The sequence below is a fragment of the Rhinichthys klamathensis genome, unplaced genomic scaffold (assembly GCF_029890125.1).
Source record: "Rhinichthys klamathensis goyatoka isolate OS25496 unplaced genomic scaffold, OSU_Roscu_1.1 h1tg000391l_1, whole genome shotgun sequence".
NCBI classification, from domain to species: Eukaryota; Metazoa; Chordata; class Actinopteri; order Cypriniformes; family Leuciscidae; genus Rhinichthys; species Rhinichthys klamathensis.
Window position 1 is genome coordinate 10557 of NW_026606894.1, and position 139444 is coordinate 150000.

Here is a 139444-nt window from a genome sequence, read left to right on the forward strand (position 1 = left end):
AAATACCTGTCGGTTCTACCAGTAAAAATAATCTGGATTCAACCTCCACATTCAGCCGTGAAAAAGCTCCTGTAACAGAAGAGGCTGAAACAACATCAGGAAAGCCTGAGTCCTGCAGGTGTCCCCACACCTGAACCGGTCCCGGCTGAACAAGGCCCCTGTGTCCCTGTGGCCGTGTTTGCATGAGCCCCGTCCAGGTGTGTAGTGGCTTTGCTTCGTCAGGGCAGAAGGTTTGGAGCTGAAAAAGCCCAATGGTTGGGGGTTGGGGGTACAAACACTGTGCTTTGACTCTCTCCCACCACGCAAAAGGCATCATTGTGCGCGTCTCCCACTGGGACTGGCCTAAATGCCGCTTTTCAGCATTCAGACGCTCAATGGTGGACAGGCCAACTTGTTTTGGGGGTGGTTGTTTTAAAAGATTTATGTGAAGCCCCCTTTTTTCCCAGGACACATGGTAATGTCCAAAAGGCCCTTGGGGCAATTAGGCAACAGATAATTAACTTCATTGAAATAAATGTGTGAATGGGAGCTTTCTTCTGCTGCTGCTGTCCTTTTCTTGATTCTCCATCCATCATCAGCATAGCAATGTGACGAATCCAGCTTCTCAAACACATCTAGAGTGCACAACGAGTACCATCTTGATGCTGAACGTTGTTGTTGTTATTGTTATTTTCTCCAATGAAAATGACAGGGAAACGGAGGAAATTCTGGAGCGGTTGAGCAATGCAACCAGTTGGCGATATTTCCTAATTCTTCAATTATGCATTAAGTCAAACACAGCAGAACAAAGCTTTTAAATGCTCACCATTGCAATTTTTAAAAGACCATTTGATCTAAGCAAAACTAAAAAAGGAGAACTGAAAACACTCTCATTTCCTCATCAAAACAATAATAGTGAAGTTAAATCATTCGTCACCAACCAAAATCCCTGACCATTAAAGAAGATTTACAACTGATCAGTTCGACTGGCGATTTTTTTTTTTTTAAACAATGACATCAACGTATGCCTCCATAAGAGGAAGTTATGATCAAATTTGATTTATACCATAACCGACTCTAACTGAAACCCAACCACTGTTAAACCAACATAATGGTTAGATGATTTTTTTTATGATTGAGTTAATTGTTAATAGAACTAAATGGGAACAATTGGCTACAATTTTATATATACACTCACCGGCCACTTTATTAGGTACACCTTGCTAGTACCGGATTGGACCCCATTTTGCCTTGAATTCTTAATAGCATTGATTTAACAAGGTGCTGGAAACATTCCTCTGAGATTCTGGTCCATACTGACATGAACACATCACGCAGTTTCTGCAGATTTATCTCCATGATGTGAATCTCCTGTTCCTCCACATCCAAAGCTGCTCTGTTGGCCTGAGATCTGGAGACTGTGGAGGCCGTTTGAGTTTAGTGAACTCACTGTCATGATCAAGAAACCAGTTTGAGATGATTTGAGCTTCATGACATGTGTGTTATCCTGCTGTTAGTATCCATCAGAAGATGGTCCACTGTGGTCATAAAGGGATGGACATGGCCAGCAACAATACTCAGGTCGGCTGTGGCGTTTAGAGGCTCGATTGGTACTAAGAGGCCCAAAGTGTGCCAAGAAAATATATAACACACCATTACACCATCAGCAGACTGAACCACTGATACAGGACAGGATGGGTCCATGCTTTCATGTTGTTTACGCCAAACTCTGACCTTTCCATCTGAAGGTTTCAGCAGAAATCAAGACTCATCAGACCTGAAATGTTTCTCCATTCTTCTATTGTCCAGTTCTGGTGAGTCCGTGTGAATTATAGCCTCAGTTTCTGTTCTCAACTGAGAAGAGTGTGTGTGTGTGTGTGTGTGTGTGTGTGTGTGTGTGTGTGTTTTCCGCTGCTGAAGCTCGTCTGCTTCAGGGTTTGGCGTGTTGTGTGTTCAGGGATGCTCTTCTGCAGACCTCGGTTGTAACAATGGTTCTCAAACGTCACATTATGAGCCAGAAAATGCTTAGTTATGATGGCGCTCGACGGCGTATTTATGCAACAGTCTCGTTTAAAGTCATTTAAATCACATTAAGTTTGAACTTCGGCAGATCGTCTGATGCTGCCATATGATTGGCTGGTTAAAAATTTGCTTTAACAAGCAGTTGAACAGGTGTGCCTAATAAAGTGGCCAGCGAGTGTTGAACATGAACATTTTAAATGCACTTCTCCCATAAAGAACTCACTGATTAAAAGACCAATAAATTAGAAAATCAATCAATGGGTGCAAATGTACCAATAACTTTTATACCATGGTCTGGGTGAATACTCGATTCTGATTGGCTGCAGGGTGTCCATTAAAGAGTGATAGAGGACACCTAGTAAAGGAGTTCTGGTGAAACTGACTGTTTACTGTTCGAAATTAATAAATAAATGCGCTGGCTACATCAGCTGTGAGTAACCATAGCAACAGGCAGACAAAGTATCCGTTTACAATTTATTGTATCAAAACAAACATCTAGTTAGCCGTTATACGCTGATTTCACGCAGCCGCCATTATGAAATCGCTCCGGTGGGAAGAAAACCGGAAGTGTCGCCTTTAATCATAGGAGAGTCGCGAATGCGATGGCGTATTGTTGTGTTTAATGTAGAAATGAGTTATTATAAGTAAATCGCGGCAGCAGCTTCAGGTTGGTAGTCCAAGGCGCTGTTGTCTATCTGTACTTCAGGTTTTCTTCCCACCGGAGCCTTGCTTTCGATTTCAAAATGGCGGCTGTGTGAAATCAGCGTATACTATGGCTACCTGTGTGTTTTAAAAAAAAAAACAAGTGTAACACCCATGGCTAGACAAGCCTAACTTACATGAAAAAAAAAAAAATACGTTAACTTTCTGGCTGGCTAGTTAGCTAAACTGAAGGGTTCTCCGAGCTGAGCGGACTATAATGTCTCCGGTTGCTAAATAAACCGCCAGGCGTAACCAGGGAAACCAAGTTATTGTTTGTAAAAACGTACTCGGTTACTAACGTAACCTCGGTTCTCTCTAGAGAGGGAACGAGTACTGCGAAATAGCTTACGCTAGGGGGAAACCTCTTTTCCACGAGATATTGAAGCCAAAAATTATCCTTAATTTTTTATTAATGTAAAACGCTTTGCAGCAGCAAGCAGACATAGGCGAAACAGCTCGTGCGCCTATTGGCTGCTCTGTGGCAAAAGCAGCAGCCTATCGAGAGAGACTCTGCGTGACGTAATGACCAATGGGGGCAACTCGCGCCCATATCGTCACGTCCCGCCAGAAAAGGCGTGGTCTCACTCTATAAATATGCTCGTTAGGCTGGTACAAGCTGGTTTTCATCGCCGAAGCGAACCAGAGCGTATTCCAAGCACGGCAAGATACACAGTACTCGTTCCCTCTCTAGAGAGAACCGAGGTTACGTTAGTAACCGAGTACGTTCTCTTACGAGAGTATCTCTCGTACTGCGTAATAGCTTACGCTAGGGGAACACAATGCAACAAGGCCGTGCGTACAGGGATCCAACACCAAAGTCCCAGAGGCAACGCCCAGGGCCCATATAGTGCATAATCACCATGAACTCACATAGAGTGAAGGAAGAGAGGCTGGAACCATCATTCCTTATAAAATAACACCCAACAGGGTTATTATATGATGTTACGTGCCCACTAAATGAGTTTGAACAGGGACAACATAACACATAAAAACGACACCTCAAGCGTCAAATGACAATACAAAAACAATTTATTGTCAATGGTTTAAATGATAAATAATTGAGTCACAAAGAAAGCATGGTGGTAAAATGAATAGTAAAACAAACAGAAAGAAAAACCCTGCTCACAGCTGTCTTTCGGATCAAAGCTCTCTCCTGCCTCCCGTCCAAAAAGAAAGACAATATTCCGGTGAGTCTTCCGGGTCCGCTGACTGCTGTTCTAGCTAAACCTACACTAAACTACGTGATAACCCAACACCAATACCACCAGCTCGAAACAAAAGGAAAACGGGTAAGACGTAGTACATACACAAGCGTCCCGCTAAGAACGGCATAAGAAAGAAACATGAAACATGACGCTGATCATGTAGACGCCTCTGTGGAGACGAGCGCCTAAGAGCACTCTGAAGGGCGCGCGCGCTGCCATCAGAGACGACTCAGGAATGAAAGTGAGAGCGTCAACACGGGTGTGAGAGAGAGAGCGGATGTCGATCTCGGCGTCCTTATAGTAGCAAGCCCCGCCCACTCGCAGCTGGCGAGACGTCACGTGACCTATGGGGAGAGACAGCGAGAAAGAACAGCACAGACATTGTTCCCAACAGGCTGACCAACGTAACATATGACAATTAAACGCGCAGCCAGGATGAAAGTTTTCAGCCTGAACTGGATGGTCATACATGTGTCAATACTCATGGAGCTGCAGTAGATTCAGCATTTGGGCCGCACAGCGGGGCAAATAGCACTGAATTCTAGAACGCCAAAAGCTTAGCTTGTAAGGCAGGTACCTCCAGGTTATAGTATTTTATAAATGTAGACAGCGAGGCCCAGCCCGCGGCCGTACAGATATCCTGCAGGGTAACCCCGCTAGACCATACCCACGAAGAGGCCACGCCTCTTGTGGAGTGCGCTCTGACACCCAACGGGCACTGCAGGCCCTTTGCAGTGTAAGCTAGCGCAATGGCATCCACTATCCATCTGGATAGGCTCTGTTTCGAGGCGGCAAGTCCCTTGGAACGTCCGCCAAACAAAACGAAAAGCTGCTCAGTCTGTCTGAAAACAGACGAGCACGACACATAAGCTCTCAGTGCCCTGACGGGGCAAAGGAGACTCGCGTCCTCCTCCTCATTGAGAACCGGAAGGGCAGACAGGGAAATTACTTGGGCCCTAAATGGTGTATTGAGGGATTTCGGCACATACCCGTGCTTAGGTTTGAGGATTGACCTTCGAGTCATTAGGCCCAAACTCCATACATGACTTGCTTACTGAAAGCGCTTGCAAGTCCCCTATGCGCTTCACTGAAGCGAGAGCCATGAGAAACACTGTTTTGAACGACAGGTCTTTCATGTCCACCAGCTGGATTGGCTCGAACGGGGCGCCTTTCATGGCCTCCAGGACCGTGGAAAGGTCCCACGTCGGGACTGAAGGGGGCCTGGCAGGGTTTAGCCTCCGAGCTCCCCTAAGGAAACGCACGACTAAGTCGTTTTTCCCCAGTCACTGGCCAGACACCGGTTTTGCAAACGTTGCTATGGCCGCCACATATACTTTGAGCGTGGATGGGGTCCTGCCCTTATCCAGTAGCTCTTGAAGGAAGGAAAGCACTTCCGAAACCCCGCAATCCACAGGTGAAAAGCTCTGGGCTTGACACCATCCAGAGAAAACAGACCATTTCGAGGAGTAGAGCCGCCTGGTAGACGGAGCTCTAGCCTGCGCGATCGTGTTTAACACTCCTTCCGGGAGGCTAGCGGGTACCCGTTGATGGCCCACGCGTGCAGGGACCACAGCTCCGGGCGAGGATGCCAAATCGAGCCCCCCGCCTGAGAGAGGAGGTCTCTCCTCAATGGTACAGGCCATGGGGCAGTGCTGCTCAGCTGCATCAGGGCAGGAAACCACGTCTGGTTTGTCCAGAGCGGAGCTACGAGCAGCACTGGGCATCCGTTTCCCCTGATTCGTTCCAACACTTGAGGAAGGAGCGAGACAGGAGGAAAAGCATATAGGGGACAGCGGGGCCAAACATGAGCCAGTGCGTCCTTGCTTATTGAGAAAAACCTCGGGCAATGAGTGTTTTCTTGGGACGCGAATAGGTCCACCTGAGCTCTGCCGAACGTTTTCCACAGCAGCTGGACCGTCTGCGGGTGCAGCGACCACTCCCCTGCTGGAACATTGTTCCTGGACAGTCTGTCTGGTCCCACATTCAGGTGACCAGGCACGTGCGCTGCTCTTAGTGAGAGCAGGTTGCGCTGAGCCCAGACCAGGAGGCGTTCCGTCAGCCTGTGAAGGTTTTGTGACCTGACGCCGCCCTGGCGATTTATGTATGCCACCAGTGACATGTTGTCCGACCGGACCAAGACATGGTGGCCTGTCACCTGGGGACAAAAGCGCCGTAGTGCTTTGTCGACTGCTATCATCTCCAAGCAGTTTATGTGAAGGAGCTTTTCCCGTTCTGACAACAGGCCAGCTAGCGGTCTGCCCTCGAGCAGCGCTCCCCACCCCGAGGTGGAGGCGTCCGTAGACACCACCTTCACACTCGAAGCGGTCCCCAGGCTTACACCTGACTGATACCAGTCGGTTATTTTCCAAGGTTTCAGAGCTGAAACGCACTGTAGGTCGACCTTGAGGCGAAACAGACCCGCTGTCCATGCCCTGGGCGGAACCCGCGCTTTCAGCCACATCTGCAGTGGGCGCATGCGAAGCAAGCCCAGCTGGAGTACAGAGGCTGCCGAGGCCATTAGCCCCAGCATTTTCTGAAACCTTCTGACCGGAACTATCGAGCCGTGGCGGAAGGATTTCGCGACGCGCTGAATATTTAGTCCGCGCTCCGGTGACAGGCGTGCCGTCATGGATAGCGAGTCTAACACTGTTCCCAGAAAGGAAATTTTCTGACTGGGAGACAGTGAGCTTTTCGCCCAATTGACTGTGAGGCCCAGCTCCTCGAGGTGCTCGAGTAATGCGGCCCTGTGTTTTATGAGCTCCGATCGTGATCGAGCTAGAATCAGCCAATCGTCCAAGTAGTTCAGGACTCGCATGCCCTGAAGTCTCAGGGGTGCGAGCGCCGCGTCCATGCACTTCGTAAATGTACGAGGTGCTAGGGACAGGCCGAACGGCAGGACTGTGTATTGATATGCCTGGCCCTCGAAAGCGAATCTCAAGAATCGCCTGTGATGGGACGCTATTTGTATTTGGAAATAGGCGTCTTTCAGATCTATTGACATAAACCAGTCCCCGTAGCGCACTTGCGCGAGGATTTTCCTGGTCGTAAGCATTCTGAACTGGCGTTTCACAAGCTTTCTGTTTAGCTGTCGCAGATCTAAAATGGGTCTGAGACCCCCATCTTTTTCGGTACCAGAAAATATCTGCTGTATAGGCCCCCTTCGCTCTGAGCCTGAGATAAAGGTTCTATAGCCCCTTTGCTCAGTAGTTTCGCTATCTCGGCACGAAGTAGATGAGACACTTCGTTTTTCACCGTAGTTTCGACACGCGCCGTATTACGGCGAGGGCGTCGAGCGAATTGTAGCGAGTAGCCTCTCTTTATAGTGTTCAGCACCCATTCTGATACCCCGGGAAGCTTTGACCACGCATCTGCGTGAATAGCTAGAGGTAGAATGAAATCCGGGCTCTGGCCGCGGCAAAACGGCAGCTCGAGAGCCCTGGTATACTGGGAACACAACACCGTGTTTACAGCGTTCGAGGCGGGGGGCGCGCTGATTACAGCGGGCGGCCTGGCCGCGCTCAGCTTCTCTATGGCAGATTGTGCAGAGAAAGTGAGCGGGGCAGATCCCGTAGGATTCGGCGTGTTTGTGTGAAAATGTGGGCGCGGGACAGCGGGCACATTTATTACACTGGAAACACTGTCGGTTAGGGCCGACTGAATGTGTGTTGGTTTCGTTTTTACAGAAACCAAGGGACACGCAGCGTGTAGTGTAAGCGGGCATTGTGTTATGGGCGCGTTCACTACATTGTGTGCACAATCGACGTGAGTCGATTTTATTTGTGCTAGCCCTGCACCGTGGCTGTGTCTGGGTGTGGGAATGGGCACTGGGGCGTGGGCATTCTTATAACACTCATAACACCATCGGCCGTGGCCGGAACACCAGAAAATGCACTCTTTATTGGATTTATCTGGGTAGCCGTAAAAACGGCTTTTGTGCGCAGGCAAGTGGGCTGAGACACCGGCTGGCTCACTGCGAAATACACTGGGACAGTCACGATGCTTGGAACTGACCGAGCGAGAAGTTTTGGTGGAGAACCGGCCTATAACTGCCATACATATTATTTCTGTTATTGAACATGTTTTTGTTATATTTGTTTAATCTGTTCATGAATATTGAGTGTTGATGTTAACCAGGAACTAAAGTACATTTTGCGTTGCACACGGACACTTTTTAAGGTGCAACAGGAAAAACAGACTTTTTGTGAGAAGTTATTCTCCGTGTGTGGAGTAGAAGAGTCACTCGTGTTTTGAGCCAAGAAGTAAAGATGTTTTTCATTTTTGTTTTTTGAACCGGGTATTTCATTCCCTCTTGGTTATATGCAGCCAGCGAGGTATGTGTATTTCGTTTCGTATTCCAGAAGTGTGTTTGTATTTACTTCTTTATAGTGTTTGTGAACGTGTTTGTATTTTACATTGTCATACTGTAGTTTGACGGTGGATTTCATTGATGGTGAATGTGACGAAGGAGAGAAGGATGACAAGTGCAATAAATCCATCAGTAACCAGAACCATGGTGTCGTTTATTTCCTGGAGGGAGTGATACGGCCACAGCGGGATCTGAACACCGTCGCTTTCCTAGAGTGGCTAGGAAGGCTTTGAGGCCTCGGGCTTGATCTCGATCCTCGGCCGGGGCCCGCGCTGAGGGGGGCGGCGTCCAGCAGAGCGAGAGCGCGGTCTTTGGTCTCGGGCGTGGCGGCGCTGTGAAGCGGCGGCGGCGGGTGGTGCAGGTTGCGGCTGAGAGCTGCGAGCAGACGGCTGTTTAGAGCGGCCTGCAGCGGAGCTCGAGCGCTTCGGAAGGAAGTGCTTCATAGCCTGTGAAGTCTTCTGCACCTCCATGAATCTGTCCGCGAAATCTTTGACGGCAGATCCGAAGAGGCCCGCTGGTGAAATGGGCGCGTCGAGGAACACAGAGCGCTCGGCTTCCGTCATCTCGGACAGCGTCAACCATAAGTGTCTCTCAGCCACGGTGAGAGAGGCCATATTCCGCCCTATGGCCTGTGCAGCGGCTTTAGCAGCGCGAAGAGCGAGGTCTGTAGCGCTTCTCAGGTCCGCCACGCAGATCGCTTCGAGGTCCTTCCTCGTCCATTTTAAGGAGAAGGTCGGCCTGGAAGATCTGCAGAATAGCCATAGTGTGCAGCGCTGAAACCACTTGCCCGGCGGCGGTGTAAGCGCGTCCGTGCATAGCTGACGTCACTCGGCAGGCTTTAGAGGGGAGCGTCGTGTGAGCGCGCCGTCCAGCGGAGGGCGGGCAAAGATGAGACGCTACAGCTGGCTCCACAGGGGGAACGGAGAGGTATTCTCTGTCCTTCGCACCATCCACCGTGGAGAAAGCAGCCGAGGCAGAGGTGCGCAGCCTGGCGGAGAAGGGGGCGTTCCACGACTTAGTCACTTCCTCGTGTAGTTCAGGGAGGAAAGGGGCGGGCCTTGACTTCGACGGAGCTTCGTCTTTCCCGAGAAAGCGTCCGTCCAGTCTGTTGCGCGGCGGTTGCGCGGGCGCCTCCCAATCGAGGCCGATGCTTTCTACGGCCTGAGAGAGCAGACGCATCAGCTCAGTCTCAATGCCGGTTCTCTTACCAGTAGTTTGGCGGGAAACGCTAGCGGAGGGGAGGTCCACGGAGCTCGCCCAATCCTCGCTATCGGATGCCAACAGAGAACACGCCTCGGTGGGTTCGTCGAACTCGTGGACGGACGCGGCGGCAGGCGGCGGCCGTTGTCCGTCGGTGAGCGACTCGAGCGAAGCCGGCGAAGCTGGCGGGCGAACCGGCGAGCTTTGGCGGGCTGGAGAAAGCTCGGGAGTGCGCTGGGCGCGGCGCTTCTTGCGGCGCGGCACCACGGCGGGCTGTGGTGAAGGCTCGGAGAATGATGCCAGGCGAGTCCTCAGAGTCAGCATAGGCAAAAACTCGCAATGAGGGCATCCGCCGTCAGCGAGCGCGATGGCCGCGTGATCCTCACCCAGGCAGGACACACAGATGACGTGGCGGTCTCCGTCGCTGAGTGGGGCGCGGCACGAGCCACAGGAAGGCATCTTTAATAAGACGCAGCTCTTTTGTGACGAGAAGTGAAAGTCGCGTCAAGTAAGCGAGCTAACACTTCTCAGCAGAGTTAAATACAGAGGTATATAAAAGGATATAGCACGCCGGAAAGCGCAGCAGGTACGGCAGTTGAAGGCGGCGAGGCCAGCGACTCCAGAAGCTCGTCCCGCTGAAAAGCTTGCTTCGACGGCGCGGCTTCTCACTCCGGATCCAGCGATGCGTGTGCGTCGCTGAAGAGATGAAAACCAGCTTGTACCAGCCTAACGAGCATATTTATAGAGTGAGACCACGCCTTTTCTGGCGGGACGTGACGATATGGGCGCGAGTTGCCCCCATTGGTCATTACATCACGCAGAGTCTCTCTCGATAGGCTGCTGCATTTGCTGCAAGAGCAGCCAATAGGCGCGCGAGCTGTCTCGCCTGTGTCTGCTTGCTGCTGCAAAGCGTTTTACATTAATAAAAAATTAAGGATAATTTTTGGCTTCAATATCTCGTGGAAAAGAGGTTTTCCCCTAGCGTAAGCTATTACGCAGTACGAGAGATACTCTCGTAAGAGAACTTTAGATTTCGATTGTAAAACTAATTAAAATATAAACTAATGTGTTGAGAAAAACTCCATAGTAAATATCTTCAACCAAAATTATTTTTCTTTGTACCTCAAAATAAATAAATAAAAGTCAATGAACCAATAAAAATATGAATGATTTGTATATTTTCCCTCCACCACAGTGGTATAACTGTAGACGGCTGCCTCGCTCAGCTTACATAACACTATTCATCTGGGCTTTGATGAGCTTTGCCCTCTGAGCAACAGTTACAAAACCTCCACTTCTGAAGTCAAGCCCGAGTTAACTGACAGTGGTTGAGGTCGTTAGCTTGTGATGTGCTCGTCGGTTCAAACCCAGCTAAAGCTAACCGCAACATCTTGCATGGTGGTTATGGATCTGCACAGGGTGGAAGTGGGTATGAGGAAGACCGTGACTACAGGGCTGGGCTTATCAACAACCCAGGAGAAACAGTAACCCACAATGCACCTCCCCGTGCCAACCAACCGCCTCTGTCTGGCAGCGCTTCACGAACTGTACACATTATTCATAGCTACCATCAATTATTGTGTGTGTGTACTGTGTGGTTGCCGTTTTAATTGGCCAATGACATATTAGATAAGCACGCTTGAAATACACACATACCTTCAGAGCTGAATTATATTTCATCACATCAAATAACAAGAACTAAGAAGTGTATTGAATGTGCACTTGTAGTGTGCTTCACATATTAAAACTATATATTTAATACTTGCAGGTAAAGGCCACTTCAAGAGAGTACACTTCATGACGATGTTAAGTACACTTTAAAAAAGAAGTGCACTTATTTTGATGTGTTGACTAACATACTAAAAGCACATCAAATGTTTTGATAATAATGTTAACTGTAGTGTGTTTTTGATATTACACTTATGTAGTAAATTGCAACTTCATCATTACAAATGTGTAACTACAACCAGTTTAGCATAGATGCTGCTCAGTGCCTTCAGCTGTACACTTCAACCATACTTCAAAAGGCAATAGAATTATTAAATTACATATAGAGATGTACTGACGTCCTACTTAAGTGATTAAAAAAGCACTCTTAAGTTCAACTAATTGCATTTATTAACTTTAAGCTATGAAACCTTTGAATTTAATTGCAATATACATGTAATTCAGTGCCAAAAAAAACCCAAAAAACCATGACATTAAGTCATTAATACACTAAAGTATATTATTTTTAAGTATATTATTTTTAAGTATATTATTTCCATAGTAAGCACTCTTTTTAGAAATTTGCTAAAGTGTACTTTGTGTTCACAAGGGTACAAACTAAGTAATAACGAACAGTCTTGTTTATTCTTGCTGTGTGTGTGTGTGTGTGTGTGTGTGTGTGTGTGTGTGTGTGTGTGTGTGTGTGTGTGTGTGTGTGTGTGTGTGTGTGTGTGTGTGTGTGTGTGTGTGTGTGTGTGTGCATGCGTGCGTGCGTGTGTGTGTGTGTGTGTGTGTGTGTGTCCGCGTGTGCATGCGTGTGTGTGTGTCGTTGTGTGTCGAGTGTGCGTGTGCGTGTGTGTGTGTGTGTGTGTCTGTCTGTGTGTCCACGTGTGCGTGTGTGTGTGTGTGTGTGTGTGTGTGTGTGTCCGCGTGTGCATGCGTGTGTGTGTGTATGTCGTTGTGTGTCGAGTGTACGTGTGTGTGTGTGCCAGTGTGTGTGTGTGTGTGTGTGTCTGTAGTCATATCTCCTGGGGCCTCCTTAAGAAGACCTGCTGACAGTGGACACGTGTGGCTACAGCTCCGACACGACGCTTCCCAGCGCTGCTCCTGCTCGCTTCACTACAGCCCAGTATAGCCCAGTTAAACTGAAGTGCCTGCCTCTTTCAAAGCTCACAGGTTGACTTATGAGCTGTAGGTAGCAATAATATTAAAGGTGAATGAAGTTGTGTTGAATTTGGACTCAGGCCTAGATGGACAGACTCAGACTGAGTGCATTTGTTGACCTTGGCACTTCTGGCAGAAACACTAAATGAGATTCCAGCATGTTACGTGTTTGCACTCTTACAGATTCACTAAATGGTTGCTGCACTTTTGTGCCTTTTAGATAAAAAACAACAACATTTGTTTTAATTTGTGACATTTCTTCCGTATGTTTATATCCCAATAATGGTTAGGTTTAAAGGTGGACTTTTTTAAAAGTGTATTATATTTCCATACAAATCACATCGTACACTCTAAAAAATGCTGGGTTGTTTCAACCCAAATTTGGGTCAAATATGGACAAACCCAAATGTTGGGTTAAAAATGTGATTAAAAAATTTACAGTTTAAAGTGAAAGCTTAAGTTGGGTTAAAATTTGTAATTACATTTTAACCCAACATTTGGGTTTGTCCATATTTGACCCAAATTTGGGTTAAAACAACCCAGCATTGTTTAGAGTGTATGAATAGCTGGGTTGAAAATATCGATTTCTTGGTTTTAATCGATTCTCATTTTGATTCTCACTTTTCGTCTGTGCTGTTTTCATTTTATGCGTGAACAAAACTTCACTAAACATTATTTGTAGCATTATTTGTATTGCAATAAGTTCATATGTAGTGTAAAAAGGTTAATTCTGTCAGTTTCATTATGAAATTCAAACAATAAATATTGTTTTGCCACTCTTTAATGTGTCATCTTGTCCTCTTTACTGCAAGTTATAGCACAAAATAATCATAAGACTGAATGTTGGAAGATACTGTACAACTTACTGAAAAGTATAATGTCTCATGTAATCATTCAATCAGTGTTTCAACGTCAATAAACCAGGTATGATAACAATATCACATCACATTTACCTCAGAAAAGCCATTCAGTGACCATAAACTTTATTCAGTTTATTCATTATATTGTTACAGTACTTATACAATATTGAATGTATGTGTGAATAAATCTGTTGCAAAAACAAATATTTATATTTCAAAAATGAGTTGAAATGGCATAAAGAGTTATTATTATAACTGTATTGTTATAATTCAAACGTTTGTTGTTAATTTTAACCTTTAATATTAATGTACCATCTGACATTAAATCGAGATTGAATCAAAATCAACTATGAAAACAAATTCTCAAAAACATTCAAAAATGTTCAAAAACAAGTTGGAGTAGAAACATAATTATGTCATTATTGAAAGTTATTATTATAACTTTTTTATTATAAAACTGCCTTATGTGCAATTTAAATGTTCACTCTAAACAATGCTGGGTTGTTTCAACCCAACTTTGGGTCAAACATGGAAAACCCAGCCGTTGGGTTAAATTTTAAAATAACTTTTTTTAACCCAATGTTTGGGTTTGTCCATATTTGACCCAAAATTGGGTTAAAACAACCCAGCATTTGTTAGAGTGTAATTTTAACCTAACTGATATTCAATCGAGATTGAATCGTAAGCTTGAGAATCGAAATCGATTGTGTCAATACAAAATAGTTATGTTTTCTCATAAGATCAGACTGTAAAATATTCAGCTTTTCATAACGACAGTATCTGAAGTCTGACGTGTCTGCACTCTAAAAAATGCTGGGTTGTTTCAACCCAACTTTGGGTCAAACATTGAAAACCCACCCGTTGGGTTACATTTTAAAATAACTTTTTTAACCCAATGTTTGGGTTTGTCCATATTTGACCCAAAATTGGGTTAAAACAACCCAGCATTTTTTAGAGTGTGGGTAACGGGGGGAATTTGCAATGTTTTCAGAGCAAAATCTGAATAAATGTAATAGTATGATCATATCAGGAAAGGTCATATATAACACACAATATTTAATACTGTATAAATAATACCGATTATCAACTGAACATCTCTCACTTTTACTCACATAAAGTGTAAAAATGCTAATAAAAATTAAAAGTTGTTTTGATAAAGTATTCTGATCGCACCACATACAATCTGTTCTGTTCATTAAGAATGAGGCACACTAACGAAAATCAACAATTAATTGCATTTCAAGTCACCAATTAAGTTTATTTCCAGTTCAGATACAGAAAACGAATCTGAATAAAGCCCAAAAGTCGTCAATCTCATTCAGAGTCTGTTTCTCACCAGCAAAACGACCAGTCTATCCACTAACTATCTCTCTGAGCTGCAGATTTGTCGTCTAAGCTGTGTTTTGATATCACAGACTGCGGAAACAAGAGCTACGCAATGAACTCTACACCCAGGGGAGAAAAAGAAAATACATAATAGAGGATATATTGAAACACAAACATGAGGTCACCTCCGTCGGCAGAGCTGAAATCTCAGAGCCGCTGCTGTTTGTTTTTACAGCGTGGACTTGCAGACGTAGACGCAGGTGAACATACATAACTTACTCGTGTTAGTCTCGGGTGGCTATTCAAGGTATGTAATATTTGCAGCCAGTGTTGATATTAGCCGAAGACCTCGCCGTAGGAGAAGTGCAGTTAAACCAGAGAGAACAGTTGTCGTGTGTGTGCAGAACTGTGACTAAACGCTACGGCGGCACGACTATTACACTTTCAAAAGCGCAGAAATGAACAGAGTTAACTCTCCGGAGGAAAGTTCAAACACGGCGTATTCAATTATATTTTACAACTGGAATAACAATTTTTTTTCAGTGTTTTCCCTTTAAAACCGAGAACTGAAATATACTCTGCATTTAACTTACCAACGCTCTTGTGTTCATATGATGATAATAAACCTCAGTTTGAGGTACTTCAAATCTTATATATTTTTATAAAAACTGTACCTGCAGATTATATAATATTAATGAAATAAAGGCCACTTAAGTGCACTTGAAGAGAGACACTTTCATGACTACACTGTAGAAGAAAATATTTCACCAATAATATATGACAGCATTTGTTTTTGCATTGCTTTAACTCATAAAAAGAAGTTAAGTTTTTTAAATTATACAAGATTCAACTAATGTTTAAGTAAGTTTAATGCAATTTAAGTTAAAATGACTGTGATGATTGTACTAAAATTATTAATTTGCAGTGTACGTTTCTTAATATTTAAAAGTTTTACTTTAAAGTAGCCTAATTTACGTTTTAATAATCTTTTGTCGTGTTTTAAACAAGTACACTTATTTTGATGTGTTGACTGATACTTAAGCACATGTAAAATACTTGATTATAATAATTTAAGCGTACTACACTGCAACTTCATCATTGAATATGTGTAATTACAAATATATCTAAATACATGACATGCAAGTTTCAATAGAAATGACATGTTTTAGTTTACCATAAAGGCTTGTCATACTTTAAAAGTGTGCTAAAGTGTGCTAAAGTGTATGCTAAAGTGTGCTAAAGAGTATGCTAAAGTGTGCTATGCTAAAGTGGTGCTAAAGTGTATGCTTAAGTGAGCTAAAGTGTGCTAAAGTGTTTGCTAAAGTGAGCTAAACTGTGCTAAAGTGTATGCTCAAGTGTGCTAAAGTGTGCTAAAGTGTATGCTAAAGTGTGCTAAAGTGTATGCTAAAGTATGCTAAAGTGTATGCTAAAGTGTGCTATGCTAAAGTGGTGCTAAAGTGTATGCTTAAGTGAGCTAAAGTGTGCTAAAGTGTATGCTAAAGTGTATGCTAAAGTGTGCTAAAGTGTGCTAAAGTGTATGCTAAAGTGTGCTAAAGTGTATGCTAAAGTGTGCTAAAGTGTGCTAAAGAGTATGCTAAACTGTGCTAAAGTGTATGCTCAAGTGTGCCAAAGTGTGCTAAAGTGTATGCTAAAGTGTGCTAAAGTGAATGCTAAAGTATGCTAAAGTGTATGCTAAAGTGTGCTATGCCAAAGTGGTGCTAAAGTGTATGCTAAAGTGAGCTAAAGTGTGCTAAAGTGTATGCTAAAGTGTGCTAAAGTGTATGCTAAAGTGTGCTAAAGTGTATGCTAAAATGTGCTAAAGTGTGCTAAAGTGTATGCTAAAGTGTATGCTAAAGTGTGCTAAAGTGTGCTATGCTAAAGTGTGCTATGTTAAAGTGGTGCTAAAGTGTATGCTAAAGTGTGCTAAAGTGTATGCTAAAGTGTGCTAAAGTTTGCTAAAGTGAGCTAAAGTGTTCTAAAGTGTATGCTAAAGTGTGCTAAAGTGTGCTAAAGTGTATGCTAAAGTGTGCTAAAGTGTATGCTAAAATGTGTTAAAGTGTATGCTAAAGTGTGCTAAAGTGTATGCTAAAGTGTGCTTAAGTGTATGCTAAAGTATGCTAAAGTGTGCTATGCTAAAGTGTGCTAAAGTGTGCTATGCTAAAGTGTATGCTAAAGTGAGCTAAAGTGTGCTAAACTGTATGCTAAAGTGTGCTAAAGTGTGTTAAAGTGTATGCTAAAGTGTGCTAAAGTCTATGCTAAAATGTGCTAAAGTGTATGCTAAAGTGTGCTAAAGTGTATGCTAAAGTGTGCTAAAGTGTATGCTAAAATGTGCTAAAGTGTATGCTAAAGTGTGCTTAAGTGTATGCTAAAGTATGCTAAAGTGTGCTATGCTAAAGTGTGCTAAAGTGTATGCTAAAGTGAGCTAAAGTGTGCTAAACTGTATGCTAAAGTGTGCTAAAGTGTGTTAAAGTGAGCTAAACTGTGCTAAAGTGTATGCTCAAGTGTGCTAAAGTGTGCTAAAGTGTATGCTAAAGTGTGCTAAAGTGTATGCTAAAGTATGCTAAAGTGTATGCTAAAGTGTGCTATGCTAAAGTGGTGCTAAAGTGTATGCTTAAGTGAGCTAAAGTGTGCTAAAGTGTATGCTAAAGTGTATGCTAAAGTGTGCTAAAGTGTATGCTAAAGTGTGCTAAAGTGTATGCTAAAGTGTGCTAAAGTGTGCTAAAGAGTATGCTAAACTGTGCTAAAGTGTATGCTCAAGTGTGCCAAAGTGTGCTAAAGTGTATGCTAAAGTGTGCTAAAGTGAATGCTAAAGTATGCTAAAGTGTATGCTAAAGTGTGCTATGCCAAAGTGGTGCTAACGTGTATGCTAAAGTGAGCTAAAGTGTGCTAAAGTGTATGCTAAAGTGTGCTAAAGTGTATGCTAAAGTGTGCTAAAGTGTATGCTAAAATGTGCTAAAGTGTATGCTAAAGTGTGCTAAAGTGTATGCTAAAGTGTATGCTAAAGTGTGCTAAAGTGTGCTATGCTAAAGTGTGCTATGTTAAAGTGGTGCTAAAGTGTATGCTAAAGTGTGCTAAAGTGTATGCTAAAGTGTGCTAAAGTTTGCTAAAGTGAGCTAAAGTGTTCTAAAGTGTATGCTAAAGTGTGCTAAAGTGTGCTAAAGTGTATGCTAAAGTGTGCTAAAGTGTATGCTAAAATGTGTTAAAGTGTATGCTAAAGTGTGCTAAAGTGTATGCTAAAGTGTGCTTAAGTGTATGCTAAAGTATGCTAAAGTGTGCTATGCTAAAGTGTGCTAAAGTGTGCTATGCTAAAGTGTATGCTAAAGTGAGCTAAAGTGTGCTAAACTGTATGCTAAAGTGTGCTAAAGTGTGTTAAAGTGTATGCTAAAGTGTGCTAAAGTCTATGCTAAAATGTGCTAAAGTGTATGCTAAAGTGTGCTAAAGTGTATGCTAAAGTGTGCTAAAGTGTATGCTAAAATGTGCTAAAGTGTATGCTAAAGTGTGCTAAAGTGTATGCTAAAGTGTGCTAAAGTGTGCTATGCTAAAGTGGTGCTAAAGCGTATGCTAAAGTGTGCTAAAGTGTATGCTAAAGTGTGCTAAAGTGTGCTAAAGTGTGTTAAAGTGAGCTAAACTGTGCTAAAGTGTATGCTCAAGTGTGCTAAAGTGTGCTAAAGTGTATGCTAAAGTGTGCTAAAGTGTATGCTAAAGTATGCTAAAGTGTATGCTAAAGTGTGCTATGCTAAAGTGGTGCTAAAGTGTATGCTTAAGTGAGCTAAAGTGTGCTAAAGTGTATGCTAAAGTGTATGCTAAAGTGTGCTAAAGTGTGCTAAAGTGTATGCTAAAGTGTGCTAAAGTGTATGCTAAAGTGTGCTAAAGTGTGCTAAAGAGTATGCTAAACTGTGCTAAAGTGTATGCTCAAGTGTGCCAAAGTGTGCTAAAGTGTATGCTAAAGTGTGCTAAAGTGAATGCTAAAGTATGCTAAAGTGTATGCTAAAGTGTGCTATGCCAAAGTGGTGCTAACGTGTATGCTAAAGTGAGCTAAAGTGTGCTAAAGTGTATGCTAAAGTGTGCTAAAGTGTATGCTAAAGTGTGCTAAAGTGTATGCTAAAATGTGCTAAAGTGTATGCTAAAGTGTGCTAAAGTGTATGCTAAAGTGTATGCTAAAGTGTGCTAAAGTGTGCTATGCTAAAGTGTGCTATGTTAAAGTGGTGCTAAAGTGTATGCTAAAGTGTGCTAAAGTGTATGCTAAAGTGTGCTAAAGTTTGCTAAAGTGAGCTAAAGTGTTCTAAAGTGTATGCTAAAGTGTGCTAAAGTGTGCTAAAGTGTATGCTAAAGTGTGCTAAAGTGTATGCTAAAATGTGTTAAAGTGTATGCTAAAGTGTGCTAAAGTGTATGCTAAAGTGTGCTTAAGTGTATGCTAAAGTATGCTAAAGTGTGCTATGCTAAAGTGTGCTAAAGTGTGCTATGCTAAAGTGTATGCTAAAGTGAGCTAAAGTGTGCTAAACTGTATGCTAAAGTGTGCTAAAGTGTGTTAAAGTGTATGCTAAAGTGTGCTAAAGTCTATGCTAAAATGTGCTAAAGTGTATGCTAAAGTGTGCTAAAGTGTATGCTAAAGTGTGCTAAAGTGTATGCTAAAATGTGCTAAAGTGTATGCTAAAGTGTGCTAAAGTGTATGCTAAAGTGTGCTAAAGTGTGCTATGCTAAAGTGGTGCTAAAGTGTATGCTAAAGTGTGCTAAAGTGTATGCTAAAGTGTGCTAAAGTTTGCTAAAGTGAGCTAAAGTGTTCTAAAGTGTATGCTAAAGTGTGCTAAAGTGTGCTAAAGTGTATGCTAAAGTGTGCTAAAGTGTATGCTAAAATGTGCTAAAGTGTATGCTAAAGTGTGCTAAAGTGTATGCTAAAGTGTGCTAAAGTGTATGCTAAAGTGTGCTAAAGTGTATGCTAAAGTGTGCTAAAGTTTGCTAAAGTGTATGCTAAAGTGTGCTAAAGTGTATGCTAAAGTGTGCTAAAGTGTATGCTAAAGTGTGCTAAAGTGTACTAAAGTGTATGCTAAAGTTTGCTAAAGTGTATGCTAAAGTGTGCTAAAGTGTATGCTAAAGTGTGCTAAAGTGTATGCTAAAGTGTGCTAAAGTGTATGCTAAAGTGTGCTAAAGTGTATGCTAAAGTGTGCTAAAGTGTATGCTAAAGTTTGCTAAAGTGTATGCTAAAGTGTGCTGAAGTGTGCTAAAGTGTGCTAAAGTGTACTAAAGTGTATGCTAAAGTGTACTAAAGTGTATGCTAAAGTTTTCTAAAGTGTATGCTAAAGTGTGCTAAAGTGTGCTAAAGTGTATGCTAAAGTGTGCTAAAGTGTGCTAAAGTGTATGCTAAAGTGTGCTAAAGTGTGCTAAAGTGTGCTAAAGTGTACTAAAGTGTATGCTAAAGTGTGCTAAAGTGTATGCTAAAGTGTGCTAAAGTGTATGCTAAAGTGTGCTAAAGTGTATGCTAAAGTGTGCTAAAGTGTATGCTAAAATGTGCAAAAGTGTATGCTAAAGTGTATGCTAAAGTGTATGCTAAAGTAAAAAACAAGGGGAAACTGACCAGAAGTTCATTACTGTTAGCTCTACGTGTGGCAAGACTGAGAATGCGTGTAAAATCGAGTTACTGCAAGTAGTGTCAGCATTCAAGTATTTAAACTAAGAATACATGCACTATTTTGTCTTCTTATGATGCATTGCTTTTGTTTTTCATTATTTTTTGGTTGTTTAGTTTACAGACTTCTGCTAAACAAATTCATTTGAATGCAAATGCCGTAACGTGAGAGTATCAGTTTGAGATTCTCATGCAAAACTGTTAGCGGTTTCGTTGTGTTCCTTTTGTTTTAAAGATGATGTTTGCTTGCTTGCATCTTGTAAGGGAATATGAACATGAGATGATAATGAGAGATGTCTGAACAGGAGATGAATGGAAAACCGGTGATTAGAAAACAATGGCATGGAATGTATGCGGTCGGTTCACAGTACATTCAGCATTTGGTGTTTCTAACGGACGTCATGCGCTGAGCGTTTATCAGGGAGAGCCGTTTGCTGTGTCTTATCAGCTCACACAGGATCAAACCGTGCCATTCATCGGCTTCTGGAAGTCAAACTCTCTTTCACAACTTGCTCTCTCACTCTTACTTGCTTGCTTCCACTTTTCTGTCGTACATACAAACCCTCATAGATCAACTTATCCTCCTTTCATTCGTCACAGTCACACAGGAACTGATTGAGCCTTATCTTTCTAAGATACATAGCTTTTGTGCTTCACATTCATTCTCTTTATCAGATCAGTCAACAAGCCGTCCTCAGTTCTTCAAGGCAGGACACGCGAGCGCTACGGTGAGATCGGCACAGTGTGTGTGTGTGTGTGTGTGTGTGTGTACTCAGCTGACTGAGTTATCTTCACTCATGCTTGTGCAGGGATTACTCATCTCCAGCAGAGAGGTCAACACATTACACTCCAACACTGACATCCAACCTTATAGTCTCAATTAATAATCTCAATTAATCAGACACAAATAATAGAGTAGCCACTTGATTACATTTTTTTTATTTTTACTTCATTATTAGAGAAAATTAGCAAATTATTAAGTATAACTAATATTATATATAAAAATGTTTTATTATTTACACACACACACATATATATATATGTAAATAGATATGTAAATAATACAACATTTTTATATATAATATTAGTTATATACTTAATAATTGGCTAATTATGCATATATATATATATATATATATATATATATATATATATATATATATATATTATACATTTTAATAATAAAATATTTTTACTTCATTATTAGAGAAAATTAGCAAATTGTTAAGTATAACTAATATTATATATAAAAATGTTTTATTATTTACACACAAACACACACATATATATATATATATATTTAAATGTATATGTAAATAATAAAACATTTGTATATATAATATTAGTTATATACTTAATAATTTGCTAATTATGCATATATATATATATATTATACATTTTAATAATACAATATTTTTACTTTATTATTAGAGAAATTAGCAAATTATTAAGTATAACTAATATTTTATATAAAAATGTTTTATTTTTTACCCACACACACACACATATATATATATATATGTGTGTAAATAATATATATATATATATATATATATATATATTAGTCATACTTAATAATTTGATAATTATATATATATATATAAATAATAAAATATGTATGTATTCAAATAAGAAATAAATATATAATATAATATAATATTACAATATAATAATATGAATGTACTAATTATCTTTGTGCCAGCTAGACAGAATCTGACCTTCTGGACAATTAGTTTTGTATCCCTGCTCCTGGAAACAGGATGTGACCGTTTGATGTCCATCCCGTCTTCCTCTTGTGTGTGAAGTGTAAGAGGAAGTACAGCGTGACCAGTGTTGCCCAACACACACACACACATGCCCATACACACACAGTCACACACCCCTCAATCCTTAAAATAACACTGTACCAGCTGTCAAGAGAGACTTTAACAGCACAACAAAACACCTCCAACAGACTCTCTGTGTGTGTGTGTGTGTGTGTGTGTGTGTGTGTGTGTGTGTGTGTGTGTGTGTGTGTGTGTGTGTGTGTGTGTGTGTGTGTGTGTGTGTGTGTGTGTGTGTGTGTGTGTGTGTGTGTGTGTGTGTGTGTGTGTGTGTGTGTGTGTGTGTGTGTGTGTGTGTGCGTGTGTGTGTGTGTGTGTGCGTGCGTGTGTGTGTGTGTTACTGATGACACCTTGCACCTCTTGTGCAGCAGATGGCCAGAGACATAAAACACGATCTGGCTTCTGGGACTCCAGTTTTGGCATTGGGATCAGTGTGTTTATCTCACCAAACGGCTCGTTGAGTTTCTCTGCGTCTCCGTCAACATCTGAACAGGAGAAACTTCAACTAAAGCTTTATTCTGGAAATAACAGATCATACAGATCATTCTCACGTCTTCATATCAGTCACAGCCCTTGTTTGAGTCCTTAAGTAAGAGCACAATGAAGATTTGTTTGTGATAAACATATTTTTGTAAGTTAGCATTCTCTTCTTTACTTAAAGGGACAGTTCACACAAAAATGCAAATTATGTCATGTAATCACAAAAGGTGATTTTTTTTAAGAATATCCTCAAAATTTTAGTGTCACCATTTGATTTTTTTATGTTTTTGAAAGAAGACTCTTCTGCTCACCTGCATTTATTTGAGTAATATTGTGAAAAATTATTAGAATTTAAAATAACTGGTCTATGTGAATATATTGTTATATCAGCATCATTACTCCAGTCTTCAGTGTCACATGATCCTTCAGAAATCACTCTAATATGAGGATTTGATGCTCGATAAACATTTATGATTATTATCAATGTTGAAAACCGTTATGCTGCTTCATATTTCTGTGGAAACACATTTTATCATTCGGGATTCTTTGATTAATAGAAAGAACAGCAATTATTTGAAACAGAAACATCTTGTAACATTATAAAGGCAATTACAGTCACTTTAATGAATCCTTGCAGAATAAAAGTTTAATTTCGTTTTTAAGAAATCATACTGACCCTAAACTTTTGAACGGTGTATTTGCATGTACGTATGTATTTATAGCACATAAGGGATGCATAACTGGAGTCATTAAACACTGATGCTTCCTAATAATTAATACACAGTAAACATTTTTAAAAAGCACTTTTGTGAAGTTTTTGCATTTGCATGGCGAGAAATGGCTGTATATCCAGAAGTTAACACAATAATTCAGACGTAAAATTAGAGTTATTCACACTTTTATGGATTTTAAATAGGAAACACAGTTATTTGAGTTATTTCAAGTAATGTTTAGGCTATACACTCTAAAAAATGCTGGGTTGTTTCAACCCAAATTTGGGTTAAATATGGACAAACCCAAATGTTGGGTTAAAAATGTAATTAAAAAATGTACAGTTGAAAGTGAAAGTTGAAGTTGGGTTAAAATTGTAAATTACATTTTTAACCCAACATTTGGGTTTGTCCATATTTGACCCAAATTTGGGTTAAAACAACCCAGCATTGTTTAGAGTGTAATTAGAAGCGCATGATTATTTTTAGATTGCTGTTGATACGTGTGTCTTTAGTTTGACATTCCCTTGCACTGCGTTGGAAGTCCATGATGAAATCCCAGGAGAGTCCCGGACACTTCCCAGCATCTCGCTCAACATCCATGCAAGGATTTCGGGCATCAGTGGGTTACAGCCAGATGAAAACAAAGGAGAAGGAAGGATAATGCGCTGATGAAAGGGGGTTTGCTGGAGCTTTTGTGTGGAGTCTGTCCTGCGTACTAACTCCAGCTTTCAGTCCTCGACACGGCCCATCCTGACCAGCTGCAACCTTCTCCCACAGCAACGTGTGTGTGACTGGGGTTTACTACATGTGTTCAGACTGCATTTCACTTTAAACTGATTATACACTCTAAAAAATGCTGGGTTGTTTTAACCCAAATTTGGGTCAAATATGGACAAACCCAAATGTTGAATTAAAAATGTAATCAAAAAATGTACAGTTGAAAGTGAAAGTTTTAAATCACATTTTTAACCCAACATTTGGGTTTGTCCATATTTGACCCAAATTTGGGTTAAAACAACCCAGCATTGTTTAGAGTGTACAGACTGAAAAAAAATCATTCATTTGTGATTCCAACACAGTACGTCCTCTAATAAAACCCTTATATGACACCATTTACCATAACCCCCAACTTTTACACATTTGATTTCCACTTTGGGCCGTTCAGGAGAGCTACTGTTGGCTTCTTAGAGCAACATTAGTTCAAATTCCTCGCCGATGCTGCTAAAAGTTACAGTTTAGATGCGTTAGCAAGGACACGCTGATCCTCCACTGAAACAGCAGCTCAACATGAGCGGCGTCTGCAAACACTGAAGCGCTCGACTCGTTCAGGCACTTCACACATGGAAATGTGCTGTTGGGAATAAAGAGGGTGTGAATGGGCAGGTAAGAGGAAGCTCAGGAAATGTGTGTAAAGAAGAGCCATCAGTGCTTGCAGCTACACACACACACACACACACACACACACACACATTTACATATGTGAGGAGCCAGTCAAACCCCAGATGGCTTGAGATGCCTTTTATTCGACGGGATTACAGTCACTTTCTAATGGGACAACCAGGAAAGACTTTTTATTGTTTGGGTGATGAATACTGAGTGTGTTGGAGGACTTCTCAAATTGATTATGAAATACAATGAATATTCTGAAATATTTATCTATTTATCTATCGGCTTTTTAGCTTAAAGTCGATATGTGTTATTTGCTATTAAATATCAGTACACTCTAAACAAGGCTGGGTTGTTTTAACCCAAATTTCGGTCAAATATGGACAAACCCAAATGTTGGGTTAAAAATGTAATTTAAAATTTTAACCCAACTTCAACTTTCACTTTCAACTGTACATTTTTTAATTACATTTTTAACCCAACATTTGGGTTTGTCCATATTTGACCCAAATTTGGGTTGAAACAACCCAGCATTTTTTAGAGTGTATGCACAATGTATTTGCACCATATCAGTTAACAGTCAATATATTGTTTTATCACATTGGTTGGTAGGTAATCTAAATGGAAAAATTGGGGGAATTTATATTAAATATCCAATTTTATTTTTGAATGTTAATTTTGCCTTATTTTTACCTTTAGATACTTTTGCCGTAATCTAACGCTGACATAAAGTTAATCTTCAAAACATGCTGTGAAAATGCACTTGTAGCATTCACAATTATTTTATTATTTGTTTTTAGTTTTATTTACAGAAAATAGTATAGAATTTTAATATTTTAAAATAATCAAATAATAAATTATATTATGTTGTTGTACAAAAATTGTATTGTTGTAATGTAATAAATAAAAAATAAATAAATCAGATATATTATTTGTGTATTACTGTATATTAATTATTGTTTCTATTTTAAAATGTAATACTATTTGATATTTTAATATTGTAGAATATATATATATATATATATATATACATACATATATAATTAGTTCATTATTATACAATAATACATAAATAATATATGTATATTATTTATTTGTTATTTAATTATTATGTTACAATATTAAAATTCTACAACATTTTTACAAAAATAGTATAGAATGTTAATATTGCAACCTAATAATTAAATTAATAATAATAAATAGTTATATATAGCCTATAATTTATTTTTTAATTGTTAAAAATATACAAATTTTATACTATTTTTTGTAAATAAAACTAAAAAAACTAAATAATTTTAAATTAAATTTTCACAACATAATGTATAGTTGAGATTCACAAAAAAAATAATTTAATAGTGTTATTAAATTATTAATGGTTTGAAGATTAACTTTGTGATCGTTAGATGACGGCAAAGGTCATCAATATTATTATAATATCATATTACTTATTTTAAAAACTACTATGATGGGGCTGCATTTTAACATTGGTGTTTGCCAGAATATGAGGGTCTTCTCGAGGTCTTTGAGTCTCAGTGTCTTTCTCAGCTGGGATTAAGTGTTCAGGCGAATCAATGTCTCAGTGGTCAGTGTGAAAGTATGTGTGTGGGAACTGTGTTCAGGACAGAGGACGTATACACTCACATAGGGCCGCTTCTATAGACCCTCGTATTGATTTAGCAACGATTGGACCTATAACTGACCCACACCCCATTCACACCAGCAGAAAGAGCAGCTCCTCGTAACCTCCCCCCACTCCAGGCCAGACGTGTTTACGGCCAGAGCCGGGGAGCCAGTCTTTGAGTCCCTTGTCTGGCATATGGAGCCCTGCAACAAAAGGGCCCTTGTGGAGAAAACACAAAGCAGGTCGGTGCGTTTCCAGAGGGGGAGAGTCCGAGCGCCAGTGAAGAGCGGGAGGGGGGGGACACTCCTCTTCTGATGGGAACACTGGAACATGTTACAACAAGTCATCAGCACATCTCAATATGGATCAAAGAGTAGTGGACCTCGAATGTGCAATTCACCTATAAACTATGTTCTTCATTCACATGTATAACGTTGAGATATTGGCAACAAGCTGTTTGCCATATTCAGAAACTGATGCATGTGAACAACAACATTCGGTTCGTTTTGAATAGCAGTTTGCTAATGTGGAGATCGGGGCAAGTTGTCACATGATACGTGTTTTACTCAAAAGCCCAAGCATCCCATGTGAAAAAGAAGCACACTTTAGTATAATTATTAATGAGTGTGAAATGAATGTAATGTTTTCGGACACTTAATTGCATGTTATTTAACAATACAATTAAACTCAATTAATTTAAATTTATATTGAATGCAATTAGTTGCAATCATCTTTCTATATGTAATTTCACAATCATTCACGTCATATGCAATGATGATGTTGCATTTTAGTACACGTCTACTCTCTTTACATTAATATGAATATATGCACAGTATTTTAAAATATATAAGTGCACTTCTTTTCACAAATAATATTAGTTCAAACTATCAACTTTTTAAAACATTTTGTGCCGTATTACTATTTACATTTTTCAAGCGCCATACGCCTGATTCAGTTGTGACAGCTAGTGTTCAATGAACCATAACTTGCGCTGTAGACGTCAGGTGCAGAACATGTAAATAACCCGACCTCGATAAATATTCACTGGAGTAAAGACTGTGACACATAGCCCTCGTCTCTCTGTATAGCGTAAAGTCACTGAACATCTAAATGATCATTTAATGGCGTCTGAGGAGCTCAGTGGACATGTTGACAAGACGGGCCTACTAAAACATGTTATTTCAGAACCACATTTCTGAGTGTGCCATTATCTGTTCTCATCCACAGACAATCATCAGCATGACTTGGTGCGTCTGTCTTCACGATCATTCAGTGTTAAAGGGATAGTTGACTTTGAAATGCACAGAGAAGTCCAAATTAAACATGATTTAATGACTCGTAAATGTAAGTACACATTGATGGCCTAAGACACGAAACGAGCGGTTTGTGTGAGAAAACGAACAGTATTTATATCGTTTTTACCTCTTGTAAACACAGCCACGTCCAAGTGATCTGAGGGCGCCGGCGCTTCGGTCTGCGCGTTACAAGAGGTAAAAACGATATAAATACTGTTCGTTTTCTCACACAAACCGCTCGTTTCGTGTCTCAGGCCATCAATGTGTACTTACATTTACGAGTCATTAAATCATGTTTAATTTGGACTTCTCTGTGCATGCTCTTTGAGGTGGTGACCATAGACCTGCATTATATGACTGACAGACAAGAACGGTTTGACCTAAAAATATCAAAATTGAAACTACTGCGGAAACAAAGACACCTACATCTTGGATGCCCTTGTAAGTTAAAACATACCAAAAATTAATTTCAAAGTCAACTATCCCTTTAAAGGGGCTCAGAGAAGCTGCAGTTGGTTAAAGCAGAGAGAGAGAGAGAGAGAGAGAGAGAGAGAGAGAGAGAGAGAGAGAGAGAGAGAGAGAGAGAGAGAGAGAGAGAGCTGGTCAAAACCTCACAGCTACAGTTGAACCTCCTAAACGGCTGCTGATAACCCACTTGTTTTTCTGCGTTATGTAAGACGTCTATAAGTAGACCAGCGACTTTCACATTCCTTCCTGTCTGAGATCAAAAAACGAGCAGATTTTACCCTTCTGTCTGGGATCAGTTTCACAAACGCCTTCGTTAATCCCCTTAGCTCACATTTAGTGCCACGGTTTAATTCACAGTTTTGCCTATATGATAACTAATTAAAAAGGAAATATATACAAAACTGTTGAAAAGTTTGGGGTCGGTAAGTTTTTAAAAGGTGTCGCTTCTTAATCTCAACAAGGCATTTATGCGATAAAAATACAGTAAAATCAGTAAAATAGCTGTTTTCTTTGTGAATACACTCTAAAAAATGCTGGGTTGTTTCAACCCAAATTTGGGTCAAATATGGACAAACCCAAATGTTGGGTTAAAAATGTACTTTAAAAAATGACATTTGAAAGTGAAAATTGAAGTTAGGTTAACATTTTAAATTACATTTTTAACCCAACATTTGGGTTTGTCCATATTTGACCCAAATATGGGTTAAAACAACCCAGCGTTGTTTAGAGTGTATATAGTGTAATTTATTCCTGATCAAAGCTGAATTTTCAGCATCATTACTCCAGTTTTCAGTGTCACGTGATCCTTCAGAAGTCACTCTAATATGATGATTTGAAGCTCAAGAAACATTTATGATTATTATCAGTGTTGAAAACAGTTGTGCTGATTCAGATTTGTGTATATGCGTAGTCTGCAGATGTGCATGATCTCTATTCTGACCAGGCCAGCATTTCTCACCGAGGAGCACAACAGCAGTCCCAGAAGGCCTAATTGTCCTTTTCTAAGCTTCTTTTCTTGCGAAAAGCACATCGTTGTGCAATCTCCTCCATCTTCCCTATTTTGCCTTTTGACACGAGCCTCAAAAGAAGTTATTCAGGCCCGCTGTGCACAATACCTGCAATTAAACCGGCACACACACTGAGAGTTTGAGTTCAGAATAAAAGACGCGAGAGAATGTGTTGCATTAGTGTCTGATATCTAAAACAGTGCTTTCAAAGCCTATAGTGTAGTATTTTGTACAAAGACAATAGGCTTTAATCTGGCTCACTTGCACTTTGTTGGAATCAAATAAAACCTTTGCTTTCAGTTGTGCATCTCCATGCCCATATTTAACTGTTGCTGTCTTTATCAGTCAGCAAAGAACAAGTGCTCATAGCAGGATTGTATGAGGTGTTGACGCTCCACTCTGTGATAAGACTTCATTGTGTGTTAAAGGGACAGTGCTGTCACTATAAGTGAAGTGTCTTGTTTCACAAGAGTCGATGTGGTGAGAACTGCTCGTGGTTTCTTTGCATTGTCCAATGAAACTGCAAGAATGATAAAGAAGGTAAAACCACCAGAAATGTCAAACTAGAAACACAAGATAACTCCTTTGCATATGTAAATATTCATGCATAACAGATTTCTCAACCGTGTGTTCATATATGCACTCTGAAAAATGCTGGGTTGTTTTAACCCAATTTTGGGTCAAATATAGACAAACCCAAACGTTGGGTTAAAATTTTAATTAAAAAATGTAACCCAACGGCTGGATTTGTCCATATATGACCCAAAGTTGGGTTAAAACAACCCAGCATTTTTTAGAGTGTAAAGTAGACGTTATCAAAACCTTACAATGTAAGTTAATGGGGTCCAAAACAGCACCAGACCCAATTGACTTTCATTGTACAGACATTCTTCTGAATGTCTTCTTTTATGCATGTTTAAGACACAATATTTAAAAATGCTGGGTTGTTTCAACCCAACTTTGGGTCAAAACCCAGCCGTTGGGTTAAAATTTAAAATAACTTTTTTAACCCAATGTTTGGGTTTGTCCATATTTGACCCAAAATTGGGTTAAAACACCCCAGATTTTTTTAGAGTGAACCTGCTCAGAAACACACCAGTCCGGTTATCAACAAACCGCTGTGTAATCCTCACACTAAACCTTGCGGCTGGAAATCGTTGACGCAAAATTGGTGATAATGGACTATTATGTACAGATGACTAATCGGTTTAATGCAGCTGAACGGTCTTGGATCTCTGTAATTAATTATGACACTGCCTTGTTTTCATTCCCCTCGAGGGTTTCCCAGAGACTCCCACCCCTGTGAGGGCGATTTTGGGCTACGATTGCCCACTTGATTTGCTCCATCAAGTATGATGAGGTGTCACGCAACGACATAATGACGGCAGTGAAAATGGCCTCAGGTTAGGAGTCATTTACAGCTGAATATGACATGCTAATACAAGATGCTAATATTCATTTCAATGTTGCAGACACAGAACCCAATGCTAACTTGAGAGGCAAAGCCTATTCTGAGAGATTTTAGTTCAAATATTTACACAAACGTTTTCAGCGAATTGTAAGATAAAGGCTCAAATTAAAGGCCAGGTTTGAGTTCATGTCAGACTGATAAAGCTAACAATAGCTGTGATACGAATGGTTGAAAAACAACTTTTAATATATGCTCATAGAGCCAGTATTATTTTAATATCATTGATACACTAGTTTTTAATGAATATTTTGAATTAGTATAATTTTTATATTTTCCCATTTCGTTTTTATTTTAGTTTACATTTTCGTAAGTTAGTTGTTTTTGACCTTTTTATTAGTTTTACCAACTTTTATTTCAGTTTTATTTTTGCCTAGTTATTTTAGTATATCAAGTTAAAGTGAAAATGAGAAATGTTGCCTTGGCCACTAACTGAAATAAAAAAAGTTACATTTTTAAGTTTAACCTGTAAAAAAAGGTTGCATTCAGTGACCCAATAACCATGTTTAGAGCTATTTTCAGAAGTAAACTAAACTTTTTTCATGTGGATTACACCTCATCTGAGATGCACTAAAGTTTGAGTTTGCTCTTTTGTGAAGCCCTCCACAGGACACAAGCAAACTTCCCTCACTCTTGAAGGGGTGTGAGCCCAACTCTAAGACACGCCTCTTCAGAAAGTGGGCGGGGTTTGAAGTTTCAGCTTATAAAATGAGATTCCCACAGTGTGGTTGTAACCGAAGCAGAAGTTGACATCAGTTGTTCAACAGATCCTTAAAGAATCACAACCAGGCATCTCAAAAATGCCATCAAATTTCCTCACACCCTTCCTCGAGTTGGATGATGAATTTTGCAAGGTAAGAATATGAACTTTGTTTCTTGAACTTAAAAGTTAAGCATTTAAACAGCACTCAAATCATAATTTACTCAATGCAATGTTGGGTTACACTTTATTTTAAGGTGTCATTGTTACAGTGAAATTATATATTTAAGTACTGAGTCATATTAATGTACTTACTATAGGGATTGGGTAGGATTAGGATTTGGTTGAGGGTGAGTTGCATGTAATTATGCATTATTACTATGGTAAGTAACATATTTAACAAGGACACTGTAAAATGAAGTATTACCCAATGTTGTTTCAAACCTGGTTGACTTTCCTTCTTCTTTTGAAAACCAAAAAAATGTTTGTACGTATGTATGCATGTAATTTGGGTCCCACTGACCACCCAAATCATTCTTTTGTGTGAACATACCCTTCAATGATTTGTGTTTCTTCATGCATTTAGTTCTGAAACTTGTGCACAACAAGTATACTCAAGTCTCTCTCTCTGTGTTCCCAGAGTTTCCGCGGTATTGACCTTACAGATGCCACGCAGAAACAGCGTGTGGTGGGATTCCAGCGCAGACACTCCCTGTGCCCCGTGACTCTTCCCAACTCTAAGTTCAACAGCAACGAGAGCAACCCGTGGCCTTTGCCGGCCATCAACCAGCCCTGGATCCGCGAGCAGAAGCATCAGCTGCCTCGCTCCTCTCTGAACCAGATCCCCTTCAGAGTGGACCGGTCCGTGAGCATGATCGAGGGTCACGTGAACGCTTGCGAGAGCCCGACGGCTTGCTCTCTTCCTCCACCACCCGGCCTAAACATCAGCAACAGCTCCCTGTCCTCCCCGAAGTCTGCACCCATGTCCACTCGCTACAAGACGGAGCTCTGCCGGACGTACGAGGAGAGCGGCACCTGCAAGTACGGGTCCAAATGCCAATTCGCACACGGCATGGACGAGCTACGAGGCCTCAACCGGCATCCCAAATACAAGACCGAACCGTGTCGCACCTTCCACACCATCGGCTTCTGCCCCTACGGCGCCCGCTGCCACTTCATACACAACGCGGACGAGCAGCAAGGCGTTTCCGAGAACACACACACACACACACACGCAGAGAAGAGCATCCGAGAGCGACCGCAGTTGCTCCGCCAGAGCGTGAGCTTCAGCGGCTTCTCCTCGCAGCGTCAAACTCTCGGTGGTTTCCACGCCGTCCCGGACGCCTTGGCCTTCTCCCGATCCTCGTCTGTATCCCCGCCTCCGTCCACAGGGAGTCCCGACCTGCTCTCCCCTCTGTTCCCCGAGCCCGGGACCCTAAAGCACGGCCACCCGTTCACAGATCTGGGAGCAAACGGGAGCTTCTACGCCATCAGCGACTCGGAGAGCGTGCGAAACCTTGCGTACGCGCTCACGTCGGCTCTGCAGAGAAGCGCTTCTGCGGACTCGCTCTCGGACCAGGACGACTACACCAGCTCCAGCAGTCTGAGCGACTGCGACTCTCCCGGGATCGAGGGCAAGCGTCTGCCCATCTTCAGCCGTCTGTCTGTCTCAGACGACTAGAACGCAGTGCCTGTGCATATTGTGCATGCTCACTCGTGCAGATGTTTCTCTGCACTTGATTCATAAGAGTGATAGTTCGTGGACTTTGCTGGCAATGTATACTGTTGTATACCCAGTTCGAAAGTGCAGTGGGAACTTCACTTTAGGTTTATTTGTATCGGGAATTGTTCTGCAGTGTTTTGTCTGTAGGATGAACTTTCCCAAGACGCCTATTTGTAGTCTAACCAAAGCCGAGCAACTTAGAGTATATACATCTAGTGTAATGTCTAACCCGCTCCCTGAACATACATACTGTAGCCTTTAGTTAAGGCATTTTTTTAAACGGACAGTAGTTTAACCTAGTTCTTTAAAAACTATTTATTGCTTTTTTTGTATTATGCATTGCTTGCAGTTGTGTTTTGAATGCATTTCGAAGGAGGAACAATGTAGATAAGGCTTTTTTGTTTGTTTCTTTGAGCCTATTTGTCTGCTTTGCACGAGCTATCGCTTAGCTTTAATGAAGACCAGCTGCACAGAGTCTCACTGTTGGAATCTCAGGATCATTTTAAAGTGTCCACTGTCCTGTATCAGTCCTTCTCAATAACAACAGTCAGAGATATCCACAAGAATGAGTAAAAAAAAATGTTAATATGCAAGCCAACATGAATGTGAAAATAACAATGTACCGGAAAGAAGTCAAGTTGTACCATGGCCTTTTGCACTCTTATCTTTTATTTAAGAGGCGAAAATTGTCATTTGCAAATAACACGAACTGTGAGTTCTGATGTCCGTAGGTTGTGTTTTATTATTATTATTATTATTATTGATGTTGTTTCTCATCCTTTTGCCTTGTGAAAAGACACGCTTTTGCCTTTTGTTAACTTAAAACTTATTTATTTCGTTTTTTCAAAGTGGGAAAACAGTATATTGTGTTGTGCTTTCGTTTCATGTTTGTTTATATATAATTTAAATGAACTGTTTACATTCCATGGGATGGTAATGCCCATTTTCATTATAATATATGGTTTTAAAATAAACTTTCAAGGGAACAAAAGATCATTTGCCTCCTTCCTTTGCGTTGCTTTTCTTCTAGTCAACCCCGGTGAAGCTTTGCTCATAACAAGTAGTTGCATGTGAATTAATTTTAAACACAACTCCAATCCGGTTGAATCCCGCTCCTTCCCATCTGCCTCCTCGAAAGAAAGAAAAATGCATACTTGACAGCTCTTTTAATTATTCAAGCTGAAAACACACACAAAGGACAAGTGAACAGATGAAGGCTTTTGTGTGTTGCTTTGCTCATTGTTCCTGCATTTGTGCATGGAAGACTAAGAAACATCCCACTGTCACACACGGTCATGGACAATAGCCAAAGGTCTCGCGGCCTTTCATTGAGACCGGGCCGGGCAGTAAATGAAATGCAGGGGCATTTCTCACATCAGGGCTCCTTTGTGAGGCGACTCTCCCTTTTCTTAACAACATCTGTATGCTAATGGCGTGGCAGAAGGGAGGAGTGATTTGCAAGTCTATTGCAGAGCGGTAGGTCTTCGAGCAGCTTACCAGACACTGCTGGGTACACAAATGCAACCGGGAGTATAGGGAGGGGGATTTATCTGATACCCTAATTAAACTCCACAAACCATGATTTCACTCTTTACACTCTTAGTTCAGATCACCACAGTCTGACAACCACTTCCACAATCCTTCCATTTCAACATCCCAATAGACTCTGGTGTGTTTTTAAGCGTTGATATCTACTTCCTCCAAATCTCTGTAATCCCTGCTGTGTGATTTCGGCAATCCTACAAGATCAATATGAATGAATGAGGCATTTATATAGCGCTTTCATATGTACTACTGTACACCCAAAGCGCTTAAAAATCATATCAGGGGATCTCTCCTTAACCACCACCGGATCACACTGTACGACATGGATATAATAAACTACCACCACTTCCACAATCCTTCCATTTTAACATAGACTCTGTTGTTGTGTTTTTAAGCGTTGAGATCTACTCTGAATCTTTCCTCCAAGTCTCTGTAATGCCTGCAAAAACTGTGATTTCAGCAATCCTACATGATCATTACAGATCCCACTGTACGACGTGGATCTTATAAACTTGGGTACGACGTGTACGATGATGACACCTCGAATCGTGACGCAAGTTAATATGGAAGAATCATCAACATGCGCTGAAATAGAGCAACAATTTGGCAATTGTGATTTTTATGTGGACGAGGAAGCGAAACAGGAGATCATGGCGAGGGAAAAGAGGCCAACTTGGCATGCCAGGTTTGTAAATGGAGCTTGAGGAAAGTCATTTTAAGTTTTAGTGCAATGTCGAGTTGATCAATACGCCATTTCATGTTGCATTTTTGTTGGGTAGTCAGTAGATGTAGGTCGTGGCAGCAAACACACTTTCTGATACCGTCAGAAAAGGATCTCAGGCTATCTTTGGTCTCAAGACTGAGACAACGACCGTCTTTAAAACACTCTCTCACTGTACAACGTTTAGGAGCCACGACCACAGAAATCTCCACGATTGCTCATCTTTCGTCTGGGACAGCCCAACATCTTACAATGTGTACCGGCATAAAGGGCTTTCAAGGGCAACTCACACAACACACTTAGTTTGAAGCTACTGCCACCTTGTGGTTCATATGTGGGAAAGCACAGGCTCTGTCTGGGATAGTCATTCGTTTGGGAAAGCTGCAATATTCCTTTGGACATCAATTACAGTTTTTTCAAATCGCTTAGACAATAAAAGTGGAGCTTGAGGCTCACTCAGTGTAACTATTCACTCATGTACCGAATCTTCAGACCAAGACTGCAAAACTACATACGCTTTACACTCGTCGTATTGTAAAAAACAACAACTTTTTTTGCAAAACTCTAAACATTCGACATATCACTCAAACCAAACAGCTCTTTTGTTTTATTTGGGAAACACTGCCATTTAAATGGCAGAATAATTTACTGATGACTTACAGCCAATGATCATGAACACACTTATACATAAATCGATCACTTAGAAATCAAATCTTAGTGTTTCGAGAAAGAGAGAAATTAGTGTTAACCCCTTGAATATCTGTTTATAGTGTAAATATTTACATATACACTGCTGTTCAAAAGTTTGTGGTCGGTAAGATTTTTAATGTTTTTCAAAAAAAGTATCTTCTGCTCACCAAGGCTGCATTTATTTGATTAAAAATACAAAACAAACCCAGTGATATTGTGAAATATTATTTCAATGTAAAACAGCTGTTTTCTATGTGAATATATAGTAAAGTGTAATTTATTCCTGTGATCAAAGCTGAATTTTCAGCATCATTACTCCAGTCTTCAGTGTCACATGATCCTTCAGAAATCACTCTAATATGATGATCTGATGCTCAAGAAACATTTATGATTATTATCACAGGTGAAAACAGTTGCGCTGCTTCATATTTTTGTGCAAACCGTGATGGGATTCTTTGAAAGTTCAAGAGAAAAGCAATTAGTTAAAAAAATATATATTTTGCATTATTATAAATGTCTTTACTGTCACTTTTGATTAATTTAATGCGTCCTTTCTGAAGAAAAGTATTAATTTCTTTAAAAAAAAAAAAATCGTATTGACCCCACATTTTTGAACGGTAGTGTACACACACAAAGTGCTTTAGAAATAAAGTTGACTCTCTGACTTGGCTTGTATGGATATTCAGTGTGTATACACACAAGCTACAATATAGATAGTTTCGCAGCAGATTCACAATAGTAACAAACTCAAATTCTCCTGAAAAGCCAAATGTGTCATTATTCAGCTTAAGTCACTTCAGTTTTGATTCAGCTCAGTTCAATAACTGTGTAAAATTAATCTGTTTTGTACAGTGTATTTGTATCTGTGTACGTGTGACATACTGTCCTCTCCACTGCACACTGAACAAGTAAAAGACACAAGATAGTCGTGCTCTACATTTTTCACATCTGTGTGTGTTTGGTGTGTATGTGGCTAATCATTTGATGTGATTGTGTGTTGAATAATTATTATGAATTAAGTGTTTTCTTTTGCAAGAGATGTCTGATGTGTTTGCATGTTGTGTGTGTGTTTCGTGGTTTATTATATATATCATATCTGTAGATTTCCATTTCAATACACATATTTAAAGGCGGTGAGTTTTTTTTTCTGTGAGGTTTGTTAATATATCATTATCCTGATTTTATACAACATTTTATTCCTAAAAGCATGGTGCTTTTTTTCTTTTCTTTTATGGTTTTTGACAGCATTTCTGAATTATAAAGTGATCAAAAGAGATCCGCTCTGTAAAAACCTTCAACTCTAATATGAATTGGAGAATTTTCTACAAAGAATTTCTCAAAGTCCTATTCTGGAAATTAGGGCATATGTAATTGCATAATGCCTCGTTTGCAAATTTGAAAACTTGTAATAAGAAATTGTCTCATGTAACTGTTATTAATCAAATGGGTAAATAAATGTTTTCTCAGTATTTTGGGCATCTTGCACTCATGCTGAAGACTGATGCAGTTCTCCTTTAGACCACACGAGGTCAGCAGCGTTTAAACCAGAGTCAAATATCCCACATCTCTCCTACTGGACCAAGTACTAACAAGGCTAGTGGCTAATAACAGTTTCTTGCTAGATAAAATATGTCTTCCTCCAGAGGACTCAATCGTACGGAGCCCCTGAGGGACGTGGTGCTGGAAAAAAATGGGGATGGGAGAAACAAATATTTTTCAAATCTTTTGCGTTTCTTCTCACAGATATGCCGCAAAACCTGTTGCTCGGACACACACTTTTCCTGTTTAAGGTCCGGGTGGCAGTGTTTCAGACACGTTAACAATGGAGCGGTTCATAGAGTTTGAACTTGGACTCAAATAAAACATGTGTTGTCAGTGCTTAGTTCAAGGAGTTCAGTAAAGTTGGTAATATATTCACAGTTTCGAAGTCGTGAGCTAAACGTTGTTAAAACACAAATGACACAATCATAGTAACAGACAACGAGCTACAACCCAATTTTCCTCAAAACGAGCTTTATAATATAAATTGGTCTCTAAGAGCAGAAGGCTGAGAGACATATGTCTGAATAACCGTCTGCAAAACCCAAAACACTTTTGCACATTTTATATTATAAAAAAATATTCAATAACTTCACTGTGACACACTGTAGGCTACTGTCACCAAATTCAGGACAGTAAATCTACGAGACAATACATAGGCCACTCTGTAAAGAAAATAGATTCACTGAATATGGCCTGTAAATTGTAAACATGGACTATACTTATTTTATACAATTATACATATATATTTTGTACAATTGCCCATTAAAAGTGCCTTAAAATCTCAGGGCTACACTAAACTATTAAAACGAATAAATCGGTTAATTCTGAGATGTTCCTGACGTACGGTACGAATATGCTACAGAGATCAAGGCAAATATTTGATATTATCATTTTTCCTTCGGGCATCCAAGAACAAGTCCTATCTTGCCTGGGTGAATCCTGAAATCTCAAAATGCTGAGCTCACAATTAAAAACACATATTTCAAATCAGCATCAAAATCTGACATGAGTCATTTGAGTGCAAAAGCAGTCTTTGGTAAGTCTTTGTTTCTTAACAGCAAGCAGCATTTTGACACGCACACACACACACACACACACACACACACACATTCCTGAGAACAGAACTTTCTGTGAGAATGAATCAAGCGCAGAGTTCATGGCAAACATTACTTTAAGAATCATGTATTGCTGAGATGTGAATATTAACAACTGCAACACCACAACAAGTTCACTCACATTATTTGAGGAACTGAAAGTTATGTTGGTGAACTAATATAGGCCATCACATGCCCTCTAAAGTTTTAACACACTGTTATTGTAATTTATGCCTGATGACAGTAGGCCCTATATGTCGTATACTGTATATTCAGTATATGGGGAAGACTGGGGCTATAGTCGGCTGTCTAGGGCTATAGGGCTGTATCTCAGTAACGATAAGGTTTTCAGTCAATACATGTCTTGTCTATCAGTTTTTTTATGTTGGTTTCATACTAGTTTTAAACCATCTTAAATTAAATATATATATATATATATATATATACAGTATATATATATAGATATTTTATTAAAATTAAAATGACATCATATTCTCACTGTTGTGTTTTGCAAAAATTGAACAAAACACTGACATGTATACAGACTAGAATCAACTATATAATCAAGGGTGATTTTATCTGAAAGGTTGCACTGTGTTCTCAGGACAAGTGAACCCTTGAGGAAACGAAGTGTGCTTAATTCTATTGAATGCAAAAGAGATTTTTGCTGCTTTTCATTAAAATGAGATAAAGCAACACAATTGCTGTACATTTTGTTTCTACTTATTTTAATTGTGTCCAATCTATCTGTAGTTCACTAGTTTAGTTGAATCCTAAATATTTAATTTTTTAATGATTTTTTTAGCATTAACAGATACTGGGCTATAGGGCTGGATCAGGAGATATTGAAATGAAGCATTATTTTATGTGTTTTTGAGTCGTACAGTCACAGTACAGCTATACTAATGTCAGTGAAGTGAGAAAGGTCTTTCTTTTCATTGCAAACATGTGCATTTGCTCTGCTATTTAAACTTACAAGAACAGTCAAGAATTCATAATCAGATGTGTAATGTATTGACAAATGTTAGGTGATTTATTTAGTGTGTCATAGATCTTAAATCTAGTCTTTATTTAACAGTGTTGGTTTACCTTTTTTTATTTATTTTATTTTTTTTGTAAATGGAGTTCGACTTGGTCTCTGCACGTTCGCTTTGTAAACACTATCGGTACTTCCGCCTATGTAACTCGATATAAGTGTCCCTTACACTTACCAAAAGATCCAGTGATCCATGAATATTGACATGCAGCCAAGATCGTGTTTCCTGACATTTATATGTGCCTTATTTTCACGCTGGGGAAACATAAATACATATAAATACAATATAGGTCTAAGGCTATGTTTACACGGAAACGATCTGAAGAGAAAACGCAAAAGTGGCGTTGCGTTATCACTTTTTTATTCTGCGTTTAGACGAGCGTTATGGTTGGGAAATCCGCGTGCATATGGTGACGCAAAAGTGTGTGAAATTTGATGTAGTGTGCACTCCAGGCGGCTAGGTGGCAATATGAAGCACTGCCACAACACCAATATCTTAGAATATTTTGTACAACTGCTGAAAAGACTATGTTTTTCAGAGCTGCTAGGGCAACTTGAAGGTCCGACGTATGGAAATAATCTGACATGTTGGTTGTTATTTTCCTGTACTGGCGCATGCCTGTGACGTAAACGAGAGCCACCGTGAGCAGATTTGCGTTTTTACCGTTTAGACGGGAACGCGACGGTGGAGCGTTTTTAAGATTTCCACTCTGGAGGGTGGTTTCACTTTTTTGCGTTTTTAAGCCCCCAAAACGCCGTTGCCGTGTAAACGAAAGGCACATCCGATAAAATATTTTTACGTTTTCACCCGGAATCGTTCTCCTGTAAACACTACATCTACACTACTGCGTTTTAGTTTAGAAACGGATAATTAAAACGAATACGATCTCCGTCCACACCAGCGTTTTAGCTGCATATTAGAATTGATCTCCGTCCACATTAAAACGACTGAAAACGCGGATCACGTGACCATTCACCAACACTGGGTATGCGCGTGCCGGTGTAAACACAACTTCATTGATAAAATTATCCCACCATGCTCTGGGTTAACCCCAAACCGACGCTCCATGTACAGTCAACGCCGCCACTGCACACGGGAATTGTCACAGATCGCTCGAATAATAGCTTGACTCCGGCGCATGTAGGCAGTTATAGCGCTGTAAAATGCAGAATTTACTTGTACAACAGCGGCTAGCAAAGATCAACGCATTCTCATCCTAGGGCGTCATATTCTGACACTTTGCCAAAGCGTCTAAATCGAACGCACATGGCACCCTTTAGCGTCAATATGACACGCAGATAGATATGGGTAGGTTTAGGTATGGTGTAGGGTTAGCGTTAGACCGCTAGGAGGCGCCTTCTGCCCCATATATATCTGCGTCTCATATTGACGCTAAAGGGTGCCATGTGCGTTCGATTTAGACGCTTTGGCAAAAGCGTCAGTATAAGACGCCGTGGGATGAGAACGGGCTGCAAAGATATACGCCATGACTGATGACACCCAATCATAGAGCCGAGCGTGACCCCGGATTTCCACCAACTGCAGAACGGCTGCGGATCGGCTCCGCTGCGTGTCGGATCCGTGCTCCGCCGTCCTTCAATACCTACCAGATACGGATTTGTTGCGGAACGGCTGCGGCCATGACTGACAGCTGAAGTCACGAGGACACACGATATCTCGCGAATTTACGTTTGATAGCGCGATATAACAGGATGTAGTTTCTATAAACTGAACCACAAAACCAGCAACAGTTTGTTTCCATCCAGAGGTGTACAGGGGAAACAACTCTGTGCTGACCTGCTGATCTCCCTTTTTTGTGGAGATTATTGTGATTCTAGTACAATATTTATAAGTAAATATAATCAACTTATAAAATGCTAAATGTTTATTTGGGTTCCTTTTTGAATGTATTGGGAAAGTAGTAGGCTGTGTAAATAAAGTTAACTATTGTTCTTGTTGGAAAAGGAAAAAGTATATTTTTATTTAGAAAATTACCGGATGTTTTATTTTGTTTCTGTGCTCGACTTCCTGCGGCGCTCTCCGGCATACGGCAAAAATAGAAACTTTGCGTATCTGCTCCGGAGGGCTGCGGTTGCCGGAGCTGGGACGGAGTCGGAACGCAGCCGTTCCGCAGTCAGTGAAAATTCACACATTGACTTTAATGGAAACCATTTGACTCCGCCGCCGTTCCGGAGCGGATCCGCAGCCGTTCCGCAGTTGGTGGAAATTGGGGGTGAGCCTCTACTACGTCATCGTTTCTAAAGTCCTCCGTCTTGACCCGTCTACACTAAAACTCCCTCCGGAGATTCAAAACGAAAAACGGATCGGCAGCGTTTCTAAACTTCTCCGTTTTGGGTCTCCGTTTTTGCCGTTTTAGTCTGGACGGGAGGTGCAAACGTAGCAAAAGGTCTCCGTTTTTAAAAAAAAACGCAGTAGTGCGGACGGGGCCTAAATCTGGGGATCACTTGTATCATCATATCTTCCAGCCCTAAAACTTGTATAGTTTTTGTCAGTGTTTATTAAAACCATCAAATAAGGCAGGATATACGACGCTAAATATTTGTCAATACATATAAAAATACAATATGATTGCAGAACCGCAGAACCAACAGTTTTAGACCCGGAAGTGAGGGGCGGGGCTTACACAATTTTCTTTTGTTCAATATAAGCTGTTTTCACACGGATTTTAATCGCATCTATTTCTACAATGCAACCATACTTTTAAATAAATTCACTTTTCAGTTCATAAAGGCTATGCATAAGATATCATGATGCACATTGAGGATTTTTTAATTACCATGTTAATGGTCAATAAAAAAAAATGTTTTACTACTGGCCTGCCTGCAGTCACAGTAAGGGTTTGGTGGGATACTGAATGGGCCAGTGGAATGGATTTGAGCAGTAGCGTGGAAATCAACACTGTATCTAAAACGCAAAATGGAGTTTAATTTATTAGGGCATTCCTCAAGTGGAATGGATTTGCCTGACGGCGCTCTTAAAAAGTGAAAAGACATATGCGCTGAATTAGAGGTAAAAGTGAGTGGGTCCAGTATCATTGGTCTTAAAAATTGGGTGGGTCGTGTAAACATGGACTATACTTATTTTATACAATTATACATATATATTTTGTACAATTGCCCATTAAAGTGCCTTAAAATCTCAAGGCTACACTAAACGATTAAAACGAATAGATCTGTTCATTCTGAGATGTTCCTGACGTACGGTACAAATATGCCACAGAGATCAAGGCAAATATTTGATTTTATTGTTTTTGCTTCGAGCATCCAAGAACAAGTCCTATCTTGCATGTGGGAATCCTGAAATCCCAAAAAGCTTTCTGAGCTCACAAATAAAAACACATATTTCAAATCAGCATCAAAATCGGACATGAACTTCTCCAATTTATAAGACATTTGAGTGCAAAAGTAGTATTTGGTAAGTCTTTTGCTGCGTCCCAATTCGCCTACTTATACTACGCCCTAAAAGTATGTACTCTTTTTGTGAAGAAAAAGTACATACTTTTGAGTGTGTAGCAAAAGAGTAGGCAAGCTTTGGGACATACTACTTCGTCACCTTTAACGGACAGCTCTGTCGCGTGGATCCTGTCACCGTAAACTGCCCTGTCAATCATCTCGTCACACTTAAAATCCTCCATTCAATCTAAGTTAATATAACTTCTTACCATTTCGGAGAGAAATGTTGTCGCACTTTCATCTGCCAGTCATGGGTCTTTCAGACTCTCCTCATGTGTTTGGAATTTGAATATAGGCCTAATGCATTTAAAAGTTAATGGCTAAACGTATCTTTGCAAAAGTTCACAATGCTGCTGCAGATGCAATATAATGTGGACAACATTGAATAAATAAATTTTTGTCAGGTTAGATACTGATAATTAATCACTCATACCCCTTTATCTAAACCTCTCTACATAACCGTCGGACTCGCTCGTCCTCCATGGCTGTAGTTTTTGAACACTCGTTTTTGTAGTTCTAACCGAATCCTCGTCCAACGCGCGATGGGTTGTGGGCAATGTCAGCCGTTAGAGTGCGCATCGATCTGCACTTCGGATTCTGACCGGATATAGTAGACCATCCGGGTCTCTTTGGGACACTCATTTCAACATACTACGATTTGGGACGTACTAATTCTATTTTCGAATACTATTTAGGACGGATAGTATGCGAATTGGGACGCAGCATTTGTTTCTGTAATGGGGTAGAAGATGGACTACAAACTAGATGGACTACAAATCCCATGATTTAAAGTAACACTATGTAGTTTTTCAACCTTCATAATATATTTCCAAGACCCTTGTGATGGTACATCGACTTAAAATAAGTTAAATGACACGTCTGCCATAGCCTGACGTGGTCTGTATCGCTTTTACTGGCACTATGTAACTTCGGGTTTCGGGTAGGAACCCGTGCACAAAAAGAACTACAAAACTCGACTGCTTTATGGCATACGTCAAAGTGCACTTCCTCAAATTGTCTGTGGCCATTGTTGAATCCAAAGCGTGCGCGTGCGACAGTAGGATGCGCTAGGCTAAATTATTTACGACAGCGCTAATGGACAATTCCGCTCCAACCAGTAGGGCGACCGCAGAGGAAAAGTTACTTGGTGTTACTTTAGGACGCTATAAAGGGAAACCAAACTGTTTAGACTTCCTCTTTGTGGTACCATGTGTTAAGCAGGAAAAGCTGTTTGGTGTCTTTCAAGGCTGTGTAATGCAGATGAAAAACTGATTAATGAGCAGCATATAACTGAATTGGGAAGGTAAGGGTTGGGAGTGAGTTTGTCTAGTTTTAACATGTTTGTATTTGTTTTCTGTTTTAGTATTCTGATGGGAATGGTGTTGATTGGTGCCTCAGAGAATTAAGCAGATATATTTGAGAATACAGGTACTGATATTAATTGAATTATTGAATTTGGTTTTAAGCTTCATTTTATAATTGTAATTTGTGTGTTATGTTTAATGGTTTTAAGGTCTTTAATCTTTGTAAATATTTTATAGGGCAATCATAAGTTTGTATTCTTTCTTTGTTTTATTTACAGATGATGCATGATTGCCGTTTACTTTAGTGAAAGCATTGGTGGCTTAATGGGTGTCTGAAGAGATGACTTTAATGTTGAATTGAGTCTTGTGTATGGAAGTTGCAAAGTGATTGATTTAATTTGTGAAATTGTTTTTGTGTTTTGTTTTGTTTGTTTTGGACCTACAACTGACGGTGGGGTTCCCATTTTCTTGTATATGGTTTACTCTGTTAAAGTTTGGGGAATAGATTGTAGTGGTTTGATTTACTTCACAATTGTGGAATTTGGAGTGAATTTGTGTTTGGTGAACTTGTGAGTGTGCACACAGTTTCAGAGCAATTTCCATTGGATAGGATTGGGAACCCTGTTGTCTGTAACGGTTACAATTTTGTTTGTTTTCTCTCTTTGCCAGTTCTGATTACCCCATGTGAATATTGTGCAATAAACTTTGTTATCTTTGCAACGAAACACACTGTGGTTGTGGCCCTTTTGAGTTCTCCTCATATCTTGCAAGATGACGGGGTTACATTTCTTACAGGCAACAGGATGCAAGATTTGACATACACATCATTTCCTGAGAACAGAACTTTCTGTTAGAATGAACCGAGCGTAGAGTTCATGGGAAACATTACTTTAAGCATCATGTATTGCTGAGATGTGAATTTTAACAACTGTAACAACACAACAAGTACACACATTAGGCCTATTTGAGGATCTGAAAGTTATGTTGGGTGAACTAATATAGGCCATCACATGCCCTCGAAAGTTTTAACACACTGTTCATGAAGGCTATGCATAAGATATGATGTACATGTACATGATTGTACAAATAACCATGTTAATGCACAAAGGTTGAGGATCCAAATGCAGTTTTATTGAAAGGGTGATCCACAATCGTATAGTCGAAAACAGGCAAAGGTCATAAAAGATCCAGTGAAGATCCAAACAATAACAAACACAACAAAGCAGTATTATGTGATACTATTATTTCCTTATGTAGACAATGTTCATAATGTTGTAAACTTGTGACAAATAGTAGCCTACTTAAAGACACGGAGGTATGGGCATTTAATGTCAAACATGGACCTACATGTATTTAATAATTTAAAAAGCTTTGAACTCAGTGGCGTTTAAGCCAATCAGACATTTGACAACAGAAGGATATGATGGAGAATACGGTGAGATGTGTGTGATATGCCTGTCATGATGTGATGAACGAATATTTTTAAGTGTTTATCTGCTAAAAATATTGACGTGAACTCACATCAAAGGCCCACACGGAAGAAAATGAATAGGTGAATAAAGTCGTTATTTTGTGGGGTCATTTATACTCTAAATGAGCTTTTCCGCCATCACTCTTCGTTACTGCGCGAACTTCAGGTGTGTGCATGTGATTGTAACGTGCGCGAGGGGTGGCGTGTGCCCGATCTTTGATTGACAGGCAGATCCCCCTTGCGCTGATTGGACCCGATGATCTGGTGGAGATACACGACTTAAACGGAGCTGTACTCTTCCAGGTGTCCAGAAGTGGAGATAGTCAAGTCTACAGCAGCAACTGCTGTAATTCTCAAACTGGACAAGATATTCTCGACTTTTGGCATACCCAGGACAGTCAAAACTGATAATGGCCCACCATTCAATGGTCACTGTTTTGCAGATTTCAGTTAATATCTTGGTTTCAAACACAGAAAGATAACCCCGTACTGGCCTAAAGCGAACGGAGAAGTAGAACGATTCATGAAAACACTTGAAACAGACTGATCTCATGAAATGGCGTATGTATGACACGCCAATTCGTATTTCCATTTTTGGCGTGCTATCAACACGCATAATCGCTTTTCAGCGTGTTTATCAACGCCGTTGACTTAACGTTACATTACTGTATATATAAATATATGACCTACCCCAACCCCGTCCCTAAACCTACCCGTCACTGGGGTTAATACTATTTATGAGTCTTCCCCTACCATACTAGGGGAAAAAAATATCGCTCCCCAGATGTAGATCTACATTTTGCTTCGTTTCGCTCGGACATTTAACGGCGTAGACATACACGCAAAAGATGACGGTTCGTTTCGGCGTGGACATACACGTGGATAGCTCAAAATGCGTATAGATAACACGCCACTTGACTTGAAAGTGGCGTGTATGTTTACGCAAAGTCATGATGCCATGTTGCTTAAAAAGACAGTCAGGACCAGCAATGCAGAAGATAAACCATGGAAGCAGTGCCTGTAGAGTTTCCTACGAAATTCCAGAGCAACACCACATGGGACCACCCAAAAGCCTCCAGCAGAACTACTGTTCGGAAGAAAGATTAACACCACATTACCTTCGAATCCACAAGACACACCAAAAACTGACCTCAGCGACATTGATCACGCTGCTAAGCAACGGATGAAAAGGTATGCAGATTTTCAGAACAGAGCAAAAGAATCCAATATCAAGACAGGTGACGTTGTACTCTGCCGACAACCCTCGACAGGAAAGTTGACGACTCCATATGAGATAAAACCCTACAAGGTAATCAAGGTCAAAGGGTCAATGGTGACAGCAAGTCGTTCAGGAAGATGCATTACACGTTTTTCAAAAGACTTCCATCTCATCTCTCAGTTGACCAGAACAAAATCTCTGTTGACGAAGATGACGTCAGAGGACAAGCTCAAGATATTTGATTGAGGAAATGTAAGGTGTTGTTTTCAACATGATTCAAACAATGGTCCACAAGTATTTATTTAATTTTGCTAACTGTTCCTGTTTTCAGGTTTTGACATGTTCCAACAACGATAGCTTAAGGACCTTAATCTTAGTTGTTTTTTATTTTCGTTTTGATTATACTGTACACAATATGGCATATACATTCATCTTCATTTTGAATAAGGGAGGAATGTAGTGTTTACTTGTAACTCCTGGTCCATGTTTTCTTTTTAACGTCAGACTGTGATGTAGGTACGTATTTGATTACGTGATGAAAAAGGAAAAAAAACAAAGAGTAAACGGCAAGTTCGAGAACAACTCTTCCAGTGTATGTGGGTTTTCGTTCATTAAACAAAGCAAGACACTACAACATCCAGGATTCCTCATTGGCCCATCAGTCCACTCACCCTTGGCTCCTACCTCCTTCGTCTCCGCCGTGGCCCATCAGTTCACCAGTTCCACCAGGCTCCCTCGTCCCCCCGGATCCACCTTTATCGCTCGTCGACCTTCCATCACCTGTGGGCTTCGCCTCGTCCCTTCGTCCCCCCGGCTCCAATGGACTCCTCACTCCCTTCTGCTCCTCCTTGGTCCTCAGTCCCTCTGTCTCCACCACGGCCTTGTGTGTCCCCGTCTACACCTCAGTCGCCCGAGCCAGCGGCTTCCCCCGTCTCCCTCTGCTCCCTCTGCTCCACCATGGCCCGGCGAACTTACATCTCCTCCCTGTCACCCCCTGTCACACCCTTTTCAAAAGACTTCCATCTCATCTCTCAGTTGAGCAGAACAAAATCTCTGATGACGTCAGAGGACAAGCTCAAAATTCTGATGTGTTTCAGGACAATGTACCACGAAGCACACGGCACACTACCGCCAGTGGTCGCTCGTCGACCTTCCATCACCTGTGGACTGCACTCCTCTGGCTTCGCCTCGTCCCTTCGTCCCCCCGGCTTCATTGAACTCCTCACTCCCTTCTGCTCCTCCTTGGTCCTCAGTCCCTCTGTCTCCACCGCGCCCTTCTGTGTCCCTGTCTACACCTCAGTCGCCTGAGCCAGCGGCTTCCCCGTCTCCCTCTGAACCCTCTGCTCCACCATGGCCCGGCGAACTTACATCTCCTCCCTGTCACCCCCAAAGTGGTTCATCTCTCTCGTTACGGCGCGAGGACGCGCCTTGCGGGGAGGGGTGTTCTGTGACAGTTGTGTTTAGGTTAGTTTGTTTTCATTTGGACTTGTCTGCTTGTATTCACGTCACGTGCCATCTTCACTGTCATCATCAGTTCAGCTGTATCACCTGTGTTTAGTCCATCATCATGTGTATCACCTGTGTTCTGTTAATCAGTGTCATCTGTGTTTGCATTTAAGTTCAGTCAGTCTTTTTCTGATCTCCGTTGTATTTATTGTGTGTTGCTGTCTGTTCTGCTGTCCTGTGTAATTACCATTAAACCTTTTGTGTTGGAAATATATCCTCATCCCTGTCTGCCTCCGGCAACCACCCGTGACAGTGTCTAATTATGATTTGTAATAAGAACAAAGGAAATAATACGATCAAATTCAGTCAAATGGGAAACCCTTTAAAGGTGATGAAACACAGGGCAACTTTTTGACCAATGTTGCTGGGCAATCTTGCCGAGTAATTGTTGCTTGGGCACTTTCCCATTAAAAATGGGCAATACATTTCTATCTGGATAATTTAGATCGGTCGTGAGCACTGTGTCTCATCTGGTTGCCCGTTGACGGCAACATTGCCCAGCAACATTGCTCAAAAAGTTGCCATATGTATCATCACCTTAAAAGTTACTACGGTGGCCGAGAGAGCTCAACGTGCTGCAACCTAAAGAAGAGGCATGCAAATAGAAAAAAACAACCGCGAATTAAGAAAACATCTTCATCAGTTTCACAGCACACGTGTGCTCCAAATACTCACAACACAACCAAATACAGAAACACGCTGCAAGTAACACAGACAACAACGGAAATGTTTCCGGGGAAACCAAATAAGTGACGAACCACGTGCACCTTATTCTTCGTGTCCACTTTCGTCAAAGTGCACTGTTCGACCACTCGGATTGATCACAGTGTCCCACCGTGTGCGCCTCTCAAACCATGCAGATTAGGCAATTCTTTTCAGACTACATGTCGTTTCTCTGCATCCATGTTCGTTCTGACCCAAAAAATTATGCAGACCCACTCCAAACTGAACCGGGTCATGTGACATCACGTTTTCTACGTAAATCCTCCTTAAAGAACCCCTAACTTTAAACGCCTATTGCAAAAATAAACATTGCACAAACTTTCCATTTGCATTTGAAATTGAACTCAAACTGTTTAGTTACTTTCTTAGACAGATGCTTCATCCCTCACTTCGGTAACTGTCCATGCTGGATCTGTCCCCGTTGTTTTAAAAAGTAAGAATGGTAAGCACAATAAGGCATTAGCATGACCGCAGACAGCTAGCCAGGCCTTTCTACTGTACCAGCTCCGAGAGAAGCCTCGCGCACTGCTTCCTTTTATCGCTATTCGCTAGCCTGCTGTCTGATAGATATTTTAGTGCTTCAGGTGCTAAAAGAATCGCCTATAACTGACTAGATTTGAGCTCGCTGATTGGCTGCAGTTTATAGTAAGTTCTTCTTTATTTGTCCCCGTAAGGAAAATTTGTTTGCATGACTATCAAGTAGGCATTTCAACATACATCATACACCACAAAGAGAACCTTTAAACATACAAAGACACATACTAATACACATAACACATATTTCCCCATACCCCGCACTTTACTACCGATTAAATTAGGCATGCCAGACCAGCTGAGTTGAGTATCCTACCTATTTAACTTACATGTTTAAAAACTTAATTGCTTGAGGCACAAATGAAGATTTTGATCTATTTTTGGTAAATAGAGGGAGGCAATATCGTCGCCCAGATGGCAGCAGTTCGAATGAAGAGGCAAGGGGGTGCCCTCTTGTCTCCCATAATGGTTTTTGCCTTGTTTTTGTTCTTTTGCCTTACTCTTACGTGTACTTACAGTGTACTTACCTAGAAAGTACAGGCTAATATAAGGTAAGTACATGGGTTAGGGGTAGGTTTAGGGGTATAGGTTCAGGGTTAGTACCTAGTTGTTACCCAGTAATTGTAATTACTATAATAAGTACATAGTATGTACATGGGTAACAGGACTGTGTAAAAGGAAGCGTTACCTAAATGGGCATTCCATACTCTGTAACTTGATCCCTAATAGTTTACTGGCCGTTGTTACTGTTTTTCTTACAGACTTTTTCTGTGCCTCAGTAGCATTACCAAACCAGCAAATGATGCAGAAAGCCAAAACACTTTTAATAAAAGAACAATAAAACATCTGCAGCATTTTGTTGTGGACATACCAGTTTCTTTAAAAAGTACATTATTTGTTGTGTCTTAGTGCTGATGAGGTCAGACCACAGATCCCATTTAAGCTTATGGTCAATCACAATGCCAAGATATTTATAATTTGTAACTGATTGTATAGCCTCCCCGTTGATAAAAGTTGAATTTGATGATTGAATCATTCTAAAATCAATAAACATTTCTTTTGTTTTGGTGGTGTTTAGAAGGAGGTTTGACTTCTCACACCACTTTAAGAAATAGTCAAGAATGCTCCTCCTCATCATCATATAGTAGGCTTATCAAGGCAGTATCATCTGCATACTTAATAAGATGCCTGTTTGGTAAAGTGCTGGTACAAGAGTTAGTATATAAAATAAACAATAAAGGAGATAAAACACATCCCCGAGGAGAGCCTGTGCAAGTAGACATTTTGGCAGGGAGAGAAGTTTCTGCCCTGACTTGCTGGATTCTACAGCTTAGAAAATCAACAATCCATAAAATCAAGCTATAGGTTAAAGTGAAAATTCTGAGACTAATATATCTGCCAAGATACTGGGCTGAATAGTATTAAAAGCCGAGGAAAAGTCCACAAATAAAATCTTAGCATGGGTCTTTGGTTTCTCAAGGTGAGTGTGCAATAAGTGCAATAGTGTCCCAATGGCATCTTCAACTCCCCTGGAGGCCTGATAGGCAAATTGCAAGGGGTCCATGAGGTGCTGAGTTTCAGTTCCCTTTTCACTAAACGCTCAAAGCACTTCATGACCAGCGATGTTAGTGCAATTGGTCGAAAGTCATTTGGTCCAGTGGGTCGCTGAATGTTTGGCACTGGTATAATTATAGATGTTTTCCACAGCATTGGGACCTTGTGAAGGTTAAAAGAAGATCTGAAGAGGTCAGTGAACACTGGTGCTAGCTGTTCAGCACAGTGTTTTATGACCCTTCCACATATGTTATCTGGTCCTGAGCTGTTCCGAGAATTACATTTTCTAAAAAGCTGGAGGACTTCTGATTCATTGATGGTGAAGTTAGATGAGAGGGGGAGGAGAGGGAGGGGTAGGGGTATCCCAGTTGTTGCTTCCGTACTATTGCCCCTCTCAAAACGACAAAAGAATGTATTGAGCTGGTTAGCCAGATCAAGTTCCTCACTACTCGGCAAAACCAGTGGTGAATTTCCACTGCCCTTGTGTGGAACATTGGTCATAATTTTAATTCCTTTCCATATCTCTCTAGGATTACCAGATGCCAGGGTGGCCTCTATCTTTTGTTTATAGCTGTACTTATCCAGCTGTATTTGTCTTTTAATCTGCCTCTGTGAGTCCCTTCTCGCTGTTTCATCTTGGTTTCTGTAAGCTTTTTTCTTTTGAATTATAAGATTCTTTAGTTTGTTCGACACCCACGTCATTAGGAAATACTTTAAAGGTCTTGGTAGGTATCATCTACACAGAAGTTAATATAATCAGACACTGCTACAACATGATCATTAATATCAGGGCTCTTAAAGACATCCCATGCTGTACAGTCAAAACACCCCTCCAGAGCCATTATGCTGTTATTGTTCCACACTTTGACAGACCTTTTTTGAGGCTTCTCCCTCTCCAGTAGCCTCTTATGGCGCTTTTCCACTACACAGTACCAGCTCGCCCAGCCCGTTCTCATCCTTTGGCGTCATACATGTGACGCTTTGGACATTTCGTTGAAATCTTACGCACATGGCATCCTTTAGCATCAATATGAGACGCAGAACCCAAGGCGTCATACAGGTGACGCTCGTCTAAATCCGACACACATGGCATCGTTTAGCGTGAATATGAGACGCAGATCCCAAGGCGTCATAACCGTACCCTACCCCAGACCTAAACCTACCCATAACAGTGCGTGTTATATTGACGCTAAAGGATGCCATGTGCGTGTTATATTGACGCTAAAGGATGCCATGTGCGTAAGATTTCGACGAAATGTCATATGGCGTCACCTATATGACGCCAAAGGATGAGAATGCGTTGGCTCGCCTCGACTCGGCTCGACTCGACTCGACTCGCCTTTGTTTGGTTTTCCACTGTGTAAAAGTTGTACCTGTACCTGCTTTCGGGTACTTTTTTTCGTACCACCTCCGGCGAGGTTCTGAGCGAGCTGAGGCGATACTAAAATGTGACGTGAAAACAATGCCGACTGCTGATTGGTCAGAGAGAATCGTCACTATTCACTGCGTCATCATTGCACGCGCCAGATGGAGTATCCAGAATAACCCCGTTTTTAAATAGTTTGGCCAGAGATAGTTACTAAACTTACTACTATTATTATGGCAACTCGGAAGAATACAGCGTGGTCAAACGAGGAGGTGCAGACATTCCTTTGTTCGGTTGCCGAAGAGAGGATCCAGCGAGAGCTTGATGGGGCAACGAGGAACGAAAGGCGTCGCTATGACGACCGGGTACCATTTGTGGCGGTACTTTCTGCAATGGAAAACGGAGCGAAAAGCGAGCCGAGTCGAGGCGAGCCAAGGCGAGCTGGTACTGGTAATGGAAAAGCGCCATTATAGACAGGACGAAGATTAACCACACTGTGATCAGACGCCCCTAGTGGTGGTAGCTGGGATGCTGTGTAGGCGTCTTTGACGGTTCCATAACACATGTCTAATGCATAGACAGTATAAGAAGTGGACAGAGCCATCTCATTGGAACTCAGTTGAGACAGTTGAAGCCCATTTTTAGCGATTTTTGAGCACTTCCGTTCCTGACGCGTAGACTCAAACCGACTCAAACTAAGCTTGATGACGTGAGTAACCTGTCTGACAGACGTCAATCTTCTAGTAGCTGTGCGTGAAAATGGCCAACGTTAATCTTGCAGAGACGGGGAACTTGAGCAAAGAGTGCTTTGGCGTGAGTGAGCAGGAGTAAGTATTCCCTTGCTTTTATGGACTCATTATCTATGGGCTTCTCCCTTGACGGGACGTCCCCCGATCGCCTGCGAGCTTCTCCTCCTGTCTGTACGGTAACTTCTGTACAGCGCGACAGAGAGTCGAGTGGTTATGACGCAATCGTTAGCCTATTTTTACAAAATCTGTTTCTACGGAGCCATTATGTAACATAGAAGGTAATGGAGCCCTTTATGCATTGTCGTGTTTCTTTAGAAATAAATAATGGACAAATGGAGTCTTTAAACGCCTCAGATGTAAAGTTATTCGCTGTCAAAGTGACGCCAAAATGAATGGGAGTCAATGGAAATGCTAACGCAAGTGAAGTTCTGCTACAAGATGGCGGCACCCGGCCGGCTTCAACTTCCGGTCGATGGATTACCCCCTTGGTCTAATGTCTTGTTTTTCCTAGTAAAACAATTAACATACTGGTAGTATGTGCGCAGGTAATTTTTAAGGGAACAGTTATTAAAATCTCCCAGAATAAACTTAGGAGCATCAGGTGAAAGTGACTCCAGTTTCTGTGAGAGTTTTTTTTATTTTTTTTATTTTGAACATGTAAGAAAATAAAAAAAATTATACAGACATGCATACATATATAAAATGAAAATAACGGTTACATAAAATCATGAACTTCTCAGCACAATCTTCCAAAAATTATTGTAAGTAATTGTGATGCAGTGAAATTTAGAATTTGTTCTTATAAATTTATTTTTTAAAACAAATGTTCCTCTTAAGTGATGTTTGCTCTCTCTAATCTGGAACAACCCTTGAATACTGTTCGATAGCTGTTGATTATTTATTTTATACATAATTTGTGCAGTTTTGAAGTCAACAATATCTCTAAATTTTAGTGCTTTTAATTTAATAAACAGTGGAGTAGTTGGTGCTCTATAAGTGCTTTTATTTACAATTCTTAAGGCTCTCTTTTGAAGGATAAATATAGATTCAGTATTGGTTTTGTAAGTGTTTCCCCATACTTCCAGACAGTAAGTAATGTATGGAAGTATGAAGGAACAATACAACGTGTACAATGTTTGTTGATTTAATAGGTAGTTGATTTTATACAATATAGCAATTGATTTTGATATTTTGGCCTTAATATAGTGTATGTGGCTTCCAACATAATTTTTCATCGATTATTACTCCCAGAAATTTTAGTTCATTTACCCTTTCTATTTCAATATCATTTATCATAAGTTTTTTGTTTAAAGTTGTGGCACGATTACCAAAAATTATAAATTTAGTTTTACTTCAGTGTTCAGTGTTAGTTTATTTGCATCAAACCAGCTCTTCATCTTTTTTAAGTCATTTTCCACTGTATCCAAGAGTTGTCCCAGATTATCCCCAGAACAGATTAAATTAGTGTCATCAGTAAATAAAATGGTTTTCAGTGTTTTTGACACCTCCCATTCATTATTTATGTACAAATTGAACAACAATGGACCCAACACTGACCCCTGGGCGACCCCAAAGGTAATTTTCTTTTTTCAACAATCTCTAAAATTTATTTTTCATCAGTTTCCTTAACAAAAATAGATTCATTAATATTTACATTCTTACTTAACACATCATTAATACTGCCAGTCTTTCCAAACTCCTCAGCCAAACCTGGACCAACTCCAAAAAAAAATCATTAAATTCATTTGCAGCTAATGTCATATCCTTAATTTCTGTATTATTATTTTTTTGTCAGAAAGAATTGATGGTTTCTTGGGTTCTGTGTCTGGTCATTGTGTATATTTTGTTGTCTTTCCTTGTCCTAGTGTAGAATGTTTGCAAAAACTGGCAGGTGGGCACGTCATTTAATATTAGTCCACTTTCAACTGTATAGTCAATGACGTTATGTTATCAATTAATGTAGGTTGTAATTCTGGTTGGTCGAGTGATTGAGGGATATAAACCGGTACTATACATCAAATTAATGAACTCTGTAGTTTTGTTGTGTTCTAGAGGGTCGAGCAAGTCAATATGAAGTCTCCGCAGATAACAAAAAAAAAATGTTTTTGTTAATGCTATTACTAAATATTTACGTTATTTTTCTCTTGAACGTGTCAATATTTGATCCCGGTTTCCTATAAATACAGCTATTTATAATGTTTTTAGACTTTTCCATTTGAATCTGTAGCTACTGTGACGCATTCCATTATTGAATCGAAAACAAAAGACATTTTATTAACTATTTTACATTGATATCTCTGGTCAATATAGCTATATGATGCAACGCCCCCACCGACAGAACTGAATCTCTGATTCTGTTTATGTCAAACATTGATATCTTAAATCAGCAATTGGCTAAGTTATTGCTCCATAAGTCGCGCAGAGACCCGCCTCCCATGGGGCATTTCTCCAGCGTCCCAGAGCTGATGATACGTGCACACAGCTGGAGCGAAAAGCAGACATTTAGAATTTCTATCACATTTTCACACTGGGTGCATTGAATATACCAAACACACAAATATTGTCAATTTGTACATAGGCGCGCCCGCCCCTCAAACCCAACAGAAAGTGAAAGTAAAAACATTTGACGCTGAACTGAACTCTCAGAGAGAGGAGAGGAGAGCTGAAGCTACTTCAAGTGCTGATAACGGTAGGCTATAATATAACTGTCTTCATTTATTTTCCTAATATTTCTCTTGTGGCCTAGTTGTTTTTGAAAAGAGGAAGCACATGCAATCTTGTATTTTCCTCGCATCTCGTCCGTTATGTGATCCGCTATAAAAAGATTAATCAAACAAGTAGCCTATCGTGAAAAAGTCACGGCTGACCATAAAACCTCAGTAAATGCTTGCATTTCCAATGACATTCTCTGACAGGTGTACACAGTATAGCAGTGAAGTGCTGCCTTTCCTTTTCTTTTCTTTTCTTTTCCAGTTTGACCCCAAATGTAACTTGTTCACTTTTTCTGAAAAATAAAGAAGGCCTAGCCTTGTCGGTATTTAATTTACAATAAATTATAGTTCAAATAGGCTAAGTAAAGTATTAGCCTATTTAGGTATTATGAGGATATATGTATATTTTTTGATAAGTATTTGAGTCGTTGCTTATGTTGCACAACAGATAATAGCAAAGACACTTGGCGTGGCACATTACACTTTGTTGAAAACTCATTCCGGGAGTTTGTGGTGAAATTAATTCAGCAAGTTATATCTGAAGAGTTTAAAGGATTATGAACTGTGCTTTTTGATAAATGCTTATCAGTTCTGTCGCAATGTAGGCTAAACTTATTTTATACTGTCTGGCATTTTCCCATTTTATTGTGCAACATGCAAAACATCAGACATCTCTTGCAAACGTAAACACTTCATTTAAAACTATTTTAACTCTTCCAAAAATTGTGTTTTTGCATTGTAACTCTACACACAAACATCAAATGATTAGCCACATATACACGCCAAACTGCACACAGATGTGAAAAATGCAAAACACCACTATCTTGTGTCTTTTGCTTGTTCAGTGTGCAGTGGAGTTTGTCACACTTATGTGCACAAAAAAATACACTGTATATGAACACACCCATGCTAAAGTTGACTAAAAAGAGGAATAAAAAATCATCTTTTGGAAATTGATCTTATTGCCTTAATTAAAAAATGAGGAAAAATCCAACCTTTAAGGACACCAATTTTCTTTTATGTGTGTGTGTGTGTACATATGGCATGCCGTTCAGGAACTTATTGTATTTATAATATGAAGTTTGAGCTGAGGTGGACAGTAACGAAGTACATTTGCTTGAGTACTGTATACTTAAGTAGGCCTACACTTTTTGAGTATCTGTACTTTACTTGAGTATTATTTGTTCTGGAAATGTTTTACTTTAAAGGGGTGCTTGATTATGATTGGACGGTACTGCCAATAACTGTAAAATTCATCAATTGTGCATACATGCTCTATATAAAGTGTATTTGTGCACATATACGTGTGACAAACTCATGTCCGCTCCACTGCACACTGAACAAGCAAAAGACACAAGGTAGTCGTGTTGTACATTTTTCACATCTGTGTGCAGTTTGGCGTGTATGTGTGTGGCTAATCATTTCATAACATCAAAATAATCTATTAATAATCCCACAATCCAACCTCAAACACTCAAAACCGCTTAAATAACACCCAATTTCAACACTTTCCCTCCCAGTTCAAACCTAAATGCACTGCTGAGTTTCAGTTCATGTTTTAAGCTAAAGTCCCAACAGTTATGGAAGTGTATTGTATTGTATTGTATATGAAGTTAAATTGTGACAAAATATTCAACAATTGCTTCAGCTTATTTTAAAACAGTAAAACAACACACAAAAAAAATATGTTTATTTTGAGTCTGACTTCTTGTGTTGTGGTTATCTGCAAGAGTTCACATCCCGGCCACAAGTGCATTTGTCAATTAAAGCCATTAGAGACAACAAGCATAAAATGTGTTTTTTCTTTCTTTTCCCTAGGGAAACGTGATGGAATATGACTGAAGAGTGAATCGGAAGCAATCGCTTTTAAAATGAGGATTATTCTGGTGATCCTTTTTTTGCTCACTTTGTTTTTCATGCTTATGCCGTTACTATTCCCCCAAACCAAAAAGATCTACCCCAAACCCATTCCTCAGGCTCCGAAAGTATGTGTCGTTCCAGTCAAGGACGGTCCTGAAGCATGTGGCGTCCCAGTGAAGGACGGTCCTGGGATTAAAGTCGGGAACCTTCACACATATTTGACCGGCTCTTACATGGATCATCGTTTCGGAGTGAAACAGATAAAGATGATTGCCATCGTTCTCCGTGATGAGAAGGTGTCGTACAGGTGTGTGATGTGCTGCGAAGGGAGGAACGTGACTTCCCCAGCCGAATACACAATTCACTACGACCACTTTGGTTTCGAGTACGGCACTGCTACTGTCACATGCCAAATCGACAGCTCGTGTTCGACACCGACGCATGTTGCGTTAACAGCCAGTGAGATCTCGGACAGCATAACATCCTTCCAACCCATTAGAAACAGAGACGTTCCAACAGTCTTCCCGTATTCATTTGCAGTCTGCATCTCTGTCATGTATGACTACAAGAATGTGCTGGGTTTAGTCCAGGCGATGGAGATGTTCAGACTGCTTGGTGCTCAAAGAGTGGTGATATATAAAACCAACTGTGATTCAGACATACAGAAGCTTCTGGACTACTATGTGAAAAGTGGTTTTGTGGAGGTCATCTCATGGACGATTAAAAAGCACATCGATGTGTCTAGTGGCTGGAGGAAGGATTTATCACCCGGTCAGCTGCATTACTACGGGCAAATTCCTGCACTTAATGACTGTGTTTATCGTTACATGTACCAAAGTCGCTATCTGGCTCTACATGACATGGATGAGTTCATTCTGCCTCTCAATGTGAAGAACTGGACGGATCTGTTGCCTGAGCTTGAGAACATATACGGCACTAATGTGGGCTTTGAGTTTGATAACACGGTATTCCCTTGTACCGCAAAAGCTGATTATAAACAAAACAATTGGAAAAATTTACAGGGAATTAATATTTTAAATTGTAAAGAGCGAGATCCCAATAGTTACGACAATTACAAGATTATAGTAAATCCTCGGCTAGTACTGAAGGCTACTGTACATGGCCTGCTGGAAAGTGTGAAAACTCGACCCTACACAATAAGAGTGAAGAACTCCATCGCTCGCATGTATCACATGAAATCATCATACCCAACAGACAGAAAACTTGTAAGAGATGATCATCTGAATGACTATGCCGGAGATCTAATACCTGCTGTTTCGAAAGTTCTACGGGACTGTGGATTCATTGAGGACTAAATTGCGCGAAGAACTGTTACTGGTTTCATGTCAGTAAAAAAAAACAAGTATTAATAAAGTGAACCCAATTTTTTCTCTTGGCAGTGAATAGATTTGAAACTGAGATTAAAACAGTGAAACACCTTTCTATAGATGGATAGAAACTGAGAAGGCTTCTCTGAGCAGCGAGGTGTCATTTTTCTGATGGTTCATTCTTTGTCACGCCTTTTCTTACACAGTAATACTTTAGGGTTTAAAGGGATAGTTCACTTTGAAATACATTTTTGGTATGGTTTAGCTTACCTCAAGGGCATCCAAGATGTAGGTGTCTTTGTTTCCGCAGTAGTTTCAATTTTGATATTTTTAGGTCAAACCGTTCTTGTCTGTCAGTCATATAATGCAGGTCTATGGTCACCACCTCAAAGAGCATGCACAGAGAAGTCCAAATTAAACATGATTTAATGACTTGTAAATGTAAGTACACATTGATGGCCTAAGACACGAAACGAGCGGTTTGTGTGAGAAAACGAACAGTACTTATATCGTTTTTACCTCTTGTAACGCACAGACCGAAGCGCCGGCGCCCTCAGATCACTAGGACGTGGCTGTGGTTACAAGAGGTAAAAACTATATAAATACTGTTCGTTTTCTCACACAATCCGCTCGTTTCGTGTCTCAGGCCATCAATGTGTACTTACATTTACGAGTAGGGTTGGGTACCGAAATTCGGTGCCAATAGGGAACCGGTTCCGACGTAAACGGTAGTAACCAGACCGAATAAGAACGAAAATTTCGGTGCCTGATTTCGGTGCCTAACTTCATTAGGCACACACACGCAAGGTCTCTCGCTCTCTCCCTCTCCGCCGTGCGTGTGCTACACAGTTTGGAGCACAGTTTCTTCTGTCTCGCATGCGCGCTCTTTCTCGCAAGGTTTGGCTGCATTTCACGTGTAAAACTACATGTCAGAACGTCCCGCAGCGTCCCGTTCCCTATTGAGAGATATGTTACACCAACCAGAGATGTTCTCTTTCATAGGTTCACTGCGCTGCGTAGCTAAGAAGCAGTGGATTTGTAGGCTGCTGTATCACGTGCCGTTTGAACTGACGCGCTACAGCGATCTGTCACATTTCAAAGAGCCAAAACGTTATTTATTGTGTGAATCTCGTAAAAATATTGACAGAATCTGACAGCTGTGGATTAGTTCCATATCAAAAATAACCTTCTCTGTCTTGTCTGTCCGTGTCCTCTTTGTCCGCGATTTTTCTGTGTGAAAAGGGTCATTTGCGTGAGTCTCACGGTCAATGCGTGAGAGTTGGCAGCTCTGCAGTAATCTCTATTAATCTCTAGTATTATTACATTTTTTGATACAATATTGTTTCATTTGATATTATGTAAATATGAATTTTTATTTTATATTGGTTTTATTATTACCATATGTTACTTGTATTTATATTGTTTAAAGATTTAAGTTAATATTGTGTCCAGTTTGGCCCTGTAAATTAAAGGGTATTATTTTTTTATAAAGTGTGTACGGTTTCATTTTCTTAAGTACCGATTTAAGAACCGTTTAAGCACCGGAACCGTTTAAAAAATACCGAGTAGGTACTGGAATCGGATAAAACCCAACCGATACCCAACCCTATTTACGAGTCATTAAATCATGTTTAATTTGGACTTCTCTGTGCATGCTCTTTGAGGTGGTGACCTGCATTATATGACTGACAGACAAGAACGGTTTGACCTAAAAATATCAAAATTGAAACTACTGCGGAAACAAAGACACCTACATCTTGGATGCCCTTGAGGTAAGCTAAACCATATCAAAAATTAATTTCAAAGTGAACTATCCCTTTAAGGCAAGACAGGAGAACAGGGTGAACTTTTTAACTAAAAGATATCAGCATTCTTACCCCCGGTTGATTAATCACGTTACATTTTAGACAATTGGTTTGTGTTAGAAGTTTTCTGAAATGTTAGGTTTAAATAGGCTATGTAGGCTTATATTAACTAACTCATAGGTAAATATTAACTCACTCAATAAGCACTGGATAAAGTCAGGTTAAACATTCCTCTTTCGCTTTTGCTGACAGAGGGGATTTTTGGATACCTCTTTTTTTAATCTACATAATTTATTGATGAATTCACTTTCATTGTCTTTACTCATTCTACGACTGTTTGGTGATCCTAACAAAACTTTTCAGGGTGACATTCTGACATTAATATCCCAACTGCTTATGTTTCTGTAGCCAACATCAGTGTTATCACCCTTTACCACCGGTTTGTGTTGCGGGATCACACTGTGAAGTCACAGGGCGGTTATGATCACGCAGATCTCTGAAGAATCACTTATTATTATTATTATTATGTAGATGGTTAGTAGATCAAACTAGTATGCTTAAAACTTTACTTAGTAACTCCACATTTATGGATTACTAAAATACGTTCCCACAGTAATACACAAACTAGCCTTGAATTCAAAACTCCTGAGAGCATGTTTATTTCATGTACAATTTATGAAAGAAAAAACTGCAATTGACCCTGAAATGTATGAAGCAAGTTAGTTTTGTAAAAACTTGCATTAAGCATGAAGGCTGTCTGACCTTAAGACTCTTAATGCATCATTGGGGCAACAAGAAGGAGCGCTTTACTAGTTTAGAAGCCACACACACACACACATACACATGCACGCACGCACACACGCACACACACACACACACACACACACACACACGGTTTGTGGTTACCATAACAGGAAATAGGCAGTCACAGCATCCGGACAACGCCCTGTACTTGCAAATAAAGACATTTACTGACATTAAAAAACTAAAATACAATTACACTGTACATTTTACAAAACCTCCTAGAAATGTACAAACCAAAAACATACAAAAGACAGCTGGGCAATTACAGTTGAGATAATTCATATTGTGCTATGATGAGGCTGCACAACACGTGTCCATTGGTTTATTATTACATGTGTGCAAATAGGCGTATGTCTCTATGAGCTTTTGTCCCTCTACGGGTCCTCTTATCTGACCAGGTGGAAGGTCAGCCAGTACATGAACACGGGCTGCGCTGCAGCGATGGCCATGGTCAGGTACATTCGCAGCTGGTTTTTGGCTCCTCGCACTAACCGCCCCTCCGCGGCGGCCTCAGACAGGATCTTTAGCCGTAGTGTTCGAATCTGTCAGCGACACAGAAGGAAGATCAAGAGCGTTACAGAACCGTCACAGGGCAGATCCTAAAGGGTTCCCACACTTCAAATTCAAGGACCACAAACGTTGAGGTACAATTGTAGTTGCGCGTGAACGTCATGGCAACGTACAACTCAAAGTACCTCACGCGGGAATACTTCACGTAACGAGTTAATGCGCATAACTAACGTGAATCTAGCTAGTATTCATAGGCCATGAAGTGTTGGGAGGGAATAATATGGATTTTTTTCTTGCACAAAATAAATTCAAGCACTTTCAAGGACCTATATATGCTTATTTTTCTAAACCTTCCAGGGCCTTGAATTAATTTGTTTGTTTTTTCAGATTTACAAACTTTTAAGGATTTCAAGGACCCGTGGGAACCCTGCTGCATAGTTTAGACATTCAAGCATAACTTCATTCAATGCATATCTATGTGCCGTATGAGTGATTTCACACAGCAACAGATGTTGCAACAGAGTCTTTTTTTTTTTTAATATAAACTTGGATTACAATAGATGGAAAGAGATATTATATACAGACTACCGGTTAAAGATTTTTTGATATATTTTTTTAAATGCAATGTTCTGTACTAGACTAACTGAGAGCACTTGTATATACTGTTGTCCTCTTGCTGGTCTGGTTGCTTCTATTCTCCTCAGTTGTAAGTCGCTTTGGATAAGCGCGTCTGCTAAATGATTAAGTGTAAATGTAATGCATTTGATAGAGAGGTCTCTTCTGCTCACAGAGTCTGCATTTATTTGTTAAAAGTTGTGAAACATTATTACAACTTAAAACAGAGGTTTTCTGTGTGAATATATAGTAAAGTGTAATTTATTTCTGTGATCAAATTTGAATTTTCAGCATCATTACTCCAGTCTTCAGTGTCACATGATCCTTCAGAAATCACTCTAATATGATGATCTGATGCTCAAGAAACATTTATGATTATTAATCAATGTATTTTTGTAGAAATATTTCAGGATTCTGTGAAGCATAGAAAGTTAAAAAAACAGCATTCTTTTAAAATAGACATTTTTTTGTAACATTACAAATGTCTTTCCTCTAAATGTTGATCAATTTAATGCATCCTTGCTGAATAAAAGTATTAATTTATTGTAAAAAAAAAAAATTATTGTGTTTTGATCAGGCTAATAAAAATATCATGCTTTTTTTAAATTTACAATTTGCTAAAAACGTCCAATAATGCAGATCTTTTAATGTTTTTTTTCTGAACCAAAACCAAGAAACAACAGAAACACGACTGGTCTGGCCGTTTGAACTTCAGCGAAATGATGAATATAACGCTTTACTGTAAAATACAGCAGCATATGAAGCCATCTCTCAATACACACCGTAAAGACAAAGATAGAGACGCAGCACCACAGCAGTGTGAGGTAATATCCCGTCCGGCCAAACAAAAGTCCGGCCACGACTCCCACGATCATCCTGAGGAAACACACAGCGCAGGAATTTACACAGCTGACACGTGCTCTGGACAAAATCTACATTCCTTGCTATATATTCAAAGCAATGCACTGTACATCCATACACCGTTTATATGCTTTTCTTATCAGGGACTGTTTGATTTAAAACCTTTCAAAAGCACACAGATGATAAAGCTGTCAATTAATGAGTACACTAGACTAGTAATACTAGTTATATCCGGTAATATGAGGACAATACTGGGAAACGATATACAATTAAATATCAAATACAAATTCACTTTATTTTTCAGTTTTATTTCAATTTGTAGTTAAAATATATTTTTTAAAAGGATATGTAATTGTGCAGCAAATATTACTGAATAGCACCACCTAGAGTCCAAAATACCAGCTGAATTGGTTTGACTGCAGATACTAGTGATAGATAATGATAGATGTGGTGAATCTAGGATAAACAAAGACGACCCAATGTCCTCACCCAACATATTTGTATCCAGAAAAGGCCACCAGGTCGATGGTGGTGAGGTCAGTGTTAACGGTTACCAGATAAAGACTGAGGAGCACAGCCAGAACCTCGATGATGAGCCACACCAGGGCCGAGCTGGCCTGAATGCCCAAAATCTCTGGAGAAAACCTGAAAACAAGAACAGAGAAGCAAAATCAGGATGGAAAAAAACAAGTCATGACCAAAAACAGAGAACAGGAGTAACAGGAGGTCAAGAGCAGGCAGGACAATTGCCGGAAGTTCCCCTTCCCTGTTAAACTCCTGCATCATCATCAAAACACAGTTCCTCTCGTGACAAAACATCTGATAAATGAAGCTTCAGATCCATACTGGGACTTCTGACCATTCGGACAGGGAATGATACATATTCAAAGCCTCCGTGAAATAAAAAAATGGATAATTCTTGTTTTTTTATGGAATATTGCAGTGTTCAATATAAATTATTTATCCACACACATTTTTATTCATGTGGCTTGTAATCTTGAATCAGAATATCTTCCATCCCTCTTGCAGAATCTTTTCTCTGATGATGTGGGCGGGGCAACCTGTCACTCACGTGAGATCAGCCAATAGCAAACCACAACCATCCAATCAAAATCAAGCCCCGCCCTCCATTTGTTCTGTTCCAAAAGCTGTTTCACTGGGATATATTCGGCACAATATGGAACAAACATCAATTCGAAAATGTAAATATAATATTGTAATAACAAATAATAATAGTTTGTTTTATTTTATAAATAATTAATTTGAGATTTCATTAGGGTGATATGGAAAAACTAAAAACTTATCAGCTAAAATGTAATCAGTGAGCCAAAAGTTCCTCTGTTATTGAAATTAAGGGCTCAAGGGTAAATCTTAGCCAGTATACTATTCATGTTTAATTTGTCTTCTAACAGCCTTGGCGTAAGCATTGCATTCCCACACAGTTGAATTCTCCCAGTCTCTGCTATAGTGAAGCCAAACTGGCTCTTACCGGTTCTGTGTGCCCAGAGCCAGTCCAGCAACCAGGACATACGTAATGAAACCCATCACTGCGGAGCCAGAGCCAAACAAACACATACAGATGAACATTTCCATCAATATATAATAAGATCCTTTGAATTTTTAAATAGCACATCCCTCAGTAAAGTAATTATTATTAGAGAATATGGCTTGGAGTCACACCGGGAATGTACAGATCAGGGGCGTTGATATCAAAGCGTGGTGCAACTGGTGTATCCTGCTGATAGCTCACCTCCCAGTTCTACAGAGAGGGCAGAAACATGAAAACCAAACAATAATTCTCTCATCATATTCAGTCCAAGTTACCAGTAACGGTCAATCTCCAAAAATGACAAGAAAGGCAACTTCATAGAATTTATATATATATATTTATTTATAAAACAGTTAGTTCCAATGCTTGATTCTGATTGGTCAATAGTTGTGCTTTATTCGCGATACCCAACGGTTCTATTTATCACTGCGCCCTTAGCAACACCCTTAGCAACCACACGTATCAACATAAACATAGAAAAAAGGTAAGGCTAAAAAGGCTAAAATGTTTAAAGTAAATTTCGATTTACTAGGTGCCATGACGGTGGATAAGTGGTTTGAGGAACAATTTGGAGAGACCTCTACAAATATAATTTTTTTTTTCTGTTTATCAAATATTTATATATTATTATCTCTTGTTAGGCAGCATTTTAGCAACTAAATTAATAACATTAGTAAAATAGATTAAAGACATAACTGTTATCTATCAAAATATGTGCCCTTGTGTTTTTATTTAGGCTATGTAAATGTTTAGTTTAGTGCAGAGAGAAAATAACGGAATAAACAAAAAAATAAACGTTTTCTCATGCTGAGAGATAAGCTATGCCTATTTGTGTGAGGAAATTTCACAAATATTGTGTTGTAAAAAAAAAGAAGAAGAATGAAACAAAGTTTGAGAACAGTTTGTTGTTTTTATTTGAGCTTTCATGCATATTACACATTGGAACGTTGTTGTTCACCGTCAGGGACTATTTTTTTCTAGCGGAAGGAATGCTTTTATTGATTTAACTTCATGAAAGTTGCACTAATAATTTTTTTTTTCTTTAATATTGTGTGGTAACCGTTTTATGAAAGCAATAAGGTACTCGAGGCAAGTGCTGTATCGTGAATAAGTCACGGCTGAGGGGGTTTCTCCACTTCACATCGTGCCTAACAACACCCTTCAGCAGTTACTTATTCACGATACAGCACTAGCCTTGAGTACCTTATTGCTTTCATATATATGACGGCACCCATTGCCTTCCATAGTATTTTTTATTTCCTACTATGGAAGTTCATAGCTACTGTCAACTGTTTGGTTACCAACATTCTTTAAAATATCTTCAACAGAAGAAAGAAACACATACAGGTTTGGAACAACTTGAGGCTGAGTAAGTATTGACAATTTTCATTTTTGGGTGAACTATCCCTTTAAGAAAAAAAAAAACCCTATTCGGAGGTAGTTGTTTCTCATGTTGACGTCTGTAAAATTAATTTGCATGACACCTCAGTGATAAAACTCATGCATTCGGATGGCGATTTGGAGGAGCAAGTTTTGTGATCCTGGATTATTCCAAGCACATGACATTTTATTTACAGCACACAGTCATGCGACTGACCACGTCTGCTGTAACTAAAATGTCATGTGCTTGGAATAATACGGATAAATCATGTTTAATTTAATAATATAAAAATAATGTCCTATTTATTATGTGATTTTTGAAATCTCCTCTTTAAAAACTGGAAGCTAGACATGCTTGAAAAGTGTTTTTTTTTTCAAACCATTTTTATTTTAAAATGATGGATGACATTTTAAAAATATGGAAATTAGAATAAATAATTCAATGCGGCTTCTTATTTGCATTAGGTAAACAAAGCTGTTTGGTTTATATTTTAATGTAATTGTATAGGCCCTAATACAATTTAAAAGTGTATTGCTGTAACGGCCCATTTCAAATGTTTACGTGCTTTTTTGTAGAGCAGTGATGAAATATTGTTCTTATAAATACTTCCCAGCATTTCAGTAATAAAAGGGTACATATTTCAAATGCAAGTTACGTGAAGCGCAACAGTTATGGTGTTACGCAGTGGTCAAAATGGATTTAAACAGTGAATTTTGAATTGATTCCTATGTGAACTCAGAAATGTGGATTCAGACGGCAATTCAATTACCTCACGACCTTGGTGTTTGTCAAAAAACAGTACGTAATTCGAGGATTTTTACGCGGGTGGTGGAAGAAAAACACTGACATTCTAGATTCGGATGGCAATAAACTCACAGACTAGCCCCTGTAAATGTTGAAAATACCTTACGTCCCTATTAGAAACAATTACCGTCCGAACAGGGCTTAGGTCTGTTAATGTGGTGGAGGTCTTACTTCATGCATGTAGGGAAAAACCAGCAGTCCAAGCTTCTTGCCAACATAAACCGTGTCTACTGCAAAATAGTACTTTAACTTAGAGATGGGGATGAATCGATCCAGCTGTGGACCAAAAAGAGAAACAAGTTACTACAATAAAATAACAGTTAATCAAAATGCAGAATGCGATATTAATCAGAGCTGCAGGGTTGATTCTGATCCCACAACACATAACAACAAGATGGGCCTAGTTTCAACCCAGCAATGAACATCACATGCTCTTCTGCCCCACAACAAACACACATCCTAGCCCATATATGATCGAATGCACATCACACAGCTCATGATCATTTACACTCGTCTGACAGCTATCACATACGTTCTTGTCCATCATCTCTTTGCCATGGGAGGCGAGACTGCTGCCGTAGGCCATGGCGAGGTTAGACATGGGGTCCGACAGAAAGGCCTGTCCTGGATACGCATCAGGCCCTTTCCCCACATCGCCGTGACCGTGTTTGTTCACCTCCGAACTAGTGTCGTCAAATAACGGACTGGGGTCACTGGGGTCCCCTGAGGGGCCTCGCATCCTGATCTTCGGCTCTACAACACAAGAATCATATCAAAGTCAGCTATCAATCATCCACATGACATAAACAAATGACTGTAAGAACACAGTCCCAAGTAGTCAGATAGGCTTATCCACTAACCTTAAGTGTAAGTTCAAATCATCTGACATGTAGAATTCAGATTTTTGATCTATTTAATGTGTGTAAACAAGCAAGTAAAGGCGGAGGTACAGAGAGAAAACAGCAAGAATAAAGATTCTAGTCAATTAAAAGAAGAAACATGCCTAAATTTGCTTTTGCTGTGAATACACACTTATTTAACAACCGAAAAAAGCACACAACTGGCCAGATAATATTCAAATAATAATGAAATGTGTGTCTTATATAGCATTTCATAACTAATCACAAATAATCACGTACGTAACTTACGCTGTCTGGACCCACTCTGGTTTAAAAACTCCATCTCTCCCCCAAAATATGGTATCTTTACTTAAATAGAAAGGTAACAAAAGACAAATATAAACATTTATCAACACATTTAGGCGTCTAGGCGAGAAGCTGCCGGTAGTGAAACTAAAATTAGCATCGCAAAAATAGCAGGAGAAATCGCAGCAAACATCACTTCCGGGTCAAGAATACGGATTAGCTCAGGATTGGACCGCAGTGCGATGACGTGTAATTATCTCAGTCTGTAATGAGTCTTTTTATTTATATTTGGATTTTGTTATATTGCTTCGCGTTAATTACATTTACATATTCGTTTTTATAAATAATAATTTATAAATAAAGTATTTCGAATAATTGTATGATGCCGCACAAATATATCACGGCGTTTTTACATGTGTATACTAGAAAGTATAATCATTTAAAGATAATAATTTCGAGGACAGAAGGCTGACATGCAAAAAGTACGCTTGCACCAGCAATTATCAACATTTCCTGGTAGATTGACACAAAAATAACCCGTGTGATTGGTCTAGCCTGACCAGCGCAGTGAAAAGTAACAAATATCACGTGATTGATATACATGCAGTGCACTACAATTTGAGCGATTTGGGGAAAAATGAAAAATCACGCTATTTTTGAGGAGGAGGAGGAGGAGGAGAGAAGTCTGATCCATGTGTGCTTCAGTGTTTATTTAATAGGTTTTTTTTAGTTTGTTGCAGGTTAAGTTAGGAAAACCATCCACCACACCATCCAAAGAGCGATCTTCACCACGATTATGCAAACAATTTTATTTAATTTTTTTAATTATTACAATATAACAAAGAATGTCCAGCATTTGTGATTAAAAACAATCTTCATTTAGAATGTGCAACAAAAATGCAATATTTACATAGCAATAACCTGAAAAGGACAATCTGCAAAATCTCATGATTGCAGGTGGATATACTTTAATCAGTTTTTTTGTTTTAATTAATTTAATTTCACTATTCTTATGAGGAAAAAAGTATGGGTAACACTTTACAATAACATTTCATAACATTAGTTAATTTATGAACAAACACGAACTATGATCAATACATTTGTTACAGTATTAATCTTTGTTAACATTAATTAATAAAAATACAGCTGTTCAATGCTTGTTCACGTTGCACTAATGTTAACAAAAACAACATTTGATTTTAATAATGTATCAGTAAACGTTGAAATTAACATTAACTAAGATTGATAAATGCAGTTCATTATTAGTTCTTGTTAACTAATGTTAACTAATGAAACCTTATTGTAAAGTATTGTCAAAATATTAAAAAGTGAATACATTTATATTTCTTGTGTGAGATGGTCAACAACTCAACGCAGTGTAAATAGTGCATGATTCAGTGTGAAAAAAAAAATTATTAAAATGTGTGTTTGTTTGATTGATTGATGAGTATAACCCGTGAGTGCAGTTTACTTATTCAATCATATTTTTGTTATATCTCTCCATCCATATAGTCTAGTATGATATTTCATTTGTGTCTTCATTCAAAAACAAAACTGGTTGCAATGGGGGAATTTCCAGTTCATCATAATTTTATAGGTCATTTTAAATGATATTATTTTTTTTTTTTTTCTGTCAAATGGACAGTTTCTCTGTAAACAGTTGTATTTTTGATCTGTGGCATCATTGTCTTTCACTCCACTGCATGTTCATAATGGCCACACACCACCCCAACATCCTCGTCATGAGAACAGTTGTTTTTGCCCAGTTTGGCGTGTTTGCAGTGTAACAGAGTCCGTTCCGTTCCTTCACACTCGACGTCGTCCAGCAGGATCCTGACTTCGCTGGCTCCCGGTCCGAGCTCTGCTCTCTTCGCCACGCGTTCGACCACGGGGAATCCCAGCTGCCGGCAGACGACCGCCGCGGCCTGCGTGTTAAACATGTCGTCGCACACCGTTCCCCATTCGCCGCGCACGAAGATCTCGACCCGGCCGCGGTCCTTCCACCCGTCGGCGCTGACCAGCCTCACTGTCCCGGAGCGGGGCCGACCCCTGCGGTCTCCTTTCCTCCTGGGTTTCCCTCGACCTCGTTTCCCAGGTCTGCCTGTTTGGGTCTTTGAGGTGGGTGTGGGTTTGGGTGCCGGGGTCCAGTACGAGGGCCGGGCGGTGGGTTTGGGTTTTGGTGCCGGGGTCCAGTACGAGGGCCTGGCGGGGGTGTTGGGTTTGGGTGCCAGGGTCCAGTACGAGGGCCGGGCGGTGGGTTTGGGTTTTGGTGCCGGGGTCCAGTACGAGGGCCTGGCGGGGGTTTTGGGTTTTGGTGCCGGGGTCCAGTACGAGGGCCTGGAGGGGGTTTTGGGTTTTGGTGCCGGGGTCCAGTACGAGGGCCTGGCGGGGGTTTTGGGTTTTGGTGCCGGGGTCCAGTACAAGGGCCTGTCGGGGGTCAGTGGCCGAGGGGTCGTGTGGAGAGCACGTGGACGAGGCGTAGAGTGGCGGACTGTGGTCGCTGGAGGCGTCCTGCGAGTTGGCGTTTGTGGTGCTCGCGATCGTGGGGTTGGACTGGGTTTGGTCGGTTTTGGTTTGGGAATGGCAGTCGTTGAGGGTTTTTTGTTAATCACAAACTCTGTGAAACAAATCAAACAGAGTCAAAAAACTAGCTGAACAATCACCCTTTCTAGTGATTTAACTGCGATTGCTGTGCTTGTTTGCAGGGCTGCACGATTTGGCCAAATTTTTTGTGATTTGACTGTAAACAGCCCTTGAAGCTTATCTTTTGTTGATAAGCGCTTCTAATTGTTAGTATATGAAGATGGTTGGCACATGTGTTTCCAAATGCACGGTAAAATGACTCATGAGTTCATGAGGAGCAGCATTTACTGTGAACCGAGTTGCTGAAAACACCGGCAAATCAAGAGCTGCTCACGTGTAAATAAACACAGTGCTGCGCTTCAGTCCGAAACACGCAGCACATTCATATGCACTAACTAAGCCATATCACAATTTTGGTTTTATTTTTCTTAATCGTGCAGCCCTACTCAAATCTCACGCCTTCAATGGGAAGAATGAGTGTTTATTTACCTTCTTTAGGACTGAAATGAATCAGTTTTCCCTTGATGTTGACTGGAGTGGGCTTAAAGCTGCATTTGCCAGGAGGAGCCCTCCTAAATAGTGAAGAAAATGTCCAACTGTTTATTTCACAGCTTTTAACAGTAAGTACAAACATTGTACGCCTAAAACTAGCTTTTTGCTACATCTGCCAATGGCCGTTGACTTAAGAAAATTTACCAGCCACAAACATTTTTCATTAAACTGTTCTTGCAAAAAAAGGCAGTTATGACACACTCTATTCCAATTTCGATACCAAAGCTAAAGCTACTACCCTAACTATACATTATTAAAGACAAGTAACAGTTGTTTTCAGGTAGAGACATTGAATAAAGTAATCAAAGGTAAAAAAAAAAAAAAAAAAACACTGCATAGTCTTCATAAATAAACATAGATTAATCCTTATTAAAGGTACAAAACTTATTCAGTCAAGATCAAGGCCGTAACCAGGGTTTGAAAATTAGTGAGGTCCAGGGTGTTGAGTAAAGAATTGTGCTATAATAATGGTTAGGCCATTGGACCCACATTTCCCCATGGACATTAAGCTGCGACACTTTTTTTTTTTTTTAAGGAATTTGCCATATATATATATATATATATATATACAGGGTTTAAATTTGGATTTAATTATGTGTGGGGTAGTCTCTCACAATTTTTTTTGAAAAATAAACCATTAAATGGCACTTTCTGGAGAGTTTTGTGCAAAGAAATATAGAAAAAAAAGTAGGTCTAGCAAGTCTTATATTTCTGTAATTCACACAGATCAAACACAAATATGCTGGCTGAATAGATTTGCTAGTTGAGAAACACTGCTTTAATTAATATTTTTATAATGACTTTGTGAAAGGTTAACTAAACAGCATGTAAGTTATTTGGAAAATTTCATTCTGTAACATACAGATCTGTATTATGCTATTGTTTTTGATAGTTGTATACATTTACAGATAATCATTGCATTTGTCTTACCGAATGTGGTAGCTTTATGCAATTACAGTTTGTCTATAAGCTTTTTTTTTTTATTAGTGCCGACAGTAAAATGTTGCCAGATATTGCAATGAAAAACAAGCAAAGCAAAACAAAATAATAATATTAATCCGAAATAAGTTCAAAGCTTGAGTTTTGGAAATAAGATTAATATATCACCAACCCTAACATGCAAATTTCCACTTTAATAACTTCCTAAAGTGTCACATTAAATCAGAAAAACAGGTCCAGGAGACGACTACCACCTTTCCATTAGGTGGATCTGGCAACACGGAGGCTGCACCCGCGCCCTCACTCACAGCGCGCTCCCGTTCACGGCGACCTCATAGCTGGCTACGGCCATGGTCAAGATCAGTGAAGGATTTCGTTTCTTTGCCTTTTGCTGTTTGATTAACATTAAATCTACAGACAGCAGCTTAAATATTAGGCTGCTGTCACTTTAAGACTAATACACGGATCCAATACACTGATACTGGTATACATCTTTCTCTACTGTTTACGTTTATTTAAGCCATAACCAGGTTTACTTGGATACTCGCAGAGACGGGCATTTTTGAATATTTTTTTGTGAATTTGTCCGTTCAAGAGCAAGAAGACGTGAAAGAGAGCTCAATTCAGTATTTGCTTCAGATGTTTGCGCACACAAAACTTTCCATACAGCGTGCAAGTAACGAATTGAGTTATTTTTTACCGTCTTCTTGCGCTTGAATATTTAAATGGCCAAGGTTTAAAGTCTCGTGACGATGCAGCGCTGGCCTGTTAATTGTCACGAACGATCTTCATGTTTGTTTTACTGTTATGATTTCACAACATTGCATTGTTAGAATTCATAAAAATGGCGATTAACACTATTTCATATACTCGCCAACACCTGTTTTATTATTCGCATTTGGCGCTTGGCGATTGTTAATTTTAGGTCCTGCCAGTGCTTACACACATAATCGAACAACAACAGAAAAAAAAACTTTAACTATTGCTCATCGGAGAGAATAAATTAAAGGATTTTTATTTTGTGCAAGCTATTTCCCCTAACCCTAACACTTCATTTATTAATTTATTTTGATATATTCTAAGAGGCATTTTGGTATAATCAATATAGACAATCAAATTTGGCAGGGGAGGGGTTATTTTTTCTCCTACAGCTCTGCATTACCATCACACCTCTAGTAAAGTCAGTATAAAAACCCTAACTGTGAAGTTTTATTAAGTGGATGTTAACAGAACTTAAAGTCTGTGTCAGTATCAATACAGTGTGTGTACCTCGAGGGATCCACTATTTTATACACCACTCCGGCTCTGGCTGTGGCACTCGCCGCTCCCGTCGCAAGGAAGTACAGCTCACCTGAAACACACACACACACACTCTTAGGAAAAAACGGTTCAGTGGGGTTCTAGAACCCTCTATTAAAGACCCCTTTATGCCAAAAAGGTTCCAAATAAGGAGAAATGTCTTAAATGACTGCATAATACTTCCATGTTTAATGGTTTATTCAATTTTTTTCTAGTAATAAAGTATGTTTACGAGCTGTCTAATTCATAAACTTGAATTAAAAGAAAAACAATGTATTAAAACTAAATCCAGTGCAACAGTTTTCACCCCCTTTTTTAGTGGCACTGGGTTCCCAAAGTCTTTTTTCCATTCATTTTTCCCAAAGGAATTTTATAAAAGTCTTCGTTAAAGAGTTATAAGCCATGAACCAAGCCAACCAGGGACGAGGTGAATCACAACACTACAAACTTTGATATGAAGAAAAACATTTTTGAAGATCGGAACAAAATGACAAAGGTACAATGTGTACTTAATGGCTTTAGTGATTTAAAATGATTTACAAATGTTGATTTTAAATGTTGAAAAATATGGATTTGTACTATATACAAACATTTTGAATGTAGAGAGATCGACTCGTTACATAATTCGAAACACTTCATGGAAGTGGGCGGAGCCAAATAACTATTGGTGTAATTTTCTGTACACCATCATGGGTAATGTATTTATCACCAGGAATTCTGCTGAAATAATGCAGAAGCAAATATAACACTGATGAACAACCTTGTAGCTTACAGCATGTCTTTACACAGACTTTAAAGGTTTATAAGTTATCGTTCAAAATCAATGTCCCTATGGAGAAAATTAATGGAGCTTTTACTTCCGGAACCCGACTGTTGCACTCAAACCTTTCCTTCTAAAAATTGATATTGATGACTGTATATTAGAGAAAATAATAAGCTGTTGAAGACCCTAAAAATAATCACACACAGAGCTGCTCTCAAGTTACCTGCCTCATCTTCGCCAAATGATATGATATACTTGTAGTAGCTGTTTATAAGTTTAGGGAAACTGCACGTTTTGTCAGCGCCCATACAAATCTCCTTATAGTTCCATTTTCCCGTCTCAGTGTTTTCCTTTAGGGACATCAGGCGCCTAGGATGCAAATAATGGGAGAAGTCTGATTTATTCAGTGCATAGTAATCATACAAACAATGAAATAAATCAGCCATTATGGGAAAGTAGCATGCATTAGTCTTGTGTTGATATTCTTGTTTATATGTTATTATATTGGACTATATTTCAAGTACTAGAGAAAACATACGTACCCACTCATAAAATCCCCAAAGATATACAGACCATTCAGATTGGGCATCTGGCAGCCTCTGTAGATGTAGCCGCCAGTTACAGACTTGCCGATTTTATGTGGGTAAGCAAATATCGGAAGGATATCGTCTATGGAAAAGGCAAAATAAAGATATTTTTCTCTCATAAACTCTTCAAAACTCAACTGGAACCAACAGCAGTTTGTGAAAACTGGAGCTGTATTCTTAAAAATCTTTAAAAATAAATGAAGAAAGGATAACTTTATAAGAAAGTAGTTTTCAAATATTTTCTTCAGAACAGATTTTTTAATGAGAATAAAATGACAGGCTTTTATGTTGTCTGATTATATACTAGCCTACAGGTGAGATTGGCTTGTCCAATACAACAAATTCGTTACTTCAACATTTGTAAAGTGCACAAAATTGATCAAATTACTGTAACCATCAATATTTTCTGGGTTACCTTGTAATTTGACATCAAGAAATATAAAATAATGGTTGCACTTTATTTTACCGTATGTGTACAGTGTACTTACCCAAGAATGGGTAATATAAGGTGACGTACTCGGTCACTACGTAACTTCGGTTCCGTGAGATACCGGAACGAGTACTGCGTGTCTAGACGCTGTTATGGGGAAAACTTATTTTTTATCCGAATTTTTTTTATCTGAAGCCTTTTTAATTACGCAGTGAAACTGCACGGCCATTGCTTCGTGCAGATTAATAAAAGGAACCAATGGCGAGGCAGCGGAGCTACACGAGCCTATGGCAGAGAAGCCCGGCAGATCGCACCAATTTGGGCGTGGCATTTGGCTATAAAAGCAGACGATCTGGCATAGGATACTCAGATTAAGTACTAACAGTTCCCGTATCTCACAGTAACAGTACTCATTCCCATATCTCACCGAGTACCTTCCCTTTCGATACTTTACTCGTACTGCGTAGCTAGATTCTGTTATGGGGAACCAATGCAATCACGCCATGCTATGGCTGCATAATGACTATAATGATATACTTGACCTCAAGCCCAAGCAGAGCCTAGAGGAACCAAGACATAATAGGGAATACTCATTTCGTTAGGGTCTCCGACGTGACTTACTTACGTCGGAGCCGCCTAGGAACGTAAACCAGGAAGAACTCATAGAGGTCGATCCTGCCCTAGACAATCGTTCCAAGAAAACCTGTATGGCCTAGGCACTAGAAGGGCCGAGAGCTGGTTAGGTAAGAGAAGGCAATAGTCTGTTACCAGTAGCCCAGACCCTGATCGGAGCCACAAAGGTATTACAGCAATAGCCAATAGCCACAGTTACCCCATATAGTAGGGGGGGAGAGTTCATAGTGGTCTGGGCTCGGCTTAGGCCAAATCCACTAGACAGAAAGGACTTGTGCCTGCAGAGAAGGGACTTCTAGATTGTAAAACTTGGTAAATGTGGACGGCGAGGACCAGCCGGCCGCCGCACAAATATCACCAATGGAGACACCACTGGACCAGGCCCAGGACGAGGCCATGCCTCTAGTGAAATGAGCTCTTACTCTGATGGGGCGTTGTTGGCCCGTCGAGGAGTAGGCTAGTGTCCATCTGGATATCCTCTGCTTCGTGACTGGATGCCCTTTGGTGCGGCCTCCAAAGCATTCAAAAAGCTGTTCCGCGTGTCTAAAATGTATATTCTCAAACATAAACCTGCAGAGTAAATGCAGCTCTCGTTCATCATGCCCTGCGCTCTGGATGGAGTAGAGAGCACCTTAGGTATATAACCATGCTTTGGTTTGAGGACGACTTTGCAGTCGTTTGGCCCAAATTCCTATTGAACTTGTAGGATCATTAAAAACTAACTGTCCTCCCTGTAAATCACCTTTAGCCACTACTGTACATGCTGAAATTAAATTTGAAAATTGAAAGGCTTGCTTACTGAGTGACGAGTTGGAGCACAGTTTGTTGTCGTAACAGGAGAAGCCTTCTTTTGCCCTCCATCCATAGTTCCCTCCATTTTCGATCAGATCCACTTCCTCATATTTATTCTGCCCAACATCCCCGCAGAACATTCTGCCTCGGCCCTGGCCGCTGACTGGATCGCCCCTGTCGACTGAACATCTCCACATGTTTCTCACACCGTAGGCGTAGATCTCTGGCCTCGAGTCGCTCTCTCCTACAAAAGGATTGTCTGATGGGATACTGTAGGGGGCGCCATGATCGTTGTTGTCTACGTCGATTCGCAGGGCTTTGCCTAGAAGAGTGGACCTGTAACATCACAGTGTTTGTTTTCACTTGAGAGAAGCATTTGTGTTTTACAAAAAGGGTTTGTATTAGATTAAAGTAATACAAATAATTGATCCTATAAGATTGCACTCGTAAGTCTATAGTAGTTTAAACCTGCCCTGTAAACATTTGCACCGTCTGCTGATCCTTTTCTCTCTCTCATCATTGCTAAACTCATGCTAGACCTCTCACGTCCCACAATGCCGTATGTCAATATTGACACTGGCATGGGCTTGAACTGTCCGTGAAGAGGCTCATTTTCCATCCTGTGAAAAGAACTAAAGCTTCTCTTGGCTTAGATCTGTCCTTCGTTCAATTTAGCTTTTTTCTGCTTTGTTATTTTTCTGTTATTTTTTGTCTAATTATTAGATTAGTTATTTATTGGATTAGATTTATGGATTATTATGTTAATACCAATCAACTTCAGACCAGGGTCGTTATTTATTACTAAAATTAAAACCATAAAAAAATAATTTGGCCTTTTTGAATAGGCCTAATAATATCGTATATTCAATTTATATATATATATATTCAATGCATCATATATATGTATATACAGTATATATAAATAAATAAATAAATAAATATATATATATATATAAATAAATATATATAAATAAATATATAATGTAAACTTATTTTATTTCTGCTGGTTGATAAGGAAACATTTTTCTAAAAAAAAAAAACTAAAATGAAATAAAAATTAATAAAAACTGTATAAACATTTTAAAAATGAAAATTACAAAAACACACACAATTTCTAAACTTTTAACTTAAATGAAAATGAAAACAGAATATTCATATAAAATAACAATAAAAAAATATAAATACAAAAACTAATAAAAAATATGAATAAAAACTATACAAACATAATACTGCTACAGATATAAATAAATAAATCCATAAATAAATATATAGACCTAAAACGCACAAGAGGCATCTATTCAGATATAGCACATCATGTAAACAATAAAAAAAATGTTTCATCCATACATTTTCAGTGTTATGTGTTAATGCATATGATTAGTATATTGATCAAATGCATTGTGATTATATTAAAGGCTTTGCAAAGAGGCTTTTATTAAAAAAATAGAAATGTACTGCTTTACTCACTTTATTTATAGCCATTCAAAAGTAGCTAGGTACTGACATGTGACATGCATTCAAAACTAACCAGAAATCAGAGCCCTTTTTTTTTTAAAGTTACTGTGATTGCTGATAGTGTTTTATTCTACAAATAAATGAAACCTGCTTCTACAGGCTTGCATACAGTAGGTAATAATCTAGATCTTCTCACCACAGAAGGTTGATATAAAGCTGAAGACGAAGCTTTTTAATAATGTGTGTGGTACAGAAGACCATCAGTAACTACGCAACACTGCAATTCAAAATGCAAAGTGTCAATACAGTACAAGCCAGTATACACTCCTCTGTTAGTCATCGACACCAGGACTCCAAGACTGCAGTGGCTACGACAGGTTTCTCTGTAAGAATGAAAGGCTTGTGAAACTGTGAGTTTCATCGTGCCACTCTCTATATTCGGCAGGCACTGCCAGCTCTGCTCATGTCACGGGGAAAGGAGGGTGGCGAGCCAACGCTAATATTTTGAGGCGGTCTGGCTAAATGTGCATAACTCAACTGGGGCACATGTACGCCAAACTTCTAGATTTAAACTGCCTAAATTAGGCTTTTGAGCTCCGAAATTGACAAAAACACCATTAAAGTCATCCATACGGCTTGTGATCCACACTTTGTTTTACTTGAACGGACCACTTTTATGGTGTTGGGTATCAAGGGCAAGAAGACTGCAAGAAGCACACTGTTTTGTTTGGTCGACGTGGTCATTTTCTACCACACAAAAAATTGCAGTCTTAGATCATTTTATTATATAATATATCTGATTTGTCTAATTTGATTAATGAGCTAATAAACGTATAACCTGCAACTGTTGCCTTGAAGAGTCGTTTCTACTTGAATCAACAATTAAAATTATTAGTATAAATGAATCTATTTAGGTGGATTTATAAAACATTCTATAACATTAAGGCAAATATAGAGTGTGAAGATTACTCACTTGTTTTGAGAATTCCCAAACTTCCCGAAAGGGTCTCCTGCTTTGCCACCATCTCCTATGAATATGTACAGATAGCCATCCAGCCCAAACAGCAGCTGACCTCCATTGTGGTTTGATGCAGGCTCATCAACCTCTAGAAGTGTCCTGTTAACCAAAATAAGCATCACGGTGACCGACAACAATCACACATCTAAAAGAAAGTTCTTGGATAGAAAGTCCTGTATTTCAGAATCTGAATCTGAAAGCTTTTAACCCTATAAATCCTAATGATACATGAATCTCTAAAGCCTCTAAATTACCAACATCACTTACAACTTTGCTGAAAAACATGTTGCACACAATCTAATACATGCCTTCTGCAGTCTGATAGTTTAGACCTTATTAGCCAATGAAAGGCCTTTTAGTATGTAAAAAATTCTGGTTCATGTGTCTTTTTGCTGTGAAATCTTTATTGATTAAAAAAAAAAAAAAAAAAATTTGAGGAAGGTTTATTTGACATATTATCATAAAATTGAGGTGATTTTTCATCTTTGAGTTTGAGCTCCATATTCTCACTATATCATATTTGAGCCACACAAGCCTGGTGCATCAAATAGGATACAAAATATAAAACTTTTTTTGGGACTCTTTATTGACATCTGTATGTGAGACATGAAATTGCAAGTAACTGTTGTGAAACGAATGGTTTGTGGTTAGCCTTTGTTGATTGTGATTGTCACCACATCAGAGAAGATCTGAATAGCTATACATCACTATCACTGCGAGACATTAGCCCCTTTCACACAGAGATTTCTGGAAAATACACAGATATTGTGTCCCAGGATCGTTTGATCTTGGTTCATTCACACTGCCAGTGATTTTCCGGAATCTGTGAGTGCGTTTACACACCCTGAAAATCCAGAGCTCTCAGCGAGTCACTCTGGCATCGAGTAATGATGCTCATTAACTATGCACTTGTAGCCGAGCTGCACCAATCACATCGGTGTCTCTGATATAGGCGGGCCAGAGGCGAGCTAAACAGATGACGACAGCGCTGTGACGTCATTAGTAAACATTGCAAGATGGCTATGGATGAACACCAGTTGTTGGAAACGGCTTTGGCCGCTACAATGAGCGAGTTAGATATGGCTTTTTATCTAAAAGAGGAACAGAAGACGGCGCTCGAATCGTTTCTTTGCAAGAAGGACGTTTTTGCTGTTTTGCCGACCGGATCTACCAGTTAGCGCCGCTGGTAGCGAAGCGTATGGGGCGTATTGTTGTGATTGGTCGTAGTGTTATCCAATTGCGTGCAGTGAGATTTTCGAATGCATACTTGGTGCCGCCACTCGAGCTGGGCGATTTTCAGAGGTGGACAGAGTACAGAGCTTTGTTACTTGAGTAAAAGTACAGTTACCCCTTGCTAAATTTTACTCAAGTACAAGTAAAAGTACTACAGTCAGATGTCTACTTAAGTAAAAGTACTAAAGTACTTGTTTTTAAAAGTACTTGAGTATCAAGAGTACAAGAGTAGATTTTCTAAATATTGCAATACTAATCTACTGCCACAGTGCTTACATTTATGCACAGAAACGTCCTACATGGAGTTATGAAAAATGTTAATACCCTGGAGAATGTAAAAGGAATTGAAAGTAAAATGAAGTCATTTTCATATTTTTACCATGTTGCTTTATTTAATTTAATCAAATTTTTGGGGGGTCCCATCTTTAAATGCGGGGACAACACACACACACACACACACACACACACACACACACACACACACACACACACACACACACACCACATGTAAGGGTGGCACTGCCAATAAAGCACCTAAAAGCTGTCACAAAGAACCGGCAAAAGGAATGATTATGAATATGTTAAATATAGCAAGGAGATATTTTAATTGTTTATTAATAAACACTTGTTAATAAACAAGTGTTTTCTTTGTCAGTGTCGGAACGAAGACGAAATTCAGGTTAAAGAAAGGTTTTGTGTTTTCTGTTTGATGTCTCTGTGAAAGTTTTAAAGCATTTTTTATGCCGCTTTCAGAGCGCTCATGTCCGTAACGGAGAACAAGTCCATAACATTGTTTTTTCCTCATAAATGCAAACCCGAAAAATAAAGTAAAACAAAATTAATATTTTATGTACTGTGGAGACTGAGCGCCAACCCTTCTTCATTCGCTGGGTAGTAGCCTACTTTGGTTTCCGCAGTGTAATTCACATAATCAGTAAAAATATATTTTGCCTCCTGAAGTTTTTCTTTTAAGAAATCAGAAATCCCTCGTGGCTACGCCACTGCCACATTTGAACCTGACTGTGTTAAACACACCACATACTCAAGAACATCAAACCAAATGCTTGGCTTACATTAATGTGTAATATAAAATCTGACCATGGAGTTGACTTTGGCGGAAAGCTGAAAGTGATTGCTGATAGGCTGTCCCAATCAGTGGCGCCTGCACAATCCAATCACGTTTGAGAGGGAACCAACAAATTGAGGGTTTCCGAGATTTTTCTTTTTGTTTTACTTTTTTTTTTTTTTTACTCGGGTACTCACGGTTATGGATAGAAATGTATTGGAGTAAAGAGTACAATATTTGCCTCTCAAATGTACTTGAGTAAAGTCATGAGTAATCCCCAAAAATGATACTCGAGTAAAGTACAGATCCCTCAAAATTGTACTTAAGTACTGTACTCAAGTAAATGTACTCCGTTACTGTCCGGCTCTGCCGCCATTACTCAATGGTAGACCCTTAATCTTTCAGATTTGGGTCTGGATTTCCAGGCTAGCATTCACGCACGTGTAACGTACGAGCCGAAAACATATACACTAACGCATCGCATACCGTTCCACAAAGCTGGCGAACGATCTCAGCTTCAGCGCGGATAGTAAGGAGCTCCTGGTCTCTGCTTCATTCCAGTTTACAGACATGGATCCAGACATGGAGTTGGATCCAGATCTAAGGGGTGGAGATGGGTAGGATTAGGGGTGGGGTTAGGGATCAGGGAGTGGAGATGAGTAGGATTAAGGGTGGGGTTAGGGATCAGGGGGTGGAGATGGGTAGGATTAGGGGTGGGGTTAGGGATCAGGGGGTGGAGATAGGGTAGGATTAGGGGTGGGGTTAGGGATCAGGGAGTGGAGATGGGTAGGATTAGGGGTGGGGTTAGGGATCAGGGAGTGGAGATGGGTAGGATTAGGGGTGGGGTTAGGGATCAGGGGGTGGAGATGGGTAGGATTAGGGGTGGGGTTAGGGATCAGTGGGCGGAGATAGGGTTGGATTAGGGGTGGGGTTAGGGATCAGGGGGTGGAGATGGGTAGGTTTAGGGGTGGGGTTAGGGATCAGGGGGTGGAGATGGGTAGGTTTAGGTATATGCAAGGTGGGAGGAGTTGGATCTGGATCCATCTCCTCCCACTGGATTTCGTGTTCTGCAGTGAGGACCATCTCCAAATTCCCGGGATCAGTGCGCTGTGTGAAAGGGGCTATACAGTACGGCCTACAAAAATAATTGTTGTTTAAGCAAGTATCTGTCTGAAATCATAATATCTGGAACACGTGAGGATGAATGATGAAATAATATGTGCCAATGATAGCCTATGTATCAAAAATGTATTTCTAACAAAAACAAATCATGTCCCTTAGTGTATACTTTAAGCTTGAACCACAGCATTTGATGCATATTGTCAATTATCAAAGATTATTAAATTTAAAAAGATTTTGAATCGAAACTATGAATAAAAGTTGAAGACGACATAAACTTTGAAACTGGTTTGAGAAAGCCTAGCCAGAAAATGTATAATAAGAACAGACAGACGATGGATGGATGGATGGATGGATGGATGGATGGATGGATGGATGGACGGATGGGTGGATGGATGGATGGATGGATGGATGGATGGATGGATGGATGGATGGATGGATGGATAAATAGATAGACTGTCCTGCCATGTTTACTGACATGCTTTCCTTATCTGTGTTGAAATGACTCTCGCTCTCACCTTTCCGAGGAGTGATCCAGCATATTCATATCTGAATCGGACACGACGAACTCACTGACGCGAATCTTCTCCTGCTTCTTCACAGACACAGAGTAGTAGACGTAGGCCTTTTTCACCTTCGTGAATTGAGGATGCAGGGCAATGCAGAGGAACCCTCGCTCATCTCCTGCCCAAGGTGATGTTAGAACCGCCCTGGTCAGATTCAGGAACGGCCTGTCAATTCTAGAACCATTCGGCAAGTAAACCCACACGTAACCCAGCTGCTCGGCGACAAAGAAGCGGTGAGTGCCGTCATTCGCATGTACCATCGCAACAGGATTGCGAAGACCATTCGCAACCTCTTCCAGGCACAGCTGTATGCAGCCTTGCGGATCCGCCTTCACATCTCCCAGGTTGGCGTTGAGCTTGTCGTCAGAGAGGACGTTTGGGTAACAGTACTCTGGATCTTTCAGCTCAAGGTATTTGCAGAACTTGCTTCGGTCTTCTTCAATAGCAGAGGTTTCATTGTAGTTGGTCAGAAGGCTGAGAGTGTACCGACAGTGGAGCCAGTAATCCCCACAGTAGTTTCCACAGAGTCCGGGAAGCTCCCGCATCGGGGTGTTGGCGTCTTCTGCATCGTACAGATGTGCCGCATAAGGGGAGCATTCCTGAAACAAGCAAATCAACGGATCAACATTTTACATTATTATTATCTGACAGTTTCTCAAAGACTTATCAACATTAGCTACTTCAGGACACTGAGTCTAAGATTCGGCTTTTAAGCAGAATTCGGATTGTAAAGAAGGTCCATTGCCTTTTTCTTAAAGCACAGCTTACACAGAAGTTGCTTTCAAACAAAGCAGTTTCTGTTCGTCAACATACACAATATGCATGCATTTCGTCTGGGAAAATTTGCAGAATAACAGTAAATGTGACTGCACCTAAAGATGATGATAACTAAAACTTTAATGTATTAATAATTGTTCTAATGCAAGGGCGATAACTGTAATTTAAAAATAATAATTGATCTTTGAGAATAGGGAAGTCCACACCACAGCTAGAGATGAGGACACAGAAGAAGGTCGTGGGAATCACTTTCAGGAAGATTTTTTTTCAGCTGATGAACAATAAAAACACGATAGCCAGTCAGAATCCACCCATTTTAGAAATAGTATAAAGAAAAGTTTAAATGTCATGTATATATATATATATATACACTCACCTAAAGGATTATTAGGAACACCATATTAATACTGTGTTTGACCCCCTTTCGCCTTCAGAACTGCCTTAATTCTACGTGGCATTGATTCAACAAGGTGCTGAAAGCATTCTTTAGAAATGTTGGCCCATATTGATAGGACAGCATCTTGCAGTTGATGGAGATTTGTGGGATGCACATCCAGGGCACGAAGCTCCCGTTCCACCACATCCCAAAGATGCTCTATTGGATTGAGATCTGGTGACTGTGGGGGCCATTTTAGTACAGTGAACTCATTGTCATGTTCAAGAAACCAATTTGAAATGATTCGAGCTTTGTGACATGGTGCATTATCCTGCTGGAAGTAGCCATCAGAGGATGGGTACATGGTGGCCATAAAGGGATGGACATGGTCAGAAACAATGCTCAGGTAGGCCGTGGCATTTAAACGATGCCCAATTGGCACTAAGGGGCCTAAAGTGTGCCAAGAAAACATCCCCCACACCATTACACCACCACCACCAGCCTGCACAGTGGTAACAAGGCATGATTGATCCATGTTCTCATTCTGTTTACGCCAAATTCTGAGTCTACCATCTGAATGTCTCAACAGAAATCGAGACTCATCAGACCAGGCAACATTTTTCCAGTCTTCAACTGTCCAGTTTTGGTGAGCTCTGGCCAATTGTAGCCTCTTTTTCCTATTTGTAGTGGAGATGAGTGGTACCCGGTGGGGTCTTCTGCTGTTGTAGCCCATCCGCCTCAAGGTTGTGCGTGTTGTGGCTTCACAAATGCTTTGCTGCATACCTCGGTTGTAACGAGTGGTTATTTCAGTCATAGTTGCTCTTCTATCAGCTTGAATCAGTCGGCCCATTCTCCTCTGACCTCTAGCATCAACAAGGCATTTTCGCCCACAGGACTGCAGCATACTGGATGTTTTTTCCTTTTCACACCATTCTTTGTAAACCCTAGAAATGGTTGTGGGTGAAAATCCCAGTAACTGAGCAGATTGTGAAATACTCAGACCGGCCCGTCTGGCACCAACAACCATGCCACGCTCAAAATTGCTTAAATCACCTTTCTTTCCCATTCTGACAGTCAGTTTGGAGTTCAGGAGATTGTCTTGACCAGGACCACACCCCTAAATGCATTGAAGCAACTGCCATGTGATTGTTTGATTAGATAATTGCATTAATGAGAAATTGAACAGGTGTTCCTAATAATCCTTTAGGTGAGTGTATATTTCAGATAATAAGTGGTTTTGTTAAAGTAATGTTTTCTAATAAATGCTAATAAATAATTATGCCAAGGTTTATATATATATATATATATATGTGTGTGTGTGTGTGTGTGTGTGTGTGTGTGTGTGTGTGTGTGTGTGTGTGTGTGTGTGTGTGTGTGTGTGTGTGTGTGTGTGTATTTTTAATTATGGTTTTCCCTCTTTATGATATCAGGACAGTCATAGTACACTCTTAAAAATAAAGATTAGAACCATAAAATGCCAATAAAGAACCTTTATTTTGAATATGAATACATTTTAGATATGTTTTGAATAAAGAACCTTGATTTTTGAAATGCATGAGTTGCATTTAAAAAATAAAATAAAATGATAGATCCACAAACAAAATAGCGTCCTGTCATTGGCCCATAAACACTGACTTGCTGCCATCGTCAATAAACCTTCAGTTAACCCTATAAATGCTCAAATAGCTAATTCATCCGAAATGTATTTGCTGTGTAAGCCTTTTCATTTCCATCCTCCTCATAGTCTGGCAAACGTGGCACTCTGCACGTCTTCTCTGCTGTCGGGATCCCGGGATTCAATCCAGCAGCTGGTCATGATGGTGTGAGCTATAAATACAGTGACTTTTGAACATTTTGGACTATCCAAGCCTTCATTATGCCTTAGCCACAACACCACACCCATCAGAGGACTGAACCAGCCTTGGCAATGCTGTGCCAGCTCGGGACTGGAAATCATCTGAGATTACTACAGTGACATTAAACAAACAATGGACCAGAAAGTGGTTTGGATCGATGGGGTATCTCGGCTCGTAACACATTGCAGACTTTGTAACATAGCCGAGATGCAGATGGGTCTCTCTAATGATGTTTGATTGCAATTCAAACGAAATATAAACCTATTTTATGTGGTATAAATGAGTCCAGCATTTCCTAAAGAACACACATGGTTATGTAATATCCTGCTAGCATAGAGAAAAAAAACTGAAATGAGTGTCTATATCAAGTAAACTTCTGAATCTACAAAATGTCACTGTAGTTTTCAGCCCTAATAAAAACTGTAAGTCATCATGGGACATGATTTCTGAGGACATGTGGTAAAAGATCACCCTCAAATGACTAATAACAGACTTCTCATCTGATTTTACTTCATAGATATCATATAAGATTAGTTGAGGTGTTACATTGAATGTTTAACCCCTTCGCTGTCACCCCCCTTTTTGAGAATGGGGGTTAAAATGCACTATTCAAACTTAAATGGTTGTAATTCAAGAATGATTTGGAAAATAGACCCAAGTTTGGTCTTGTTTCAAAGGAAACACTCAGCAGATTATTGCTGAAGTGAAAACACTTCAAAAAATGAAAGTATGAAAAAGTTATGGAAGTTAAAATTTACAGTAAATCAAATATACTGTACTATATATTTTTTATTTTATAAAAAAATATATATTTTACAAAATATTTTTTACTATAAAACTACTATAAAATCAAAGCCATATATCTAACCAAGTTGTGTTCCAAATTTGAAGTTGATATCACATAAATTGAAGTTCCCATGAGATTTTGTTGAGGCGTAGTACCAAAAATAGCCACCGGGTGACATACATTCCATTGAATTTAGTTGTATACATTCTGCCTTAACAAATTAATAAATTTCTGTCCAAATATCAATTCTGTCACAAAATTTGGAACCTTGAGACTTAGACCTTTCGGACTATGTGTTTTGTCAGGATTAGAAAAGGTTTTGATCATAAATTATGAAATATAATGATGCCCAAAAGGGGAGGAGCCTGATAAAATAATTTAGAGTACCGTTTCTATGGTAACGCAACGTTCAATTTCAAAACGGGTTTCACAGTATGAATTCTGAGTTTGTAAGCTTTCAAATGAGACCTAATTTATGATAACTACTAAAATACGTGATGTAATAAAAAAGGCGATAAAAAAAGATAATGTTATATTTTAGAGGACAATATATATATTATACTTTTTAGAGGATAATATTATATTATAATTTATATTGAAAAATACTAGATTATATGTTTTATTATGAACTTTTAGCATGAAAACCAAAGTTTCAATTATTAAAGGTGTGTGCGTCAACTTTTTGTGACAAAGGTCAGAACTCCTGTTATGACGCAGATTTTTTTGAGGTGCACTCTTGTCAAAAATTCATCGGTTACTCTTCCTACATAATTTGTAGCAAAAAACAGCAGTAAAATATCTATTTAGGAGTCTTAGACCTTTCCAACCATATATAGTTTGTCATAATTAGATTAGGATTTAATAGTAATATAGCAAAGTAAAGTTAGGCGTCCCGTATACGGGACGGTGACAGTTAAGGACTGCATGCAAGGTTATAGTAAACACTTAAACAATGCTGAAAAATCACCAATCCCCACGCTCGCTTATCTTCAGATGTACTATCCATACCTTCTGATCCTATTGTGAGTTTTTGTCCAGTCATTGTGTTCCTCTTTTTCTGTCCCTCATATAATTTTGTGTATATGGTTCTGTAATTATGAGACTCTGTTGGAGATCACAATCTCTGTTGTTATCAAGCCGCTGATGGATTCGGTTCAACAGATGGTCTCAGCAGGGTTTCACTCATCAACACATTTGCCCCACTCTACTGCACCTCAAATCCATTAGCTTATATGTTTGTGCCATTCACTCTTTAGGCAATTATGAGTTTACAGCTTTGGCTTGAAGCTTTTCTCTGTTGAAACAGAATAGGAAACAAACATTTGTGGTCTGTGATAACATTATAAACCTCAAGAGGGTGTTCAAAAGTGTGGCCTAAAGAACATGGCATGTCTGAGAATAAGACTACTGATTGCATTTTCATTATTTTGGAAAATTCGACTATTTATTTATGCAATAAAATGAGCTTTGCAAAAGTGCTTTGCAACCTCTGAATTGCAGCCAATATCAGCAACGTTGTTGAGAGTGTGATATTGATGTTATATACCAACCCCATCACACTAAATGCATCTCTATAGCACGCCGTGTGTTTATCGTGCAATTTATACACGAAAATGAGTTTTTACGTGCATATGATACGCATGGGTTGGTTAGCCCTCTGGGGTCCTTCATTTAACAGTCACAGTCGGGGCCTTCGGGTCCAAATGGACCCGAAGGGCGGGATTAATATTTATAAAAAAAAATCATAATGTTTTTTTTTTACTTGTTTTTTAAAATATTTTTTCTTTTCTTTTTTGGTGTTTTGAGATAATTTTATGATTTATAATTAATATTTATGCAATGATTATGACCTCTTTTTTCTCCTATTGAATATAACCTAATTTTTAAATTTGTAAAAAAAAAAATTTTTTTTTTTTTATTAAAGCTGTATTTCATTTTAGAGTCAAGCCTAGGCCTCATGAAAGCAATTTTTGAAATGAGATGGATGCCATCTGGTGGACACACTGAGCATTTTAAAAAACAGATATATGTAATCTGAATTTATTAGTGTGTATGTGTATAAAAGTGTGTTTGTGTGTATAAAAGTGTGTGTGTGTGTGTGTGTGTGTGTGTGTGGATGTGTCTGTTTTGCACTCTTGATGTTTTATAGATTCACCCCTTCACTGTTGTGTGCTTTTTTTCTGGATCGTGGCTGATTTGTAGATTGTACGCACAAAAAAACTCTGTATTTTCACATTTTTGCCAATTTCCCATTAATTTCCTATGGGGGTCCATTTGGACCCGAAGGTCCTGAGTGTTACTATTTTTTTTACAACCACTTAGACTATTCAAATCCTGTCCCCAATTTTTTTTTGGGTGCATACCAAGTACCAACAAAGTAACCAAATTTCAGACCATTCCGATATGATTTTTAATATTTTTTAATTTAAATGCCTCGGGTCCATTTGGGCCGAAGGACCCCAGAGGGTAGGTTTAGTAGTGGTGTGGGGTGTGTGTGTATTACACGCAAATGAACTGCGTATCAAATGCACGCGAAAACTGCGTATCATATGCACGCAGTAATTGCACAATAAAACACAATGCGTGCTATAGAGATGCATTTACGTGAGAACAGACTGTACTCACTTGTTATTTAACACTTCAGTAAAAAAGAAGGTATGTAACTTAGATTTTCGACACAATATATCCCAGATTTTTCTTCCCAGTACTTCTCCAAGCAACAAACAGTAGCGGCGTTATGTTCCTGAACGAATCAGAATTTTTGCACGAATCGGCTGAGTGAACAATTCAATGACTCACTCATAAAGACAGTGGGTGCATCCGAAATTGCATACTTCCCTACTATATAGTAGGTGAAAAAATTTATGTAAAAAAAAAAATAGTTATGCCAGTCACCGCCTGCATCTGAAATATCATACTTTCCTTCAGACACATGGCGCAATTGACTGGCGAAAATCTGGTGTGGCAAGCAGTAGTCCATGAGGGGCTGCCACTTTTACTTTCTTTTGTGTTTATTTATATATTAAAATGTTAAACGTTTGCATGTTCCCGCCTCCTTCTTCCCTGAATTACTAACCCCATTACATCTGGAAAGCACAAACAAGCTGATATAAACAGTGAAAAGTCCCAGTGCCGTTGAAATATTGAAACTTGGAATGCTGTTCGACCAATCAGATCGGTTCAAATCTGATGTATTATGAATATTTAGTAGCCTTTCCTACTCTTGTTCTTTTTTTCTATATATATATATATATTTAATATCATTGTTGCCGTGACCTTTGCACAGGAATATGATACATCCTATGCCTAGTGAGAGGAAGCATATATTTTCCTTCCCTGCAGGTTGGAGAACACAAGCAACTCCCTGTATCTGGGATAAATGTCCCAACAAAGGCAATCATTGAGCTCAGCTTCACCACTAAGTAGTCAAATAAATCAGGTGTTCCCTTTGCCAACCCAAATCCCACTGCAATCTCAAAACCATATAGTCAAATAGCATCATTTAATCCCAGCAGCCTTGAAGTGTCAATTATGTAGACACTAGTTGTGGTTGGGATGTCCTGAATGCCAACACTCAGATAAAGACACATATTAACTGTGAGATTTTAGTTTTTGGTGTGTGTTTATTTTTAAGACTGAAGTGTAAAATTCACATGAAATTACCATAGATATCTCACAGTTTATACTGATGTCATCATTCCTAAAAATAGCCCAGTCATTACTAATGCAGGAGTCATCCAGCCGTCTAAAAGCAAAGTCAAAACAAAAATGATGTAACTCACGCAATGATGTAACTTCCTCTGTATATAAACACTGATGAATGAGACAAAATATCATCACTTGCATCAAAACTGAATGAATAATTCAAATAATTATTGACTTAATTATTAAGTTATTTATTCAATATTAATAAAATGACGCAATTTATACAACAATCCTTATACGTCTCTATATTATACAGAGAATTGAATGGGCTAAAGTTAAAATATCCACATGCTGTTATTCAATTAAAGTCAGAATTACGCTGTCCTGAGACTCACCTGGCAAAGAATACTGCGGATGTACTTCCCACAGGCCATGAATCCCGAATGATCGAAGTAATCCATGATCTGGTAGAAGCGCTGGGAGATTTGGTTATCCCTGTCTAAGTCACAGCATCCAAATTTGGCGTACTCCTTGCAGAAGAGCAGGGGCTCGGGAGGCTGGAATGGAGGCTTGTAGTCCAGGCACTGCGGGTGGGCATTTCCCTGCGGAGAGATCAGGATCAGGAGCGCCAGCAGACTCAAGCATTGAGCTCTCCACACTGTCATTCCTCTCATTGCACAGGCGAAAACTCACACGTGTCTGCGTACAAAGGTGGCTTGTGCTGAGTTTGAGAAACACCAATGGTGTGGTGGAGTGGTTGCCGGTGGTGTGTCTCCCGCAAACATGTGCAAATGCACACACACACACAAACACACATGTGGCTCTAGGGGAAGAGAAACAGCCGGAATACTGCTACACAAGGCCCACTCATTCAACAGCCATGCTACACACACATACACATCTTTACAAACACACACTTCTCTATTCCCTCCCTCTTTCCACCCTGTCTCCTCCTCTGCCTTTCCCTCGCTTTCTCTCATTCTTCGGCAGATGCATTCCTTCTTCTTGCGGCTGGCCTGAACGCTTGCAGCCTCCCTCCCCCGAATGAACCCATGCCTCTTTCTCTTTCAAGCCATGCTAGTCCTTTCATTTCTAAGTAATTGTCCTATAAATCCGGTGCTTGTTACTCTTTGATTGGCTGTGTGAATCTTCAACCAAGCTTCTCAACCTCCCATGCTACATTTTGTGTTAAAAGACATTTTTAGTATGATGCAACATCGCTTTCTGTGTGTTCATAGGGTTCATGAGGTTTGTCTCTACAGGATTCGGGTCTCATGTCTACAGATTTTACGGCTCTTTTGCAAACACACTGTTTGGTTTGATTTTGCATCCTAACAGAAACTGGTACTCACTGACCCAGTGACCTATTTGGAATAGCTTACATAAACTCCAAATCTTTGAAGTATATATATATATATATTTTTTTTTTTTAAACTGTGCTTGAAGATAATATAATATGATTGGAAAAAGTCCACTTAAGTGTGTTTAAGTGTAAAGACTTTCTTTGTACACTTAAGTACACTTTAAAGAAGTGCACTTTGTAATAATGAGGTTTTGGAATGCTTGTACATTCGCCAGTACATACTATACATAATAGAATAACATATAAAGAAGTCTTACATAATTGGCTCAAAAAAGCATATGATGTCTTAAAATACTGTATAATAGGCAGCTTGGGATGAAACAGAGAGCATGTTCTGTTGAAAACCATAGATTTTCTCTCTGTCTGCACTAAATATATATGTTACTCAGATATGCGAATGTGTCTCTCATCTGTTTTTGATTCCCATGTCAGACAGCCATGAGGAGCATCTGTTCTCTCACGTATAAGCACAGATCAAGAGCTCGAGGTTCCTTCACTGCATCAACAAAAATCACAAAATGACAAAGACTGTTGAAGGCTGTATAGGATAAATGTTTAGTTAGTTAAAATTTCCTTTTCTGTTGGTGGTTTTGTATGATTCTTTATCTGACTGACACAGTGGAAAAACTAGACTTGAAGTTAATCTGTCACATCCTTGAAAAGACTGATGCAAATGTCCAGAAATCCCTCTTTTTGTTTCAGATCAGATTATATGATGCCTTGTTTTGTGCTGTTGATGTTCAGTCTGAGAGGGTAAACCCAGTTCATATTACCCCCATTGCTCTGAATATGATATTAGATGTGTCTTTTGGAAATTAAAGTTTAATCATTGCATGCTTACACTCTTAAAATTAAAGGATCAAAAAGGGGGGTTTTGCAATTTTGAAATTGGAAATGCTGCTTTGCATTTTTTTGGTTCCCCAAAGAACCTCCCAGCGAAAAGAACCATTTTTTCTACAACATTTTAATAATCTAAAGAACATTTTCTACTATAAATAACCATTTGTGCAGTGGAACGATTCCATAAAGGTTCATCATTGAACCATCGACGCCAATACATTTTTAAGAGTATATGTATCTAATAAAATAGAACTCTATTTCATTATAATGTTGTTCGAGTTGCTTTGAATGTCTTTGCCAATGAATGTCTGCCAAGGACTTAATAAACTTGCACTCTTGCTAAAAGAGCATAACAAAGTTTTGATCCGTATCTCACTGTGTCTGTGAGAGGCTAAAGAGCATTCGTGGAAGGAAGTCCAGTAAACTGAACCTGGTGATTCAGCGCTACACCATGTGGAGTCCTTCTGGGAAACTGCGTCTTATGGGTAACTTAATGACTGCTGTCAACGTGACCTACACTCCCTAACACAGCAGATAGAGAAGATGAACGTGGCAGTGTGTGTTTTGGCCGGCACTTAAAGAGCAGCATTTCTAAGAAGGACTTCCTGAATAATATGACTTTTAAGAGCTGCTCAGCTTCGCATTTGTGTCCTTATATCTGGAGTATTGTCTGGTCATGAAAAGCTTTTCTTTTTTTCTTTTTTTTTTAACTAGTTTCAAATGGGTTTTCTCCTAGAAGCCACTCTTGTGATGTTATGCCAGCATGCACTTTCTGTAGGCTACTTAAGACAGGCCTAGAGTAATAGAAATCACTAACGCATTCTCATCTTAGGGCGTCATATTTTGACATTTCGTCTACATCCAACGCACATGGCACCCTTTAGCGTCAATATGAGACGCAGATAGATATGGGTAGGTTTAGGTCTGGGGTAGTGTTAGGGTTAGACCGCTAGGAGGCGCCTTCTGGCCCATATCTATCTGCGTCTCATATTGACGCTAAATGGTGCCATGTGCGTTGGATATAGACGACATGTCAAAAGCGTCAGTATATGATGCATTGGGATGAGAACGGGCACATGCATATTTTAATAAGCAAAAAATGCCACAACTTTTGAGAAAACGAGTCTCCCAATAAAACAACTTATTTACTGTTGCTCTGCAATATTTCGAGAAGAAATCAAATCATTCAAATAGAAACGTAATCAGGAGCTTCGCGTGAGGATGAAAAAAAAAGTCTTTTTTCCTGCCTATTTTGCATCTATTCAAGTTGGTCACATGAATTCGCTGCACTGACCAACAGAAAAGCTGCTTTACATCGCTACACGATTGGAAATATAAAACTCTTTTTTGTACGTGAAATGTCACTAATGTAATCGCACATTAAATGTTCCAGTCTGTGGGCGGCATGAACTTGAACGTTATCATGGAGATTAAACGGCCCTGTAGAACTGTTGAGTCACGCTCTGTGTGTGTTATGACGAGAAGTTCAGATGGTCCTTGAGGATGGTGAATAAACAGAATATAGTGCATAATAAAAGGCTGGAGATAAAAGGGTTTTGAGGTCATGATGACACAAAGGCGATGAGTGTAGAATGGAAAAGAATCCAGCCGTTGATTCAAATGAGTTCCAGATCGTTCCAAACATTCCAAAAAGAATCTTTACGCAACATTTGTTTTGTTTTTCCCCAAAGAATGAATGAAAACTCAATTAATGACAATAAAACAAAATAAATCCAAACTTTTTATGATTTTTATTTTTTTGGGGGGATAATCTCGTTCTACCCATCAATAACAGGTTAACTTGTTTTGAAAATGAGATAAAGATAGTAATCCTCATAATAATCCTCAATCATGTTCAAATTAGAATTGGCTTCCGCCTCTATATTTAGTAGCAGTGTGGAAAAACAGATTGTGTGATTACAAAACTCTGTGATTAGAGACAGCAGAAATTATTGCACTCTTCCGTTGATCCCTTACCAGATGACCGGGTCTGGTCCAGCATTTTACTCAAACTGTCGTTAGAAGACCAATTTGAGAGGACAGTGTGGTTTGTCTGGTCACAGCACGGTCCAGTTAATCCCTGCTGACGAACTAAAAAACTACACCATTGCAGTTTCTTCTGGGGGAAATGGAAATGGCTCGCTTTTCCTATCGTCTTTGGAGGGCAATGAATGCATCTGTGTGAGAGGGGAAACTAATGTGTGACAGAGAGAGCTAGTGTTGCATAATTGAATGCTTCTTTATCAGTGATCTCTGGCTTGTTTGTAGTGCGTAATTACGATTTCGTATGCAGTTTCGTAGCAGATGGTCAAGCCTCCCAGACAGCGGACACAGACGGGTCATTCCAGGTCAAAGGTGCAGGAGCAAACACAGCACAGTATGCACTTGTTCCCAACGAACACCACACTTCAATTGTATAGAAAAACATCATCACTAAAGAGTATTTAGACACTTGATACGAGTAAACAAACTTGTAGCTACTGTAAAAAAAAAAGACAAAAGCAGCCTTGATAAAACTTCCTTAAATAGTTTTTTTAAGCTTTTACTACAGGTTCAAAAAAAATAAAAATGACAAATAAATAAGCTTTTTGGTGGTGTCCAATATTAAATGGAAAAAAAGGACTGTAATGTGAGTATAACTTATTATACAAACATTGGAAGAAAATACATGGAGGAATTCTTTTTACACATTTTGTATGTACAGTATAGACAATATGACACTTGCATAAAAATTACAGCAGAAGAGAGATATTTGCCGACATGCTAGTATCACTCACATCTAAACACTGGATTTATAAGTGGCGGGATTCATAAGAGGAAATCACATTTGTCACTTTTATGTTTTACCTTCATACAAACAAAAATAGCATGGGTACAATTACCAAGATTTTTTTAAGTGTGCATCATGTGCTATAATAATGCGCTATAATAATACTATAATATAGTTACGGTAAACCTAATGGTAGAGTTCAGATCACTTTGAATCCAGGTGAAGCGAGACACATTCTGACACTTCATGGCTGTTGTTTATAAGGTGATAAGTCATTTTCAATACGTTTTTTTTTTTTGTAATTTATATAAAGATAGATGAGCTCAACTGTCCCCCGTTTTCAATATTCTTCTCACACATTTAACAGCGCAATCTGTGATAACTTTAACTGGATTTTGCATGTGAAACAATGCTGTATTGCTGTGCTGGCATCAGGTATATGACAAAGAAGGTCCGGTGTAACACAGTCTCATCCCAAGAAGTCATATAACTGACGTCTTGGGACGTCTTTTGACCATACGTCAATATCCGCCTTTTTAGGGTACCCTTAAACGTCGGTTTATGACGATCCTGGGACGTCATACAACTGACGCTTTACCTTTAACGTCAGTTAGGTGACGGGGTAGGTTTAGGGGTAGGTTTAGGTCTGGGGTAGAGTTAGGATCCGATAACGTCATCTAACCGACGTTTAAGGGTACCCTAAAAAGGCGGATATTGACGTATGGTCAAAAGACGTCCCAAGACGTCAGTTATATGACATCTTGGGATGAGACTGCGCTGTCCGGTGTTACTCATTCATTCACACATTTCAATACCAATAAGGAGCAAGCATATGAATCTGCAATGTGTGACCAGCTGATGTTTGAATGAAAATCATAATAAAACCGACCAGCATAAATAAAGTGCATCTTCTCCATTCATATACAATTTCATTTACTATGCATTTATTTTTATTAAATTCTAAATGCATTTAAAACAATCTACTATTAGATACCTATTATTAAAACTATATTTTGTGTCAATGACAGTCCTAAAAACAATATAAAGTTGCGCTTTTTAAATTGGTTGTTTACTCACTTAGGTAGAGATTGCATGAGTCTTCAACACATGCAAAATAACTCAAAAGTAATGTTTAACCCACATATGCATATTGGTATTCAACTGTAAAACAAACAAGCAAAAAAACCCCCGAAAATTTACAGATATTCAGAGCATGTTGAAATTATGAATCTGCTTTGTTTCCCCAACAGGAATTCACTTGATAATCAAACAAGCTCCTTCACTTCTGAGTGTCTTTAAAGCAGGTTCCCATTGTGCCGTTGCATCAAAGTGTCTCAAAGCATCTTATTGTTGTGAGAATATGCTCTAATACAAGCAACCTTTAGGCTGCAACATGTTCCTTTCGATCTGAAAGACAAGAAGAGACGTGTTAAAGGGTCAGGAGAGACCACAAACATCTCCGTGCAAACGCAGCCTTGGATATATGGTGCATAATAATAATAATGTCAAGATGTTTTAAATCATGGACGAAAATCAAACAGCAAACGCACGCAGAGGACCAACTCCAGATCTCACATCACGGCCTTGCTCTTTACAATCGTGCTTTTGAACTGTGGACATCTTTTCTTTATTGCAAGGCCAGTTCAATGAAAGCAAAAATGCAAGATTTTTATGGTCATTTTCACAAATGTCTGTACATATCTCTCTTATTGCACAGCTACTTACCAAATCAATGGACATGAAATTGAATGGAGCTTATTTTTTAAAAGCAAATGGCACCGATTATTATTACACAATTATTCAAATATACACTATTGGTCAAAAGTTTGGAATCATGATTTTTTGAAAGCTATTATTCTCACAAAGACTGCATTTATTGAATCAGAAATACAGTAAAAACAGTAACATTGTGAAATATTATTACGACTTAAACAGCTGTTCTGTGTGTGAATATAAGATGTAATTTATTCCTGTGATCAAAACTGAATTTTCAGCATCATTACTCCAGTCTTCAGTGTCACATGATCCTTCACAAATCACTCTAATATGATGATTTGCTGCTGAAGAAACATTTATGATTATTATCGATGATTAAAAAATTTTTGCTGCTTCGTATTTTTGTGGAACCAAATCAGCATATTATATAGATCACAGGAAAGTAGTAAATAGCCTATACCACCTGTCAAAATGATTGATTGACAGGTGGGCTTGGCTATCCTTTGATCTTCCCCAGCCCCTTCCGGTTCCTCCCCTTCCTGTCCCGCCCCTTCCGGTTCCGCCCCTTCCTGTTACCTTTGACCTAGTTCCGCCCCTTCCGGTTACCTTTGACCTAGTTCCGCCCCTTCCGGTTACCTTTGACCTAGTTCCGCCCCTTCCTGTTAAACTTTCTGTCAAAATGATGGATGATGACCGATGACCTGAAGGGGACGGAACTAGATCAAACAAACTTCAAACAATTCATCATTTTGACAGAAAGTTTAACAGGAAGGGGCGGAACTAGACCAAAGGTCATCATCCATCATTTTGACAGAAAGTTTAACAAGAAGGGGCGGAACTAGGTCAAAGGTAACCGGAAGGGGTGGAACTAGGTCAAAGGTAACAGGAAGGGGCGGGACAGGAAGGGGAGGAACCAGAAGGGGCGGGGAAGATAAAAGGATAGCCACGCCTACCTGTCAATCAATCATTTTGACAGGTGGTATAGGCTATTTACTACTCAGGAACAAATGACATTTTAAAATATATTATATAAAAAAATAATATTATATGAAAATATATTAACATTTAAAACAGTTGATAATAAAATTTCATAGTATTACTGTTTTTACTGTATGATTCAAATAAATGCATCTTCAGCGAGCAGAAAAGGCTTCTTTCAAAAACAGTAAAAAAAATCGTAATTATTTAAAACTTTTTACCAGTAGTGTACAGTGTAGAAATCATTATGCATAATTATGTGATGCAATTGACCAGTCAGAATCCCAGCAAACTGTGTATTAATGTTGCATATCTTCATAAGATTATAATCCATTCCCCGTCCATCCTTTGGTCTTGAATGCAACATCGTGATCCGCACTTGAGGTCTCTGAAAGTCGAATCCGTCTGGTTCTGCCTGAGGTCAGTGGTCAGAGCTGGCTGTAAATTAAGCTTAAAATCGACTATAACGAATTTAAAGAAAGCTCACCTCCAAAATGAGACCGATCAATCCCACTGTGTCCACACCGGAGCGCACGGATGGGCAGCATTATGTTCCCTAAGGCACATTGCGGTGTAGTTGAGTGTGTGATGGACGCCTGCGTCTCCATTGACCCCGGATTCAAGCACACAAATGGTGTTAAGGCTGTGCCATATTTCTGAGATCAAACTATGGCCAGAAAAACACCACAGCCCTGTTCCCAAACTCCTGAAGGAAAACACAGGCAGAGGGTTTCAACCCTTCAGCCGGCTTCACCACAGAGCAAAGCGGAGCGATGGATATCTGTAAAGATTTATAGACTGGCTTTAACACACAACTTCAAAAGTTGTCAATGCCTTTTTAAAGAAGCGTCTTCTGCTCACCAAAGCTGCATTGATTTGATCAGTAAAAACAGCAATATTGTGAAATATTATTACAATTTCAAATAATCGGTTTTCTATGCGAGTTTACTGTAAAATATAATTTATTCCAGTGATCAAAGCTGAATTTTCAGCATCATTCTAATATTTACATTTAATCCTTTAGCAGACGCTTTTATCCAAAGCGACCAACAAACGAAAGCAAACCGTTACGAAAATGCTCAAGAAACATTTATTATTATGATCAATGTTGAAAACAGTTGTGCTGCTTCATATTTCGGGTGGAAACGGATTTTCTTTGATGAATAGAAAGTCAAAATTAAATGTATTTACTGTCACTTTTTGATAAAGACAATTTTTTTGTGCAATAAAGGGTTAGGACTGTCAGAGAACACCATCTATATCATCTCCGAATTAAAGCCCTAAAACGAGGTCACGCATAACTCCGACTCGGGCGTAATAATACAGAGTGACTGCATGCTAAACCTCTGAACCTGAACCTCCTCCAACACAGTTTGATTAATCGTGCCGGAACAAGTCTCAGTTCAGAGATCCAGCAGACCATTAGTAACTGTGAAGACTTTTGGGTGTTGAAAAATGAGCTCTGATTGAATTAATGAGGTGGCATATCTGTAACCCATGGAAGATGAGATTAAGCTTCATTCATGCACTTATCTAGCACATTCTCACACACTAAACTATGAACTCGGATTGAAGCTAATGTTTTTAACAAAAGAGACTGCATTAAAACAATTAAATGGAAGACAAGTGGGCTCTGGTTGGGAATTGGTTGGTATTATAGTAGGACAGAAACTCAAAGAAAATTGACAGAAGTGATGCGTTTTGTAGTTAAAACACTTATCCTATTCAAGCTTCACGTGCAGAGACTATCAATAAGTCATTTTCTGAAAAATTTGAAACGCTGATTTCAATGCCACATTCAACCAAAGAGTCTAAGGGGACATTTTCACGACAATGATGTACTAAATACGGAAAAGTTTTCCTTTTGCGTTTCTGAAAAGTTTGACGTATACGCTCACATTTGCTGACAGTTATGGCAATGTAATGTGTCTTATATCAGATTGCCTAGCAGTGGGCCAAAAGAGTGTTGACTCCATTGGTAGAGGTAGAAATAAAGAGGAGTGGGCAAAATGACAGAAGCAGTGTGAACTAATGCCGGTTAATGCATAGACTCGTCTGACAACCACCATCTGTCTAATTTAGCATGCACTGACGCTCAGAAACATGCACACGTATTTTGAGTCCCATCCATGCATGTCCCAGGGATTTACTTTATCATGTTGATCAACAACTGGACAGTTGACAGATGTTACGCAATGCTGGCTTATATAACCAAGCAAACCTATTTTATGAAGAAACTAACAAAACAAATCTATTGAAGATAGAATAAGTGCCGTGTCATTAATTTAAAATAAAAGATCATTCAGCTGCCTTTAAGTTCGCTTAAATGCATCTTTGGAGAAAGGAGACAGAAGGTTGTTGCTTGCATACTAAATACTGTGCTAAGGTGCAAACGGGTGACGGATCAGGAGTTCAGGCTGTGTTCTTGAACACTACTGGGTCTAAAAGGCACAGGCACACACCACTGCTACCACCACAATGTTGGAAACGGTTGCAATGACAGCCACCCACAGCCAGATGGCGTCGGTGGAGTACTTGGGCTCGTTTGCCGGATCGACTGGTTTGGCGTTGAGGTTAGAGGTGGAAGTCTGAAGGGACGCGTTGCCATTGTGTGGAGTATCCATTAAGGCCCCGCTGACGGCTGGAAAATGCTGTGAGAAAAGGGAGAAAACATGGAGCATGCAATCAGTCCAAAGTCAACATGACCCCGTTTAATTTTTTTAGGGCTTCTTTCCATGTTCACATTTCTTTAGTGTGTAATGTTGCTGTTTGAGCATGAAAAAGCTCTGCAAAGTCCCTCCAGAGTTATCCTCTATATCGGTGTCAGTGTTTCTGAAACGCCTCCATTGTAGTCTCGAGTTTTCTTTTGGGAACGAACACGTCACAATATTCATCATTTAAATAATTCATACGCAGAATAAAGACACGGTTATGGGAAGGAGCGGGACATTTCCCGAACACACTCAAAGCGCTCGACCAATCACAAAACACTGCTCCAGCCGACCAATCAGAGCACAGTGTGCCTTTCAGGAGGAGGGGCTTCATAGAGACAGGAACTAAAGAGAGCGTTACTGACAGACTGGAAGGAGAGGAGCCGCAACAATGGAGAATATGAGGGAAATAATGTGTTTGAAAGATTCCAGTAAATAAAATAAAGTCCTACTCTCAAAGTTATAAATTAAAAAAAAGCCAGATAATGGAAATAAAATTGTTGGCAAACGGCATGACTTTAATAGTTATGAAGCGTCTTGGATAGCGTTAACAAAAACGTGTTCCTGCTGTGACCTGTTTGATAGTCAAGGTTATTGTATAGTTTTTACACAATACACATCGTTTCAATGCAGAAAAGCATGATGTTAATGTTTTTAAAATTGTCATGTTTTATAGTCGAATTAGTAGGCTACATTTGGGTGATAATATAGTTTGCATTTTGCAGTGTCAAAACCAATCAAACAGTTGAGATTTGCTATATATCGCTCCTCACATTTTCTGTATGTTTGCAAATAAAGTATATCCACACTTATATATCTAACTTTATATATAGAGCTGTGCAATATTATAATTACTTTTTAGGATTTACTATATTGCTTTATGTGAGTTTATTGTGTGCAAAAAGTTGGATGAAATATATATCCAACATTTATATAGAGAGATGTGCCATAAAATGGTTTACATTTTTGGGATGATATAATAAACAATCACATAGCCGAGATTTGCTGTATATGTATTGCTTTACGTGAGAATATTGTATGGTTATAGGTAATGTAGGCTACAGTGTTATTTGCTATTATTCAACCCCCATTACAAATTGGTTTATTGGCAAAATATACAGCATTTCAGCTTTTTGCAATGAACATATCAAACAAAAATAATTGAAATGGCTCAACACAACAAATGTTTTTCAAGTGGTTTCCCCAAAGTTAACTGAAAATGCAACTGCAGTCTCAAAATGATTCAACACCTTCATGACAAGCATGTTTAGCACTTAGTAGAACAGCCGTTTGCTGTAATGAATCACTGCAAACGAGATGTATAAGCAGACACCAGCTTCTGGCAGCGTTTCTGAGGAATCTGAGCCCGTTCCTCATGAGCAATGGCCTCCAGTTCAGTGATATTCTTGGGTTTGATTCCTGAAACCACCGCCTTCAAATCCCACCAGAGATTTTCTATGGGTTTCAAGTCAGGTGACTGAGATGCCACTGTAGGATCTTCCAGGATGACTTCTGCAACCAGGCCTTGGTGGAATTTGAGGTATGCTTGGGATCATTGTCCTGTTGGAAGGTCCGATGACGCCCAAGCTTCATCTTCCTCTCTGATGGCATGATGTTTTCTCCTAGGATTTCCTGATACTTCAATGAATCCATCTAGTTTTCCACACACACGCTGCAGGTTTCCAGTGCGAGAGGACGTAAAGCAGCCGCAGAGCATCACCGATCCATCATGCTGAACTGTAGACAGTGCTCTTTACAGCATTATGCTTCATTCTTCTTCCTCCAGACATACCACTGATCCATAGGGCCGAAAAGTTCCAGTTTTGCTCCATCGCTCCACAGAACAGAATCCCCAAAACTTAAGTGGCTTATTTACATGATTTTGAGCACTTTTCTTGAGCTTTTGGGTCAGTAGTGGTTAGGGATGGGAATTGAAAATATTTGATCAATATCAATGCCAGTAACGATTCTGCTTATCGATCCGATTATTTAACGATTCTCTTATCGATTCCTGATAGCACTGTGTGGAAATAAGTAGTCATATGCTTTTTCGGGGGGGGGGACAAGTGGTTTTATTTGTTTTAAAGCTTACACTTGAGTAAGCAAACTGTACTTTTTATGTAATTTATGTAATAAATGGAACCTTATTGTAAAGTGTTACCGATTAGTTATACACCGATTAAACGTCCCGTGAGTTCAGTGTTGGAAAGAGAAGTTGTTTTTACCATTCATTAAAACGAATCGGTTCAAATGAGTCATTAGTTCGCGAATTGGACGTGTCGTTATCGGACGTGTGCGCGTTGTGTGATTATCCCGGCGCGTTGGGACATCCCAGAAGATGTGTGTCATAATCACAGAAAACATTTCATCACTGGATAGGTTTTTTTTCCCTTTATTTAAAGTGTGGTTTATGTCAGCTGAATGTGCGGAACGCTTTTCTGAGAAGGTAAGGCAACGTATTTTAGCACAATTCACACCAAGCGGAAATTCAGGAAAAACAAATCTCCGAATAATCCACATGAAACTTTAGTCTCCCGACCTTACCATCGTGTCGTTTATTTTGATTAATATGTGCGAGGGAGAACAGTGCTTAGTTTTGAGACGGTGAAGCCTTGCTCCGAAGAGAGAGAGTGTGTGCACGCGACTGTCACAAGCGCAGCAGTTCATCTACATTACCAAAGTCCTTTTAGGCAAGTCATGCCACTCGGCCGCCATCTTGGCAACGCCTCCGGGCAGCTATTTCGGACTAACAAGACCAGGCTCCTATCTAAATGAATGAGCAGAGAGTCAGAACTGCAGTTTCACTGGTCACCGGGACATAAAAACTGCATGTATAGAAACAGCAGTAAAATATGATAGATAAAAATCGCTGAAAAAGTTTGATGACTTTGCCCCAAAATAAGGTTTAAAACGCCTTTTCCCCCACAGGTTATACGTTTACTACGCATGCGCAAGGGTTCTCTCCCTCGGTCGTGCGCGCGCTACACAGTTTGAAGCACAGTATGTGCTCGCTCTTGCTCGCTCGCTCTAGTTTCCGGGAGATTTGAACTAATTTGCGGGCATCAGGGAGCCGCTATCAATCTGCGGGAGACTTCTGATGTCTGATATTTACACAACTCACACATACACTGCATATCAAATCTGCCGCCTTTTCAGACAGTAACGTATTTTGCGCTGTCGCAAACCTCAACGGTGCGCATGCGTCAGTGGAACCAGACGATAGGCTTAAATGTTTCCCGGCTTGACTGTTAAAAGCAGACGATTGGCCTTCCAGCGGGAGGGGCGGGGTTACGGGTTTTCCCTATATAGTTGTATTAAGGATCGAGGAAGTGGCATGTCTCCATATAAATAGTCTCTGACATTACTCACCGATCAAATAAGACTTTGGCGGTACAAAAATTTGCTTTGGACGCGGTGCTATGGTGCTTGATAAAGGACAGTTGTGAGTTCACGGTCTGTAGCCTACATATGGCTGACTCAGAGCAGGAGCATCGATTAGAGGACTCGTTAACGTCGAGGGCATACAATATCGATGGATCGCAAAACTTGGAACCGGTTTTCAATTCCCATCCCCCTAGTAGTGGTGTACGTCTTGAAGTTTATTACGTGCCTTACTGTGCAGCTGAAAGCTCAGTGCCTGTTGCCACCAAGTCTTGCTGCAGGTCTTCTGCAGTCACTCAAGGGTTTTCTGAACCCGCCTTCTCAGAAATCTGCTTGCAGCCGTTGGTAGCTCCCTTTTTCTGCCCCGTCCAGGTAGTGAAACCACTGTTCCTTTAACTTTGAACATGCAAATTATGCTTCCAACTGTGTCTCTAGGAACATTTAGTTCCTTCGCTATCTTTTTGTATCCTGTTCCTTGTTTGTGAAGGCTCTTCTCTTAACCTTTTGACTTTGACTAACGTATTTCTAACATGCGGTCAAACGTGACACTCAACAAACCTAGCAAGTTCTGATATTTCATGTGTTCTAGCTCAAGCACACCTGGTGCAACTAATGAAGCCCTTGAAAAGTTGCATCATGTGTGCTTGAGACAACACCTGTTTTGCAGATTTATGCTGTTGTGAGGGGTTTTATTCAGGGGGTTGAATACTTTTGAGGCTGCAGAAGTCATTAAAAGTTGCATTTTCAGTTGAATTTGGAGAAACCAATTGAAACATTTGAGCCATTTCAATTACTCTAGTTTGATTTGTTCATTGGAAACCGCTGAAAGTCTGTACATTTTTCCAATAAGCCTATTTTGCAATGGGGGTAAAATAATTCCAGCTTTAAGTGATATCTTTAATTTTAAACATTAAATATGTATATCGCAGGGCGATAACATTACGCATTTAGAGATTTGCTTTGTAGTGCATGCGCTTCACATGACTGTACTGCGATAGAAGCATCTGGTTTAAAAAAGCATCTCTATTTATCATGCAATTTTCTGATTGCTCCCATCTGGCGTATGTCGTCACCAGTCGGGAGGTGTACAGGTGCATTCTGGGTAGTGACGGTCATTATGTTCTGTTGCTCTTCATCACCTCATTGCTGCTCTAGCTCCATTCATCGGATCCAGACTCACTCGTCGCTCTTGTTCTGACCTGATAACAGCTGTTTGAAGGTTGGAGAAGAACTCACACAGTTAGTGTGGAAGTAAATCTACTGCATTGTGGATAAAAGCTTTCTCTTAATTCAAATTAATGATGCGTCACTTTGAAACTAATTTCAAGTGACGTTTAGTTTTCTCTCATTATCTTATTACGATTTCTGAATACGCTTCATTACTGCTACTCAAGTCTTGATATGATTAAATTAAGAGCCAAAGATATTCAAAGTTTGAATCAAGTCAATAGGATATTCCAGCTAACCGGGAGCATTGGCAAAGTTATGAACAAACGTTCGTCCAATAACGTTAACAGAACATTCGTTCAAAGTCATCTGGTATTTAATGATATTCTCAAAATGTTAGCACGAAAACATTATTTATGCATCATTTGCTTTACTGAAAAGTTTTAGTTGGATGTTCATCTAATTTTTTTTTAAACGTCATACTTGTTACCATACTATTTTTCAAAACTATCAAATGGAATCTCCCCTCAACATTCATATAACCAATAAAAAAACGTTTATTTATCTTCTTTTTTTTTTTTTTTTTAATCTGAGGTTTTGTGTTCTTTGCAACGAAAGGATGCCAGCAGTGTAAAGCAATGTCCTCTAATGAGGCGTCCTCGCATGTACACATGCTTTAGTTCAGCAGCTGACAGATAGATCTGCATGCTCGTATATAAAGTAAGAACAGCCATGCTTTAAGCCTCTGTCATATACACTCTGTGTCATGCTTCACAGATATATTGGCTGCCATCTGAGTTCACCAGCGGGAATACACACGTCATTAACCCACAGCTCTCACAGCAAAGCCATAAAAGAAATATAGGATTTGAACCATACAGTCCCTGTAATCGTAAACTGAGGGAGTTTACAGTAAAGATTTAAATCAAATCAAACTCTAATGCTGGGTGCAATCCTGAAATTTAAGTTTAAATTAAATATCATTAAAAAGGAAATATATATAAATATGTATATTAATTCGTTTTTATATTAAGGTTGCAAAGTTCTGAAATCAAAGACAATTCGGTTTATATATTCTCATTGTCAGAGGCAAAAGCTAATGCTCAAACTCACCACAATCATAACTGATGAGAATAATTTATGACCGATTTTTGCACAGCTTGCTTTAAAATCATCATGAGTCTCGTAATATGTATCTTTAATAAATAATCAGGCCTTTTTAAATGCGACTGGTTGCCTTCCAAACAAGTTTCTTTAGTTTTTGTCCTCGTCGCAGGACTCAAGCTGAGGAAGCTTTCCAGTGAAATGGCCCTTCATTATTTCCAGCCCACTGCAAACCAAACTGAAGATGCACGAAGCAAAACATATCAAGTAAAATAGCCTACATTTGGGCGAAGCACTAGGTAAAATGACATTATAATAAAATGAGGGGAACCAACTGTGAACATTTTGCTCCTGAAGTCATGTGCATAATCAGGCGTCCCGCTGCCACATGTCGGCACATTTGGATATTAAAAGGTCAACAGGGACATGCGACCCACGCAAGAACTCATGTTCACTAATGTGTGCCGTCTTGACCAATGCCGACCACACTTACAAGTATGAGCTCTAATATACATAATATATATATGTTTTTTAAATAAGATCATAAAATATATAGCCTACATAACAAAATTGTTCAAGCGTTCCCAATTATTTCTGAACATTCTCCAAAACGTCCAGTTTTTAAACGTTTAAAAATTTTTAAGAAAACATTCAATTTCATCATTCTGCAAACATTACAGGAATGTTTTGCAATGTTCTCTAAACATTCAAAAACATATATTAACTAGGGCTGTCAAATGATTAATCGTGATTAATCACATCCAAAATAAAAGTTTTTTTTACATAATATATGTGGGTGCACTGTGTATAATTATTTAATATATATATAAATACACACACATGCTTGTATATATTTAAGAAATATTTTCATGTATATACTGTATATATAATTTATATTATATATAAATATCAATATTTTATATATAAATAATATTTTTTTCTTAAATATAAATGCATGTGTGTGTATTTATATATATACAAAATAATTATACACAGTGCACCCACAAATATTATGTAAAAAAAAAACTTTTATTTTGGATGTGATTAATCGTGATTAGTCATTTGACAGCCCTAATATTAACATTTTAAAAATGCTAAAAAAAACATTCCACGAACGATGTATAGATAACGTTTTTGCGCTAACGTTTTGAGAACATTATTAAAGACCAGAACACTTTTAACAAATGTGCTATTAATGTTACTGGATTAACATTTGTACATAACTTTAGCGGTTAGCTGGGAATCTCAAAAGTTATGAAAGTAAAATAAATAATAATATGTTAATTTGGGAACATACCGCCTTAAATCTGAATCCGTTTGTTACAGCTTCTATGACAATACCTTTACCTGGATAACCCAAAACAACTTAATCACAACAATCTGACAATCAAACCACATTTCCCCTTCAGCTGTAAATCACACATCAAGAACTAAACACTGATGGACAAACACAGGACGGTCATGAGATCGACATGTGTGGCTGTATGTACAAGTCATGAACCTGTTCCTATCAGAGCAATTTAGCAGTATATAATATGTTAGATGAATGAAAAGATTGAGAGGCACGAGGAAGAAAAGACAATTAGATGTGCATTGAAGCGGGAGAAGAAAAGAAACACATAAAGAGAAAACTGAATGAGTACCTCTAGCTTTCTGCTCTCGAGATGACTGACGGATAAACGTCTTTATAGCAGTCACATCACTCACACTACACCCGGATTCACGTGTGTGTGTGTGTGTGTGTGTGTGTGTGTTAGAGAGAGAGAGTAATCTTGCTGTGGAGGATTAGAGTCGGTCTGAAATGATCTGCTTCTACTCTCTCAGCAAATCACATATTATTCAGATATTGGCAATTCGAAATATTCCCCATATTTCTGCTGCTGTTCATCGCTCCATCAGTCCTCCTGTTTTCTCGAGTGTCTGAGAACATTCAAGCGCTTGGATGTGATCAGCAATGCATACAAATGTGTGTGTTTCAATCTAAATGAAACCATTAAGCCTTTGAAATGATTTATCAGATTGGGTCTTTAGCATGCAAAGCACGAAGACCGGCCAAATCCAGGAGGATCATGGATAATGATGGAGAACATCTGGCCGTGATCGGCACTGACCTCCCTCATCTCTTAAAAAATTTCTGTGAAATTTTAGTTTACGTTTTAGTCATTTTCTTTAAAACTTACTTTGTTGTTCTATTTAGCTTTGATTGATATACATTTAAGATTATTTCACTTATTTAATTTCAGTTTTTTACAAAGGCAACATTTTTAATTCCCGTTCGAGTTTTTCCATCTTAACCTATTACTAGAGCTGGGCGATTTTTTTTTTATAAAAAACTCGATTTACGATTCGATTCGATCTTTTATTTTTAATCAAGTAGAATTTCTACAACTGTGTTGAACTGATAATCACTCTTTTGTGTGTTAAACACAATCTACCTAATACAGACAACTTCATTATAAAGAAAAAAAAAACAAATCCAAAAAATATATGATCATAATCTATGACAAAAATGCTATTATAAACTAGATTAGTGGATAATTCAGCAGTCAAATTTAGTCTAGAAAAATCACAAGTGCACAATAATTGTATAAAATCTGAACATTTAGTGAAAAAAACTGCGCCGCAGGGAGCGTGCTACGAAAACGATGAAGGAAGATTTGGCGAATGCGAATGTATGTACGCTATACTAAAGAGGGGGAGAAAAAAAATCAAAAAAATCGATTTTTTTAAAATATGAATCGATTTGACCTACCAATTTGACTTTTAAATCAAATCGATTTTTTTCCCAGCCCTACCTATTACACAACGATTTACTAAAAATGGAAAAGTTGTTCCTTTGCGTTTTTGCACACAGACGACTGGGTTGTCAAAACGATCCCTGTTCGCTCAGATGTTTATTTATTATGTCTGTTTATTTGTTTGTAAAACTCAAAACTCAGATCTCCTGAGAAGCTCATCACGTCATCCATCTTTCTATGGCCCAACCACAGTATTTCCATTAAGACCACAATGCACTCAGATTGCAAGAGGGAATAAGCAAAACATGAAAAATCAATCCGTCTTCAGCGGTTCTGACATTCACATCACAGAAAATATTAGCCGTAAGTAAATCATGTTGATCTTGTGCTGCCCAGACATCTGACTGGTGCACAACAGTTAAACTCCAGATAATTCACCCAAAAATGCAAATTCTGTCATAATTTATGTTCCTAAATCATACAGGTTTGGGAGGACATGAAAATGAGTAATAGCAACGTGAAATCAAAAGCATTGTTTTCCTCTTTTTTGCCTGTGACAACTGCTGAGTAGGAAATTCTTACTTTCAGTAACATTTCTTTTCAGTTTCAAACTCTTCTTACACACGTTTCACAGCTTCTGTGATTCATCCATTTACTTTTATGGATTTGATTTAAGCCATTCATATTAAAATCAACTCTTAAAAGAAGAAAAACTCAAATATCTGAACAAAATGAAAGTTTTGGGCACTTGTGATCCATTTAAATAAAAAGGTAATTGTAACTTCTTATCTCGCAATTCTGACTTTATTTCTCGCAATTGCGAGTTTATATCTTACTATTCCAATATATATACACACCTGTGAAAAATGAATATTGTTCTCACGTAAATGCGTCTCTATAGCACGCATTGTGTTTTATCGTGCAATTTATACGCGAAAATTAGTTTTTACGTGCATATGATACGCAGTTTCCACGTGCATTTGATACGCAGTTCATTTGCGTGTAATACACACGCACCCCACATCACTACTAACCCTACCCTAACCAACCCATGCGTATCCTATGCACGTAAAAACTCATTTTCGCGTATAAAATGCACGATAAAACACAATGCGTGCTATAGAGATGCATTTAGTGTGATCGGGTTGGTATATATTAGGGGTGGAACGGTACACAGAAGTCACGGTTCGGTTCATACCTCGGTTCAGACATCACGGTTCGGTACGATTTCGGTACAATGGAGGGAAAAGCAAAACAAAAATGCAGAAGGCATTGTATTTTTTAAATAAGTTTTATTAATAAAGGCATAGAACCAGTTTATTTGTAGTGCACTGACAATAGTTTTATATAATTGGTTTATTAATTAAATTAATAAAAAAAACAAAAAGATCTTGCGATATGTTTGGTATTTGTACCTGAATTAATTTAAAATTAATTTGCTATATTTCAGATCAATATATTTGTTTTCCTTAATTTTAATTAACATTATTAATTAACAATGTAACATTATTATCATCTGAATTATAAATAATGGATTTCTGTATAAAATAATACTACCATTAAAAACACATTCAATTTTCTTTTTTAATCAATGTAGAATGTGTAAGATTAGTGCTCCGAGGACAAGAAATGAAAACCAATGCAATATGATGAATATCCAAAAGATGGGACCCATGCACAGACTGTTTTGAAATGGAGTTGGATACATATGTTTTGCTTTAAAAACAGTGTGTGTGTGTGTGTGTGTGTGATTTTGGTTGGGTGAGAGTTGTAGGTTACAGTTTGACAAGAGTTTACAGTGTTCGATCGCGCCCGCGCCTCTCTCTCGCACGTACACACACACACACCGCATCCTGTTCATTATGCGGTCACACCAAACGCGAATAGAGCGTTAAATTCGCGTCTAGTTCGACGCTAGTCCAAAGCGAATAGGACGCGCGTATAAAGCCAACGTTTGAAGTGAACGCGCGTTCAGAGCTAAGCCGATGGTACAGATTATGTTTCCCTAAAGAACCCGCGTATCTAACAGTAGTTCCGCATTACATTAATTAATTTGCACGCGAGTTTTATTTATTTTTATACCGTGTATTCTCCGTGTAAATTCGTGCACCGAACCATGACGCCCGTACCGTTTCGGTTCAATACGAATTCATGTACCGTTCCACCCCTAATATATATGTATTTATTAGGGCTGTCAAGCGATTACAATTTATAATCTAATTAATTACTGAGAAATGACCCACAAAAGATCATTAAAAGTCATTATTGTGTTAAATGAGAAAAGCATCAAATAGACATTACAAATTATATTTTATTTGATTCAACATTTATTACACCTTGATGTTGAGTAAATAACTTTAATTTTCCTTTTTTGGGTGAACTGTATACCTTTAATGGGCTTTTATTAATATTGAAAAATAAAATAATTGTTGCTTTATGAAATGATACTCTAAACAAGAAACTAAAACTCCCAGTAGGTGACAGCAAATGTCTAAATGAGAAAGCCATTGATTCATTCCTTCATTTGATTTGTTCAAAAGGCTGATTCATTCAGAAATTGAATCACTGAATCATTGGTTAAAAATCAAACACCGCTGTGTGTTGCTCGGACACACACATCAGTTCTGCTCTGGCTTTATAGGTAATGTTTATTAGCAAAATTGAGCAAAAGCAGACAATGTTGTATATAAAATATCAACTTCTTATTTATTGAACTGTTGTACAAAATCAATATCACAATTACACTCGTGCTATTCGGGACAAAGGCAGCACTTGTGTGATATTGCTTATGAGACAACAACTCTAATATCTTAAATTTTAGGGGCATTATAACTGATTTTAAAGGCTCCATCACGCAGACGGCCGTACGCGTCGAGTTACGCCAAAAGAGTAACACTTGAACTTTGGACTTCCAAAGACAGACAACCATTCACTGCCATTATCAAGCTTGGAAGAGCCAGGACATTTTGTAATATAACTCCGATTGTATTCGTCTGAAAGAAGAATGTCATATACACCTAGGATGGCTTCAGATGTTCATTTTTGGGTGAACTATCCCTTAAATGCGTTAAATCGGCAGCCCTGATGGATGTAGGGCCTCCTTTTGTGGCCAATACAGCGGGACACCGCTAGCAATGTTGGGCCCTATGAAAGAATATGAGGCCCTATGAAAGAATATGAGGCCCTATGAAAGAATAGGAGGCCCTATGAAAGAATATGAGGCCCTATGAAAGAATATGAGGCCCTATGAAAGAATATGAGGCCCTATGAAAGAATAGGAGGCCCTATGAAAGAATATGAGGCCCTATGAAAGAATATGAGGCCCTATGAAAGAATATGAGGCCCTATGAAAGAATATGAGGCCCTATGAAAGAATATGAGGCCCTATGAAAGAATATGAGGCCCTATGAAAGAATATGAGCCCCTATGAAAGAATATGATGTTGGGTCAGGACAACTCTGGACAGCAACAGTCTTTGGCGTTTCTCCACACTGTAACTCCCACGGATGTGAGAAAGACAGTGAAGGCGGACTCATCAGAGAACAAGGTTTCACATTGTCCACAGTCCAAGATAGGCACCAATGAAACCAACATTTGGCATTGGCACGAGTGACCAAAGGTTTGGCTACAGCAGCTCAACCATAAATATTGACTTTTGGTGGAAACCGGAGAGAAGAGATGCAATTTAAAAGGTGACATATTATGCCCCTTTTCACAAGATGTAATATAAATCTATGGTGTCCCCAGAATGTGTCTGTGAAATTTCAGCTCAAAATACCCCCCAGATCATTTATTATAGCTTGTCAAATTTGCCCTTTTTAGGGTGTGAGCAAAAACACGCAGTTTTTGTGCGTGTCCCTTTAAATGCAAATGAGCTGCTGCTCCGCCTCCGTTCAGAAGAGGCCGATCCTTTACATCCGCTTCAGATACTCCGGCCATAACAAAACATGTGAATTTCAGTCAAATTTCAGAAATGACAGTAGCGAGTGCAGCCTTACAGAGAGACTCAGGACATGGACGTTTCTGAATGATTAGTGGATACATTCATGTAGTTGTCGTGGAGTTGATATTGATTCACCTCATCGACTTGCATGTACCGTCATGTTTAACTTTTACACAAGTGTACACAGTTCCCTGAGGTCTTTATAAGACAGCGGTGACACGTCTTGGTCTAATAGTGTTCAGTGCTCGTCTGTGCTCAACGACAGAACAGTTTCATGCTTTGCTCGAACTTTTGCCATTGCGTTAGAACTGGTTCACTGTTGTCGCTTGCGAAACCAAATGTTGGTGCCATGGGTGGAAACGTGCAGATTAAGAGGCGGTAATATTATAATAAGATCCTCTTCCTACGTCAGAAGGGGAGCGAAATCTGATTGGCTTATTTTTTGTAGAGTATGTTTGCAGACAAAGGCTCACCAAAACAAAGTTAAGGCCCTTTCACACCGGACGCGTAACGAAAAAGCGAAACGGAAAAGCGAATAGTTCGCGTGCAAATAGTTCGCGTCAAAACCATATCAGCCGCGACGCGAATTTGCGACGTTCAGAGCTTCAACATTCCAAAACTTTCGCGTCGACAGCTGAGAAAACACGGACACTTCATCATCATCATCATCATCATCATCCAGTGAAGACGAGCTTTTCGTTTTCTTTAAAAGACAGAAAAGATTTTGTGTGCACCCAATCTTAAAGAACAGAGAGTCTGAAGGGGAGTATGCTAATCTTGTAAAGTAGCTAAAACTTTGCCACAAAGAACCGGCCAAAGTAAGGATTATGCATTAAACATTTGAATTGTTTATTAATAAACTAGTGTTTTCTGTCAGTTTTCGGTATGAGACGCGCTCCAGTTCACGCGCCGGCGCCTCCGTGTCCTAATTACATTGTCTACTATATTTGCTTCTTATTCCTATTAATCCAGGCAATTTATTGATGAAACATTGATTAAAATTAAGATACAATTTATACAAAACGAAATTCACTTTAAAGAAAGGCTTTCTACAAAACAAAACTTAATAAGTGGCCAAAATTATGTCTGACCCATTCCAAATGTTTTCGATATATTGGGCATCTTATGATCCTTATACTCATCTCATGCGATTCCCTTTTCATATAGCTATCAACATAGATGAAATAAAAAAAATAGCATTATATTATTTAAACGTATATATGAAACGTATGTTTGAGTTTTTTTAACTTATAGGCCTATTTAAGTGTCACCCCGCTCTGCTTTATTTACGCACATGCTCTGGTGTGTGGCCTACATGCATGCAAAAATAATATGAAACAACCATGAATGTTGAATCAATTATTTCCCTCCTAGTCAAAAATATTATAAATCATCAGCAAGCACTTCATTAACTCGCCGGAGACACCAACTATCCCAGCTATTTTATCCCATGCCTCGTTCTTTTGCTGGTAAGAAACAACGTCATGTCATAAATGATAGGGTATGCGTGCGTTGAGATGCGGAATAGGCAATATAAAAATGCTGTCATTATAAAAGGTTTCTAGTTTTAATGTATTGCTTGTTTTTAGTTTACATTTCATGTTGTGACACTTCTCTCGCACATAATGCTGCTACGTCAGAGCGGCCAATGCGTCAACAAGCTTCACCTTTGTTTCCTTGTATGTGATTGGCTGAAGCCTTTTCTGTTGCCGAAAAAGTTTAAAAAAATCGACATCGAAGCGAAAAAAATAAAAGTCGTTTTTTCGCTGCAGCACATTCGCGTTCGGTGTGGAAGCACTCATTACACAAACAGCTGATCAAAAAATAAAACTATCGCGCGAATTATTCGTGCGTCAAAATCGCGTCCAGTGTGAAAGGACCTTTACTGGGTTTCACTTTTCACGTTATCTGGGTTGGTAGAAGCAACGGGGACCCGATTATAGCACTTAAACACGGAAAAAAGCCCGTTTTCATGATATGCCCCCTTTAAATCTCTTACTGGTGGAATGTAAAATCAGTGAAGATTGGCCACCAGGCCACGCATATATAGGCATGAATCCTCCAACACTATATTAGCCAGTGTTTCAGTTATATTGTCTAAACCCTGTATATGACCCCTGTATCTATATATATATATATGTCCACGCTGATAATTTTAGTCAAGTGTTTGCACCAAAACAGGAATAATTGAGTTTTGTAATTCTAATTGAGCTATGACACACACATACTGTGTAAGCATACTATAAAAAACATGATATGGTAATGAAACCTCACTACTCATAGTGACATGTATTAGCATTATCGTCTTTGCTTGAAGTCTGCTGCCTCACCTGTGCAGAATGAATCACCTGTCAGACTAAACCCTTCCTACACACACTCCGTCTCATCTGTCACTGCGTGATGCTAGTGTGTGTTCTTACTGTCATTGCTTAAGAAACTCTGAAATGCCTTTTATGTGAACTTGAAGGAATGTGGCTTCAAAAGGGCGCCTTGAACCGTACACTAAATATGAGTCGAGAACCCATAACTTCACTTTTGATTCACAAATACACAAGAATCGCCTAACCTCACATTACATACTTACTGAGATTGTTGACTCAAAGCTGCGAACAGCCTATAAAAAAATAAATAAGTAACCTAAATGGTCATGAAATATTGATATGAGTTGAAATTATTTATTATGTTTAGAGTTTAGAAAAGCAGCAGCCCACAACAGTCAGTTTCACAGGTCAGCGTCATTATACAAAAATATCTGACCAATCAGAATCAAGCGCTTCTGACAGTCATGAAATAAAATCGGATCATGTTATTTTTAGTGTCACCAATAATTCACACCTACCGGCTAACAAAAAATATGTTCTAAGAAATTGTATTTCTGAATGTTCCGCTTTTACTTGGTTATGCAAACAGGGAAGCTTCCATTTATCATTCCTCAAACATATTGGGAACATTACTTTTGAACGTTCACCGAAACATTAAAAAAAACAGAACTGTTTTTTTGTGCTAATGTTTTGAGAACATTATTAAAGACCAGATAACTTTGAACGAACGTTTTATTAACGTTACTGGAAGAACGTTTGTTCATAACTTTGAGAGAAGCAGATCTGAGACCGTTCCCTGTTATCAGCAAACCGCTTAATGGCTGTCCCTGGTCACGTATTTCCATCTTTGATCAGTTCTGTATGAGTTGGGGAACAGATGTGACCGTTGGCCAATTCTAATTAACATTTGAACACTTGATAATAAAGTGCCGAAAGAAAAGCAGGATGATTAATCAGCTTCATCACCAGATGCTCCACTATGACACTCACTTTTCAGGTGTTCTTTATTATTAGCAGGGTTCGACATTAACACCCATCAATTCGCCAAATCAGCAGTGACTTTAGCGGGTTGAACTTTATATATAACATATACCTTTTTCATTGCAGTCTTTTAAAAAGGCATCTGAAAGTGCAATGTAGTGTTGTCAAAAATGTCACTTTTTCAATACATATTGATACTGAAGTATCTGAAACGCTTCCGATACATGTCCCGCAGAATAGATATAGGATAGCAGCTGCTCTCTCTCTCTCTCATCTCTCCGACAGCGAGTTATACCCGCCTCTCCTCACACACTCGTTTCATTTGCTCCGGAGGAATATTGTTGTTGTTACAGGGCTTGAATTTCTGTGGGGAATTGCACATAATTGTACTCATTCCCACAAATGTTGAGCTCACACCCAAAGTGCACACAAATAAAGCTGGTTTTCTTGCACTTAAACAGTCAAATTAGCTCTGCGCGATTAATCGCAATGAAACCGCGCGCGATTTGGCAAAGGCTGCGATTATTTTATGCGCAGTATGTCAGTGCAACGGCTGATCGGTAGTAAACGCTGCTCCCACACACACACACACACACATCATATCCATCTGAACACCAGGGCGTCTCACACACACACACCAAATATGCCCCACCGCAGAAGTACGATAACACACATCATTCTAGGAAATCGCTGTATCTGAATAAACAGAAGATTGAAACGCTTTGATTGAACACGACTAATAAACACACGACTGCCTTATTCTGTGTGAGAAGCGCATCATCTCACAGGAGGATGAGCTCAACTGTCCTTATGAAGTGAGTTTGGAGTAAAAGCATGTTATTAAATGTTGTCTTTTGTTGGACAAGAGGCTCATAAATGCTTCTCATGTTTGGAAAGATGTTTGACGCGAGCCGCGTTCACAGAGCCGATCATCGCTGACAAGCTGCGCATAAAAAATAATAAATCACAGAATTTGCGATTTCATTATCGCGATAAGCCAACTCGATTTAAGTGCGATTTCATGTAAAGCCCTGAAGTCAAATACACACAAAATTATGTCAAAATGCGGGTTTAGGCAAGTATTCACATAAACACAGTCAGTTATGTTTTAAGTGAACATAAACAGTTGAGAAAGAAAACGCATGTGTAACAGTATATTGGATCCGTGTGTCAGGTCTTATACCTGCTGCCAAATTATGAGATAATATTAAAAAATATCTATATGGTACTTTTCCCCCATTGTATCAATGTCAAAATTGTGGCCAGTGAAAAGGCATGAGTGGCTTTGGAAAACCACAAGCCACAGAGGCTGGTGAGCAAAAAAAGTTAATATCAAGCACTGATTATTGTGAATAGGTCAGAATTTATTTTAAATTATTTTTCAATTTAAAATAAATTAACTGAAACTATTTAAATGAATGAATGGAAGGCATAATAATAATCTTATTCTACAGGACTTATACGCTCCCATTTTTTATATGTAATTTCTCATAATCTTTTATTTTGGCTTGATTATTATTATTTTATCTATTTAAAATGGTAACACAGACAGGGCTTGGATTAAACCAGGATTAAGCCTTAGTTATAAAGACATTTGAGTAGGTTTAATAATCGTGCATTAGAAAAAAAAAACATTACTGATGTGCATCTTGAGACAAAACAATGTAAGTGACATATTTTAAGATATAGGCTATCAGTGCAAGTTGCGTTCAGCTCAGACTTGTGTTTTAGTCTGGGACTAGCTTAAGCCTTTCCTGAGAAACCAGAGGGTTGTCTATAAATGTTTCCTTTTAACTTTCTTTTGAAGAATATAGTTAAAACACTCGGAGCACCAGCAACCAAAAGTTCCCCTCTACATTGAAAACCAGATTGATGAGAAAGACAATCAAGCAGTGTCGCACCACGCTATTCCTCAGCCATCTGTGAGTCAACTAATCACCCTTAATTATACATAGAACAACATTTTATGGACAAAACCGAGGTAGTAAATCTTACCTGTGCTGCCATTAGAGATAACTCCATTCCCTTCTTCTCTGCAGATGTGATGTTGTTGTGTTGAGATGAACTGAACTCTCTCATCCTCGCGAGCGTCGCTGTTGTGCGCGCGTAACTGTGCTCGGCTCGGCGCGCTTCTGCTGACGAATTCAGCTGCAGGCATGCACGTGCACGCCACCCTTAAAGAATTATTTATGCAACTTTTTTTTTATCTTTGACAGTCAAACACGCTGAGACTTGAACTGCCTACTCTTCCTATTACCTATATTGGGCTGTAAATATTCCTTTTTTTAATTTTGAATTATAGTTACAGCACAAAGGGCTAAATCTGAGTATGGTTTGGAGACAAACGTCCAATTACACAAATATATTTTTGCGGTGAGGCTGATATCTAATCAATAACTGATGAAACCAAACAGTTATGTTATGAAACACCAATGATAACACCGTGAAATCTTAAAATAGCCTTGATAAATATTGACCCAATTATGGCTTAATCTCTCCAAACACTATAACACATACTCGTCAATTTAGTAAATCAACAGAATCACGATATATGACCATTACAGACAATTACACATTAATGTTTACATATATAGGATAACATAAGGGAATATGCCCCCCTTAAGAATAATGTGCATTTACTTTTAAATAATAACATATTTAGATATAAGTTTGGCATGTGCGGAATGATGATGCATCAGCCAATGTGTTATTATAGTAAATCAATAGGAAAATCATAGAACAAAATGTAAAATTATTCAAAGAGGCGCAGATATCTGAAATGTACATCTAATTCATGGAAATACTGAATAATATCCCCATTAATTACAATACTTATTACATATAATAACAAACATGCCACTTGGTGCCTTCTGTGCCAATTCTGAGTGGCTCATCTTACCCCAACGGATTCTAATTGTATCATTTTACTTCAAAATAAAACCTATAATCTATATAATCTCAAATCTATAACTTTTACTCCACAAATCTAAAAACATGATTGTGTCCACAAACCCCTCATTGACAAATAGACACAAAAAAACTTAATACAATATCAGATCTCTTTTTTCCAGAGACACAAAACTAGATAAATTAACGGTAACACTTCCTTTTACAGTACAGTACTTACGTGTACTTACAGTGTACTTACCTAGAAAGTACTGGCTAATATAAGGTGTGGGTTAGGGGTAGGTTCAGGGTTAGTACCTAGTTATTACCCAGTAATTGTAATTACTATAATAAGTACATAGTATGTACATGGGTAACACTGTAAAAGGAAGCGTTACCAAATTAACATCAAAACTATTTCGACTGACTAAATCTCACAAATGTTGATATTCAGATGCAATGACGCACTAGTGTTTTTTTTTTTTGTAATGATTTTTAACCGATTGGCTTGCTTGAATTACATCTGATTTGGCTAAAAGCTCTATTTGGACACAAGCAAATGCGCTGCGTCATCTGACACATCCAAGCGATGCAATGACGAGTGATGAGAGGAGCTTTATGCAACACCCTCGGCTATTGCACATGTATAGCATAGGCCTATATTTTTACATCATGTGCTTTTGAATTATAGACATTGTAAACTGATTTAAACAACAAACAAAACATTATTTAACAATAAACTTGATTTAAACAAAAGGTGGCTAATATACCCAGATGTTAATATACCAAATGTCCTGAATAATCTGTGTGCAAACCGTTAGTAAGCTAACAGTTAATAAAATAATTATAAGTAATATAATAAAAATCAATAATAATGTTTAAGAATGACTGTTCAAACCGCAGTTTCATCTCATCAAGATTCATCTTCCAAGATGACATTTCTACTGAATTATTCACTTTATGAATGTTCTCGCTTCATCTTTAAGGGCCAGAACATCATATTACAAAATCTTTCAATTTTTTAAAACATACCATTACCAGCTCTTTTAAACAACCTCCACTAAAGAGATGTTCAGAACTCTCTGAGTTTATGCACTGTCATAAAAAGTGCTTTTTAAAACATATGGCACAGAAAAATAGAAATACTCCAATATCGAGAATACCATTATGAAAAAAGATTATGCTTTTATTTGATTAAATAAAGCTTCTTCTGTGCATGAAGGAATTATCAGTCTCGTTGATGCAATCTGTCATAGACGTCGTATTGCTCCAAGCCAGAAATCACTTCAAACTGTTAGATATTATTAACCTCCTGGCTGAGGCTATTTTTGAACATTTGCTTTATTAAGTGATAACAAAAGCTGAGGATCTGCTTGAGGCTGATGAGAGCAGATGCATCACGTGCATCATAAAGCCATGATGAGTGTTGAATGCAGTGAAGAGAGAGAAACTCACATTCCCTGCCCCAAAGCACAGCAAAAAGCTGAGTATGTCATTTGAACAGAAACTTTAGACTTTTGTCACTCGTTATTAGTTTGCTTATTTATATGCACAATTTTGGGATTTAAATATCCAAAAACCAGTAGAACCACTGTAAACCCTAATGTTGTCTTTACTTAAACAATCAAGTGTACTTGACTAAACATTACTTTAAATTTAGCATTTTGGCCCTGTCACTCAAAAATATAAGTTCAAATAACTTATTTACCTTCAAAATACATAAACTTAAGATTTCAAGTGCTGTGAGCTCAAAATCCTGATTAATCCTTACAAAAGGTCATTTTCACAAATGTTGTTTTCTTGACTGTGAAATTAATACATTCATACATGCTTTCTTCAAGTGCAAGGTGTCATTCTTATTTTACCAGAAAACAAATGGCTTTCATTATATTACAATTATTGATCGCAATGGAAATAAACTGATTTTTATTTTTAAATCTGATACTTTAAACTTGATAAATAAACTTTAATACCCATATACAAGTGTTTTTGTAATACAGTACATCTCCAGTGTTAAATTTACACTGCTCAGTGTTTATATGAGTCCACACTCAAGAGTGTTATAAGTAACACTGAACCAGTGTTAAAGTTAATGAGATAATTAATTGATTAATTGAGTGATGATTGAGCATCATTTGTACAAGTTCTGAAAGTTAACACTGAAAACACTAATAAGTTGATTGAACTCAATTGATTTGAGTAAACTCGTTCCCTCAATTTAATTGAGTAATGGGGTCTCCCAAAACGTGCATATTTAAGTGTACTTAACTTGGTGCTTATGTAGACTTGACTTAAACTGTTTAGTTCACCAAACTTGACGATTATTTAATGTACTTAAACAATAAAGTTAACTTAACTTAGTGTTGATTTCAAGTGTACTTGTATATTTAAGTACACAGCAAAATCCCCAGTGTTAAATTAACACTGCTCAGTGTTTATATCAGTCCACACTCAAGAGTGTTATAAGTAACACTGAAGCAGTGTTAAAGTTAATGAGATAATTAAGTGAATAATTGAGTGATGATTGAGCATTATTGAAGTTACCTGATGTTAACAAGCAGAATCACTGAAGGAGAAAACCATAATTTTTAAGTCACCGTTATGGTGATAAGTTTTAGTTGGGCTCTTGACCCTTTGATCATTAACTTTATATTTTGTTTGACTGCTGTAACTCAGTTATAACAGCCAGATGATCAAATAGAAAAGGTGATCTGATGGTGGTGGTTGTGTTTTAACATAATCATTATTTCACAAACTTTTGACCTGAATCCTAAACTAAACTCATTTAAAGCCCAATTTCTGAATTAGATTTATGTTATTAATTATAGCAACACTGTCCTTGTACAGCATTACATTTTCAACGATTACATCATAATGCAAACAATTTCTTCTAAGTTGTTCTTATACATATTACTGTATATTATTTTTAGACACACATACATCAAGATTTAGCGTATGAATCTCAGCAATGGTGATAAACAGATCACATCTGAACATAAGCTCATTATTTATTCATGCAGCAATGCATGATGGGAGCCATGAATGAGTTTTGATTGGTGGCACCCAGAATGCACTGCAACATTGTTACATGTGTGTCCTGACTTTCCCCCCGTTCATTGTGTATTTGGTTTAGTCCTGTGTTCGTTTTCCCGCTCCTCGTTTGTGTTCAGTTCCTTCACCTGTGTCTGGTTAATTTGCCCCAGCTGTGCCTTGTTTCCCCTATCTGTTCTCTGTGTATGTAAACCCTGTTTTCTCCTTCACTCCTTGTCGGTTCTCGTTTGTGAATGGTGTGTTACTGTCCCCCGTGATCCTTGTTTTGTTATTGAGTAAAGTATATTTGAATTGGACCTGTTGACTGCTGCTTCTCCTTCAACCTGCACCACACCCGTAACAGAAGAACCGACCATAACATCGATGGATGCAGCAGTCCAAATCCTTCTCCTGTCCCAGGAGGATCAGTCCCTCGAGGCCCACACACAGAGGTATTTGGACTTGGTACCTCTAGTTAATTTTGATGACACCAGCCTCTGTGTGTTCTTCTGGGCAGGCCTCAACGCTGAGACCAAAGCATGCCTGCCCGGAGATGGGCCTCGGGGGAACTTCGCTGCCTTTGTTGAGTGGGTATTGGCGAGCTGTGGCTCTCCCTTCACCATCGGTCCAGGGGAAGAGGAGGAGCTTATTGACTGGGACACAGAGCTTCCGCCACTGATCCCAGCCAGCCCAGCCAAGCCCTCACCACTGGTTCCGTCCAGCCCAGCCGACCCTTCATCGCTGGTTCGGTCCAGCCCAGCCGAGCCTTCACAGCTGGTCACGTCCAGCCCTGCCGAGCCTGAGCTTCCCTGCAGCCCTGCCGAGCCTGAGCTTCCCTGCAGCCCTGCCGAGCCTGAGCTTCCCTGCAGCCCTGCCGAGCCTGAGCTTCCCTGCACGCCTGCCGAGCCTGAGCTTACCTGCACGCCTGCCGAGCCTGAGCTTACCTGCACGCCTGCCGAGCCAGAGTTTCGCGTCACGCCTGCCGGGCCGGAGCTTCGCGTCACGCTGGCCGAGCCAGAGCCTTCTCCGCTGGTCCCGTCCAGCCCTTCAGAGCCTTCTCCGCTGGTCCCGTCCAGCCCTTCTGAGCCTTCACCGCTGGTCCCGTCCAGCCCTTCTGAGCCTTCACCACTGGTTCCATCCAGCATAGCCGGGCCTTCACCGCTAGCCCAGCCAGAGACTTTCCACGTCCCAGAGCCTGTCCCAGAGCCTGTGATTCCCCCCAAGAAAGTTTTGGGGGGGGGGATACAGGCCACCTGAAGGTGCGTCTCCGCCATGGACACCCCAAGGGGATTCTCCGCCATGGCCGCCCGAAGGTGCGTCTCCGCCATGGCCACCCGAAGGGGATTCTCCGCCATGGCCGCCCGAAGGTGCATCTCCGCCATGGCCGCCCGAAGGGGATTCTCCGCCATGGCCGCCCGATGGTGCGTCTCCGCCATGGCCGCCCGAAGGTGCGTCTCCGCCATGGCCGCCCGATGGTGCGTCTCCGCCATGGCCGCCCGAAGGTGCGTCTCCGCCATGGCCGCCCGTAGGTGCGTCTCCGCCATGGCCGCCCGAAGGGGATTCTCCGCCATGGCCGCCCGAAGGGGATTCTCCGCCATGGCCGCCCGAAGGGGATTCTCCGCCATGGCCGCCCGAAGGGGATTCTCCACCATGGCCGCCCGAAGGGGATTCTCCGCCAGGACCGCCCGAGGGGGGGTCTCCTACTCCGCCATGGCCCCCTGACCAGCCTGCTCCGCCCTGGAGGCTTCCTGCTCAGGGTAGGCCACGCCCTCGTCAGCCTCCAGGGCGCCCACCCCTATTGAAGTTATACGGCGCGAGGACGCGCCTTTTTGGAGGGGGCGTTATGTTACATGTGTGTCCTGAGTTTCCCCCCGTTCATTGTGTATTTGGTTTAGTCCTGTGTTCGTTTTCCCGCTCCTCGTTTGTGTTCAGTTCCTTCACCTGTGTCTGGTTAATTTGCCCCAGCTGTGCCTTGTTTCCCCTATCTGTTCTCTGTGTATGTAAACCCTGTGTTCTCCTTCACTCCTTGTCGGTTCTCGTTTGTGTATGGTGTGTTACTGTCCCCCGTGATCCTTGTTTTGTTATTGAGTAAAGTATATTTGAATTGGACCTGTTGACTGCTGCTTCTCCTTCAACCTGCACCACACCCGTAACAAACATGCTTTATGTCACCATTGTCGAGATTCAGAGGTTGATTCTTGATCTCTATGTGTCTAAAATAATATGATCTAAATATTTTTTATGATAACAACCTTAAAAAAGAATATTTGGATTAAAATTTAAATGTTACAAATATTATATAAAATATAAACAGTGCAGGTGAACATGATTCAGATTTATATGACTTCAAAGATTAAATTCCAATAATTATGAAATAATGATTATGTTAAACACAATCACCACCATCAGGTGACCTTTTCTATTTGTTCATCTGGTTACAACTGAGTTACAGCCGTCAAACAAATTATAAAGTTAATGAGTTAAGAGTCAAGAGCCCGACTAAAGCAAACACTGATCACTACAACGGTGACTTAAAAATTATGGTTTTCTCCTTCAGTGATTCTGCTTGTTATCATCAGGTGTCTTCAATAATGCTCAATCATCACTCAATTAATCACTTAATTATCTCATTAACTTTAACACTGCTTCAGTGTTACAGTCTACATAAGCACCAAGTTAAGTACACTTAAATATGCACGTTTTGGGAGACCCCATTACTCAATTAAATTGAGGGAACGAGTTTATTCAAATCAATTGAGTTCAATCAACTTATTTGGGTTTTCAGTGTATATATGTTGTACATTATCCCAAATGTTTCCATTGAGGTTTAAGTCTTGATAAATCAGATATTTTAACCTGTGTTAAAGGTTCTCTAAGTGATGTTGGGTGACGTCACTTCTTGTTGACGTTTAAAGTATTGTCAAACAAAACGGAGGCTAGCTAGACCCTCCCTCCTCCTCATCAGCGCACTAACCCCCCAAACCCCGCCCCCAAGTCCTTCTTGTCGGTGATTGGCTGGAACTGTTTGTCATGTTTCGTGGAGCGGGTTAGCCCAGTTTGTTTTTGTTGCTGTTTGTGGAGCCTGGGCTGTCTACAGAGATCACGTTTCTTTACAGTGTGTTCAGGGGACAGTGAGGAGATGTTTGCTGTATGTGACAAAAAATGTTTTGGCCTAAAAAACGCGTGACATCGCGTAGAGCACCTTTAATGTGTCTCTGACGTCATATCCGCGTTACCCTCGATTTCTGGTTTCAAGACGCTCTAATATACGGTTTCACAGACAACGTTTAGATTTAGCCATATTAGGCCTTCAATTAGGACATTTAATTAGCTTTTATAAATGTGCCTTAGGGAGAAAAAAAAACATTACTGGTGTGAATTTTGTGACTGATATTTTAAACTAATATTTTAAAATACGCTTTCTGATAAAACACCTCAAACATGCATTTTAGTCTGGGACTATATTAGGCTTAAGCCTTGTCTGTAAAACCAGGGATTTGTGTTTTATTATAAGCAACTGTTTGGATACGACAGAAAACTACGCTCAACACGGTTAGTCTTATTGTTTGAATCCCTTGTTTTATTGATTTACTGCAAGTAACCTGTTTGTACCACACCTCAAAGACAATGCTATTTAGTTAAAGGGATAGTTCACTTCAAAATTAAAATTCTGTTATCATATACTCATCCTCAAGTTGTTTCAAACCTATATGAATTTATTTCTTCTGCTGAACACAAAGGAAGATATTTTGAAGAATGCCAGTCACCAAACAGGTAACTGGACCCATTTTTTTTTTTTTTTTTTTTTTTATTATTATTTATTACAGGGACAATGCACATTAATAAACATGTCTGTCAATATGCCAGAATTAGCCAAAAAGCTATTTTTCATCTGCAGTCCCTAGACAGATGGTAAAAAGCCAACCTAAAAGAGAGTAAAATTACATATTTGCATAACAATATAAAAATTATAATACATTTAGTAAGAAATATGTTAAAATGTACAGTAAGACTTCCATAGTAGGAAAAAAAATACCTGTTTGGTTACTGACATTCTTCAAAATATCTTCCTTTGTGTTCAGCAGAAGAAAGAAATTCATACAGGTTTGAAACAACTTGAGGACGAGTAAATGATGACATAATTTTCATTTTGAAGTGAAATATCCCTTTAAAGGGCTAAAACACCGTAATCAGAAAGAGCTTTATTTATAGTAACAGTTATATGGCATTTACCATTTTAAAATCAATCCAGCCATCCAGCTTCTATTAATATTATATTCTAAAATCAATCTAGCTTACTGATATGTGCAAAGTGTCTCATAGTAGCCACCGAGCGAACGCACAGAGAAACATTATATCATAACTTTCAACACACTTAAATGTATAATTGTTTTGATCAATTACAACAGCGCTGAGTTACCTCACAATTTTAATTGGTCAGATAAACTGTATGAGTAGTAATTCAGCACTTGCAGCTATTTCATTAGAATGAAATAAAATAATGTGAATTAAAGTGATATTGAAACAAAGTTCAAGTTCAGCGAAGAAGGAGGCGGACGTTAAACATAACTTTAATCGTAAAATAAACATAAACAACAAAACGAAAGGAGCGGCAACGGTCGACAGCGGCATATAAACATAATACGCCCCGTCCTGCTTCATTCCACTGTAATGTTAATAAACTTTAAAGGGTTAGTTCACCCAAAAATTAAAATTATGTCATTAATGACTCTCCCTCATGTCGTTCCAAGCCCGTAAGACAGTTTAAGATATTTTAGATTTAGTCCGAGAGCTTTCTGTCCCTCCATTGTAAATGTGTGTACGGTATACTGTCCTTGTCCAGAAAGGAAATAAAGACATCATCAAAGTAGTCCATGTGACATCAGTGGGTTAGTTAGAGTGTGTTGAAGCATCGAAAATACATTTTGGTCCAAAAATAACAAAAACTACGACTTTATTCAGCATTGTATTGTCTTCCGGTTCTGTTGTGGATCCGCGTTCAGTGCCGCCGCTGACGTGTGTGTGGTGTGTGTGTGTGTGTGTGTGTGTGTGTGTATTCCGGTTCTGTTGTGGATCCGCGTTCAGTGCCGCCGCTGACGTAAGACGCTGCTGACGTGTGTCTGGTGTGTGTGTGTGTGTGTGTGTGTGTGTTCTGGTTCTGTTGTGGATCCGCGTTCAGTGCCGCCGCTGACGTAAGACGCTGCTGACGTGTGTCTCGTGTGTGTGTGTGTGTGTGTGTGTGTGTGTGTGTGTGTGTGTGTGTGTTCTGGTTCTGTTGTGGATCCGCGTTCAGTGCCGCTGCTGACGTAAGACGCTGCTGACGTGTGTCTGGTGTGTGTGTGTGTGTGTGTGTGTGTGTATTCCGGTTCTGTTGTGGATCCGCGTTCAGTGCCGCCGCTGACGTAAGACGCTCCTGACGTGTGTCTGGTGTGTGTGTGTGTGTGTGTGTGTATTCCGGTTCTGTTGTGGATCCGCGTTCAGTGCCGCTGCTGACGTAAGACGTTGCTGACGTGTGTCTGGTGTGTGTGTGTGTGTGTGTGTGTATTCTGGTTCTGTTGTGGATCCGCGTTCAGTGCCGCTGCTGACGTAAGACGCTGCTGACGTGTGTCTGGTGTGTGTGTGTGTGTGTGTGTATTCTGGTTCTGTTGTGGATCCGCGTTCAGTGCTGCCGCTGACGTAAGACGCTGCTGACGTGTGTCTGGTGTGTGTGTGTGTGTGTGTGTGTGTGTGTGTGTATTCTGGTTCTGTTGTGGATCCGCGTTCAGTGCCGCTGCTGACGTAAGACGCTGCTGACGAGTGTCTGGTGTGTGTGTGTGTGTGTGTGTGTGTGTGTGTGTATTCTGGTTCTGTTGTGGATCCGCGTTCAGTGCCGCCGCTGACGTAAGACGCTGCTGACGTGTGTCTGGTGTGTGTGTGTGTGTGTGTGTGTGTGTGGAAGACAATACAATGCTGAATAAAGGCCTAGTTTTTGTTATTTTTGGCTCAAAATGTATTTTCGATGCTTCAAAATATTCATGGCAAATATTCAAAACATGTAATATTTGGCATGTTTGTGTGTGCTGGGCGTCCCTGTGTGTGTAATAAGCCGAGTGTACGCGCGTTGTGGACCTGCCTATAGGTGCATACTAACGCGCTCTTTAAAAACAAAAAGAAATACTGCGCCAGAGTTGGTCAATGGCTCAGTTTATTTCAGTTCCTCAACGGTCCAACACTGCGCCTGAACACACACTCGTTCTCAGACCAGCAGCCCACGGATGCACAGACGGGCGCAAATGCATTTGCTATTTAAACAACGTGGCGCGGGACGTGAAAATGAAAACTGCGTCGGGCTGAAACTAGCAATAAACACTTGCGTCGCACTGGGTGTATGATAGGGCCCTGAAGATGTTAGACAAACTTTCCATGATCAATGTATAAATAATGTACGTTTGTTCATAACTTTGAGAGAACACGCTAGAATGAGTTCTGAGAACGTTAAAGGCAGCTAGGCAAAAACTATTGTTATACAGGTTGAAAGTCTCTTCACATCCAGAGAGTAATCATTAATTTAGGTGGTCTAAATGTATTTATATGTATGCAGGACCATAAAATGTTTGTCCAGTCATGCATTCGGTCCGTCTCTCGTGACGCTTTGGTTTGCTCCCTGCTGTGCGTGTTCATGTGTTTCGAAGGAGGCGTGGCTTTGAGGACGCTTTGAAGGGAGGGTGGGATCTTATGCTTTCAAAGCTAGCTCGCTATTGCTAGCCTCTCAGAAAATTGCCTACCCTGCCTTTAATTACTTAAACGTTGTGCATATACACTACCGTTTAAAAGTTTGGGGTCAGTGAGAATTTTATTTTTATTTTTTGGAGGAAAGAAATCAATACTTTTATTTATCAAGGACAGTAAAGACATTTATAATGTTACAAAAGATTCTATTTCAAACAAATGCTGTTCTTTTAAACTTCCTATTCTTCAAAGAATCCTAAAAAAAAAAAAAAAAAAAAAATGTACAACTGACAGACCAACAACTGTTTCAACATTGATAATAATAATAAATGTTTCTTGAGCATCAAATCCTCATATTATACTGATTTGTGAAGGATCATTTGACACTGAAGACACTGACACTGGTGATGCTGAAAATTCAGCTTTGATCACAGGAATAAATTACACTTTACTATATATTCACACAGAAAACAGCTGATTTACACTGGAATAATATTTAATAATATAACTGATTTTTGTTGTATTTTTAATCAAATAAGCGCAGCCATGGTTAGCAGAAGAGAATTCTTTTAAAAGTATTTAAAATCGTACCGACCCCAAACTTTTGAACGGTAGTGTATATCACAGCATTGAGAACTATACAGTTTCAAAAGTACAAGAGCAACTCAGGTAACCCAACTAGTCAACCGACCCAGATTAGCATCCATCATCATGTGACATGGCGCCCGCGCGAGACTGCTGATGATGTCATCCTGTTGGGTTTGTTAGCGCGCTGTGTCGTGCTGTGTTAACGTGATGTTACCGTATGAGCCCTGCATCCCACTACACACACGTTACAACTTAATTTACAGTCACAAGTGCATTCACTCAAAGACGTTCAAACAAACAACACTTTTAATACACGTCCGCTATTGTATTTCATTTGACCACAACAATGTCCAAAAGCCTTGGCACTTCACAGGATAATTCTCTCCTTTTTTATGAAACAACAAGACCGTTTCCATCCGTGTCACTTCCAGCACATCTGAAATGAAGAATTGTGTGTAATATATAGCTTCTCTACACGTTTGTATTCTTAGTTGGAAAAAAAAAGTACGCCTGTACACTGAATTCATCAGACTGCAACCCGATCTCATATGAAAATGACACCACCAAAAAAAGTCATAATTTGAGTAAAAATGTCTATAAATAATTTTGACAATAAATGTTTAAGTTTATTGCCCCATTTAAAATATTGATTAGAAGTAAGTTTTCTGACATGGTTTATGACATTAGACAGTGATGTTGGTCTTGCTCTCGGGACCGTGAAGTGGGTGTGACCAAATGATCGCGCCATATAAGAGTGACTAATAGAAACAGCAGCTTCACTTAAATTTAAAACTTTTCAATTTCAACTCGCAAGCAAAGTTTTTTTAAGGCTGTTTTCATCTGCTATCTGAAATTTCCTACTTGGCTCCTTCCCACTTCTGAAGTTGTGATTACGAGTTGTCTTGTCGGAAAGAACAGGAATCATCGAGGACACCAGGTTTATTCTTGCCTATTTTGGGGAAAATCTTATTAAAACCAAAATGATATTTAGCATCCCATTCATTGACAACAACATTCACCGCACTATAGATTGCTGACGATTCTGTAATTTCGGTCAAATACAGGCTATTTTCACTGTACAATACGTTTCAAATGATTATTCGTATATGTCAAGACAAGGTGATGTGGCTGTTGTGAGAAAAACTAATAAAGATTATCTTTTACAGCAGCAATCTTTCTCCCCTCCGCCATGTTTAAAATGTATGTCCCTCCCATCTCGAGAACTTGGGTGATAAAATGATCAGGCTTCCCAGTGGAAAATACACTCTGAGAGAGCGTTCATGTCCAATGTTTAACAACGAAGCTCGTATTTATGATAGCATTAGACCGGCAAACATTGACAGCAGAACAGAAAACAAATTGAAATTAATTTGCAATCTATTTTTTTTTTTTTTTTTTTTTTACATACAATTTAATAATTTGATCTCAAACAATGTATGTTTGAAATACTTGTTTTCTCTCGTCCCTCTCGGATTGATTAAAGGTGCAGTGTGTATTTTTTAGCGCCATCTAGCGGCTCGGTTGCGAGTTGCACTAATGGCTCAGCCCACTGCTCACCCCTCCCTTTCGAAGAAGCTACGGTGGCTCAAACGGGACAAACATCGTCGTCTGAGACAGCAGAGAATAGCCAGAGTAAGCCAAGAGTGTGTAACATTGTCACTGTTTCTGTACCACAGTCCATTATAAACCACATCATGGATAAAGTTTACAACGCCATAGTCAGGTGAGGATCAAGGGTCTTAATATATAATATAATAATAGTATTCAGCTGATTGTTTCATGAACGTAACCAGCACATTTCTCCCCACATAGCAAACCCATAATACAGCGAGGGAGAAGAACCACTCTATATGCAACTATATATGTTTTCTAACAGGGTAGTAAAAGTTTAGCTGGCTAATATGAGCTGTTACTGTGGCTGAGCTGGTTAAAGCGTAAAGCCTTGTTTAAACTCGGCGCGTCCGCATGAGCCCAAAGGTGCGCGCGGCAGAAATGACGTGATTGTAACAGCGCGCGCCTCCGCATCCCCTAGACACCATTTACTACACACAATAGGCTTTTTTTCTCTGATTTTGAAAACTCTTCGCGATCGACTTAAAATGCTTCCAAGATCGACGGGTTGGTGATTCCTGTACCGTTACTGTTTTACGGTCAAGAGTGCTAATCAGCTGTCTCACGAACGTAACCAGCTCATTTATCCCCACATAGCAAAGCCATAACACAGCGAGAGAGAAGAACTAAGTTACATGAAACAATCCAACTACATATTTTACACCACTGACAAGGGGAAAGTCACTACTCTCGGTGTTTAAGGCTAGCTTCTAGCTTTCTGCTGCTTCTCTTTCAAGGTAGTGACGAAACGCGCTCGTTAGCGCTGTGTGTTCGCGGTCGGCTACTGTAGAAACATGACGTCACAATATGTCGACCTTCATAGAAGGGGGTGCACGCGGTTATGTAGATATAAATGTCTCATTCTAAGGTAATAAAAACATTACAGTTTATTAAGTAAGTTCTTTATACACCACTGAAAACAGCTATGGATGTCATATTGCATTTCTGTTAATAGATACTCAAACTTTTTACACATTGCACCTTTAAAGGAGTAGTTCACTTTAAAATTAAAATGAGCCCATGATTTACTCACCCTCAAAGCCAGTGTTTTTTACTTTGCTAGCTACAATAAGTTAAATATGGATATTTTTCTTACACAAACTCAACGCTTTGCTTCAGAAGGCCTTTACCTTCGTCATGGAATATGTTGCAAAAGGACTTGAAACTCATTGAATTAATCTCGCTAAATGCATTTAAATCCAAAATGAAAGATTTAGAATCAGATGTCTTATGTAAATGCTCTGTAAAAAAAAATATTTAAAATGATTATATGAAATGTTATTTTTAATCTTCTGTGTTATTTGTTTGTCTTGGCCAGGTCACCCTTGCAAAAGAGGTTCTTAATCTCGATGGGACGCTCCTGGTTAAAAGGTTTAATAAATTAACCGCGTGGAGTTCGTTTATGATGGATAGATCGATGCTCTGTTTGAGCTTCAAATCTGTTGGTTGCAATCCACTGCCATTATCAAGCATGGGTTTATTAACTCCGATTTTATTCGTCTGAAAGAAGAAAGTCATATACACCTAGGATGGCGTGACTGTGAGTAAATCATGGGGTTTTCATTTTAAAGTGAACTACTCCTTTAAAGCATTGTGCAGTTCTCTCGATTCGCCACTAGAGTGCTCAGTTTCTCCTGAATGCATGGAAGAGGCGAGAGTTCCCAACACGTGTCTCTTCTCTGGGAACATTACAGTCCTAACCTGAGATGTGTTTTTAATTACCACACATTAAGTGTTTTATACGGAAACAGGTGAACTAAGAAATCACCAGTTTGCCTCATTCAAGAGGTCACGATTAGGGTTTTTTAGGTCAAGGTGAGTTCTGCATCAACTGTTATGCATCTGAACACTTAAAATGAACCTTGTATTTTTTATTGTTTTGTCCGAGCAACACGTAGGCCTACACGATAACATTATTTTTAATTTCTAACAAGCATCGGTCAATGAAGTCACATGTTTAAAACTCTTCACACATTTAGTGAAACAGAAGTCTTTACTGACCCAATTGTGAACCATTTTGCATTGCTTTCAATGCATTCAATGACTGACCACATTTTCCAAAATCCATGAACACTTTTGTCATTCATACTTCACCGTCTGCAAAACACTATCCTATAGGCTATTAGCAGCACGATTTTTGAATGCTGACACACTGCTTTCGAAACTGATGAAAGCACATTCAAATCAGAATGATGACAAACTCTGTATTTCTGCAGGAATTATATTGAAATAATCACACACACAAAAAAAAAGTAAAACCTAAATAGACATTTTTTTTAAATGCATATAAATTACTAAAACTTTACCCAAAAATTAAAATGGAAAATATTCAAAATATTAATAAAAACTATACTAAAATAACGCTGGTCATGGGTCGCCACATTTTTTGAAAGCTGGGTGCCCTCTGATCAAACATATATTTAATTGCACAAGTACAATAAAAGTTTTACATTTCCTGTGCAAATCCTATTTTAGCTCAGCTTTTCGATATATCACACTTTCCAAGTACACACACAACATGCAGTTCACAATAAAACCAGCAGACGGCGCAAGAACACTGTCGGTATGTCATGCTTGTCTCCATACAGAAAAAAAAAATCTCGCAAAAAAAAAAAAAACTGTAATATTTCAGGGTTATTAAAACAAACTACAACTACGAAAAACGTGTAAATAACGTAATCCTGCAGAATGCAGATGATTCAGCCATTTGTTATTGAAACATATTTAAGTTAACATATAGGCTACTAACAGGGTTAATTTCACAAACTCACACTAACTCACACACATACACACAGACACACTCACTTTCTCTCTCTCACACACACACACACACATACTTTTGTTATACTTCCTGTGTCTTGTCCCGTGTGCCATTTTTGTAGTTCATTGTAGTTTTCCCTGTTGATTAGCCTTGATTGTTCCCAAGTGTGTCTTGTTAGCTTGCCTCTGTGAATACTGTACAGCCCTTGTGTTTCCCGTGAACTTCACAGTCGTTGAGTGTTTGTGGACGCTTGGTGTTCCTGATCCCTCATCCGGTTCTGGTCTTGTTTCTCCGTTTAACAAACAAACCCCTCTGCATTCAGACCCGTTTCTTCTCTTCTGCTCCAGCCTTGATTACACTGATATATGTGACAGTCAGTTTAACAAGCCAATACAATCCATGCTGTGATAGGTGGTTAATTTGTCACAAATGATTCCAGTGTCCAAGGAAATCAATTAGCCAGCGACTGTACAGATCTCCTCATGATGCCGATCATTATTAATCAACACACTTCTGAGATCACACACACACAGTGCTGTCTTCATCTCCTTATGACTTCTTTCACTTCACTTTCCCATGTCTCATCTCTTCATGTCAGTCAAAATGTAATTGCCCCAACCCTGAAACACTGTCTCTGAACAGTAGCGCTGCGAGGCGTAATAGCGGTTAGCTCAATTTCAGGATGTTTTAGTTTGTTTTGAGAGCCTGAGGTAGAGAAAGCACAGCTTGCTTGGCTAGCATGAACTGACAGCCATTTTCTGTGGCCTACATGCTTTGTGAATCTCTCGGAGGGAGATGGACACACACACACACACACACACACACAAACTCAGTCCTCAGGCTCGACGCTTGCTCTCCATTCACATTTTTCACTCTTCATCAGAGAGCTCATTCAGTATAGCTCACATCAGCCACAGTTAATGAAACACCATGGAGAGTTTGGGAGCAGGTTAGCGTTAGCATTTCCAACATACGAGAAGAAAATTCATGATTAGGTACTAAATCATAATAAAAATCATACTTATAACACAAAAAGTCGGAATTAAGACATGCTAAAATGAAATTATGAGATGAAACATCATTGACATGAAGTCATAATTGCCTTTTTATGGCACAAATTTCACTTTTATAGAAATTGTCTATTTTATAACAACTTGGTCTGTAATAGTTTTGACTTTTTATATCATAGCTTGTCATAAAAAGTCACAATTATAACTTTTTATCTCATTTTCCAATTTTGACTTGACTTTTTATCTCAGTATTATGACTATCTCATAATAATCTCTTTTTTATGTCAGTTTTGACTTTTTATCTTGTAATTATTATATAATGTCACAATATTTTTTTAATCTCATAACTATGACTTAGTATTTCAAAATGTTAACATGTCATAATTCTTAAAGTTTTACCTCATAATTATGTTTTTTCTAATGTGACGGAAATGGGCTCCCGTAAAAACTAAATGATTCAGACTTGATGAATAATGACTGACTTTAACTTTATGAATTGTACATGCAAGCATCATTCATCTGATTCTGTCAACTTCAGTTTTTATTTTCAGACCTACCAGATTAAAAATGTATCGTATAAGGTACGTTAAAAGTATTTCTCTTTTTATGAACTTGTACAGAGCTCATGTATATGTATGTCTTCGCTTAATACAAGTCAAAAATCTATCATATCACGAAGAGAAAGTCATATACACCATGGGTCGATGAAAAAAGTCAGTATGATACAAATATCATGATGAAGAAAAATGTCTTATTATCAGAATACATTCTTGAAAATAAATTTACTTTAGGCTTAATCTTCCTCATTAGTTTGGCATAATCTTATTTATTTATTAGAACAATTGTTTCACAGCTTATTAACATTTGAAAAACTGCAAAAACATGCAGGAAAAAAAAAAACAATCATAAAAAGGTCAAAGTCAAGGGCAATAAATCTCTTAAAACATTAGATCATTTGGTTAGTTCAGGTTGTACATTGCAAAAAGTATAAAAAAAACATATATATATATATATTTTTTTAAATTACCTTGACAAATATTGAAAACTATTTTGAACTTGTTTAAGATGTGTACACTCAAGGTGAAAGGAAAATATTACTTTTTACATGATGTTTACAAATACACATTTACAGGTGAAACTCGAAAAATTTGAATATCGTGCAAAAGTTCATGTATTTCAGTAATTCAAATTAAAATGTGAAACTTATATATTTAGTTTATATAATACATATGCATGATTATACTTTTCAGAGGGCCGACATTTCTGCATTTAAAATCTTTTTTTTTATTATTGATTTCATGTAATATTCAAATTTTCTGCGATTTTGAATTTGGGGTTTTCATAAGCTGTAAGCCATAATCATCAAAATTACAACTTTTGCACAATATTCAAATTTTCCGAGTTTCACCTGTACTATAAAACTAGAGTGAATACTTTACATTACCCTGAAAGCCAAACGGCAAACTTTACAGGTGTTATACTGTATATGGTTATCAGCCTGGTATACTGTACGCTCTGGGCAAAAGATGCTCGCATTGGGATTGCCGTTTCAGTGCCTTGCATTGCAGCCTGTGAATATTTCATCAGCCTCTTTTCTAAAAATAAAAGACGGTGAATACTTTTTTTTTTTTTTTTATGGAATTGGGCATGACTCCGCCTCCTCCTCATGAGTCGCTGCCGTTCTCTCATTCAGACATATGTTATGACTCTGTCTTCTCTGTGTCCGCTTTATCTATCCCTCCCTCCCTCCCTCTCCATTCCTCCCACAGTCTCCCTCGCTACATACTTAGGTTTCTGACTCACATGTCTTGGACAGGCTGCTTTTGATGCGGAAAAAGTCTCCCTGGAGGCAGTTGCTAAGCAACTGGCTACTGTTGGATTATGGGTTAAGTCAGAAGCAAGAAAAACAGAGATGATGTGCATGTGTGTGAATGTGTGTAAGGCTGAGTCAGGCCATCACAACATGTCTCTATCATCGCATACCCCGAACACACTCCGGAACGGAAGCTACAAATCTCCCCTTTTCTCTTGTTTGATGACAATGTGTAAATAATATTGACCTTTAAAATGGCTCACCATGACATATATTAAAGTTTTTAAGGCAAAGGTCAAAAGAACACCTGAAGGATCTCAGTATTGTCACCACAAACTTAATGTGTATTCATATGTGCAGAACAGATATGAGTTCACACAGGCATTATATGTGAAGTTATACCGTGCTTTATAGGAAAAATCTAGGAATATTTTTGGTTGTACCCATGCGGAAATGTAATATATGTATATATATGAAATATCAGTAACATATGCTCACATAAATTAAAAACCTATATGAAGAAATCGGAACAATTCCATGTATTCACATCCCATGTGTGTATGTGTAACCCATTTTCGGACTTATAAGTGTCACATATTAAATATCCTAATATGCTCATATAGACCAAAGACATAAATGCTCATATATGTACATATATTACATTTCCGTATGGGTATTTCCCTCTGAAATCACATTCAAGTGTTATATATTTCTCTGTTCTGTGTGCATGAGTGATTTTGAAGCCACTGGTGAATGAATGAACTCAGTCTGTTACTGTCTTTCGCTCTGGGAGCTTCCATGTGGACCGAGGGATGAGGCGGAGGAGGAGAGAGGGAGGGAAAGGAGGATACAGAGAGAGCGACACAGAGGAGACCAGGAGCGCGGGAGGAGGGAAACTAACTGATGGAGAGAAAGCAAGAGAGAGAGAGAGAGAGAGAGATGGAGTGAGCGGCTCTGAGAAACACTGAGAGCTCGGGAGGGAGGGAAGATGCCAGACAAAAATATGAAAAATACCTGAACGCAACTAAAAACGGGACGGAAAAGATTGTGAAACCAAAAGCTGCCGAGTGAGTCTGAAACAGGAGACGGATTTTTAAACTTCTTCCGGACGTGGAGACTGTGATTCCCTTGGACGTTTTGTCAGATGGGATTCAAATATGTAAAGCCGGAGTAAAATGGTGCTCTCTCCTCCCGACGGCCTCTGGCTTTTTGCCCTCTGACCTTTGAACTTGTCCTTTCCATCTGTTCTTCATTTTAACTTTATTTACTTGACAGGTCTTCCATTCTCGGACCAGGACACCCAGTTACCCGTTGCTATACAGAGGACATCTCTGTAACTCTTTGAGACTCATTTATCTGGGAGATTTTGCCAGTTCAACTTGGAATAGGAAGTTGCATTGTGTTCTCTTGGATGTGGACGATCAAGACAACCTGGACAACACTTCCATCGCAAACATGACGGACGCCATCGCCAGACGAGGACAGCGGGACCGTCAAACTCACTCGCAGTGAAAGATTAATGAACCTAGGCATGTTTCTTGTTCTCTCTCTCTTCGCAGCAAAAATAACACCACCGTCAACCACATTCATCTCTCAGCACAAGCAAGAGAGCTTGTCGTAACGGACTGTCCGAGCTTGAGTCTGAACACTGAGGGACTGTTTAAGAACCAGAGGGAGGTATAGTGAGTGAAAGAACCGGACCAGGCCGGAGAAAGGACCAGGACCAGGACCAGGCCAGAGAAAGGACCAGGATCGGGATCAGGATCAGGCCAGAGAAAGGACCAGGATCAGGACCAGGACCCGGACCAG

The 139444-nt window shown here is 39.4% G+C and overlaps 4 protein-coding genes across 5 annotated transcripts; 1 reads left to right on the top strand and 3 right to left on the bottom strand.

Annotated features, from left to right (window-relative positions):
• Window positions 1–31194: 31194 nt before the first annotated feature.
• On the top strand, window positions 31195–32840 carry LOC130069981 (mRNA decay activator protein ZFP36). Its single transcript, XM_056234201.1, has 2 exons — window positions 31195–31269; window positions 31756–32840. Exons 1-2 carry the CDS (start codon window positions 31216–31218, stop codon window positions 32794–32796), a joined length of 1095 nt encoding a protein of 364 aa, XP_056090176.1. The 5' UTR covers window positions 31195–31215; the 3' UTR covers window positions 32797–32840.
• A 29258-nt stretch (window positions 32841–62098) lies between these two features.
• yif1b (Yip1 interacting factor homolog B (S. cerevisiae)) lies at window positions 62099–68945 on the bottom strand. 2 transcript variants are annotated; one of them, XM_056234197.1, is made up of 8 exons: window positions 68743–68945; window positions 68127–68347; window positions 67766–67870; window positions 65541–65619; window positions 65350–65407; window positions 64350–64505; window positions 63782–63875; window positions 62099–62416 (listed from the first exon to the last, which is right to left on the bottom strand). In XM_056234197.1, exons 1-8 carry the CDS (start codon window positions 68774–68776, stop codon window positions 62261–62263), a joined length of 903 nt encoding a protein of 300 aa, XP_056090172.1. In that variant the 5' UTR covers window positions 68777–68945; the 3' UTR covers window positions 62099–62260. The 2 variants fall into 2 exon arrangements, with proteins under 2 accessions (XP_056090172.1, XP_056090171.1); XM_056234196.1 differs by having other exon boundaries at window positions 68734–68945.
• A 1377-nt stretch (window positions 68946–70322) lies between these two features.
• si:ch211-136a13.1 (HHIP-like protein 1) lies at window positions 70323–91941 on the bottom strand. Its single transcript, XM_056234195.1, has 9 exons — window positions 91611–91941; window positions 83727–84373; window positions 79746–79889; window positions 77325–77653; window positions 75418–75544; window positions 75099–75244; window positions 74083–74164; window positions 71812–71894; window positions 70323–71356 (listed from the first exon to the last, which is right to left on the bottom strand). Exons 1-9 carry the CDS (start codon window positions 91887–91889, stop codon window positions 70431–70433), a joined length of 2763 nt encoding a protein of 920 aa, XP_056090170.1. The 5' UTR covers window positions 91890–91941; the 3' UTR covers window positions 70323–70430.
• A 9184-nt stretch (window positions 91942–101125) lies between these two features.
• On the bottom strand, window positions 101126–119393 carry LOC130069979 (uncharacterized protein C14orf132). Its single transcript, XM_056234198.1, has 2 exons — window positions 119224–119393; window positions 101126–101533 (listed from the first exon to the last, which is right to left on the bottom strand). Exons 1-2 carry the CDS (start codon window positions 119305–119307, stop codon window positions 101324–101326), a joined length of 294 nt encoding a protein of 97 aa, XP_056090173.1. The 5' UTR covers window positions 119308–119393; the 3' UTR covers window positions 101126–101323.
• Between the last annotated feature and the right edge of the window lie 20051 nt (window positions 119394–139444).

Bases quoted from the DNA above. Each gene is read 5' to 3' on its own strand.
- LOC130069981 (XM_056234201.1), top strand. From the start codon at position 31,216: ATGCCATCAAATTTCCTCACACCCTTCCTCGAGTTGGATGATGAATTT. The intron at 31,270-31,755 runs GTAAGAATATGA...CTGTGTTCCCAG, and splicing joins TGGATGATGAATTTTGCAAG to AGTTTCCGCGGTATTGACCT.
- yif1b (XM_056234196.1), bottom strand. From the start codon at position 68,776: ATGGAGTTTTTAAACCAGAGTGGGTCCAGACAGCGTAAGTTAC. The intron at 65,408-65,540 runs GTGTGACTCCAA...CTGGCTCCGCAG, and splicing joins CCCTGATCTGTACATTCCCG to TGATGGGTTTCATTACGTAT. The intron at 62,417-63,781 runs GTGTGTATTGAG...TGTCGCTGACAG, and splicing joins TCTCTATCTTTGTCTTTACG to ATTCGAACACTACGGCTAAA.
- si:ch211-136a13.1 (XM_056234195.1), bottom strand. From the start codon at position 91,889: ATGAGAGGAATGACAGTGTGGAGAGCTCAATGCTTGAGTCTGCTGGCG. The intron at 84,374-91,610 runs GTGAGTCTCAGG...TGCTTGTTTCAG, and splicing joins TCCGCAGTATTCTTTGCCAG to GAATGCTCCCCTTATGCGGC. The intron at 75,245-75,417 runs GTACGTATGTTT...TTTGCATCCTAG, and splicing joins TTTGGGGATTTTATGAGTGG to GCGCCTGATGTCCCTAAAGG.
- LOC130069979 (XM_056234198.1), bottom strand. From the start codon at position 119,307: ATGAGAGAGTTCAGTTCATCTCAACACAACAACATCACATCTGCAGAG. The intron at 101,534-119,223 runs GTAAGATTTACT...CTTTTCTCACAG, and splicing joins TATCTCTAATGGCAGCACAG to CATTTTCCAGCCGTCAGCGG.